The sequence below is a fragment of the Ovis aries genome, chromosome 13 (assembly GCF_016772045.2).
Source record: "Ovis aries strain OAR_USU_Benz2616 breed Rambouillet chromosome 13, ARS-UI_Ramb_v3.0, whole genome shotgun sequence".
Lineage (NCBI taxonomy): Eukaryota > Metazoa > Chordata > Mammalia > Artiodactyla > Bovidae > Ovis > Ovis aries.
The window spans coordinates 42,989,953-43,106,384 of record NC_056066.1 but is presented as its reverse complement, the minus strand read 5'-3'; the positions used below and the strand labels follow the sequence as shown (position 1 = coordinate 43,106,384).

Below are 116,432 nucleotides of genomic sequence, written 5' to 3'. Positions count from 1 at the left end.
ACACAGGAACACACACACACATCTGGATGGGGCAGGGAGGCCAGACGGGCCTGAGGAGCAGGGTCTGGGGCTCTGACGGTGTGCCAGGGATGCACCACAGGCACGGCTGCCCACACCAGGGGCTGCTCCAGCATGCCTCCCTCCAGCTCTGCCACCCTCTAGGGCAAAGGTGCCAGAGTAGGGGAGGGGGGTGCACACTTACAAGGGGTGGAACCAGTGTGGGCCCAACCCTCAGAGTTCTGCTCCAGCATATTGGGACCTGCCTGGCCCAGTAGGGTGGGGACAGCCACTGAGCACAGGAGAAGCCTTTGCTCACACTGGGGTCTGGCTTTAGTCTTCCCCTCCCCTTCCCACCAAGACGACAGTTGCCAGCACTCCCTGGGAAGGGGTGACCCTGCCCACCTCAGCTCCAGCTCTGCCCCAAAGCCTCTGGGCACACAGACTGCACAGGGACATGTCCACACAAGGACAGCCCCGCAAAACCAGGACAGGTAACTTTTTCACGTAATTTCATAGAGACAGAGGATGTTAAACAAAATGAGAAGACAGAGGTATCTGTTTCAAATGAAACAATTTAAAAAAAAAGAAAAACCTGAAAAAAATCTGCTAATAAGATAGATATTAATAATTTACCAGAATTCAGAACAGTAATAAGAATGTTATTCTAACTAGGGAATAGACCATACTAACATTCACATGATATGGGTTCCAGAAAGAGAAGAGAGAGGAAAAGGGGCAGAAAATGTATCTGATGAAAATATGGCAAAAAAAACACAAAATTTTTTCTGAACCTGGGACTTCCCTTGTGGTCCAGTGGTGAGGATTCTGTTTCCACTGCAGGGGGCACAAGTTCTGAAACTGGTCAGAGAACTACTTAGCAAAGGTGATTAAAACCATGAGATGGGGCCACGGCGTGCTGGCTCCTGTGCAGGCTTTGTCGGCCGGTCTGCGGGGCGTGCAGCTGGCAGTCCGCTTGTGGGGCACCAGCGTCCTCTCGCCCTTGGGCGCCGGGTCAGTGGAGCGTTCCGGGCCCCGAGCGGGTTGGCAGGGTCCTCTGGTCGGGTGGACGGGCGGGCTGAGCGCGGCCGGCCCTTCACGGGGGTCCCGGAGTCTCAGGCTCGGTGAGCCTGGCTCCCAGCAGCCGTCACGGCAGCTTCTCTCCCCAGGGAACGTCGTGTGGGTAAATTCCACTCTCTTGGTTCCTTTCCCTGGCTCCAGGGGCCACACACCCAGGCATAGAGCCCCAGCTTCAGCGTCTGTGTCGCGGTTCTCAAGCCCACTGCCTGCTCTGGGGTGGCCTGAGGGTAGGTGAGGGGCACGGTGCGGGTAGTGCTGCTCTTTTGTTGCAAGCCAGCCGGCCTCTCCCTGGAGCCCGAGGGAGCTCTCCAGATGATGCTGGGAGACTGACCGGCGCCTCGAGCCTGCCTGTGCTGGAGGAGGTGCAGAGCCGGCACCGGTGCCCTGGCCGGGTAGAGGTGAAGAAGAGAATCCCCTCCAGATGATGGGCTACGCTGTCCTTTTCTCGAGTCGTATCAGTCCTGGAGGCCGTCTCTGCTGGTGCCCTGGACGTCCTACCCCTTATGCAGTGGCTGCTTCGTAGTCATGGGAGCCTCAGGTCCTGAGTAGCATGCCTTTCTGTATTCCAGGGAGTGTTAGCTGGAGACCAGTTTGAACTCTGGCAGTTTGTCTGTAGAGCTCATGCTCTTAATCAGGCCACAGTGCCCTCTCTCTGGAGCACATCTTTCCCCTGAGCTCCAGTCCCAGTGAATGACAGGACTTGGTCCTGTCCATGGAGGTGGGACTTAGATGTGACCATAACAGTATCTTAATAATGGCAATAGCTACAGCATCACTCATGTGGAAGATACCAGAGAAATGGGGCAGGGCGGGGCGAGGTTGCTATGTCTTTTCACAAGCCTAACTTCCTAGCTCCAGTGTCTCCTGGAGAGATGGGGATAGATTTCTCCTGCAAAGGCCTTAGGGATGGTAAGGCTTGCACGGTGGAGCTGAGAAAGCCCTAACCGCATTCAGAAGCTGGTAATGAAAGAGGTGCTCAGAGAAGCAGCTGACCAAGAATACGCCAGGGCCTTGAAGCAGTTCAGGGAGCTGTCAGGCATGTCCAGTGCTGCCTCAGGTTGTGGAATATGACCGGTGAAAGGACACTGAACTGCTCAGGAAAGGAGAAGACCATTGACATCTGGGCAGAGCCCTGGGAGCAAAGCAGATGGCTGTGCGGTGGTTGGGGGAGGAGACCGCAGCTAGCAGCTGGCTCAGCTGTAAGTCAGTCACCTCCCTGAACCTCATGGATGATTGTGTGGCGAACACAAAAAATAAGAAAAGCATGTGCCGGGTACTTGGTCCCCGCTGTGGCTGTGGTGGCATGAGTGCAGGGTATTGGCATGAGTGCAAGTTGGTGACACTGGCGGCCGTGGGGACGCGCAGGGGTGCAGATTCTCCTTCAGCTCTAGTCCGTGTCTTCCTTGGGTGCCCTTTTACTATCCTTTTCCTCTGCTCCCAAGGGTGGAGCTCTGCACACCTACCTGCTTCCTTTCTTTAGACTGTAAGCGGCAGACAGTCACACTGGTAACTTGCAAGCCCAAGGCTTATAACACCCCTTTACTAGTGCGCATGCACAAACAGCTTCCTGCCCCTGCAGTGGGCACTGCCCTCTCCCGTCTCAGAGCCACTCCGGCGGTTCATAGCCTTCACCCCCAGCTCTGAGGCTCGCCCCATCTCAACATCAACAATGTGTTATATTTTGTCCAGCAAGTTCTAACAGAAGCGAGGGCCATGTTAGCCCCAGACATTATGGAACCAGCAGCCTGATATATTTTTACTTCATTTGCTTATTTCATTCAGGTTTCTTTAAATGAAAAAGTATCAACTTAACTTTATATGAATTCACAGGGAGAAAAGGCGTTAAGGAGAAACTGAAAGATTGCTGACATTCAGATAAATGTTTATTCAAAGCAAAGTATATTTAATTTTAAAAACTTCCTGAAAAGTTAAAGTTATGAAAATCACGAAAAGGCACACATTTTAAAGCTATATTCTTATAAATAGATGCAAGCCTGTTTTCAGGTGGTATAACAGTCCTTTTAAACAACAACAACAAAAAAAAAAATCAGGAAATATCACCTCCAAAACAAAAAACCTAATATACTCCCTTTTTTGGATTAAAACAATAACAAGATTTAAAATATAAGACTTTTAGAATACCAATCCCACCTGCTCTAAGCAAAATACCCTGTAACAGCAACATCACACTTGAGGAGGGAAAAACATCTTTGAGAATGGACTCTGGAGGCAGACAGGCCTGACTCTGAACCTAAGCTCTGCCACTGACTGGCTTAGCAGCCTTGGGTAATTGACTTTCTCAGCCTCTGTAAAATAGAGTAAACAATCGAGGTCATGGCTGCCTTGCAAGGTTTGGAGCTGTGCCTGAGACTGTGCAGGCCAGTTCAGCAGTGCCTGGTTGGGGTTGAGGGACACTCATCAATAGCACCCCTCCTGCCCTCCCAAATCTGCACCAGTGAGGCCCATGAAGAGTGAAAGTTCAGCTCGCCACTTGTCCAAGCCTTGGTTGGAGTGATGCTGGACCTCTAGACCAAGTGCGGGTTAGGCTATGTCCTGCCTGCCCACAGGGGGCGCTGGATTGCCACAGCCTCTCCACAGCACTGCACTCCTGGCCCAGAGCAGCAGGACCTGTGCCCCAGTGGACGAGGCTAGGTGCTACATGCCTAGTTATTCTCCCACCCTTTCATTCGGTTAACTCCTTCCCCCAGTCTGGGGAAGGGACGTGGGCTGAGTACTTCAAGGAATGTCGTTCCTCATGACACCAGGGGCACCTCCAGCATCTGAAGTGTAGTGGGACCTCCGAGCACCAGGGCTCCATGTGAATGAACTTGAAGGATGTGGGGATGTGTTAGAAGTTGGGGGAAGGTGTACAGATGGACAGGTATATGTGACCCCATGTTTATACCTACAGATGGCGTACATGGAAGTAAATGTGTTGTTTTTGCTTAAGCAGAAGTCTGGATGAATATGTATAAACTGAACAGCTTGCAGTGGTCTCTGGGATTGCTGAGGATTATCCTTGTTTTTGTTTACCACTTGAAGTGTTCTTACAGTGTGGGTCTTATGTCTGTAATTGCTCAGAATGGACAGTATAAAAGTGAAGTAAAATAGGATATGAGACTGAGGAGTGTGATCCTCATTTCATAATACATTGGTGCAGAAAAAAACACTAGAGGAAAACGTCACTGTGTAATCTGAGTACTGGGGTTAAGAATAATTTTATTTTTAGTCTTAAAGTTTTTATCAACTAGCATAGTTTACCCTTATGCCTTGAAAAAATAACTAATTTCTGTAAGCAGGAAAAAGATTTAAATCAAGTTAGTGGGCCTTTAACTCAGAAGAACAGTGTCAGTGAATGTCACCGGGCAATGGTCAGAAATGCTGTGTCACAGGGCACCCAAGAGGGCCACTGCTCCAGGAAGCTGTGTTGCAAAACTCACATGGAGAGAAACGCCTCACATAAATTTGCAGCTTCTCACTCTTACTGTCAACTGTTGGTTCAGTGTCTTCATCATCACAGGGAGCGTTGCATCTGAATAGTCAGGTTATCTAACAGCATTATTTAAGCAAGGGTTCCTCTTGCTGTAATGGAGATTCAAAACTAGTTTTCCCAATAGGAAACTTGGTTTCTGGTATCCCATCTCAGAGGCAGGGGGAGGGTCCTGCCCCCCAGGAGCCTGCAGTACGGCCTCGTGCACATCCCACGGGCTGGGCAAGAGGGTGGCATGCTGGAATCAGTCACAGGTCACCCCTGATGTCAGGGGACTTCAGGAAACATGGTGGTTTGCTGCTGGCTCTGTGTCCACTGAAATTTCTGGAGGGATTTCTGTCACTCAAAGCAGGGACATTGGGCAGCTTCATGTTTGCCGTAGCTGACCAGCTGACCCTCTGGCCCTCACACTAGGCTGTGCTCAGTTGCTGCCTCCAGCCGGAGCCAGGATCTCTGGCCTATGGCCTTCTCTCAGCACCAGTGCATATCCACACAGCCACAGTCTAAACTCGACAAGTTCCGGCCTCCCCAAATGCTGCTTCCTCCCCCCGCAAGAGCAGATGACCATGTGAATGCATCCACTCAGGAAGAGGAGGAGCCCCGAGCGCAGGCAGTCGCTGGTCCACAGCTTCAGCAGTTCCCGGGAGTCTCCAAGGGTGGCCTGAGCTGTAGCCACTGAAACGAAGGAATTCCAGGGCTCAGCAGGAATGAAGACCTCTGTCGGCCAGAAGACAAGCACAGGACCGTGCCCAGCCCTGAGCTGCCAGTCCCTTGGGGTGAAGAGCAGAATCGTGGAAAGGACACGGGATTGTGCTCACACAATGAAGGCTGCCCATGCTGAGGTCCACGCAACATAGGCAGCCTCCCTGATGTGGTGCTAAGCATCAGCAGACACCTGGGGTGGGGGGGTCCTGACAATGCTCAAATTAGTGTGAAAAGTCCTACAACCTTAGAAATATGCTAAGAAGCAGTGAACTGTATGCTTTAAAATGGTGGATTTTATGATGTGTGAATTCTAGCTCTATAAAAAGTGGGTGCCTATTGAATAAAAAGCAGGTACAAACAAATAAATAAAACCATGAGATGGGGATGTTCCTGGATTACCTGGTCACCTTGGTGTAATCACAAAGTCCTTATACGTGGGAACCTGTCAAAGGGTTGTAGCCAAAGAGAAGGTGGGAAGATAGGAGCATTAGATAAGAGACTCGAAGACACTATGTGCTGTCTCTGAGATGGCTGGAGAGTCTACAAGACCAAGAACAGAGTGTTCTCCTGCTGTTCAGTCCCTCAGTGTTATCCAACTCTACCACAGCATGGACTGCAGCGCACCAGACACTTCTGCCCTTCACTGTCTCCCAGAGTTTGCTCAAACTCATGTCCAGCGAGTTGGTGATGTCATCTAAGCATCTCATCCTCTGTCACCGACTTCTCCTCCTAATCTTAATCTTTCCCAGCATCGGGGTCTATTCCAATGAGTTGCCTCTTCTGGTCAGATGACCAAAGTATTGGAGCTTCAGCTTCAGCATTAGTCCTTCCAATGAATATTCAGTGTTGATTTCCTTTAGGATTGACTGGTTTGATTCCCTTGCTGTCCAAGGGACTCTCAAGAGCATTCTCTGGGACCACAGTTTGAAAACATCAATTCTTCGGCACTCAGCCTTCTTTATGGTCCAAATCTCACATCTGTACATGACTACTGGAAAAACCAGAGCTTTGACTATATAGAACTTTGTCAGAAAAATGATATCTCTCCTTTTTAATATGCTGCCTAGTTTTGTCATAGTTTTTCTTCCAAGGAGCATTTAATTTTATGGCTAAGGTCAGTGTCCACAGTTATTTTGGAGCCCAAGAAAATAAAATCTGTCACTGTTTCAATTGTTTCCCCCATCTGCCATGAAGTGATGTAACCAGATGCCATGATCTTAGGTTTTCTGAATGTTGAGTTTCAAGTTGGCTTTTTCACTCTCCGCTTTCACCTTCATCAAAAGGCTCTTTAGTTCCTCTTCCCTTTCTACCATAAGGATGGCATCATCTGCATGCATGAGGTTATTGATATTTCTCCCCAAATCTTGTTTCCAGCTTGTGATTCATCCAGCATGGCATTTTGCAGGATGTACTCTGCATGTAATATAGATAAGCATGGTGACAACATACAGCCTTGATGTGCCTCTTTCCCAATTTTGAACCACTTTGTCATTCCATATCCAATTCTAACTGTTGCTTCTTGGCCTGCATACAGGTTTCTCAGGAGGCAGGTAAGGTGGTCTGGTATTGCCAACTCTTTAAGATGTACCACAGTTTGTTGTGATCAGTACTGTCAAAGGCATAAGCCTAGTCAATAAAGCAGAAGTAGACATTTTTCAGGAATTCTTTTGTGTTTTCTGTGATCCAGTGGATGTTGGCAATTTGATCTCTGGTTCCTCTGCCTTTTCCAAATCCAGCTTGTATATCTGGCAGTTCTCAGTTCACATGCTATTAAAGCTTAACTTGAAGGATTTTGACCATTACTTTGCTAGCATATGAGATGGGCACAATTATGTGGTAGTTTGAACATTATTTGGCACTGCTCTTCTTTGGGATTGGAGAGAAAACTGACCTTTTCCACTGCTGAGTTTCCCAAATTAGCTGCCATGTTGAGTGCAACACTTTAACAACATCATCCTTTAGGATTTGAAATAGCTTAGCTAGAAATCCTTCATCTCCAATAGCTTTGTTCATAGTAATGCTTCCTAAGGCCCACTTGACCCCACACTCCAAGATGTCTGGCTCTAGGTGAATGAACATACCACCCTGGTTATCCAGGTCATTAAAACCTTGTTTGCACAGTTTTTCTGTGTATTCTTGCCACTTTTTCTTAATCTTTTATGCTTATGTTAGAGCCTTACAGTTTCTGTCCTTTCTGTGGTCATTTTCACATGAAATGTTCCCTTGGTGTCTCTAATTTTCTTGAAGAGATCTCTGGTCTTTCTCATTCTATAGTTTTAATCTTTCTCTTTGCATTGTTCACTTATGAAGGTGTTCTTAATCTCTCTTTGTTCTTCTTCAGAGCTCTGCATTCAGTTGCCTATATATTTCCCTTTCTCTTTTGCCTTTCACTTCTCTTCTTTCCTCAGGTATTTGTAAGGCCTCCTCAGACAACCATTTTGTCTTCTTGCATTTCTTTTTCTTGGGGATGGTTTCAGTCACTGCCTACTGAACAATGTTATGAACCTCCATCCACAGTTCTTAAGGCACTGTGGATCAGATCTAATCTCTTGACTCTATTTGTCACTTTCATTGTATAATCATAAGGGATTTGATTTAGGTCATGCCTTAATGGCCTAGTAATTTTCCATACTACAGGGAAGAACCACAGTCCCATCCATTAACAGAAAATTGGGTAAAAGATTTACTGAACATGGCCCTGCCCAACAGAGCAAGACTCAGTTTCCCCCACAGCCAGTCCCTCCCATCAGGTAGCTTCAACAAGCCTCTTATCCTCATCCATCACTAGACAGACAGAAGGAGCAAGAATTTCAATCCCATGGCCTCCAAAATGAAAACCACAATCACAGAAAAGTAACCAAAATGATCACATGGGTCACAACCTTGTGTAACTCATGAAACTATGAGTCATGCCATAGATGGCCCCCAAGATGGATGAGTCATGGTGGAGAGTTCCAACAAAACGTGGCTCACTAGAGAAGGGAATAGCAAACCACTTAGAATTCTTGCCTTGAGAACCCCATGAACTGTAGGAAAAAGCAAAAAAGATACAACCCTGAGAGATGACTCCGCCAAGACAGTAGGTGTCCAATATGTTATATGCTAGGGAAGAGTGGAGAAATACAACCTGAAAGAATGATGAGGCTGATCCAAAGCAGAAATGACACCCAGCTCTGGATGTGTCTGGTGGTAAAAGTAAAGTCTGATGCTTTAAAGAACAGTATTGCATAGGAACCTGGAACATTAGGCCAAGAATCTAGGGAAGTTGGATTTGGTCAAACAGAAGATAGCAAGAGTGAATATGGATTTTTTGGGAATCAGTGAACTAAAATAGATGGGAATGGGTGAATTTAATTCAGATGATGATTATATCAACTACTCTAGGGAAGCATCCCATAGAAGAAATGGAGTAACCCTCATAGTCAACAAGAGTCCAAAATGCAGTACTTAGGTGCAACCTCAAAATGACAGAAGGTACCCAGTCCATTTCCAAGGTAAACCATTCAATATCACAGTAATCTAAGTCTATGCCCCAACCACAAATGCAGGAGAAGCTGAAGTTGAACGTTCTATGAGGACCTACAAGACCTTCTAGATCTACCACCAAAAAAAAAAGATGTCCTTTTCATCACAGGGGACTGGAATGCACATGTAGGAAGTCAAGAGCTACCTGGAGTAACAGGCAAGTTTGGCCTTGGGGTACAAATGTAGCAGGGCAAAGGATAACAGAGTATTACCAATACAACACTGTGGTCTTAGCAAACACACTCTTCCAACAACCCAAGACCTGTTCTCTAGGAGTTGGATAAAGCAACAAAATGGATTTCCCCTACAAACTCCAGAAAAGACCACAAGCCTGCTGGCACTTTGCTTTCAGACCTCAGAACTGTATTTTGAATTTCTGACCTCCAGATATGTAAACGAATACCTTGGTGTTGTTTCAAAGCACAAAGTTTTTGGTCATTTGTTATAAGAGCAGCATTAACTAAGACAGATGGGATTCAATTTAGCCCCACCTCCATCTGCAGCATCACGAGTTTTACTCTTTACTGGAATGTTCCTCTGACCTCAGAGACTGGTGGTCATCTCCCCAAACACAGGAACCTTGTCTCTTGATTCCACTTTCTTCCTTAGTGACTGACTAATTCCGTGGTCCTCATTACAACAAAGTCTTTGAAAACTGTGTATACTCAGTTCCACATTGGTCTCTTCACATCATTTCTTGAGCCAACTTTACTTAGGGTTTGCCTTCACTACTCTATCAAAGCTGCACTTGATCCTGCCAAGGTTAACTGCTGAGTCCAGTGGTCCATTTTCAGTCTTCTCTTACTTGACCCATTGAAAGCACTGGACTCTTTTCTCCTGCAAACACTTACTTCACATACCTTCTAAAACAGTCCCTCCTACCTCACTCCCTGATCCTTTTCTACCTCTTTTGACGGTTCCTTCAGGTTTGTTTTTTTTTTTCCTTAAAGCAATTTCTTAATGCTTATTGCTCATGAAGCTTGACTTCCCTGTCCACACCACTCACTGCATAATGTAATATCTCTGACTGGTTAGTTTCATGGTTTTAAGAGACTATATGTTACAAATTTCAGATATGAATATTTTGTCTAAACCTTTCCTCTAATTGACTTGCATGTCTAGCTCTATGTACGCATCTTCACTTGGATACCTAAAGGCATTTGAAAGATGCGTATCTATAACTGAACTCATGATCTTCCCACAAAAATGAGATTCCCCGAATTGTCTCCATCTGAGAAAATGGCATCTGCATTTCCTGTTACTTAAACACAAACACCTGGAGTCAACTTTGATTCCCCTTTACCTTTCACCATATGTCCAACATGTTAGCAGCCTAGTTAATGCTGACCCTAAAATAAGTTCCTATTCCAATACCTCTGGCCATCTTTACTGCTCCTTCTGTGGTTTCAGCCAACATTACCTCTCACCTAAATTCCTGTAGAGTCCTAAAAAGGGGCTCTTTCTCCTTTTTCTTCTAAACATAACAACCAGAGTGATTTTTTTGAAAACATGTCAGCTCATGTAACTACTGTGCTCAAAACCAAAATATCATTCTCTACTTCCCTCAGAGTAAAGACCTCTCATAAACCTACATGACACAGACCCCATGGCCCCACTGGCTCTCTGGCTTGTCTTTAACTCCTGTTTTCTTCCCTCACTAAACTCCACCCACATCAGCAGACTTACTGGCCCTCAAATGTTACATGAACACTCTTCCTTCCTGGACTTAACATTTTCTGTTCCAGAGAAAAGCAAGGAGCCATTGTCTCTATGTTTCAAGGCTGTTTCTTGTACAAATGAAAAGTTATGTGGGATTAAGGGTAGTTGGTGTCTCTACCTAACAGATGGACAGAAATGTGAGAGATTGTGCAGGATTTTCTCAACGGACACCTACCCATTTCTAACAGCTAAATTCTCCTGATGACATTCGCTGTCCCATCCTCCACTAGACAATAAACTCAAGGATTTCTCATTTAGTTAATATTTATTGATAAAACAATGTCTTAAAAAAGAATGTTAAATAAAGTTTTGCTAAATGAATGAATGAATGACAACCAATGAAGGGATGGTAAAATATGTACATATTTATCAAAATGCTAAGCATGGGCAGACAATTAAGAATTTAAATAAATGAATAAGATGTGCTGCTTTACAGAAAGCAAAATATAATACTGGATTTTTTAAATCATATTTTAGCTTACCAAGATGATTATGCTAAGTTGAAAAGTATACAACCTGATTGAAGATTATTTGTCTTTGTAAATAATCATGCACGCAAATTTGTATAGGATTCTATAAGGAAAATATACCAAAGTATTATTTAATGGTGAATTACAGCTTATCTTTATTTTCTATCATTTCTCTTTTACTTTCCAAACTTCCTATAATTTTTTTTTAATTATCAGGGGAAAAAAAGAGCATTCTTACTTTGAAGTTTTAATTGTTTCATAAACTGTTTATTTTTCCACACGGAAAGGCATTTTCAAAAGTTGAGACACTTCATTCAAGCACCTTCACCACTTACAAAAATCCTCTTCACAGCCCCAGAAGCAAGAAATTCTTAAAGAACCACAATGAGACCCGAGAAGAAATGGATATTCAGGGTGACTGACACCACTGAAAGAGAAGTAGGAGGATTCATTTACTAATTCTTTCATGTTGTCATAGAGAGCATTACTCTGTGAGTGCAGTCAGGATGAGCTAAAATTCAAAATCTACAAACACATCCCTCCTTCTCCCCCAGCAAACACACATCAGCTGTCTGCTACATGTGCACATGGCACCTGCACATCCAGTCCCAACATTGATGTGTAACCGTCACTCCACAGTGACAGGTAGTTGTTCTCAGGTTACAATTTTAAGAGGGCCCAAGACCTGGGGCTAACTCTGGAGATCATTTCAGCCCCTTCATGGAACTTCTGTCCCTAGACTATGAGAAGGATCATAGCGAACAAAGTAGCTACTCTTTTTTCACACATCCATCGGTAAGCAAATACTGAGCACTCCCCAAAATACAGACTGTCTCCATTAAGGAAATTCTACTCTATTGAAGAGATACCACACTCACCTGAATAATCATACAGCACAAAGTGGCAATGATATTTTCTTAATTTATGATGTATTAAAACATTGGTCTATATTTCTGTCTTTGTGCCAGTACCATTCTGTCTTGATGACTGTGGCTTTGTAGTAGAGACTGAAGTCATGCAGGTTGATTCCTCCAGTTCCATTCTTCTTTCTCAAGATTGCTTTGGCTATTTGAGATTTTTTGATTTCCATACAAATTGTGAAATTATTTGTTCTAGCTCTGTCAAAAATACCGTTGGTAGCTCAATAGGGATTGCATTGAATCTATAGATTGCTTTGGGTAGTATACTCATGTTCACTATAGTGATTCTTCCGATTCGTGAAATTGGTATATTTCTCTATCTATTAATGTCCTCTTTGATTTCTTTCATCAGTGTTTTATAGTTTGCTATATATAGGTCTTTAGTTTCTTTAGGCAGATACATTCCTAAGTATTTTATTCATTTTGTTCCAATGGTGAATGGAATTGTTTCCTTAATTTTTCTTTCTGTTTTCTCATTATTAGTGTATAGGAATGCAAGGGATTTCTGTGTGTTGATGTTATATCCTGCAACTTTACTATATTCATTGATTAGTTCTAATAATTTTCTGGTGGAGTCTTAAGCGTTTTCTATGTAGAGGATCGTGTCATCTGCAAATAGTGAGAGTTTTATTTCTTCTTTTCCAATCTGGATTCATTTATTTCTTCTTCTACTCTGTTTGCTGTGGCCAACACTTCCAAAACTATGTTGAATAGTAGTGATGAGAGTGGGCAGCCTTGTCTTGTTCCTGACTTTAGGGGAAATGCTTTCAATTTTTCACCATTGAGGATAATGTTTGCTGTGGGTTTGTCATATGTAGCTTTTATTATGTTGAGGTATGTTCCTTCTATTCCTGCTCTCTGGAGAGTTTTTCTTTTTCTTTATCATAAATGGATGTTGAATTTTGTCCAAGGCTTTCTCTGCATCTACTGAGATAATCATACAGCTTTTATTTTTCAATTTGTTAATGTGGTGTATTGCTGCTGCTAAGTCAATTCAGTCGTGTCCAACTCTGTGTGACCCCAGAGATGGCAGCCCACCAGGCTCCACTGTCCCTGGGATTCTCCAGGCGAGAACACTGGAGTAGGTATTACATTGATTGATTTGCAGATATTAAAGTATCCTTGCATCCCTGGGATAAAGCCCACTTGGTCATGGTGAATGATCTTTTTAATGTGTTGTTGGATTCTGATTGCTAGAATTTTGTTAAGGATTTTTGCATCTAAGTTCACCAGTGATATTGGCCTGTAGTTTTCTTTTTTGTGGCATCTTTGTCAGGTTTTGATATTAGGGTGATGGTGGCCTCATAGAATGAGTTTGGAAGTTTACCTTCCTCTGCAATTTTCTGTAAGAGTTTGAGTAAGATAGATGTTAGCTCTTCTCTAAATTTTTGGTAGAATTCAATGGAACAAAATAGAAAGCCCAGAGATAAATCCACGCACCTATGGACACCTTATCTTTGACAAAGGCAGCAAGAATATACAATGGAGAAAAGACAATCTCTTTAACAACTGGTGCTGGGAAAACTAGTCAACCACTTGTAAAAGAATGAAACTAGTAACACTTTCTAACACCATACACGAAAATAAACTCAAAATGGATTAAAGATCTAAACGTAAGACCAGAAACTGTAAAACTCCTAGAGGAGAACATAGGCAAAATCCTCTCTTACATAAATCACAGCAGGATACTCTATGACCCACCTCCCAGAAATAAAAGCAAAAATAAATAAATGGGACCTAATTAAAGTTAAAAACTTCTGCATAACAAAGGAAACTATAAGCAAGGTGAAAAGACAGCCTTCAGAATCCGAGAAAATAATAGCAATGAAGCAACTGGCAAACGCCTAATCTCAAAAATATACAAGCAACCCCTGCAGCTCAATTCCAGAAAAATAAACGACCCAATCAAAAAATGTGCCAAAGAACTAAATAGACATTTCTCCAAAGAAGACATACAGATGGCTAACAAACACATGAAAAGATGCTCAACATCACTCATTATCAGAGAAATGCAAATCAAAACCACAATGAGGTACCATTTCACACCAGTCAGAATGGCTGTGATCCAAAAATCTGCAAGCAATAAATGCTGGAGAGGGTGTGGAGAAAAGGGAACCCTCTTACACTGTTGGTGGGAATGCAAACTAGTACAGCCACTGTGGAGAACAGTGTGGAGATTCCTTAAAAAACTGGAAATAGAACTGCCTTATGACCCAGCAATCCCACTGCTGGGCATACACACCAAGGAAACCAGAATTGAAAGAGACACGTGTACCCCAATGTTCATCACAGCACTGTTTATAATAGCCAGGACATGGAAACAACCTAGATGTCCATCAGCAGATGAATGGATAAGAAAGCTGTGGTATATACACACAATGGAGTATTACTCAGCCATTAAAAAGAATACCTTTAAATCAGTTCTAATGAGGTGGATGACCTGGAGCCTATTATACAGAGTGAAGTAAGGCAGAAAAAAAAAAAAACACCAATACAGTATACTAACGCATATATATGGAATTTAGAAAGATAGTAACGATGACCCTGTATGCGAGACAGCAAAAGAGACACAGATGTATACAACAGTTTTCTGGACTCTGTGTGAGAGGGAGAGGGTGGGATGATTTGGGAGAGTGGCATTGAAACATGTATAATATCATATATGAAACGAATCACCAGTCCAGGTTCGATGTATGATACTGAATGCTTGGGGTTGGTGCACTGAGACAACCCAGAGGGATGGTACGGGGAGGGAAGAGGGAGGGGGTTCAGGATGGGGAACACGTGTATACCTATGGCAGATTCATGTTGATATATGGCAAAACCAATACAATATTGTAAAGCAATTAACCTCCAATTTAAATAAATAAATTTATATTAAAAAAACATTGGTTACTCAGTAGTTAGTATAACTTTTTTTTTCTTTTTTCCATGTTTCTACTTTTCTTTCTAAACCTGTCCTTTTTAATTCAATTCATTAAAGAGTGCATTCTGAGCAATTCCAAGGGCCAGGAGCTGTGCTGTTGACCTGAGCCCACAAAGAGGAATAAGTCTAGCCATTCACAGCCTAATGAAGGAGAAGATAGAATTATACTTAAAAGTCTTTAAGGACAGAAAATTGAGTCTCCACCATTTTTTCATTTATCATGTATTTTATCAGAATTGTGATATAGTTTTACAAACAATAGGGAGAGTTTTGAGATCTTTCCCTTCAAACAAAATCTTCGCTGTACCAATAATTTGCGTTCCCTCCTCTCTAAACTCCCTTCCAAATTTCTCTTCTGTCTCTTCAATCATGACATTCTCCTGCAGTAATAAGGAGTCTGGAATCCTATGTTAGTGACTAAGTCAAAGGCAAGCAGGTGGGGGCTCCCCAGGGGATGGACTTCTGCTGGATAAAGGCTAAACTGCAGTGAGTCTTCACTCAAGAAACTAGAGAGACCCAGATGATCTTACCTGAGTGTGTCCTGTTAAGGACACAGCAGTCTCTCACTAGAGGGTCAGTTAAGCTCATGATCTACTGGTAATTCAGCTTGGTGAGATAACAAGGATGACGACATGGGAATTGTAATAGGGAAAAAAGATCAATGAAGGAAAAGATTAATTTGAAATAAATGGATTGTGTCTTGGAGAAGAAATGCCCATAAGGGAGAAAATCCACCAGACCCTTAGGAGATTGGGTGGAAGCAGGCCCATGTAACTTCTCAAAACTATTGCAGGTTGGCCTTTATGGGACCTTCCTCCATAAAAAAGTGTCAACAAGATGTTTTATCATTGTGTTAGGAATAACAAGAATGGGGGCTTCCCAGGTGGTCAGTGATAAAGGATCCACCTGCCAAGTAGGAGACATGTGTTCAGTGATTGGCAAGACAACTTGGAGGAGAAAATGTCAACCCACTCTGGTATTCTTGCCTGGGAAATCCCATGGACCCTGGAGCCTAGCAGGCTACAGTCCGTGGGTCCAAAGTGTTGGACACAACTAAGCAACTCGCGCATGGATGTGAGAGTTGGACTGTGAAGAAAGCTGAGCACTGAAGAATTGATGCTCTTGAACTGTGGTGTTGGAGAAGACTCTTGACAGTCCCTTGGACTGCAAGGAAATCCAACCAGTCCATTCTGAAGGAGAACAGCCCTGGGATTTCTTTGGAAAGAATGATGCTAAAACTGAAACTCCAGTACTTTGGCCACCTCATGTGAAGAATTGACTCTTTGGAAGAGACTCTGATGCTGGGAGGGATTGGGGGCAGGAGGAGAAGTGGACAACAGAGGATGAGATGGCTGGATGGCATCACTGACTCAATGGACATGAGTCTGAGTGAACTCCGGGAGTTGGTGATGGACAGGGAGGCCTGGTGTGCTGCGATTCACAGGGTCGCAAAGAGTCAGACACGACTGAGAGACTGAACTGACTGACTGAAGCACTAAACAACAACAAAACACGAATGTAATCCAGAAAGGATTCATTATTATACAGTTTTTATTAATATAACCATTTTATCCTGATGTAAAAACAATAGTGGGCTGCTGGCACTGTGCCCTCTGTGTTTACTGGGTCCCTCGGCCCTGAGAGGAGGTGCACCAGGCACAGGGATTAGGGGCACAAAGTAGTGAAGTCACCATGATGTCAACTCTGAGGATTTTACTGATGGGCTGTCCTAGGTCCCAATCATTTCTGTTGGTCAGACACAGAGCCCAAGAGGAAACCTCTGCCTTGAGGCCTGCAGGAAGACTCTGGTTGGTTCCTATGCTGGAATCAGGACTGTCTTCCTAGAATCAAGTTTTTAAAAGCTTAGTTGCCCTACTGATCTGCCTGCTACAGAAAAAAAAAAAAACGTGTGTGAAACATCTGTAAGTCAATTATGGTAGAAATTCGTAATATCTTATGTTTCTATTGATGCCATTGGTTGCTTTCATGTCTTCTGGAGTCAGTTCAAAGTCAAGCACCTGGAAGGAAAGAAGAATCACATTACCTCTCCCCCAAGAAAATGACCTCCTCCTGGGGACTGGAGGACTTTCCAGCTGGATGGGGACAAGAAAAGGAGACAGGGAAGCCGTGTCTGTCCTCAGCTTCCAAGTGAACAAGCCTGGGACTCTCTGCTGAGTTCTCACCTCTCCTTCCCACACCTCCTTCTCTGTCCACCTCACAAACATTACAGTGCCTCAGTCCCTTACCTTTCTAAGTGAATCACTTCAGACAGAAAAGAAATGTACTAGAATACCCTTTTGTCTTTGGACACTCCTGCCTCAACACCTGAGCAAACATTAGACTGCTTCATGCTCCCCAACATACCCTAAGTGTGACAGCATTGCACTGATGGGCTGAGGACTGATGTGGGGAGGAGTCTTCCTTGCAAAAGCCTATCCAAGAATCTGATAGCAAACTTACTCTTTATGAATAAATCTAAAAGAAACTTTGTGTAAATGCCTTTGTAGATAAAGTTATGAAAAGTTTAAATATTAAAGAACACCTAAAATATTAAAAGTTCACATCATAATCATGAAATGGATAGCTCAGTTTTGTAAAGAAATTTGTTTTCTCTGAAATCATCTAGTGTTTCAATGCAACATGAACCAAAGACTGACATACACATTCTCTTGTGGAAGTCAGTAAGGTGATACCAAATTTTAAATAAAAGAACTAATAAAAAGCAGCCAAGACATTCTTCAGTTCAGTTTAGTTCTGTCACTCAGTCGTGTCCGACTCTTTGAGACCCCATGAACTGCAGCACACCAGGCCTCCCCGTCCATCACCAACTTCCAGAGTCCACCCAAACCCATGTCCACTGAGTCAGTGATGCCATCCAACCATCTCATCCTCTGTCGTCCCCTTCCCTCGTGTCCTCAATCTGTCCCAGCATCAGGGTCTTTTCAAACGAGTCAGCTGTTCACCTCAAGTGGCCAAAGTATTGGAGTTTCAGCTTCAGCATCACTCCTTCCATTGAATATTCAGGACTGGTTGAAGAACTTACCATTCTGGAAATAAGACTTATTTTACAATTTAATAACACTGTACAGAAAAATAAATAGTTAAATAGAAGAAAGAGGCCAGAAATGTACTTAAAGTCTCTCTCTATATATGACAGAGTTGACAATGAAAATCTGTGGAAAATATGGACACGTTGTTTTTATTCAGTTGCTAAGTCATATCCAATTGTTTGTGACACACTGGACTGTGGCAAGGTAGGCTTCCATGTTCATTATCAACTCAGAATTGCTCAAACTCATGTCAATTGAGTTGGTGATACCATCCAACCACCTCATCCTCTGTCTCCCACTTCTCCTTCTGCCCTCAGTCTTTTCCAGCTTCAGGGTCTTTTCCAGTGAGTCAGCTCTTCGCATCAGGTGGCCAAAGTATGAGAGCTTCGGCTTCAACATCAGTCCTTCCAATGAATATTCAAGGTTGATTTCCTTTAGGCTACATTGATTTGGTATCCTTGCTGTCTTAGATTTCCACTTAAAAAACAAACATATATGCAACCATTTTCATATTATATTGGAAAACCAATTCTAGGTGTATTGCAGGGCCAAATTAGAATGGAAACACAGAAGCAATTTTTTAGGGGACCATACACTTGACCTTGACTTAAATGGACCCTGTAACATTGGGCAGTGAACTTTGCCAGAATTGATGACTCAGTTCTGAGTCTAGAAATGAAGAGTTGTTTTTTGTTGTTTTTTTTTTTTTTCCCATTCACTGACTATGGATCATAGTACTGTGCTGATGTGATAACCAGGTTAATTGACCACAGTCTAGCCAAATATACATGTAAAACTACATGGAGAAGTGTGCAGGCTCCTCTGACAAGAGTCATATCCACCTGCTAAAGCAAAACTGCTGAGCTGCTCTGCACTGACCTGCAAATGCATGAGCGGGAGCAGTTAAGAGGACAGCAGCTGAGCTGAGTTCAGGCTGATTGTCAAAACACAGAATCAAGAGACACAGAAATGATCTCTGCATTAAATCCTGAAAATGGGGAGAGTTTCCTGTATAGCTGTGACTAAGGGTACAATAACGGTCTCCTACAAATAAATCAAAACAGAAACAACCTAGCTAAAGTGGACAAAGTCTTGAAAAGGACTTCACAAAGAGAAACTCAAGAAGATCAAATGTATAAACATGAAAACCTATAATATTAAGGGAAAAGCAAAATAAAACCATGATGGTTTGGGGGTTAAAGATTGCTGCTATAATTTTTGTGCCCCTAAACTTCCAAATAGGAAAAGGAGTACATCAAGGCTGTATATTATCACCCTGCTTGTTTAACTTATATGCAGAGTACATCATGAGAAATGTCGGGCTGGAAGAAGCACAAGCTGGAATCAAGACTGCTGGGAGAAATATCAATAACCTCAGATATGCAGATGACATCACCCTTATGGCAGAAAGTTAAAAAGAATTAAAGAGCCTCTTTATGAAAGAGGAGAGTGAAAAAGTTGACTTACAGCTCAACATTCAGAAAACTAAGATTATGGCATCTGGTCCTATCATTTCATGGCAAATAGATGGGGAAACAGTGGAAACAGTGGCTGACTTTATTTCTTGGGCCCCAAAATCACTGCAGATGGTGACTGCAGCCATGAAATTAAAAGACACTTACTCATTGAAAGGAAAGTTATAACCAACCTAGACAGCATATTAAAAAGCAGAGACATTACTTTGTCAACAAAGGTCTGTCTAGTCAAGGCTATGGTTTTTCCAGTAGTTATGTATGGACGTGAGTTGCACTATAAAGAAAGCTGAGTGCCGATGAATTAATGCTTTTGAACTGTAGTGTTGGAGAAGACTCTTGAGACTCCCTTGGACTGCAAGGAGATTCAACCAGTCCATCCTAAAGGAGATCAGTCCTGGGTGTTCATTGGAAGGACTGATGTTGAAGCTGAAACTCCAATATTTTGGCCACCTGATGCAAAGAGCTGACTCATTTGAAAAGACCGTGATGCTGGGAAGGATTGAGGGCAGGAAGAGAAGGGGACGACAGAGGATGAGATGGCTGGATGGCATCACCTACTCAACGGACATCAATTTGGGTAAACTCTGGGAGTTGGTGATGGACAGGGAGGTATGGCATGCTGTGGTCCATGGGGTCACAAAGAGTCAGACACAACTAAGCGATTGAACTGAACTGAACTGAAATTTACGTTTTGATGTTGTTAGAAATGGAGTCATTGAAAGGTCATGATAGTGGAGCTCTCACGAATGAGATTTTAAAATAGCATATTCATATAAGAGACTTGGGAGAGCTCTGTTGCCCCCTCCATGATATTAAGATGCAAAGAGAAACCTGTGACCTGGATGAGGGCCTTCACCTGACCACACAGGAACCCTGACTCAGATCTCCAGCTTCAAAACTGTGAGAAATAAATTTCAATTTTTCTCAGCCACTCAATCTGTGATATTTTATTAGAGCAGTTCAAATAGTCTAAAAAAAATCACATATTGCAATTTCATCAACTGAGAACAAAGAAAATAAGATGTCATTTGGACAAGATGACAGAATAAATGCTGACATAACTCCGAAACCAAAATCTCTGTTTTCTGTCCAACCTGAACCCTCTCCAGCCATACTGCCTCTCCTGTTGCCATATCAGGAGGAGAAAATCACCAGGAACACACACAACACATTCATGCATGGGGAAGAACTGGTAACTTGTCTTGATTCAAGGAAAGTCTTGAGAGACAAAGAATGACCCTCGTGAAGGATGTTCCTTAGGACCCCTCTGGCTACAGCCCAACTCATCACCTGTATGTTCTCTTTGATCCGCTTCTTGTTGTAACTTTTGGCCAGAACCACAACCCCACGTTGTGTCTGGTAAAGAAGGGCAACCAGAGCTGGGGTCTGCTTGTGCTTTTTGGCAATGGGGCAAAGAACTGGGTCCTCCAAGAGAACGGGCAGGCCCAGGTTCACCCTGGAAGGAAATTCAGAAATGCTGAGGAGCTGAGACGAAGTACTCAGTTTGTGAGTAGTTTCACCAAATAAACCAAGTATGTCCACTCTATACCAGTGCTTCTCAAACTGTGATCCATGTAGTAAGAGCATCAGCATTACTGGGGATCTTGTTAGAAATACAAATTCCCAGCTTAAATGCAGACACACTGAATCAGAACCTCAATGGAGGCACCTCCTAATCTGTGTTTACAAAGTTCTCCAAGTCATTTGGATGCATGTTTGAGTGAGACCAGAGCTACCAAACTCGTGGATTTTTTTCCTTTTTTAATTCTCATGTGTTGTTTTTCTCCATTCATAGCTCTAAAGTTTGTACAATGGCATGAAAAGAAACAGTGATGGAAAAAGACTGGGAATTTTTTTTTTAATTATAACTTTTCACAGGTATTGACACAAGTTGAATAGTGCAAAATATAGAACTATTCATTTCATCATTATTTATATTATGCAATTTTCTATAGATGTTTACAAAAATGGTTCATATTGAAATTTGTTATCATGATAGACCTGGAAGTTGCATATTATCTTCCCAATTTTAGATAAAAGATATGTGAAGTTTAGACATGTATCATTAGAAATATGTTCATTGTTGAATAAATAAATAAATCATGATATGAGCTTGTGTCTCTGGTATCAACTGGGGGATTATATATAGACTTTAATGCAGACATTTGTTATTTATGGCTCAACAATCTAATACAATGTAGAAAAATTGGCTGGGTGATGGGAAGATAAAAGAGGATTCATTCCATCCCTCCTTGCTTATCCCCTGTGCCTAGGAGTTATCTGAGTAATATATGATTTACACTATTTTATCAAAAATTGAATTTTACATAAACTCCTTGTTGTCTTCATGAGGGTTCAATACCATTCTTTTAGTCGTTGGGATCCCAGAGCAGCATAGGCAACAAGAACGATATCATGTGACTTGCAGAAATCCAACAGTTTCCTCTGGCTGAGATAAGGGTGACATTCCACCTGTAGAGTGTCAACAGAGAAGACTGTCAGATCATATGGAAAGGTATTAATGTGACAGAAAAAGATGTAAGCTGGGAATATCAACACCAAGAGAGAAATAGACAAAAGTGTGTGTGTACAGTTAATTTATGATAGACATGGATGGGAAAACCAGTCTAAGACTGAATAATCAAAACGTGGGCTCTACATTCCAGTAAATGCTTCTGAGTAAATATTTCATGTAATGTTAGCATCACCATGAGCCTTTAAATTAACCCTGTAACCTGGATGATTTCCATCATCTCCAGCACAGTTTCCTGTTCTGTGCTCCCTGTTGAGACTCATAAATGCTGAGCCACCAAGATTTTGGATACAGCCAACAGAACCACACACGAACGCTTAACACCCAGCTCAGCTGATTTGTCTCTTTATTACTTCCCATTCCAGTTTTTTAAAATTATTTTTTACTGAAGAATGATTGCTTTACAGAATTTTGCTGCTGCTAATTTGCTTCAGTCTTGTCCGACTCTGTGAGACTCCATGGATAGCAGCCCACCAGGCTCCCCCATCCCTGGGATTCTCCAGGCAAGAGTACTGGAGTGGGGTGCCATTGCCTTATCCACAGAATTTTGCTGGTTTCTGTCAAACCTCAACATGAATCCATTCCAGGTTTTAATGGTCTTCCTTCTTGCTTGCAGTTCACTCCAAGCCACAAAAGCTGGTCATCCCTCCATCTCAGGGAAATGCCTCCTTCCTCTAGCTCTGGATTCTACCCACAATTTACCAGGAAGCCTTCCACACCTATCAACCCAGACTTAATCAGAGATATTGTTATGGATTTCATTCAGAAAGTCCAGACAGAGGCTCTGCTGTCTAGAACCCTCTGACCCACAAAGGTCAGATGAACAGAAGGAGAGGACAGACAGACATCAGGCTCCAGGGCAAGAAGGAGGTTGTGAAGAGCAGGAGGGAGAGGAGCCAAGCTGCTCACCTGGTTGCAGATGGGCTTGTACTTGAGCCCTGGCTTGTTCAGGATCTTCTCCAGCTGCTTGTGGTTGAAGTTGGACACCCCAATGGACTTGGTCAGCCCTGCATCTTCTCCAGGGTCTGGGGACAGATGGGTGCTGAAAAACCACTTGGAATGGGCAATAGGACAAGAATAAAAGCTGAAAAAAATACCTGTAAAAAGTGTCATCCAGAAAGAATTAGCATTGATTATCAAGAAGGAAAGAGGGGAAGAATGACATGACACAAAAAGGAGAATTGCCATCTCCTCCTTGGAAAACCCTGGAGAGCACATGTCACATGGAAGGAAATAGATATCTGTCTCACTGTCCCAGATTCTCCTCCTCTGTTCCTCTCTGTGACCATTTCAGCAATGGTTTCCTCCCCGCAACCCCAGCATCACATCCCTTAGAGTTCATGACCTGCTGAGTCTGATGGCCCACAGCCCATCTCACAGGCAGAAGAACTGATGGAGGTTTCCCCTCTCCCGGCTCCTCCTTTAACTCTATACTCTTGGAACTCACCTCCCATGTGTGACAGAGATCCACTGAGTCAGCTATCAGTTTTCCATTTTCATCTATTGGGTATAATTCCTCCCCTGGCTGGAATAGAAGCAGTCATTTTAGACACGTCACAAAACAATTTCTCCACATTTAGCAAAGCTTCCAGGCACCTGGGATTAAACCTACATGAGGTAGGTTTATAACTTTCTAGATACTATTTGCAAAGTGATTGCATATGGAGATGTAAGCAAGGTCTTTAGGAGGGAGGCTTATTCTACTGTTTTACACGCAAAACATGTTGTAATAAGTACAATTTTTCTAGGTTCTAAAAAGGACTTCAAGTGACTTCTGTGAATTTTGTCTGTTCTTGTACTGCCCTCTTTTGAAATATCTCTAATCTGAGAATGGCAGTAAGTTACATGGTTTTATTTCCAGAATAAAAATTGCAACCTTGACCTGGGCTAGATAATCAGATTTCCTTTTCCCTCTGAGCATCAGATGCCCTAGGGCAGGCGCATGAACCAGCAAGACTCTCCTTAAGTTGGTATGGATTGTGGAAGATCAGGGTCTCAAAGATCAATGGTCTTTGAGACCATTGTGGAAGATCAAGGGTCTCAAATATTCATGGCCATGAACCTTGAGCTGCCCCAAAGTCATATTTTCCATCAGTGGAAAATTTTCAGTAAAAAATAAGCAAACCATGAGTAACATCCTGATAAGGCATAGAAATTAGTAGAAATTAGGAGACATTTCTGAAGAGTACTGAGAACCCCCAGTCTATCTGTGGCTATGACTTGTCATCTACATAGTCCACTAAGCTATTGTGCATCAGATGGTTTGAGCTGCTTTTTGTGACTTGAAATCAAGAGTTCTCAGTAAACCATTCTTAACAGCTAAGTGCAGTCTACAAACCTCATCATAAAGTCAGGCAAGAGAGGAGGCAATCTCTCCTATGTCCTTATAAAGGAACAAAGTTTAGATGCACCCAGAGTTTAAGGACCAGTCCCTTGTGACAGTTACATGGTCTAAAGACAAGACAGACAGCCAACTTTCTGCCTTTCAGTCTAAAGACTTGTCCACTAGCCCCACTTATGCCCAGGCACTTCAGACTATACTTTAATAAAAACACACACTGAAACCCAAGAATACATTGCAAAACTTGGCTTGTAAGACTGTAGCATCCCCTCAGTGATATCCCCTCAATTATATCCTCCTGCCCACTCAAATGATACTATAGTTCTCATCAGAAGAAGTTTTCGAGCAGAAAGAGGAGTACAGGGAAAAACATAGCTGGAGTGTTTCTGCCCTGGCGCTGAGCAGGTATCCCACAGGAGAAAAGCAATTCTCTCCCATTATTTTTCAGTCACCTCATCTTCAGGACCTTCCACCTCAAATGCTTCTCTGGATCATGTCTTTTTGAAAGAAGGAAAGTGTTTTGTAATGAAATAAAGAGAAACCCTAACTTGCTGTCCCTTAAATGTTACATAACACTCGGCCTTCTTGAACTTAGTATTTTCTGTTCCGGAGTAATGAATGGAGCCACTGTCTCTATGTTGCAAGGCTGTTTCTTGTACAAATGAAAAGTTGTGTGGGATGAATGGTAGCTGGTGTCTCTGCCTAACAGATGTACAGAAATGAGAGAGATTCTGCAGAATTATCTCCTACAGGCACTTACTCATTTCTAACAGCTAAGTCCTCCTGATTTCATTCATAGTCTTATCCTCCAGTAGGCTATCGACTCAAGAATTTCTCATTTTAATTGATATTTACTGATAATAAATGTGTTACTAAAGAATATTCTATAAAGTTTTGCTGAATTAATGAGGGAATGACAACCAATGAATCAATGGCAAAATATATAAAAATTCATCAAAATGCTAAGCACGGGCAAAAATTAAGAAATTAAATAAAAGAATACAATATGCTGCTTTGTAGTAAGCAAAATATAATACTGAATTTTTAAGTCATATTTTTATTTTACCAAGATAATTATGCTAAGTTAAAAATAAGTAGAAAACCTGTAATTGAAGATCCTTTCCCTTTGTAAATGAAAACACACACGCATTTCTACAGGAAAATCATAAGGGTAAGGCACCAAATTTAAGTATTATTAAATGGGTTAATCACAGCTTATCTTTATTCTCTATCATTTCCTTTCAACTTTCCAAATTTTCTGTAATTTGCATTTTTTAACTATCATAAAAAAGTATTTTTTACTTTGAAGTCTTTATTGTTTCATAAACTGTTTATTTTTTAAAAGGAAAGACAGACTTTCAAACATTCAGACACTTCATTTAAGCACCTCCACCAAGTACAAAAATTCTCTTCATAGTCCTAGAAGCAAGTAATTCTCAAAGAACCACAGTGAGAGCTGAGAGTCAATATTCTTCAGAAAATGGATAGCTGGGCTGACCAACACCACTGAAAGAGAGGAGAAGGATTAACTTATTAAATCTGCCACGTTGTCAAAAACTGCTGCTCGATAGATGCAGTCAGGATATATTTGTCTAAATATGCAAACATGTCCCTCATTCTCCCTGGCAAGCACACCTGCAGGTGCCTGCTCCATGTGCACACGGCACCTGCATGTCCAGTCCCAACATTCACGTGTGATCTCCACTCCACAGTGACAGGTAGCTGGACTCAAGTTGCAGTTTATATGAGAGCACAAAACCTAGGGCTAACTGTGGAGCCATTTCACACACAGGGAGAACTTCTTCGGTCCCTAGTTGATGAAAAGGTGCACAAATTAGCTGCCCTTTTTCACATATCCATGGATAAGCAAATACTGAGCACTCCAAAAATACAGAGCACCTCCATTAAGGAACTTGTCATCTATAGAAGAGCTAGCATGCAGACATGAATATTCATACAGTTCAAAGCGGGATTATTACCTCTTTAACATAGTCAAACATTGGTTATGCAGTAATACTGCTTTTTTCATATTTCCCATGTTTTTACTTTTCTTTCAGAATTTGCCTTTTTCAATTTGATTCATTAAAGAATGCATTCGCAGCGATTCCAAGGACCAGGAGCCTGGCTAATGACCCGAGCCCACAAAGATAAATAAGTCTAGGCATTCACAGCCTAATGAAGGAAAACATACAATTATACTTAAAAACCTGTAAGTACAAAAAAGTAACTATCCACCTTTTTTTCAATTATCATGTCTTTTATCAGAAGCATTATAGCTATAAAAACAATAGGGAGAGTTTTGAAATCTTGTTGGAAACAAAATTTCATTTCTCCAATAATTGTTATTCCCTTCTCTCTAAACTCCCTTCCAAATTCTCCCTGTTTGATTAGCTCTCTGTCCCATCAATCCTGACATCGTCCTGCAGTAATTAGGCAGCTGGAATTCAATGTTAGTGACTAAATCAAAGCCAAGAAGGTAGGGGCTCCCCAGGGGATGGACCTCTGATGGACAAATACAACACTGGTGTGAGTCTTGACTCAAGGAACCAGAGAGACCCAGACAATCTTACCTGAGCGTGTCCTGCTAGGCAGTCACTCAACGGAGGGTCAGTTAAGCTCAAGATCTACTTGTAATTCAGTTTTGTGAGATAACAAGGATGAGGACATGGGAGTTGTAATAGGGAAGAAAGGGCAGTGAAGAGATTGATTTGTAGGAAGTAGATGGTGTCTTGGTGAAGAAATGTCCATAAGGGAGAATGTCCACCAGACCCTTATGGGACAGGGTGGAGGCAGGCCCATGTGACATCGTAGCACTGATGGATGTTGGCCTTTCTAGGACCCTCCTCCATAAAAAAACATTTACAATACATTTTATAGTTGTGTTGAGGTTAACATGATTGCAGGCTTCCTAGGTGGCTCAGTGGTAAAGGGTCCACCTGCAAAGGAGGAGACATGGTTTGACCCCTGAGTCAGCAAGATCCCCTGGAGAAGGAAATGGCAACTCACTTCAGTATTCTTACCTGGGAAATCCCAGGGGCAGAGGAGCCTGGCGGCTACAGTCCATGTGATACCAAGAGTTGGAAATGACTGAGTGACTAAATAACAACTAAACCTGAATGCAATTCATGATGGATTCATTATTATACAGTTATTATTAATATAATAATTTTTCACTGATGTAGAAAGAAATAGAGATTAAACATGTTCACAGGGCCCTGAAAGAATACAGGGCTGCAGGCACTGTGCCTTCTGTGTTACCTGGGTCCCTCAGTCTTGAGAGGAGGCACACCAGGCACAGGGATTAGGGGCACAAAGTAGTGAATTCACCAGGATGTCAACTCAGTGATTTTATTGATGGGCTGGCCTGGGCCCCATCACATTTCTCTTGGTCAGAGACAGAGCCCTGGAGGAAACCTCTGGTCTGAGGTCTGCAGGAAGCCCCTGGTTTACTCCTACTCTGGGAATCAGCACTGTTTTCCTAGATTTAAGCTTTTAAAAAGCTAAGTTCTCCTACTGACCTGCCTGCCCCAGAAAACAGTATTTCTGGGAAACATAGGCAAGTCACTTACAGGTGAAATTCGTAATATCTTATATTTCTGTTGAGGCCATCGATTGCTTTCACGTCTTCTGGAGTCAGTTCAAACTCAAACACCTGGAAGGAAAGAAGAATCACATTGACCTATCCTGCAAGGAGCCAGCCTTCCCCTGGGGACTGGAGGACTTTCCAACTGGATGGAGACAAGAAGAGGAGACAGGGAAGCCATGTCTGTCCTCAGCTTCCAGATGAACAAGCCTGGGACCTTCTGCTGAGTTCCCACCTCTCCCTTCCCACACCTTCTCCTTCTCTGTTCACCTCAAAAACATTACAGTGCATCAGTCACTTATCTTTCTAAGTGAATTACTTCAGACAAAAAAATATCTAAAACCATTTTTTTTTCCAAACACACTGCTTTTAGACACTCCTGACTTGATACCTGAACTTGAGCTGACATTAGACTGATTGCCTCTCCCCAACACACCCTAAGGGTTACAGCATTCAGCTGAAGCAATGTGGGAAGGAGGCTCCCCTGAGAAAGCCTGTTCAGGAATCTGATATCAAACTACTCATTATCTATGATTGGATCTAAAAAAAAACTTTATGTATATACCTTCCTGGGGAGAGTTATGAAAAGTGTTTAAACATTAAGGAACAACAAATTATTAAAAATTCACTTTATAACAATGAAATGGAAAGCTCAATTTTGTAAAGAAATTCATTTTCTCCAGAGTTCTCTTGTTTCAGTGCAACATGAACCAAAGACTTAAACGCATATTCTGTTGTGGAAGTTGGTATAGTGATACTGAATTTTAAATAAGAGAAGAGCTAGTCAAGACATCCTTAAAATAGAAGAATGTACCATACTGAAAAGCAAAACTTATTTTTTACTTCAGTAGCACAGTACAGAAATCATTAAATAGAAATGAGTGGGCAGAAATGTACTTATGGACACGTGATATGTGGCAGAGTTGACAAGGAAAATCTGAGGAAAATATGGACAGTTGTTTTAGTTATTCAGTCGCTTAGTATGTCCGACTCTTTGTGACCCAAAAGGAAGAGGTTTTTCTCCCCACTCACTGACTGAGAATCATATCACTGTGCTGAAAAGAAGACTAGGTTAGTTGCCTTATTCTAGCCAATAAAGACTATACAGAGGAGTCTTCAGGCTCCTCTGACAAGAGCCACATCCACCTGCTAAAGCAGAACTCCTGAGCTGCTCAGCACTGAACTGCAAATGCACAAAAGAGCCCAGCCTAGAGGACAATAGCAGAGCTGAGTGCAGGCTCATTTTCAAACCACAGATTCAGATACACAAATGAACTCCGCATTAAATCCTGAAACTGGGGAGAGTTTCCTGTACAGCTAAGGGCAGAATAATGGTCTCCTACAAATAAATCAAAAGAGAAACAACCTGGCTAAAGTGGACAAAGTCATTAAGAGGAACTTCACAAAGACAGAAACTCAAAAAGATTAAATGTATGAAGATGAAAGCCTATTAGTATTTAGGGAAATAGTAATAAAACCACCAGGCTTTGGAAGTTAAAGAAAATTTTTGTGCCCCCAAATTCACATGTTATGGTGTTAAAAATGGAGCCTTTGTGGGAGGAGTAGGTTATGATGTCAGGGGCCTCACAAATGAGATTTCAAGAATATCATATTCATATAAGAGACTTGGGAGAGCTCTGTTTCCCCTCCAACATGTAAAGATACAAGGAGAAGCCTGTGACCTGGAGGAGAGCCCTCACCCAACCACACAGGTACCCTGATCTCAGATCTACAGCTTCACAACTGTGAGAAACAAATTTAATTTTTTTCACAGCCACTCAGCCTGTGGTATTTTGATAGAGCAGTTCAAACAGTCTAGGAAAAATCACATAATGCAATTTTATCAATTGAGAACAGAGAAACTAAGGTATTTTCCTTAGGAGCCCTCTGCCCACAGCCCTGCTCGTCACCTGCATGTTCTCTTTGATCCACTTCTTGTTGTTACCCTTGGCCAGAACCACAACCCCACGTTGTATCTGGTAGCGAAGGGCAACCAGAGCTGCCGTTTTCTTGTGCTTTTGAGCAATGGCAGAGAGAACCGGGTCCTCCAGGAGAACGGGGTGGTTTGGGTTCACCCTGGAAGGAATTTCAGAAATGCTGAGGAGCTGAGACTACTCAGTTTCTAAGGAGGCTTTTCACAAAGAACAAGTAGGTCCACTCTAGGCCAGTGCTTCCCAAAGTTTGGTCCAGGGACTGGCAGCATCAGCATCACTTGGGATCTTATTAGAAATACAAATTCCATGGCTGAGCTGAAGACAAACTGAATCAGAACCTCAACTGAGTCACTTCCCATTCTGTGTTTACAGAGCTCTTCAGGTGATTTGGATGCATTATTGAGTTGAGACCAGAATGCTAAATTGTGGATTATTTTCTTTAATTCTCAGGGGTTGTTTTTCTTTGGCAATCAAGGGCATGAATAGAGAAACAGTAGGGAAAGCCCAAGAATTCTTTTTAAATTTCACTTTTTAAGGTACTGATAAATATTGAGTAGTCTCAAAAATAAGAGACATTTATTTAATCATTATTTTTCTATAGATGTTCATAGAAATGCTTCAAACTGAAATTTTTTCTATCATGATATACTGAGCATATTATTATCCTAAATTTAGATTTAAGGTAAGTGAGGCTTGCAACATCTGTTTTTACGAATGTGTTCATTAGTTTAAAAGTAAATCATGACATCAGCCTGTGTCTCTGGTCTCAACTGGGGGATTCTATATAGACTTCAATGCAGATATTTGTTATTGATGAGTCTATAAGCTAATACAATGTAGAAAAATTGTCTGGGTGATGGGAAGATAAAAGAGAAGGATTCATTTCATCCCACCCTTCTCTCCCCTCTGCCTATGAGAGTTATCTGAGTGCTGTGTTATTTAAATTATTTCATCAAAAAATTGAATTTCAGGGAAACTCCCAGTTGTCTTCATTAGGATTCAATACCATTCTTTTACTCATTGGGATCCCAGAGCAGCATAGGCAACAAGAACAATTTCATGTGACTTGCAGAAATCCAACAGTTTCCTCTGGTTGAGGTAAGGGTGACATTCCACCTGTAGAATGCCCAAAGAGAAGAGTGTCGGATTATATGCAAAGGCAATATTAATATGACAGAGAAAGACTAAAAGTTTTCAAAGGCTAAATGAAAGAGTAGAACATTAAATGAAAACTGGAAATGTCAACATCAACAGAAAAACAGAAAAAAAGTGTATTTATACAGCTAATTTTATAATAGACATGGCTGGGAGAACCAGTCCAAGACTGAGTAATCAAAAGCTATGCTATACATTTGATTAGATCAGTTCAGTTCAGTTCAGTCACTCAGTCGTGTCAAATTCTTTGTGACCCCATAAATCACAGCACGCCAGGCCTCCCTGCCCATCACCAACTCCCGGACTTCACTCAGACTCGCGTCCATCGCGTCAGTGATGCCATCCAGCCATCTCATCCTCGGTCGTCCCCTTCTCCTCCTGCCCCCAATCCCTCCCAGCATCAAAGTCTTTTCCAATGAGTCAACTCTTCGGATGAGGTAGCCAAAGTACTGGAGCTTCAGCTTTAGCATCATTCCTTTCAAAGAAATCCCAGAGTTGATCTCCTTCAGAATGGACTGGTTGGATCTCCTTGCAGTCCAAGGGACTCTCAAGAGTCTTCTCCAACACCACAGTTCAAAAGCATCAATTCCTCAGCACTCAGCCTTCTTCACAGTCCAACTCTCACATCCATACCTGACTACTGGAAAAACCATAGCCTTGACTAGATATGCAGATGACACCACCCTTATGGCAGAAAGTGAAGAGGAGCTAAAAGCCTCTTGATGAAAGTGAAAGAGGAGAGTGAAAAAGCTGGCTTAAAGCTCAACATTCAGAAAACGAAGATCATGGCATCTGGTCCCATCACTTCATGGGAAAGAGATGGGGAAACAGTAGAAACAGTGTCAGACTTTATTTGGGGGGGCTCCAAAATCACTGCAGATGGTGACTGCAGCCATGAAATTAAAAGACGCTTACTCCTTGGAAGAAAAGTTATGACCAACCTAGATAGCATATTCAAAAGTAGAGACATTACCTTGCCAACTAAGGTCCGTCGAGTCAAGGCTATGGTTTTCCTGTGGTCATGTGAGAGTTGGACTGTGAGAGTTGGACTGTGAAGAAGGCTGAGCGCCAAAGAATTGATGAGTTTGAACTGTGGTATTGGAGAAGACTCTTGAGAGTCCCTTGGACTGCAAGGAGATCCAACCAGTCCATTCTGAAGGAGATCAACCCTGGGATTTCTTTGGAAGGAATGATGTTGAAGCTGAAGCTCCAGTACTTTGGACACCTCATGCGAAGAGTTGACTCATTGGAAAAGACTCTGATGCTGGGAGGGATTGGGGGCAGGAGGAGAAGGGGACGACCCAGAATGAGCTGGCTGGATGGCATCACTGACTCGATGAACGTGAGTCTGAGTGAAGTCCGGGAGTTGGTGATGGACAAGGAGGCCTAGCGTGCTGCCATTCATAGGGTCATAAAGAGTTGGACTTGACTGAGCGACTGAAATGAACTGAACTGACTAGACAGACCTTAGTCGACAAAGTAATGTCTCTGCTTTTGCATATACTATCTAGGTTGGTCATAACTTTTCTTCCAAGGAGTAAGCGTCTTTTAATTTCATGGCTGCAATCACCATCTGCAGTGATTTTGGAGCCCCCAAAAATAAAGTCTGGCACTGTTTCCACTGTTTCTCCACCTATTTCCCATGGAGTGATGGGACCGGATGCCATGATCTTCGTTTTCTGAATGTTGAGCTTTAAGCCAACTTTTTCACTCTCCTCTTTCACTTTCATCAAGAGGCTTTTGAGTTCTTCTTCACTTTCTGCCATAAGGGTGGTGTCATCTGCATATCTGAGGTTATTGATATTTCTCCCATCAATCTTGATTCCAGCTTGTGCTTCCTCCAGCCCAGTGTTTCTCATGATGTACTCTGCATAGAAGTTAAATAAGCAGGGTGACAATATACAGCCTTGACGTACTCCTTTTCCTATTTGGAACCAGTCTGTTGTTTCATGTCCAGTTCTAACTGTTGCTTCCTGACCTGCATACAGATTTCTCAAGCAGCAGGTTGGGTGGTGTGGTATTCCCATCTCTTTCAGAATTTTCCACAGTTTATTGTGATCCACACAAAAGACTTTGGCATAGTCCATAAAGAAGAAATAGATGTTTTTCTGGAACTCTCTTGCTTTTTTAAATGTTTCATAAATTACTAGTATCACCTTGAGCCTTTAACTTCATCCTCTAACCTGGATGATTTTCATCACCCCCAACACACTTTTTTTGAACTGTACTCCCTGTTTAAGACTCATAAATGCTGAGACAACTAGACCAAGAATTCAGACATCAGAACCCCACACAAACCCTTAAAATCCATCTCAGCTGTTTTGACTCTTTATTAATTTACCTCTGATTCAATGTCTTCCTTCCTGTATGCAGTTCTCTTCAGGGCACTTTCCCCTCCATCTGCTTATTCTTTCATCTCAGGGAAACGCCTCCTTCTTCTAGTTCTGAGTTCTACCCACAGTTTAGAAGGAAGGCTTCCCACATTTTCCACCCAGACTGTCAAGCAGAGATACTGCTACAGATTCTATTCACACCATCTAGAGCGGCTCTGCTTTCTAGAATCCTCTGACCTACAAAGGTCAGATGAACAGGAAGGGAGGACAGACAGACATCTGGCTCCAGGGCAAGAAGGAGGTTCTAAAGAGCAGGAGGGAGAGGAGCCGAGCTGCTCACCTGGTTGCAGACGGGCTTGTACTTGAGCCCCAGCTTGTTCAGGATCTTCTCCAGCTGCTTGTGGTTGAAGTTGGACACCCCGATGGACTTGGTCAGCCCTGCATCCTTACACTTTTCCAGGGCCTGGGAGGAAGGGGTGGTGAACATTACACGGAATGTTAGAACAAGAATAAATGTGTCAAATCATCATTAATCACACTCATCCATCAAAAATTACTCTTGACTATCAAGAAGAAAAATCAGGAAGAAGATCATGATATAAAAGGAATTTATGGCCCCCTCCTTAGAAAAAAACTCCAAAAGACATATCACATGAAAGGAAAGAGATGTCTGTCTGCTGCTAAGTCACATCAGTTGTGTCCGACTCTGTGTGACCCCATAGATGGCAGCCCACCAGGCTCCCCCGTCCCTGGGATTCTCCAGGCAAGAACACTGGAGTGGATTGCCACTTCCTTCTCCAGTGCAGGAAAGTGAAAAGTGAAAGTGAAGTTGCTCAGTCGTGTCTGACTCTTCGTGACCCCATGGACTGTAGCCTACCAGGCTCCTCCATCCATGGGATTTCCCAGGCAAGAGTACTGGAGTGGGTTGCCATAACTGCCCCCATATTCTCCTCCTTTGTTCCTCTTTGTGAACATTTCAGCAATGATTTCCTCCCCACAACACCAGCATCACAACCCTTAGATTCATGAACTGCTGGGTCTGATGGTCCACAGCCCATTCTCACGGGTGGAAGAAATGAAGGAGGTTCCTCCTCTGCTGACTCCTCCCTTTGTTCTCTCCTCCCTGGACTCACCTCCCACGTGTGACAGAGATCCACTGAGTCAAATATCAGTTTTCCATTTTCATCTTTTGGAAGTAATTCCTTCCCTGGCTGGAATGGAAGCAATCATTTTAGAGTTGTCACAGAATAATTTTCCTGCATTTAGCCAGGCTGCCATACACCAGGGATTAAACCTCCATTAGGTAGGTTTACAACTTTCTAGACGCTAATATTTGCAATGTGATTTGCATATATAGAGTTGTCAGCAATGTCTTTAATAGGGAGACTTATTCTAATGTCTTATATTCAATTTATGTTGTAATAAATACAATCTTTCTAGGTCCTAAAAGGGACACACAGTGAGTTCTCTGAATTTTCTTTGTTCCTTGTACTTACCTATTTTGAAATATCTATCTGTGCTGGGAATGGCAGTAAGTTACATGACATAATTTCCAGAATAAAAATTTCGATCTTGATCTGGGCTAGATTTCAGATTTCCTTTTTCCTCTGAGCATCAGATGCCCTAGGGCAGGCATGTGAGCCAGCAAGGTTCTTTTTAGGTTGCTATGGAATGTGGACCATCCAGACATGCTCTCAAATGTTCATGGCCATGATGAGCCTTAGGCGGCCCCAAGGCCATATTTGTCACTAGTGAAAAATGTTCAATAAAAATAAAGCAAACCATGAGTAGAGCCATGATAAAGGATAGAAAAAAGAAGACGTTTCTGAAGAGTACTGTAACCCTCAATTCTACCTGTGGCTGGGATTTGTCATCCACATAGTCCATGAAACTATTTTGCATTGTATGGCTTGAGTTTATTTCTGTGACTTGAAATCAAGAGTTCGAAGTAGTAGTATTCTTAATGGCTAAGTGCAGTCCACAAGCATAAACCTGAAGACCAAGGAGAGTGTAGGCAAGGTCTCCCAAGTCCCTATAAAGGTATGAGGTTTAGGTGCACCCAGAGGGAGCGCCGCCAAATCTGTCCACCTAGAAAGAGTGAAAGACAAGATAAACTCATCATATTCAATGTAAGGCAGTGTCGTTCTCATCACAGCTGCACCAAACTCTTGGTTCATGAAATCTCCAGACACTTAGGAGTCATAACCAGGACTGCGTGCAGAACTGACTTATTTTATTTCCTTTAATTTTTCAAGCAGAGCCTCAGATTATTAACTCCTTTCTCTGGGAGACATGTAAGGGAGTCAAAGAAACTCAGTAAAAAAAGTGATCACAAATGATTACTTGGGAGATTCTACTCTAGTGTAATCATCACTACAACCTATTAAGACAAATCTTAATTCAACCATCTGTGCAAGTTGATGAACATTCTAACACAAGATATGACATTGGTGTGATCACACAAATTTCCAACCTTCAGAGCCAGTGGAAAATGAATAATATAGAGATCAACATAGTCCAGTTGAAGATTTTTCAGTGACCTTTCCAAGGCTGGTCGGACCAACTCTCATCAAAAGGATGTGCACCAAAGCTGTAGAGGTTAAAGCATAAAAATTGTATTAATAATACTTTAGGTAATTATTTTTGGCAGTACCATGTGGTTTGTGGGATATTACTTCCCCAACCAAGGTTCAATCCTGGCTTATGGAAGAAAGCACCAAGTTGTAACCACCGAACCACCAGGAAACTCTAATACTTTAGTAGTGTACAAATAAACATAATTCACTAAACAATTCTTTATCAAATAATCCTGTTTTATAATTGTCACCTGGGCACAATCACTTGCACACATGTGCACACGCTCACAACACACACAGTACCTTTGAAGTGCAGAATATGTCTTCTCTCTTCACAGTGCCAACTGCAATCTTCCTTTGAATGGCCTGTCCAACCTGCTCTTCATTTTGGTAAAAATGAGCACAGTCAATATGGCGGAACCCAACCTCTATAGCGAATGGGGTGAATTCCAGAGCTTCATTCTTAGCAACCTACATAAGCAACAAAGGTTTAAGTTGAATATCCGCATAAGAAATTTCTAGGCACAAGCTTTGATCTTCCCAAGAATCAACTTTTTTCTGTGTCTTTGGTTAGTTCTTTATGTTTAGTGATGAACACATGACAGCTTCCCAAAACATTCCTAATGAGTGATTAAATGGTCACCACCCAGAAACCGATCAACATCAGGTGATCAGTGGTTGATTGCTGTCATCAGAGGATGGCAAGACCACATCTAGGTTCAGTGATTTGCTGGAAGAACCCAAGGGACTCAACAAAATGTTGTAGCCATGAATATGATTTATAATGTGGGGTGTTTGAAGCAAAATGAGCAAAGTTACAATGTTCCTGGTGAAAGTATCAGAACCAAGGTGAAAGCTTCTGAGACTTCTGTCCACCAGTGAAGCCACACAGACAGAATACAATGAAAACTATTGTCTCTCTCCAAGGTGTACAATGTGATGTTCTCATAAATGTTGCTCCTGTTATTCACTCACTCAGTCTGTCAGATTCTTTGCAACTCCATGGACAACAGCATGCCAGACTCCCCTGTTCTTCACTAACTCCCAGAGTTTGCTCAAACTCGTGTCCACTGGGCCAATGATGTCATCAAACCATCTCATCCTCTGTCACCTCCTTCTCCTCCTGCCCTCAATCTTTCCCGGAATCAGGGTCTTTTCCAATGAGTCAGCATTAGCATCAGGTAGCCAAGTACTGGAGCTTCAGCTGTAGCATCAGTCGTTCCAAGGAATATTCAGGTTTGATTTCCTTTTGGATTGATTTGTTTGATCTGCTTGCTGTCCAAGGTACTCTCAAGAGTCTTCTCCAGCATCACATTTCGAATGCATCTTCTTCAGCAGTTATGGTCCAACTCTCACATCCATACATGACTACTGGAAAAACCATATCTTTGACCATATGGACCTTTGTTGGCAAAGTAATATCTCTGATTTTTAATGTCCAGGTTTGTCACAGCTTTTCTTCCAAGGAGCAACCTTCACAGTGATTTTGAAGCCCAAAAAAATAAAGTCTGTTCCAATTAAAATAAATAAATTTCTATTTTTTAAAAAAAGAAAAAAAATGATAAAATTTTTAAAAAATAAAAATAAATAAATAAAGTCTGTCAGTGTTACCATTTTCCCCATCTATTTGCCAAAAAGTTATGGAAATAGATGCCATGAGCTCAGGTTTTTTTATTGTGGCATTTTAAGCCAACTTTTTCACTCTCCATTTTTACCTTCATCAAGAGGCTGTTTAACTCCTCTTCACTTTATGCCATTATTGCGGTGTCATCTACATATCTAACATTATTGATATTTCTCCCAGCAATCTTGATTCCAGCTTGAGCTTCATCCATTTATTTATTTATTATTTTACATAACAAAATGCACAGAGAAATTTTGCAATTGCAGTCACCCTCAAAGGAAAGCAGCTGACAGTCAGTGTTCTTGACAGCCGAGTCTCACCACTTCTGCCAAGCTGGGAAAGAGATGGAAACTGGAGTAGAACCCAGAGTAATCTGCAGGTGAGCACAGCCTCAGACCCTGATGCAGAGTGAACTGAATGCTTTCTTCCCTTTCATAGGCATTGGTTCTAGCCTGGTTGGTGGAACAATGTGATGCTCCCAGAGTCACACTGGACTCAATGACTTGATAATCCATGTCCCCTTACTCTCATGTTGCATCTGTCTACTATTTATGTCTCAACTACTAACCCCTACTGTTACCTCTTCAGGTGCATAGGTTCCAAATCCCAGGACAGGAATGAAGTGGCCATCATTAAGTTTCACCTTCTGTCGTGTGGGATCCATTGTTGTTTCTTCTCTGAGTAAGTAGACTCTGATTTTTTTCTTCTTCACAGGTTAGGAAAAACAGGAAGGTAACACCCCAGCTGCACCATCCAATGTTAGCAGATATATTGTAGGAGGAGCATGATTAAACCAGTTTCCATTGTGTAACAACAGGATTGAAATCAGTTAACTTATTTGTTTTTTCTTATCAGTAAAACATTATTACCTAATGACGATATGTGCTGAAAAATTACTGACCGTATGTTAGACTAGAAATTTCCACAAGAGCAATATTTTTCACTTTTCTATTTCAAAGCCAATTTTGATCAAATATCAATTGAAACAACTTCTTACAATGAAAACATACACACATACACAAACCACACAATGACCCAGAGGGATGGTACGGGGAGGGAGGTGAGAGGGGGGTTCAGGATGGGGAACACATGTACACCCGTGGTGGATTCATGTGGATGTATGGCAAAACCAATACCAAATTGTAAAGTAATTAGCCTCCAATTAAAATAAATAAATTTAAATTTTAAAAAAAGTCCTGAATGTATAAAAAATAATAATAAAATAATTTAAAATTTTTTTTTCAAAATGTTACCCCTTAATAAAGAATCAAAACTTCAAATGAAAATAGATTTGCCCTTTTACATTTCCCACCAGCAAAATTATTTTGCTTGCAGATCTGACTGGTGAAATCCTGAACAGGATACATAACCAGACATTTTGGCAAAGTACTTATTGGAGGTTAATTATTAACAGCCTTAGGATACCATGTGCACTGTGAAAAGAGACTATGAATGTTTACACCTTGTACCTAGTTATATAACTTTTAGGTACTCTCATGATGGAAACAGTGTCAGACTTTATTTTGGGGGGCTCCAAAGTCAGTGCAGATGGTGATTGCAGCCATGAAATTAAAAGAGGCTTACTCCTTGGAAGGAAAGTTATGACCAACCTAGATAGTATATTCAAAAGCAGAGACATGACTTTGCCAACAAAGGTCCATCTAGTCAAGGCTATGGTTTTTCCAGTGGTCACATAGGGTTGTGAGAGTTGGGCTGTGAAGAAAGCCAAGTGCTGAAGAATTGATGCTTTTGAACTGTGGTGTTGGAAAAGACTCTTGAGAATCCCCTGGACTACAAAGAGATCCAACCAGTCCGTTCTAAAGGAGATCAGTCCTGGGTATTCATTGGAAGGACTGATGCTAAAGCTGAAACTCCAATAGTTTGGCCACCTGATGCAAAGAGTTGACTCATTGGAAAAGACTCTGATGCTGGGAGGGATTGCGGGCAGGAGAAGGATACGACAGAGGATGAGATGGCTGGATGGCATCACCGACTCGATGGATATGAGTTTGAGTGAACTCTGGGAGTTGGTGATGGACAGGCAGGCCTGGTGTGCTGCATTTCATGGGGTCACAAAGAGTTAGACACAACTGAGCGACTGAACTGAACATAATGTAACTGATACATATTTTACGTTATCTACTAAATGTTGCACATTATTCATAAAAGAAACATCTATTTTAAAAATTTTAAATACAACAAATTTGCAAAGAGTAATGGAAATTGTGATACACTGATGCACGGGGATGTTGTGAAGACAAATAAAATTTAATATATGCTGTGATGTCAGCAAAATGACATCATGTGAGCTAGGAGGACTGAATTCTTCCATGGAAAGACAAGAAAAGAAAGAGAAGGCAGCTGAAAAACCTCATAGGAGTTCTGGGAAACAGTCACATATCTATAGCAACAAAGTGAACATGCAACTAGGTAAAATCCAGAACAGACTGATAGGGAACTTCATTATGTATTTACTAACCTGTCTCTTCCTCCATAGTCAGTCTCTCCCATCAGAAAGCTTCCATAAGCCTCTTAGCCTTATCTGTCAGAGGGCAGACAGAATGAAAACCACAATAACAGAAACCTAATCAAACTGATCACATGGAACATAAACTTGCCTAATTAAAGAACTATGAGCCATGTCATCTAGGGCCACCCAAGATGGATGGGTCATGGTGGAGCATTCTGACAAAACGTGATCCACTGGAGAAGGGAATGGCAAACCACTTCAGTATTCTTACCTTGAGAACCCCATGAACAGTATGAAAAGGTAAGAAGATATGACATTGAAAGATGCACTCCCCAGGTCAGAAGGTGCCCAATATGCTGTTGAAGAAGAGTGGAGAAATAATTTCAGAAAGAATGAAGAGATGGAGCCAAAGCGAAAATTACGCCTAGTTGTGGATGTGACTGGTGATGGAAGTAAAGTCCAATGCTGTAAAGAGCAATATTGCATAGGAACCTGGAATGTTATGTCCATGAATCAAGGTAAATTAGAAGTGGTCACACAGGAAATGGCAATAGTGAACATAGACATTTTAGGAATCAGTGAACTAAAATGAACTGGAAAGGGTAAATCTAACTCAGATGACCATTATATCTACTACTGTGGCCAAGAATCCCTTCAAAGAAATGGAGTAACCATCATAGCCAACAAGAGTCTGAAATGTAGCACTTGGTCCCAATCTCATAAACGACAGAATGATCTCTGTTCATTTCCAAGGCAAACCATTCATTATCACAGTAACCCAATCTATGCCCCAACCAGTAATGCTAAAGAAGCTGAAGCAGAGTGGTTCTATGAAGACATACAAGACCTTCTAGAACTAACACCAAAAAAAAGAAAAAAAAAACAGATGTCTTTTTCATCATAGGGGACTGGAATGCAAAAGTATGAAGTCAAGAGATACCTGGAGTAACAGGCAAATTTGGCCTTGGAGTACAGAATGAAACAGGGCAAAGGCTAACAGAGTTTTCTCAAGAGAATGCACCAGTCATAGCAAACACTCTCTTCCAACAACACAAAAGAAGACTCTACACATGGACATCACCAATGGTCAATACCGAAATCAGATTGATTATAGTCTTTGCAGCCAAAGATGGAGAAGCTCTATACAGTCAACACAAAAAAGACTGGGAGCTGACTATGGCTCAGATCATGAACTCCTCATTGCCAAATTCAGACTTATATTGAAGAAAGTAGGGTAAACCACTAGACCATTCAGATTTGACCTTAATCAAATCCCTTACGATTATATAGTGGAAGGGACAAATAGATTTAAGGGATAATATCTGACAGACAGAGTGCCTGAAGAACTGTGGGCAGAGGTTTGTGATATCATACAGGAGGCAGTGATCAACCATCTCCAAGAAAAAGAAATGCAAAGAGGCAAAATGGTTGTCTGTTAGTTCAGTCACTCAGTTGTGTCCAACTCTTTGCAATGCCATGGACGGCAGCACGACAGCCATCCCTGTCCATCACCAACTCTTGGAGCTTTATCAAAGTCACATTCATTGAGTCGGTGATGTCATCCAACCATCACATCCTCTGTCATCCCCTTCTCCTCCTGCCTTCAATCTTTCCCAGAATCAGGGTCTTTTCAAATGAGTCAGTACTTCACATCAGGTGGCCAAAGCATAGGAGTTTCAGCTTCAGAATCAGTCTTTCCAATGAATATTCAGGATTGATCTTTAGGATGGACTGGTTGGATCTCCTTGCTGTCCAAGGGACTCTCAAGAGTCTTCTCCAACACCACAGTTCAAAAACATCAATTCTTCAGTGCTCAGCTTTCTTTATACTCCAACTCTCACATGCATACATGACTACTGGAAAAATCATAGCCTTGATGAGACGGAATTTTGTTGGCAAAGTAATGTCTTTTCTTTTTAATATGCTGTCTAGGTTGGTCATAATTTTCCTTCCAAGGAGTAAGCATCTTTTAATTTCATGGCTGCAGTCACCATCTGCAGTGATTTTGGAGCCCAAAAATATAAAGTTTGTCACTGTTTCCACTCTTTCCCCATCTATTTCCCATGAAGTGATGGGACCAGATGCCATGATCTTAGTTTTCTGAATGTTGAGTTTTAAGCCAACTTTTTCACTCTCCTCTTTCACTTTCATCAAGAGGCTCTTTAGTTTTTCTTCCCTTTCTGTCATAAGGGTGGTGTCATCCATCTGCATATCTGAGGTTATTGATATTTCTCCCAGCAGCCTTGATTGATGCTTGTGCTTCAACCAGACCAGCATTTCTCATGATGTACTCTGAATATAAGTTAAATAAGCAGGGTGACAATATACAGCCTTGATGTACTCCTTTCCCTATTTGGAACGAGTTTATTGGTTGTCTGAGGAGGCCTTAACAATAGCTGAGAAAATAAGAGAAGCTAAAGGCGAAAGAGAAGAGGAAAGACATACCCATTTGAATTGAGTTTCAAAGAATAGCAAGGAAAGATAAGAAAGCCTTCCTCCATGATCAATGCAAAGAAATAGATTAAAATAATAGAACAGGAAAGACTAGAGAACTCTTCAAAACATTAGAGAAATCAAGGGAACATTTCATGCAAAGATGGGCACAATAAAAGACAGAAATGGTATGAACCTAACAGAAGCAGAGGATACTAAGAAGAGGTGGCAAGAATACACAGAAGAACTATACAAAAAAGATCCTCACAAACCAGATAATCATGAAGGTGTGATCATTCACCTAGAGCCAGATATCCTGGAATGGGAAGTCAAGTGGCCCTTAAGAAGCATCACTACAAACAAAGCTAGTGGAGGTGATGGAGTTCAGGTTGAGCTATTTCAAACCTTAAAAGATGATGCTGTGAAAGTGCTGCACTCAATATGCCAGCAAATTTGGAAAACTCAGCAGTGGCCACAAGACTGGAAAGGTCAGTTTTCATTCCAATCCCAACGAAAGACAATGCCAAAGAATGTTCAACCTACCGCACAATTGCACTCATCTCACATGCTATCATAGTGGTACTCAAAATTCTCCAAGCCAGGCTTCAACAGTACATGAACCATGAACTTCCAGATGTTCAGACTGGATTTAGAAAAGGCACAGGAACCAGAGAACAAATTGCCAACATCCACTGGATCATAGAAAAAGCAGGAGAGTTCCAGAAAAACATCTGCTTCATTGACTATGCCAAAGCCTTTGACTGTGTAGATCACAACAAAGTGTGGAAAATCCTAAAGAGATGGGAATGCAAGATCACCTTACCTGCCGCCTGAGAAATCTGTATGCAGGTCAAGAAGCAACAGTTAGAACTGGACATGGAACAACAGACTACTTCCAAGTCGGGAAAACAATACATCAAGGCTGTATATTGTCGCCCTATTTATTTAACTTCTATGCAGAGTACATCATGCGAAATGTCAGGCTGGATGAAGCACAAGCAGGAACCAAGATTGCTGGGAGAAATATCAATAACCTCAGATACACAGATGAGACTACCCTTATGGCAGAAAGGGAAGAAAAACTAAAGAGCCTCTTGATGAGAGTGAAAGAGAAGACTGAAAATGTTGACTTAAAACTCAGCATTCAGAAAACTAAGATCATGGCATCTGGTCCCATCCCTTCATGGCAAATAGATGGGGAAACAATGGAAACAGTAAAAGACTTCATTCTGGGGGGCTCCAAAGTCACTGCAGATGGTGACTGCAGCCAGAAATTAAAAGACGCTTACTCCTTGGAAGAAAAGTTATGACCAACCTAGATAGCATATTCAAAAGCAGAGACATTACTTTGCCGACTAAGGTCCATCTAGTCAAGGCTATGGTTTTTCCTGTGGTCATGTATGGATGTGAGAGTTGGACTGTGAAGAAGGCTGAGCGCCGAAGAATTGATGTTTTTGAACTGTGGTATTGGAGAAGACTCTTGAGAGTCCCTTGGACCGCAAGGAGATACAACCTGTCCATTCTGAAGGAGATCAGCCCTGGGATTTCTTTGGAAGGAATGATGCTAAAGCTGAAGCTCCAGAACTTTGGCCACCTCATGCGAAGAGTTGACTCATTGGAAAAGACTGATGCTGGGAGGAATTGGGGGCAGGAGGAGAAGGGGACAACCGAGGATGAGATGGCTGGATGGCATCACTGACTCGATGGATGTGAGTCTGAGTGAACTCCGGGAGTTGGTGATGGACAAGGAGGCCTGGCATGCTGTGATTCATGGGGTTGCAAAGAGTTGGACTCGACTGAGCAACTGAACTGAACTGAACATTCACGGTGTAGGGATTCCAGAAGCAAAAGGGAGGGTGAAAGGGGCAGAAAATATATCTAATGAAATTATGGCTACAATTTTCTGAACCTGGGACTTCCCTGGTGGTCCAGTGCTTCCACTGCAGGGGGCACAGATTTCGAAACTGGCTGGGGAACTATTTACCAAAGGTGATTAAAGTCATGAGATGGGTGATGTTCCTGGATTACCTGAATCACTCTGGTGTAATCAGAGTCCTTATACATGGGAGTTGGGAGGGTTGTAGTCCCAGAGAAGGTGGGAAGATAGGAGCATTAGATAAGAGAATCCAAGACACTATTCACTGTCTCTGAAGACGGCAGAAGAGTCTCCAAGACAAAAAATGAAGTGTTTTCTTGTTGTACAGTGACATAGTCGCATATGACTCTGCACCCCATGGACTACAGCACACAAAGACCCCTGTCCTTCACTATCTCCCCGGGTTTGCTCAAACTCATGTCCATTGAATCAGTGATGCCATCAAACCAGCTCATCCTCTGTCATGGCCTTCTCCTCCTGCCCTCAATCTTCCCCAGCATCAGGATCTTTTCCCAATGAGTCAGCTCTTTGCATCAGGGGGCAAAATATTGGAGCTTCAGCATCAGTCCTTCCAATGAATAATCAGGGTTGTTTTCTTTTAGGATTGACTGGTTTGTTCTCCTTGCTGTTGAACGGACTAAGAGTCTTCTCCAGAACCACAGTTCAAAAGCATCAATTCTGCGGCACTCAGCCTTCTTTATGGTTCCACTCTCACATTCATACATGACTACTGTAAAAAACATAACTTTGACTATATGGACCTTGGTAGGAAAAGTGATGTCTCTGCTTTTGATACATTTTAATACAATTTTAATACATTGTCTAGGTTTGTCAGATTTTTTTTTTTTCAAGGAACAAGTGTCTTAATTTCCTAGCTGCAGTCATGGTTCACAGTGACTTTTGAGCCCAGGAAAATAAAGTCTGTCACTGTTTCCATTTTTCCCCTATCTATTTGCCATAAAGCAATGGGACTGGATAGGCTTCCTGGTGGCACTAGTGGTAAAGAACCTGCCTGCCAATGCAGGAGACATAAGTGGCATGGACTCTACACCTGGGTCAGGAAGATTCCCTGAAGGAAGGCATGGCAATCCACTCCAGTATCCTTGCTCAGAGAATCCCATGGACAATGGAGCCTGGCTGGCTACAGTCCATAGGGTTGCAAGAGTCAGACATGACTGAAGTGACTTAGCCATGCTTAAGCCAGGCTTTTCACTGTCCTCTGCCACCTTCATCAGGAGGCTCTTAAGTCCTCTTTGCTTTCTGCCAGAAAGGTGGAGTCATCTGCATAATTGAGATTATTGATATTTCTCCCAGCAGTCTTGATTCCAGCTTGTGATTCATCCAACCCTGTACTTAGCTTGATGTACTCCACATATAAGTCAAATATGCAGGGTGACGATAAACAGCCTTGACACACTCCTTTTACAATTGAACCAGTTCATTGTTCCATGTCTGGTTCTAACTGTTGCTTCCTGACCTGAATACAGGTTTCTCAGGAGGCAGGTAAGGTTTTCTGTTATTCTCATCTCTTTAAGAATTTTCCACAGTTTGTTGTGATCCACACAAAGACTTTAAAGTAGTCATGGAAGCAGAAGTAGATGTTTTTATGGAATTCCCTTGCTTTCTCTATGACCCAAGAGATATTGGCAATTTGATCATTGCTTCCTCCACATTTTCCAAATCCAGCTTGAAAAAGTTATTGGTTCACATACTGCTAAAGTCTAGCTTAAAGGATTTTGAGCATTACATTGCTAGCATTTGAAATGAGTGAAATTTTCAGTAATATGCACATACTTTGGCATTGCCCTTTTTGTGTGACTGGAATAAAAACTGACTTTTTCCAGTCTTGTGGCCACTGCTTTGCTTTCCAAATTTGCTGGCATATTAAGTGCAGCACTTTAACAGCATCATCTTTTAGGATTTGAAATAGCTCAGCTAGAATTCCATCATGTCCACTAACTTTGTTCATAGTGATGCTTCCTAAGGCTGACTAGACTTCACACTCCAGGATTCTGGCTAGAGGTAAGTGACCACACTATTGTGGTTATCCATGTCATAAAGACCTTTTTTGTACAGTTCTTTGGTGTATTCTTGCACCTCTTTTTAATCTCCTCTGCTTTTATTAGGTCCTTATCATTTTTTTCCTTTATTTTCCTCATCTTTACATGAAAAATTTCCTTGGTATCTCTAATTTTCTTGAAGAAACATTTAATCTTTCCCATTCTATTGCTATAGTCTATTTCTTTGCATTGTTCACTTAAGAAGTCTTTCTTATCACTCCTCGCTATTCCTCGGAACTCTTCACTCCGTTGAGTGTATCTTCCCTTACTCCTTTGCCTTTCCCTTCTCCTTTTTCTTCAGCTATTTTCAAGGTCTCCTCAGACAACCATTTTGCCTTCTTGCATTTCTTCTTCCTGGGGATGGTTTGGTCACCACCTCCTGTACAGTGTTACAAGCCTCATCTATAGTGTTCAGGCACTCTATCAATGTAATCCCTTGAATCTATGAAACACTTCCATTATATCATCATAAGGGATTTTATTTAGGTCATATGTGAATGGCCTAGCGACTTTCCTACTACAGGGAAGGAATACAGACCCACCTATCAGCAGAAAATTGGATAAAAGATTTACTGAGCATGACACTGCCTACCAGAGTAAGACTCAGTTTTCCCCACAATCAGTCCCTCCCATCAGGAAACTTGCAAAGCCTCTTATCTTCATCCATCACATGGCAGAGGGAGAGCAAGAATTTAAGTCCTATGGCCCTCAGAATGAAAACCACAATCACAGAAAACTAACCAAAATGATCACATGGGATCACAGTTTCCTGCAATTAATGAAACTATGAGTCATGCCATACAGGGCCACCCAAGATGGACGAGTCATTGTGGAGAGTTTCGACAAAATGTGGTTCACTAGAGAAGGCAATGGAAAACTACTTAACATTCTTGCTGTGAGAACACCATGAATAGAATGAAAAGGCCAAAAAGATATGACACTAAAGGATGAACTCCCCAGGTCAGTAGGTGCCTAATGTGCTACTAGGGAAGAGGGAGAAATAGCACCAGAAAAAATGAAGAGGCTGTGCCAAAGCAGAATTAATGCCCAGGTGTAGAAGTATCTGTTGGTGAAAGTAAAGTCTGATGCTCTAAAGAATAATATTGCATAGGAACCTGGAGCGTTAGGTCTCTAATCCAGATAAACTGGGTGTGGACAAACAGGAGATTGCAAGAAGAAACACAGACATTGTAGGAATCAGTGAACTAAAATGGACAGAAATGGGCAAATTTAATTCAGATGACCATTATATCTACTGCTGTGGGCAAGAATCCCTTAGAATAAAAGAAGAAGCCCTCATAGTCAATTAAAGATTCCAAAATGCAGTACTTGGGTACAGTCTCAAAAATGATAGAATGATCTTGGTTCACTTTCAAGGGAAATCATTCAACATCACAGTAATGGAATTCTATGCCCCAACCACAAATTCTGAAGAAGCTAAAGTTGAAAGGTTCTATGAAGACCTACAAGACCTTCTAGAACTAACCAAAAAAAGAGGTGTCCTTTTCACCATAGGGAGCTGGAATCCAAAAGTAGGAAGTCAAGAGATACCTGGAGTAACAGGCAAGGTTGGCCTTGGAGCACAAACAACGCAGGGCCAAGGCTAACCGAGTTCTGTCACGAGAACACTCTAGTCATAGCACACACCCTCTTCCAACAACACAAGACCTGTTCTCTAGGGGCTGCAAAAGGTGACAAAATAGGTTTCTCCCTACAAGTTCCAGAAAAGAATGCAGGCCTGCTGGCCTTTGATTTCAGCCCATTGATTTCAAATTTCTGACCTCCACAATGTAAAATTACAAATTGGTGTGTCAATCCACAAAATTTTTGGCCATTTGTTGGAGCAGCAGAATTAAGTAATACAGATGTGGTTCAAGTCAACCTACCCCCGTCTGCTGCATCATAGGTTTTCGCCTCTGCTGGATTGTCCCTCTGACCTCAGAGCCAGGTGGTCATCTCCCCCAACTGGGAGCCTTGTCCAGTTTCTTCAGCAATTGCCCAATACCATGGTACTCATTACAGCAAAGTCTTTGAAAACTGTGCATACTCTGTCTATCATTGATCTCTTTCCACCATTTCTTGGGCCCACTCTACTCGGAGTTTGCCTTCACCACTCTATCAAAGTTTCCATTGACTTTGCCAAGGTTAACTGTGAAATCCAATGGTCAGTTTTCACCCTTTTCTTACTTGCCCCCTTTGAAGCATTAGACTCTTTTCTCCTCCAATCATTTACTTCATGTGCTGTCTAAGAACTGTCCCTCCCATCTCACTAGCCTCTTCTTCTCAGCCTCTTTTACTGGTTCTTCCGTTTAGAAACAAAAAAGAAAAAAAAATCTTCTTAATGCTGGATCTTCATGAAGCTTGACTTCCCTGTCTACACTCATTGTATAATAAAATATCTCTGATTTTCTACTTTCATGGCTTTAGGTAGCAACTAAATTTGACAAATCATGAATATAAATATTTTATCTAAACCTTTTCTCTAGTAGACTTCTATGTCCAACTGTATTCATATACCTTCACTTTTGAGTACCTAAAGGCACCTCAAATATACATGCCTAAAATTGAACTAATCTCCCCACAAAAATGTACTCCCCACATTGTCTCCATCTGAGAAAACTGCATCTCCATCTCCTGTCCCTTAACTACAAACACCTGGAGTCAACTTTTATTCCCTTTGACTTTCACCGTATGTCCAATATGTTAGAAAGTCTAGCGGATGCTGCCCTTAAAATATATCCTTCTTATAACAACTCTGATCACTTTTACTGTTCATTCTGTGGTCCAAACCAACATCACATCTCATCTAAATTCCTGTAGAGTCCTAAAAGAGGGCTCTTTTCCCTCTTTTTCTTCTCAACATAACAACCAAAGTGACTTTAAAAAAAAAAAAAAAATGTCAGCTCATGTCTATTGTGCTCAAAACCCAAAATATCATTTTCCATTTCTCACAGAGTAAAGTCCTTTAAAAGCCTATGTGACAAGGACGCCCTGCCCCACCAGCTCTCTGACTTGTCTTCAGCTCCTGTCTCCCCACCTCACTAAACTCCACCCACATCAGCCAACTTGCTGGCCCTTAAATGTTTCATGAACTCTGTTCCTTCCTGGACTTATCATTTACTGTTCCAGAGAAATGCATGGAGCACTATTACCATGTTGCAAAACTGTTTCTTGCACAAATGAAAAGTTGTGTGGGATGAAGGGTAGTTGGTGTCTCTGCCTAAGAGATGTGCAAAAATAGGAGAGACTGTGTAGAATTATCTCCAACAGGAATTTACCCATTTTTAACAGCTTAATAATCCTAATTTTGTTCACAGCCTCAGCCTCCACTAGAGTATTGGCTCATTTTAATTTATATTTATTGATAAAACAATTTCTAGGCAAATGAATAAGAAATTAAATAAATGAATAAGATTTCCTGCTTTACAGTAAGCTAATATAATGCTGGATTTTTAAAATCATATTCTTAACATACCAAGGTAATTATGCTCAGTTAAAAAATAAGTATACAACCTGTAGTTTGAAGATTCCTTCTCTTTGTAAATAAACATGCACACACATTTGTATAGGAAAGTGCACCAAAGTATTATTAAAATGATTAATCACAGCGTATTTTTATTTTCAATCCTTTGCCTCTATTTCCTAACTTTCTGTAAATTGTATGTTTATTTTAATTATCAGAAAAAGAAGTATTCTTACTTTGAAGTCTTTATTGTTTCAAAACATGTTAAATGTTTTAAAATGAAAAGCAAGCTTTCAAAATTTCAGAAACTTCATTTAAGCACCTACACCAAGTATAAAGTGGGCTGAACTCTAAATTTACAAACACGTTCCTCCTTCTCCCCTGACAAGCACACAACAGGAGTCTGCTCCATGTGCACATGGCACCTGTACATCCAATGCCAACATTTATATGTAATATTCATTCCACAGTGACAGGTAGTTTGGCTCAGGTTACAATTAATAAGAGGGCACATTCATAGGACTAAGTATGGAGGTCATTTCAGACACAGATGGAAATTCTGTCCCTAGATGATGAGAAGGGTCACAGTGAACAAATTAGCTGCTCTTTTTCACACATCCATGGATAAGCAGATACTGAGAACCCAAAAATACAGGGTGTCTCCATTAAAGAGTTTCTCATCTGTTGAAGAGATACCATGCACACCTCAATAATCATACAGCTCAAAGTGGGATCATTATTTTCTTACTTTATAATGTATTAAAACACTGGTTATTCAGCAATTAATTTTAGTGCTGTTTTCCTTTTTTCCATGTTTGTACTTTTCATTCTAATGTGTCCTTTTCAATTCAATTCATTATAAAGTGCACTTTTTGTGATTCCATGTTCCAGGAGCTATGCTATTGAGTTGCACCCACAAAGATATGTAAGTCTAGGCATTAATAGCCTAATGAAGGAGAACATAGAATTAAAAAGCCTTTGAAAACTTAAAAGCCATTGAGTACAGAAGAGGAACTTTCCGCGTTTTTTTCATGTATCATATCTTTTCTTAGAATCAAGATACAGCTTTGCGACAACTGGGAGAGTTATGAGATTTTCCGCTGAAACTATATCTTCAGTATTACAAAAACTAAAAAAACTAATCTAAAAAACTAAATCTTTATTTTACAAATAATTTGTATTCTTTTCTCTCTAAACTCCCTTCTAAATTTCTATTTTGTCTCTTCAGTCCTGATCTTCGTCAGTAATTAGGCAGCTGGAGTCACATGTTAGTGACTAAGTCAAAGTCCAGGTGATAGGGGCTTCCAAAGGGATGTATTCCTGATTGACAGAAGCTACAGTGGGGTGAGTGTTGACTGAAGAAAGGGGACACCCAGCCGATCTTACCTGGGCATGTCCTGCTAACAACACAGAAGTCACTCACTGGAGAGTCAGTTAAGTTAATGACCTACTTGTAATTCAGTTTTTTAAAATTATAAGGATGAGAAAATGGGAGTTGGAATAGGGGGAAAAAGACCATAGAAAAGATCAATCGGAAATAAACGGGTAATGTCTTGGAGAAGAAATGCCCATTAGGGAGAAAACACACCAGACACTTCAGGAAAGGGGTGGAGGTAGGTCCCCTGTGACTTCTGAGCACTGATGCACATTGGCCTGCCTGGATCCCCTCCAGAAAAACATTAACATGACATTTTACAACTGTACGTGGGCAAACATCAACGTGGGCTTCCCAGGTTGTTCAGTGGTAAAGGATCACACTGCCCATGCAGGAGACATGGGTTCAACCCTTGGGGTGGGAAGATCCCTTAGAGAGGGAAATGCCTGGGAAATCCCATGGATAGAAGAGCCTGGTAGGCTACCTCTTTTGGGGTTGAAAAAGAGTCAGACTTCACAACTGAACAACAACAAAACATGAATGTAATGCATGATGGATTCATTATTATATAGTTATTATTAACATAATCATTTTCCCTGATGCAAAAAGAATTAAAGATAAAACATCTTCACAGGTACCTGAAGGAATAGTGAGCTACAGGCACCGTGCCCTTTGTATTTTCTGGGTCCCTCCACCCAAAGAGCAGGTACAGCAAGCCCAAGGATTAAGGGCACAAAGTAGTGAATTCACCACAATGTCCGCTCTGGCCATCCTGGACAATGGCCACTCTTTCCTGGGCTTTCCTGGGACCCAGTCACATTTCTGTTGGTCAGAGATCGAGCCCTGGAGGAAGAGATCGAGACCAGAGATCAAGCCCCTGGTCTGAGGTCTACAGGAAGCCCCTGGTTTATTCCTACACTGGAAATCAGGACTGTCTTTCCAGAATTAAGCTTGTGAAAAGCATAACTCCCCTGTTGACCTGCCTGCTACAGAAAACAGTGTACATGTGAAATATCTGCAAGTCACTTACAATAGTATCTCATTATATCTTATATTTCTATTGAGGCCATTGATTGTTTTCATGTCTTCTGGAGTCAGCTCTAAATGAAACACCTGGAATGAAGGAAGAATTACATTAACCTCTCCCCCAAGAAGCTGGCCTCCCCCTGGGGACTGGAGGATTTTCCAGCTGGATGGAGATAAGAGGAGGGGACAAGGAAGCTGTATCTGTCCTCAGCTTCCAGGTGAACAAGCCTGGGACCCTCTGCTGAGTTCTCACCTCTCCTTCCCACACCTTCTCCTTCTCTGTCCACCTCACAAACTTTACAGTGCATCAGTCCCTTATCTTTCTAAGTGAATCACATGTGACAAAAAACAAACTAAAATCTTCTTTTTCCAAACACATTGCCTTTGGACACTCCTGACTCCATATTGAACCTGAGCTAACATTAGACTGATTGCTTCTCCCCAACACACTCTAAGGGTGACAGCATTCAGCTGAAGCAGTGTGGGAAGGAAGCTCCTCCATGAAAACCTGTTCAGGAATCTGATATCAAACTACTCATTATCTATGATTGAACCTAACTAAAAATTTATGTAAATGCTTTTGTGCAGAAAGTAATTGAATTGTTAAAACATTAAAGAACAATTTAATAATTAAAAATTCACATCATAATCATGAAATTGCAAGCTCAATTTTGTAAAGAAATTCATTTTCTCCAAAGTGTTCTAGTGTTTCATTGCAACATGAACCAAAGACTTGAGCATGTATTATTTCCTGGAAGTTGGTAAAGTGATACTAAATTTTAAATAAAAGAGAGCTAATCAAAAGCAGTCAGGACATTCTTAAAAAATAAAAAATTACCATTCTGAAAAGCAAGACTGATTTTTGACTTTAAGAACACAGTGCAGAAAACTGAATATTTAAATAGAAGAGAGGCACCAAAATGTATTTATGAAAACTTGATATGTGACTGAGCTGACAATGAAAATCTGTGAGGAAATATGGAACCTTAGATTTATGTTTAAATATACATAAATATATATGTATCCATTTTCATATTATCTTAGATAATCAGTTCCAGCTAGATTACAGAACCAAATTTAAATGGAAACATGGAAACAAGTGATCAGGGGAAAATTTCCCTTCCCCTTGACTTGGCCTGACCTGTAACCTGCATTGAATAGTGATATTTCCCAGAAGTGGTAAGCCAGATCTGAGCCCAGACAGGAAGAGGACTTTTTCCCTAATCACTGACTTGGGGTCATAGCCCTGTGCTGAAATGAAGACTAGGTTAGTTGGTACAGTCAAGCCAAATATTCATGAAAAACTATACAGAGAAACATGAAGGCCCATCTGACAAGAGCCATATCCACCTGCTAAAGCAGAACTACCAAGCTGCTCTGAGCCGAACTTCAAATTCATAAAAGAACCCAGCCAAGAGGACAACAGCTTAGCTGAGTGAAGGCTGACTGTCAAACCACAGAAGCAAGAGACACATAAATGATCTCTGAATTAAATCCTGAAACTGAGGAGTTTCCTGTACAGCTATGGCTAAAGGTACAATAATCGTCTTCTACATGAAAACAAAATACAACCTAGCAAAAATGGACAAACTATTGAAGAACTTTCACAAAGACAGAAACTCAAGAAGATTAAATATATGAAAATGAAACCTTATTAGAATTCAGTGAAATGCAAACTAAAAACACAATGGTTTGGAGGTTAAAGATCACTGCCATAATTTTTCTGCCCTCATATTCACATGTTGATGGTGTTAGAAATGAAATTTTTGAGAGGCGATTAGGTAATGATGATGGAGCCCTCATGAATGAGATTTAAACAATATATTCATAGAAGATATTTGGGAGAGCTCTATTGCCCCCTCCACCATGTTAAGATACAAAAAGAAGCCTGCGACTGGTAGCAGCACCCTCACCTGACCACATGGGCACCCTGAACTCAAATCTCCAGCTTCAGAATTGTGAGAAACAAATTTAAACTTTTTCTCAGGCACTCAATATGTGGTGTTTTGTTAGAGCAGTTCAAACGTTCTTAAAAAAAATCAAATAATTCAATTGCATCAATTGAGAACAAAGAAAACAAAACATCATTTGCATGAAGTGGCAGAATACATTGCAAATGTAATGCTCAAACTAAAACCTCCATTATCTGTCCAACTGTGACCCTCTCCAGACATGATGCCTCTCCTGTTGCCACAGCAGGAGGAGAAAACTACCAGGAATACACACAAGGCATTCATGCTCAGGGAAAGAACAGGTAACTCATCTTGGTCCAAAGACAGTCTGAGAGTCAGAAAAAGAATAACCTCATGAAGGATATTCCTTGGGAACCCTCTCCCCACAGTCTCACTCATCACCTGTATATTCTCCTTGATCCACTTCTTGTTACCTTTGGCCAGTACAACAATCCCATGCTGTATCTGGTAGTGAAGGGCAACCAGAGCTGGGGTTTTCTTATGCTTTGGGGCAATGGCAGAGAGAACTGGGTTCTCCAAGAGAATAGGGTGGTTCAGGTTCACCCTGGAAGGAAATTCAGAAATGCTGAGAAGCTGAGACTAGGTACTCAGTTTGTGAGTAGATTTCCCAAACAGACCAAGAGGTTCACTCTAGACCACTGCTTCTCAAAGTGTGGTTCATGGACCAGCATCATCAGTATCACCTGGGATCTGGTTAGAAATACAAATTCCATGGCTGAGCTGAAGACAAACTGAATTAGAACTTCAACTGTGTCACTTCCCAATCTGTGTTTACAGAGCTCTACAGGTAATTCAGAGGCACTATTGAGTTGAGACCAAGACGGCCAAACTCATGGATTTTCCCCTTAATTTTCAGGGGGTGTTTTTTCTTCTACAATCAAAGACATGAAAAGAGAAACTGAAGGAAAAGACCAAAAATAGTTTGTAAATTTCACTTTTTCTAAGGTATTGGTAAAAATTGAGATGCCTCAAAATAAGAGACATTTATTTCATCATTATTCTACTATAGATGCTTACAAAAATGGTTCAAGTTGAATTTCTTTTCTATCATGATAGACCTAGGAGTTATATATTATTATCTCAACTTTAGACATAAGGTAAGTGAGTCTAGAAACACATATTTCCTTTTAAGATGCTTTGTGAATTTTTTAAATTAATTTATTTTATTCTATTTTTTAATATAAATTTATTTATTTTAATTGGTGGCTAATTACTTTACAATATTGTATTGGTTTTGCCATACATCAACATGAATCCACCACGGGTGTACACGTGTTCCCCATCCTGAAACCCCCTCCCACCTTCCTCCTCATACCATCCCTCTAGGTCATCCCAGTGCACCAGCCCTGAGCATCCTGTATCATGCATTGAGCCTGGAATGGCAATTCGTTTCACATATGTTATTATACATGTTAAATGCTATTCTCCCAAACCATCCCACCCTCTCCCTCTCCCACAGAGTCCAAAAGCCTGTTCTATACATCTGTGTCTCTTTTGCTGTCTTTCATACAGGGTTATCATTACCATCTTTCTAAATTCCATATATATGCATTAGTATACTGTATTGGTGTTTTTCTCTCTGGCTTACTTCACTCTGTATAATAGGCTCCAGTTTCATCCATCTCATTAGAACTGATTCAAATGTATTCTTTTTAATAGCTAATACTCCATTGTGTATATGTACCACAGCTTTCTTATCCACTCATCTGCTGATGGACATCTAGGTTGCTTCCGTGTCCTGGCTATTATAGATAGTGCTGAGATGAAAATTGGGGTACATGTGTCTCTTTCGATTCTGATTTCCTCAGTGTGTATGCCCAGCAGTGGGATTGCTGGGTCGTATGGCAGTTCTATTTCCAGTTTTTTAAGGAATCACCACACTGTTCTCTATAGTGGCTGTACTAGTTTGCATTCCCACCAACAGTATAAGAGAGTTCCCTTTTCTCCACACCCTCTCCAGCATTTATTGCTTGTAGAGGATTTTGGATTGCAGCCATTCTGACTGGTGTGAAATGCCACCTCATTGTGGTTTTTTGATTTGCATTTCTCTCATAATGAGTGATGTTGAGCATCTTTTCATGTGTTTGTTAGCTATCTGTATGTCTTCTTTGGAGAAATGTATATTTAGTTCTTTGGCTCATTTTTTGATTGGGTTGTTTATTTTTCTGGAATTGAACTGCAGGAGTTGCTTGTATATTTTTGAGATTAATTCTTTGTCAGTTGTTTCAGTTGCTATTATTTTCTCCCATTCTGAAGGCTGTCTTTTCACCTTGCTTATAGTTTCCTTTGTTGTGCAGAAGCTTTTAAGTTTAATTAGGTCCCATTTGTTTATGTTTGCTTTTATTGCCAATATTCTGGGAGGTGGGTCATAGAGGATCCTGCTGTGAATTATGTCAGAGAGTGTTTTGCCTATATTCTCCTCTAGGAGTTTTATAGTTTCTGGTCTTACATTTGAATCTTTAATCCATTTTGAGTTTATTTTTGTGTATGGTGTTAGAAAGTGTTCTAGTTTCATTCTTTTACAAGTGGTTGACCAGTTTTCCCAGCACCACTTGTTAAAGTGATTGTCTTTTCTCCATTGTATATTCTTGCCTCCTTTAAAAAAAAAAAAAAAGATGTCCATAGGTGCGTGGATTTATCTCTGGGCTTTCTATTTAGTTCCATTGATCTATATTTCTGTCTGTGCCAGTACCATACTGTCTTGATGACTGTGGCTTTGTAGTAGAGCCTGAAGTCAGGCAGGTTGATTCTTCCAGTTCCACTCTTCTTTCTCAAGATTGCTTTGGCTATTTGAGGTTTTTGTATTTCCACACAAATTGTGAAATTATTTGTTCTAGTTCTGTGAAAAATACCGTTGGTAGCTTGATAGGGATTATGGTGAATCTATAAATTGCTTTGGGTAGTATACTCATTCTCACTATATTGATTCTTCTGATCCATGAACGCGGTATATTTCTCCATCTATTAGTGTCCTCTTCGATTTCTTTCACCAGTGTTTTATAGTTTTCTATATATAGGTCTTTTGTTTCTTTAGGTAAATATATTCCCAAGTATTTTATTCTTTTCATTGCAATGGTGAATGGATTTGTTTCCTTAATTTCTCTTTCTATTTTCTCATTATTCAGTTCAGTTCAGTTCAGTCACTCAGTCGTGTCTGATCCTTTGCGACCCCATGAATTGCGGCACGCCAGGCCTCCCTGTCCATCACCAACTCCCAGAGTTCACTCAGAGTCACATCCATCGAGTCCGTGATGCCATCCAGCCATCTCATCCTGGGTCATCCCCTTCTCCTCCTGCCCCCAATCCCTCCCAGCATCACAGTCTTTTCCAATGAGTCAACTCTTTGCATGAGGTGGCCAAAGTACTGGAGTTTCAGCTTCAGCATCATTCCCTTCAAAGAAATCCCAGGGCTGATCTCCTTCAGAATGGACTGGTTGGATCTCCTTGCAGTCCAAGGGACTCTCAAGAGTCTTCTCCAACACCACAGTTCAAAGCATCAATTCTTTGGCGCTCAGCTTTCTTCACAGTCCAACTCTCACATCCATACATTACCACTGGAAAAACCATAGCCTTGACTAGTCGGACCTTTGTTGGCAAAGTAATGTCTCTGCTTTTGAATATGCTATCTAGTTTGGTCACAACTTTTCTTCCAAGGAGTGAGCGTCTTTTAATTTCATGGCTGCAATCACCATCTGCAGTGATTTTGGAGCCCAAAAATATATATTCTCATTATTAGTGTATAGGAAAAGTACAACTTTCCAAAACTGAACCAGGAAGAAATAGAAAATCTTAACAGACTCATCACAAGCATGGAAATTGAAACTGTAATCAGAAATATTCCAGCAAACAAAATCCCAGCACCAGACGGCTTCACAGCTGAATTCTACCAAAAATTTAGAGAAAAGCTAATACCTATCTTACTCAAACTCTTACAGAAAATTCCAGAGGAAGGTAAACTTCCAAACTCATTCTATGAGGCCACCATCACCCTAATACCAGAACCTGACAAAGATGCCACAAAAAAAAGAAAACTACAGGCCAATATCACTGATGAACATAGATGCAAAAGTCCTTAACAAAATTCTAGCAATCAGAATCCAACAACACATTAAAAAGATCATACATCATGACCAAGTGGGCTTTATCCCAGGGATGCAAGGATTCTTCAATATCTGCAAATCAATCAATGTAATTCACCTCATCAACAAATTGAAAAATAAAAGCCATATGATTATCTGAATAGATGCAGAGAAAGCCTTTGACAAAATTCAACATCCATTTATGATAATAAAAAAAAAAACCTCTCCAGAAAGCAGGAATAGAAGGAACATACCTCAACATAATAAAAGCTATATATGACAAACCCACAGCAAACATTATCCTCAATGGTGAAAAATTGAAAGCATTTCCCCTAAAGTCAGGATCAAGACAAGGGTGCCCACTTTCACCACTACTATTCAACATAGTTTTGGAAGTTTTGGTCACAGCAATCAGAGCATAAAAAGAAATAAAAGGAATCCAGATTTGAAAAGAAGAAGTAAAACTCTCACTGTTTGCAGATGACATGACCCTCTACATAGAAAACACTAAAGACTCCACCAGAAAATTACTAGAACTAATCAATGAATATAGCAAAGTTGCAGGATATAAAATCAACACAAAGAAATGAAACACATATTTTTCAAAATGTGTTCATTAGTTAATAGGTAAATCATGACCTATTAGGTAAAGCTTGTGTCCCTGTCTCAACTGGGGGATCATATATAGATTTTAATGCAGACATTTGTTATTCATGAGTCGACAAGCTAATACAATCTAGAAAAATTGGCTCAGTGATGGGAAGATAAAAGAGAAGAATTCATTCCATTACTCTGCTCTCTTCCCTTTGCCTATGAGAGTTATCTGAGTATTGTATGATTTAAACTATCTCATCAAAAATTGAATTTTACATAAATTCCCTGTTTTTTTCATTATAGTTCAGTACCATCCTTTTACTCTTTGGGATCCCAGAGCACTATAGGCAGCAAAAACAATATCATGTGACTTGCAGAAATCCAACAGTTTCCTCTGATTGAGATAAGGGTGACATTCCACCTGTAGAAAACCAATAGAGAAGAGTGTCAGATATTATGGAAACATAATACTAATATGACAGAGGGAGACAAAAAGTTTAAAAAAATGATAAAGGAAAAACTATAACATTAAATGTAAACTGGAAATATTAACATCAACAGAGAAAGTGTTAACTTATGATGGACATAGATGGGAGAACCAGTCCAAGACTGACTAATCAAAAGATGGAAAGTACATTTGAGTAGACATTCATGAATAAATATTTCATAGACTGTTAGCATCACCATGAGCTTTTAACTTCACCCTCTAACCTGGATGATTTTCATAATGTCCAGTACAATTTTCTGAACTGTGTTCCCTGCTAATGACTTATAAACGCTGTGACACCAAGATTTAGGATTCAGCATCAGAACCCCACACAAACCCTTAATACCCATCGCAACTGATTTAACTCTTTATTAATTTACCTCTGATTCCATGTTTTCATGGTTTTCCTTCCTGTACAAAGCTTGCTCCAGGACACTTTCAACCTCCGAACTGGTCATGCTATCATCTCAGGGAAATGCTTCCTCCCTCTACTTCTGGATTCTATTCACGATTTACCAGGAAGCCCTCTGCACTTTTTCCATCCAAATTTATCAGACAGAGATACCATTATGGTTTCTATTCACACCATCCAGACAGGGGCTCTACTCTCTAGAAACTTCTGTCCACAAATGTAGGATGAACAGGAGAGGAGGACAGACAGACATCTGGCTCCTGGGCAAGAAGGAGGTTCTGAAGAGCAGGAGGGAGATGAGCCGAGCTGCTCATCCTTACACTTCTCCAGTGCCTGGGAGGGAGGGGTGGTGAACAGTCACTTAGAATGGGCAATAGAACAAGAATAAAAGCTGAAAAAAAAAATCTGTAAAAAGTGTCATCCATCAAGAATTAACATTGATTATCAAGAAGAAAACAGGGGAAGACATTATACAAAAAGAATTATCATCTCTTTGAACCCTGGAGAAGACATATCACATGGAAGGAAAGAGATGCCTGTCTGCACTTTCCCATACATCTCCTCCTCCTTTCCTCTCTGGAACATTTCAGCAATGGTTTCCTCCCGACAACCCAGCATCACAGCCCTTAGACTTTATGGACTGCTTGGTCTGATGGTCCACAGCCCATATTCACAGGTGGGAGAAATGAAAGAGGTTCCCACAGTCCTGGCTCCTCCTCTGGTCTCTCTCCTCCCCATACCCACCTCCCATGTGTGACAGAAATCCTCTGAGTCAAATACTAGTTTTCCATTTTCATCTGTTGGCAAAATGTCCTCCCCTGGCTGGAATGGAAGCAGTCATTTTATAGATGTCACAAAATAATTTCTCCATAGTTAGCCAGGCTCCCAGGAATTAAACCTCCATGAGGTATCTTTACAACTTTCTAGATACTAATATTTGCAAACTGATTTTATCTATGTAAGCAATGTCTTCAGGAGGGAGGGTTACTCTACTCTTTTATACTAAATATATGTTGTAATAAGTACAAATTTTCTACTTCCTAAAACAGACTTCCAGTGACGTCTGTGAATCTTGTCTCTTCTTGTACTTGCCTCTTTAGAAGTGCTTCTGTGAGCTGGGAATGACAGTAAGTTACATGGTTTTATTTCTAGAATAAAAATTGAAATCTTGACCTGGGCTAGATAATCAGACTTCCTTTTATCTCTGAGCATCAGGGGCCCTAGGAAAGGCATATGAACCAGCAAGTCTCTCCTTAGGTTGATATGGAATGTGGAAGATCCAGCCATGCTCTCAAATATTCATGACCATGAGCCTTGAGCTGCCCCAAGGCAGCTAATGGAAAATGTTCAGTAAAAATAAAGCAAACCATGAGTAGTACCCTGATAAGGGATAGAAAAAAGGAGACATTTCTGAAGAGTACTGCAACCCTCTGTCTGTGACTGGAACTTGCCAGCTACATAGTCCATGAAGCTGTTTTGTGTCAGATGGCTTGAGTTCTGTGACATGAAATCAGTTGTCCTAAGTAAACCTTTCTTAAAGGCTAAGTGCAGACTACAGACCTCATCTGAAGACAGGAAAGAGTGTAGGCAAGGTCTCCCAAGTCCCTATAAAGGTATGAGGCTTAGACCCACACAGAGGGAGCACCACCAAATCTGCTCACCTAGAAAGGGTGAAAGGCAAGATAAACTCATCATGTTCAATGTAAGGCAGTGTCATGCTCACCACGGCTGCACCAAACTCTTGGTTTATGAAATTCCCAGAGACCCAGGAATCATAACCAGGACTGGGTGAAGAACTGGCTTATTTCTATTTCCAAAAGTTTTCAAGCAGAGACTCTCAGATTATTTAACTCCTTTTTCTGGGAGGCATGTAAGGAATTCAAAGAATCTCAGTAAAAAGATGATCATAAATGATTACTTGGGGGATTCTACTCTAGTGTAATCATTCCTTCAACCTACTAGACAAATCTTACTTCAACCATCCAGGAAGGTTGATGAACATTTTAACACAAGATATAGCATTGATGTGATCACACAAATTTTCAACATTCAGAGCCAATGGATAATGCATAATATAGAGATCAACATAGTCCAGTTGAAGATTTTTCAGTGACTTTTCCAAGGCTGGTCAGACCAACTCCGGTCGAAAGGACGTGCACCAAAGCTGCAGATGTTAAGAAATAAAATTTGTATTAATAAAACTGTAGTTAATTTTTTTTTGGGGGGGGGGGGCGGGGGGTGGTGTGCACCATGTGGCTTGTGGGATATTACTTCCCCTACCAAGGATGGAATCCCAGCTCATGGCAGTAGTGCACCACGTCTTAAGCGCTGAACCACCAGGAAAAGCTAATACTTTAGGAATATACCAATAAGCATAGTTCACCAAACAACTCTTCACTGAAAAAATGATCCTATTATATAATTTTCACCTGGGCACAATCACTTGCACACATGTGCACACACACAACACACACAGTACCTTCGAAGTGCAGAATATGTCTTCTCTCTTCACAGTGCCATCTGCAACCTTACTTTAAATGGCCTGGCCTATCTGCTCTTCACTTTGGTACACATGAGCACAGTCAGTATGGTGGAACCCAACCTCTACAGCAAATGCTGTGAATTCCAGAGCTTCCCTCTTGGCAACCTACATAAGCAATAAAGATAGAAGCTGAATATCACATAAGAAATTGCTAGACACAAGCTTTCACATTCCCAATATAAACATTTCTTTGTGCCTTTGGTTAGTTCTGTATGTTGTAGTGATGAATGCTTGATGATTTCCCTGAACATTCCTGGTCAGTGGTTAAGTGGACACCCAGGAACCCTTCAACCTGAGGCAATCAGTGGTTGATTGATGGCATCAGAGACCTCAAGACCACCTGCAGCTTCATTGATTTGCTGGAAGAACCCGAAGAATTCAGCATAAAGTTGTAGTCATGGATATTATTTATATAGTGATATGTTTGAAGATAAATCAACAAAGGTGTAAGGTGCCTAGTAAAAGCATCAAGAAACAAAGTAAAAGCTTCTAAGATCTCTGTCTACCAGTGAGGCCACAAAGAATACACCACATAAAAACTGTATGCAATCAAGGTGTACAAAGTAATGTTGTTTCTGTTCAGTCGCTCAGTCCTGTTCAATTCTGTCTGACCCCAAGGACTGCAGCACTCCAGGTTTCCCTGTCTTTCATTATCTCCTGCAGTTTGCTCAAACTCATGTCCATTGTGTCAATAATGCCATCCAACCATCTCATCCTCTATCGTCTCCTTCTCCTCCCGCCCTCAATCTTTCCCAGGATCAGGGTCTTTTCCAATGGGTTGGCTCTTTGCATCATGTGACCAAATTTGGAGCTTCAACTTCAGCATCAGTCCTTCCAAGGAATATTCAGGGTTGATTTCCTTTAGGATTGACAGGTTTTGTCTGTCTCCTTGCTGTCCAAGGTAACTCGCAACACCACAGTTCAAAAGCATCAATTCTTTGCACTCAGACTTCTTTATGGTCCAACTCTCACATCTGTTCATAACTACTGGAAAACCATAGCTTTGACTATATGGCCCTTTGTCAGCAAAGTAATGTCTCTGCTTTTTAATACACTGTCTAGGCTTCCCATAGCTTTTCTTCCAAGGAGCAAGCGTTTTTTTTGTTGTTGTTGTTTTTTGTTTTTTAATTCCTGGCTATAGTCACCATCCACAATGATTTTGGAGTCCAAGAAAATAAAGTGTGCCACTGTTTTCATTTTTCCCTCATGTATTTGCCATGATATGATGGGGCTGAATGCCATCATCTTAGTATTTTTAATGCTGAGTTTTAAGCCAGCTTCTTCACTCCCTGTTTTACCTTCATCAAGAGGCTTTCTAGTTCCTCTTCCCTTTCTGTCATTAGGGTGTTGTCATCTCCATTCTTGCCTGGAGAATCCCATGGACAGAGCAGCCTGGCAGGCTACAGTCCATGGGATCGCAAAAGTCAGGAAAGACTGAGTGACTAAACCACCACCATCACCAAGGAATGAGCCAGTGAGCTTCAGTAACATCCTGGCCCCTTCATTCCCCTCACCCCACTTTGCTCTACAAAGTATACAAGTCCTGTCTTCTATCTGCAAAATGTCTCTGAATATGCTTTTCCTTTTTATGAATTAGAATAGTGAGACTCAAATTTTAAGGACCAATCCCTCTACCCTAAAGACAAGATAGACAGCAAACTTTCTCACTTCCAGACTAGAGACTTACCAGCCCATCTTCTGCCCGAGCACTGCAAACCGTACTTTAATTTAAAAAAAAAAAAAAAAAAAAAAAACACTGAAAGTGAAATTCACTCAATCATGTCCAACTCTTTGTGACTCCATGGACTTTAGCCCATCAGGCTCCTCTGTCCATGGGATTCTCCAAGCAAGAACATTGGGATGGGTTGCCATTTTCATCTCCAGGGGATCTTCCTGACCCAAGGATCAAACCCATATCTCCAGCATTGCAGGCAGATTCTTTACCATTTGAACTATCCAGCGAAGCCCAAGAAAACATTACAAAACCTAGCCTGTAAGATAGTACCTTTCCCCTTCAAATGAGATTATATTTTCCCCAAGAATAAGTTTCCAAGCAGAAACAGCAATATGAGGCAAAACACAGTTGGAGTGTTTCTTGCCTGCCATCTAGCAGGCACTCCACAGTAGAAAAACAATTCATTCCCATTATTTTTCATTCATCTCAGCTATAGGACCTCCCACCTCAAATACTTCTCTGTGTCACGGCTTTTTGGAAGGAGGAAAGAGTTCTGGAAATAATTAGATATACATACAAACCTCACCACTGCAATCACCTTCAAAGCAAAGCAGCTGACAATTTTCTTGACAGCTGAGTCTCCTCTTCTGCCAAGCTGGGAAAGAGATGGAAACTGGAGGGGAACCCAGAGTAATCTGCAGGTGAGCACAACCTCAGACCCTGATGCAGAGTGGAGACTGGATGCTATCTCCCATCTCACAGAGCATGGTTCTAGCCTGATTGGTGGAACCACATGACCCTCCCAGAGTCATCCAGGAACTCAGGGCTTGACAACCCAAGTCCCTTCTATTCATGTTACATTCACTTACTATTTATATCTCAACCCACAACCACTACTGTTACCTCTGGAGGTGCATAGGTTCCAAATCCCAGGACAGGAATGAAGTGGCCATCATTAAGCTTCACCTTCTGGCCTTTGGGATCCATTGCCTGTTTCTCCTCTGAGTAAGCAGACTGATATTTTCTTCTTCCTTCACAGGTTATAAATAACAGGAAGTTCACACCCAGCTGCACTGTCCAACACTAGCATATATATTGTAGGAGAAGTATGATTAAACTAGTGTTCATGGAATAAGGAGAGGCTTGAAGACAGTCAACTTGTTTGATTTTTTTTATCAGCATAACCTCAAGTATTATATACTGATGAAATTGGGTGGGCAATCATTGACCATTAGTTAGACTAGAAAGTTCCAACAACAATCTTTTTTGTTTTCCTCTTATGACCATAATGTCAATCAAACATTGATTGAAAAAGCTATCTTACAGTACAAACACACACACATACATAAATCACACAGTCTGGAAGTGTTTAATAGCATTTTTTAAAATGTTACCCTTTAATAAAGAATCAAAACTTCAAATGAAAATAAATTTGTCTCTTTATATTTCCCACCAGGAGAATTAGTATGCTTTACAGACCTGACTGGTGAAATCCTGAACAGTATACAGAAACCAGACATTTTGGCAAAATACTTATTGGAGATTAATTATTAATAGCCTTAGGATACCATATGCACTGTGCAAAGAGACTCTGAGTGTTTATACATTGTACTTAGTTATATAACTTTAACAGTACACATAGATTAGCACTGAAACATGCATAGTACCATACGTGTAATAGATGACCAGTCCAAGTTCGATATATGAAATGGGGCACTCAAAGCTGGTCCACTGGGACAACCCAGAGGGATGGGGTGGGGAAGGAGGTGGAATGGCAATTCAGGACAAGGGGACACATACAACCATGGTTGATTCATGTCAATGTATGACAAAAGCCACCACAATACTGTAAAGTGATTAACCTCCAATTAAAATAAGTAAATTAATTTTTTTAAAAGAGTATTCTCATAATGTAACTGATACATATTTTACATAATTTACTGTTCCACATTATTCATAAAAGAAAAAACTATAAACAAAATATTACAAATTTGGAAAGAAAACAGAGTTGAGATGCACTGATACACGAAAATGTAGTGAAGATAAATAAAATTTGACATGTACAGTGATGTCAGCAAACTGGTGAGCTGGGAGGACTGAATTCTCCCAAGGAAAAACAAGAGAAGAAAGAGAAATTAGTTTTAAAACCTGATAGGAGTTCTGGAAAACAGTCAAACAAAGATTGGCAGCAACAAATGAATAGGCAGTTAGGAAAAATCCAGAACAGAGTAGAAGGAAATTTCATCATGTGTTACTCACCTGTACCCTCCTCCTGCCTGGAGCAGTGCAATCTTGATCAGCTCCCAGTTGCCTCCCTCAAACCAGAGTGATCAGAGGAAACCTTATTGCGAGGTTCCAACCAACTTGGGAGCTTCCTGGAGACTGGTATCTGTTCCACTTAACTCTAAGCTTGAACTGAAGAGTTCCTGGAATGTCTATTGCAGTTGCAGGGGAACAAATGTGCCAGTGTGGAGGAGAGGGGTGCACACTTACAAGGAGTGGAACCAATTTGGACCCAACTCTCAGAGTTCTGCTCCAGCATCTTGGGACTCACCTGGCCCAGTAGGGTGGGGACAGCCACTGAGCACAGGAGAAGCCTTTGCTCACACTAGGCTCTGGCTCTAGCCTGCCCCTCCCCCTCCCAACAACATGACAGTTGCCAGCACACCCTGGGAAGGGGTGGCCCTGCCCTCCTCAGCGCCAGCTCTGCCCCAAAGCCTCTGGGCACACAGACTGCACATGGATAGGTCCACACGAGGATACCTCTGCAAACCAGGACAGGTAAGTTTTATTACCAAATTTCATAGAGAAGGAGGAAGCTAAGCAAAATGAGAGAGGAATTTGTATCAGATGAAACAATAAGGGAAAAAAAAAAAAAACCCTGAAAAGATCAGATATTGAGACAAAGATTAATAATTTATCAAAATCATTTACCAGAATACAGAATCATAAGAAGAATGCTACATTAACTAGGAAATAGAACATACTAGCATTCACAGTGTAGGGGTTCCAGAAGCAGAAGAGATGTGCAAGGGGTCTGAAAATGTAGGTGTGATGAAATTATGACTAAAAATTTCCTTTAACCTGGGACTTTCCTGGTGACCCAGTGGTGAGGACTCGGTGCCTCCCACTGCAGGGGTTACAATTCTAAACCTGGTCTGGGAACAATCGTGTAAAGGTGATTAAAATCTTGAGATGCAAGATATTCTTGGTTTCTCTGGTAACCCTAATATAATGACAAAGTCCTTACATGTGTGACATGGAAGGGTTGTTATCGAAGAGAATGTGGAAGACAGGAGCATTAGATAAAAGATTCTAAGATGCTATAGTCTATCTCTGAAGATCTCGGTAGAGTCTATAAGATGAAGATGGAAGAGTTCTCTTGTTCAGTTTCTCAGTTGTGTCCAACTCTTTGCCACCCCATGGACTGCAACACAGCAGGTTTCTCTGTCCTTCACTATCTCCCAGAGTTTGCTCAGATTCATGTCCATTGAGTCAGTGATGCCATCCAACCATCTCATCCTCTGTACTCCCCTTCTCCTCTTGCCCTAGTCTTCCCCAGCATCAGGGTCTTTTCCAGTGGATTGGCACTTAGCATCAGGTGGCTAAATATTGAGCTTCAGCTTCAGCATCAATCCTTCCAATGAATATTCAGGATTGATTTCCTTCAGGATTGACCAGTTCAATCTCCTGGCTGTCCAGAGTCTTCTCTAGAACCAAGTTTGAAAGCAACAGTTCTTTAGGGCCCAGCCTTCTTTACAGTCCAGCTCTCACATTCATACATGACTACTGGAAATGCCATAGCTTTGACTCTATGGAACTTTGTCAACAAAGTAATGGCTCTGTTCTTAAACAGGTTATCTAGATTTGTCATAGTTTTTCTTCCAAGGAGCAAGCATCTTAATTTAATGGCTACAGTCACCATCTGCAGTGATTTTGGAGGCCAAGAAAATAAACTTTGTCACTGTTTCCAAGTTTTCCCCATCTATTTGCTGTGAAGGGATGGAACCAGATGTCATGATTGTAATTTTTCAAATATTAAGATATAAGCCAGTTATTTCTCTCTCCTCTTTCACCTCCATCAAGAGACTCCTTAGTTCCTCTTTGCTTTCTGCCATTAAGGTGATGTCATCTGCATATCTGATGTTACTGATATTTCTTCTAGCAATCTTCAGCCCACCTTGTGATTCATCCAGCCCGATGTTCCATATGATGTACTCTGCATATAAATTAAGTAAGCAGGGTGACAATATACGGCTTTGATGGACTCCATTCCCAATTTGAAACTAGTCAATTGTTTCGTGTCCAGTTCTAACTGTTGCTTCTTGGCCTGCATACAGGTTTCTCAGGAGCCAGGTAAAGTGGTCTGGGATTTCCATCTCTTTAAGAATTTTCCACAGTTTGTTGTGATCCACAGAGTCAAAGGCTTTAGCGTAGTCAATGAAACAGAAGTAGATTTTTTTTGGAATTCTCTTGCTTTTTCTATGATTCAATGGATGTTGGCAATTTGACCTCTGGTTACTCTGCCTTTTCTAAATCCAGCTTGTACATCTGGAAGTTCTTGGTTCACATACCACTGAAGCCTAGCATCAAGGATTTTCAGCATTACCTTGCTACTATGTGAAATGAGTGCAATTGAGCAGCAGTTTGAACATTCTTTGGCATTGCCCTTCTTTGGGATTGGAATGAAAACTGACCTCTTCCAGTCCTGGGGCCACTGCTGAGTTTTCCATATTTGCTGGGCTATTGAGTGCAGCACTTTCACAGCATCATCTTTTAGGATTTGGAATGGCTCAGCTGGAATTCCATCACCTGCACTAGTTTTGTTCGTGCAAAGCCCTCTTGACTTCACATTCCATGACTTCTGGCCCTATGTGAGTGATCACACCATAATGGTTATCCCGGTCATTAAGGCCTTTTTTTGTATAGTTCTTCTTTGTACTCTTGCCACTTTTTCCTAATCTTTTCTGCTTATCTTAGGTCATACTTTTTCTTGCCCTTTATTGTCCTCATCTTTGCATGAAATATTTCTTTGGTCTCTCTAATTTTCTTGAAGTGATCTCTAGTGTTTCTCATTATATTGTTTTCCTCTGTTTCTTTGTATGATCACTTAAGAAGACTTCCTTACCTCTCTCAGCTATTCCTTGAAACTCTGCATTCAGATGGGTAAATCTTTCCCTTTCTCCTTTGCCTTTTCCTTTTCTTCTTTTCTCAGCTATTTGTAAGGTCTCCTCAGATGACCATTTTGCCTTGTTGCATTTCTTTTCTTGGGATGGTCTTGATTACCCCCTCCTATATAATGTTACAAACCTCCACCCATAGTTCTTCTCTATGGCACTCTATGGCACTCTATCTATCAGATCTAATCCCTTGAATCTTTTCATCACTTTCACTGTATAATCATAAAGGATTTCATGTAGGTCATTCCAAAATGACCTAGTGGTTTTCCCTTCTACTGAAGGGACCACAGTCCCACTGTTACCAAAACAGTGTGTGGGGGTATGGCTTCTCGTTGCTTCAAATCCAATAATCAGGCCAGGTTGGTGGAAAGGAAAGTTTGTTTGATTTCAGATTCCAGCAACTGAGCTGTTTGTGTGGCAAACATCTGTCCAAAAGCCAAACCCCCTCCACTTCAACCAGTGGGGCAAGAGCCCTTACAGAAAGAAATGATAGTGCTGCTATATGCAGAAACAGCACAATCAGCTCTGGCAGTCATCTTCAAATTGGTCATCAGTGATCTGACCCATGTCATCTTGATTGTTCTATGTACATTAGTCTTCAGTTCCAGGACCCATTTGTTTGCATTTCTTGAGGCCATTACTCAGAAGTGTGGCAGCTTATGTCATGGATATATTCTCGTCATCATGTAGTTAACTTCTCACCTGGTGTTTTAGTATCTATAAGGCAGCTCACAGGATATGGCTCAGAATATTATTTACAGCCCTTGAGAAAGAGTGGAAGGTCCTTGATTATGCTTAATGACCACATTGTTATTATTTAGTCTCTTTTGACCCTTTTCCTTTGTGTCTATATACAGCTCTCGATTCTCTGATTAAACTTATTCTTTGAAGTTTTCCACAAAGAGCAGGAAAGGACATGGTACAGGGGCAAGGAACAAAGGATTCTGCTTCATTTCACCACCCATCAGCAGAAAATTGGGTTAAAGATTTACTAAGCATTGCCCTGCCCACCAGAGAAATACTTTCCCCATAGTCAGTCCCTCCCATCAGGAAACTTGCACAAGCCTCTTACCCATATCCATCAGAGGGCACACAGAAGAAACAAGAATTTCAATCCTATGGCCTCCAGAATGAAAACTACAATCACAGAAAACTAAACAATGTGATCACATGGATCACAACCTTGTATAACTCATGAAACTATCAGTCATGCCATGCAGGGCCACCCAAGATGGACAAGTCATGATGGAGAGATCTGATGACGGAGGAGGAATGGTGAGCCACTTCAACATTCCTGCCTTGAGAACCCCATGAACAGTATGAAAAGGCAAAAGTATATCATACTGAAGGATGAGACCTCCGGGTTGGTAGGTGTCCAATGTGCTACTAGAAAAGAGTAGAGAAATAGCTCTAAAAGGAACGAAGAGTCAGAGCCAAAGCAGAAACAACACCCAATTGTGGATGTGTCTAGTGGTAGAAGTGAAATCTGATGCTGTGAAGAGTAATATTGCATAAGAACCTGGAATGTTAGATCTCTGAATCCAGGTAAATCAGATGTGGTCAAACAGGAGATGGCAGGAGTAAACATGGACATTTTAGAAATGAGTGAAATAAAATGGATGGGAAATAGGTGAAATTAATTCAACTGACCATTATATCTCCTACTGTGGGCAAGAATCCTTTAGAAAGAAGGGAGTAGCCCTCATAGTCAACAAAAGAGTCAAAAATGCAGTATACTTGGGTGCAGTCTCAAAGATGACAGAATGATCTTGGTTCATTTTCAAGGCAAACTATTCAACACGACAGAAATCCAAGTCTATGCCCCAACCACAAAAGCCAGAGAAGCTGAAGTTGATGTGTTCTTAGAAGACCTAAGAGACCTTCTAAATTTAACACCGAAAAACGACCCAATCAAAAAATGGGCCAAAGAACTCAATAGACATTTCTCCAAAGAAGACATACTGATGGCTAACAAACACATGAAAAGATGCTCAACATCACTCATTATCAGAGAAGTGCAAATCAAAACCACAATGAGGTACCACTTCACACCAGTCAGAATGGCTGCGATCCAAAAATCTGCAAGCAATAAATGCTGGAGAGGGTGTGGAGAAAAGGGAACCCTCCTACACTGTTGGTGGGAATGCAAACTAGTACAGCCACTTTGGAGAACAGTGTGGAGATTCCTTAAAAGATTGCAAATAGAACTACCTTATGACCCAGCAGTCCCACTGCTGGGCATACACACCGAGGAAACCAGAATGGAAAGAGACACATGTACCCCAATGTTCATCGCAGCACTGTTTATAATAGCCAGGACATGGAAACAACCTAGATGTCCATCAGCAGATGAATGGATAAGAAAGCTGTGGTACATATACACAATGGAGTATTACTCAGCCGTTAAAAAGAACTCATTTGAATCAGTTCTGATGAGATGGACGAAACTGGAGCTGATTATACAGAGTGAAGTAAGCCAGAAAGAAAAACACCGATACAGTATACTAACACATACATATTGAATTTAGAAAGATGGCAATGACGACCCTGTATGCAAGACAGGGAAAGAGACACAGATGTGTATAACGGACTTTTGGACTCAGAGGGAGAGGGAGAGGGTGGGATGATGTGGGAGAATGACAGTCTAACATGTATACTATCATGTAAGAATTGAATCGCCAGTCTATGTTTGACGCAGGATGCAGCATACTTGGGGCTGGTGCATGGGGATGACCCAGAGAGATGCTATGGGGAGGGAGGTGGGAGGGGGCTGCATGTTTGGGAACGCATGTAAGAATTAAAGATTTTAAAATTTAAAAAATTAAAAACTAAAACTTACAAAAAAAAAAAAAAAAAGAAAGATGGCAATGACGACCCTGTATGCAAGACAGGGAAAGAGACACAGATGTGTATAACGGACTTTTGGACTCAGAGGGAGAGGGAGAGGGTGGGATGATGTGGGAGAATGACAGTCTAACATGTATACTATCATGTAAGAATTGAATCGCCAGTCTATGTCTGACGCAGGATACAGCATGCTTGGGGCTGGTGCATGGGGATGACCCACAGAGATGTTATGGGGGGTGGGGGGGTTCATGTTTGGGAACACATGTAAGAATTAAAGATTTAATTTTTTTTTAAAAAAGATAGGCAGTCCCAAGATCTTGGGAATAAAATGCGCTCAGAGATTAAAAAAAAATAAAATAAAATGAATCTAAAAAAAAAAATAAAAAGATGTCCTTTCATTTTAGGGGACTGGAATCCAAAAGTAGAAAGTCAAGAGATACCTGGACTAACAGGCAAGTTTGGCCTTGGAATACAAATGAAGCAGTGCCAAAGCTAACAGAATTTTGTCAAGAGAATGCTCTGGTCTTAGCAAACACCCTCTTCCAACAACATAGGACCTGTTCTCTAGGAGCTGTATAAGGCAAGGAAATGGATTTTCCCCTACAACCTCCAGATAAGAATGTTGGCCTGCTGGCACTTTGACTTTAGCCCATTGAATTGTATTTTGAATTTCTGACTTCAGGATATGTAAACTAATACATTGCTGTTGTTTCAAAGCACAAATTTTTGATCATTTGTTATACCAGCAGTATTAACTAAAACAAATGTGGCTCAAATCAGTCCCACCTCCATCTGCTGTATCATAGGTTTTCCTCTCTCTGCTGGACTGTTCCTCTGACCTCAGAGGCAGGTGGTCATCTCCCCTAACAGGAAACCTTGTCTTAAATTCCACTTTCTCCTCAGCACCTGCCCAATTCCATGGTCCTCATTACAGCAACATCTTTAAAAACCATGTGTACTCTGTTTCTCACTGGTCTCTTCACACCATTTCTTGAACTAACTCTACTCAGGGTTTGCCTTCACCACTATCAAAGCACCGCTTGACCTTGCCAAGGTTAACTGCCCAATCCAATGGTCCGTTTCAGTCTTCTCTTATTTGTCCACTTGGAAGCACTGGACTCTTTTCGCCTCCAATCATACCCTTCACTTGCTTTCTAAGAACAGTCCCTCCCACCTCACTAGCCTCTCCTTCTCTGCCTCTTTTGCTGATTCCTCCACTTTTTCTTTTTTTAAGGAAAAACCAACTCCTCAATGCTGAGTTGTCATGAAGCTTAACATCCATGTCTATACTCACTCACTGTATGACATATTATCTCCAGTTTACCAGTTTCTTGGCTTTAAGTGGCAACTAAATTTGAGAAACCACAAATATAAATATTTTAGCTAACCTTTTTCTCTGATAGATTTCTATGTCCAACTGTATGCATGCATCTTCACTTGGATACCTAAAGGCATCTCAAAGATACATGTCTATAATTGAACTCTTAATCCTCCCACAAAAATGTGCTCTCCCCACATTGTCTCCAACTGAGAAAATGGCATCTCCTTTTCCTATCCCCTAAGAACAAATGTTGGGGGTCAGCTTTGATTCCCCTTTTCCTTTCACTTTATGCCCAATACGTTAGACAGTCTAGTTGATGCAGCCCTTAAAATATATCCCTACTCTAACAACTTTGACCACACTTACTATTCCTTTTGTGGTCCATGCAAGCATCATCTCTCACCTAGATTCCTGTAGAGTCCTAATAGAGGGCTCTTTTTTTCTCTTTCTTCTCAATATAGCAACCAGGGTAATTTTTTTAAAAACCATCTCTGTTCATGTAACTTCTCTGTTCAGATCCCAAAATATCATTCCCCATTTCTCTCAGAGTAAAATCCTTTCAAAAACCTACATGATACAGACCCAAGGTCCCAGTGGCTCTCTGGGGCTTCTCTTCAGCTCCTGTCTCCCCACCTCACTAAGTAAGCTCCACCCATATCAGCCTACTTGCTGGACCTTAAATGTTACATAAACACTCATTCTTCCTGAACTTAGCGTTTCCTGTTCCAGAGTAATGAAGCAAGCCACTGTGTCTATGATGCAAGGCTGTTTCTTGTACAAATGAAAAGTTGTGCGGGATGAAGAGTAGTTGGTGTCTCTGCCTAACAGATGTACAGAAGTGGGAGAGATTGTGCAGAATTATCTCCAACAGGCACTTACCCATTTCTAACAGCTTAATTCTCCTGATGTCATTCACAGTCTTGGTCCACTAGACTATAAACTCAAGAATTTCTCATTTTAAATAATATTTATTGATAAAACCATGTGTTTCTAAAAGAATATTCAGTAAAATTTTGCTGAATTAATGAATGAATTGCAACCAATGAATCAATGGCAAAATATATAAAAACTCATCAAAACACTAAGCATGGACAAACAATTAAAAAGTTAAGTAAATGAATAAGATGTGCTGCTTTACAGTAAGCAAAATATAATACTGGATTTTTTAAGTCATACTTTTATTTTATCAAGATATTTACGCTAAGTTAAAAACAAGTAAACAAGTTGTAGATTAAAGATCTTTTCTCTTTGTAAATGAAAATACACACATATTTCTATAGGAAAATGATAAGGTTAAGGCACCAAATTTAAGTATTATTAAATGGGTTAATCACAGCTTATCTTTATACTCTATCACTTCCATTCTGTTTTCCAAATTTTCTGCAATTTGTATTTTTTAATTTTGAAAAAAATAGTATTCTTACTTTGAAGTCTTTGTTTCATAACCTTTTTATTTTTTTAAGGAAAGACAAGCTCTGAAACATTCAAATACTTCATTTAAGCACCTTCACCAAGTACAAAAATCCTCTTCATAGTCCTAGAAGCAAGTAATTCTCAAAGAATCACAGTGAGAGGTGAGAGTCAATATACTTCAGAAAATGGATACTAAGGATGGCCAACACCACTGAAAGAGAGGAAGAGCGTTAATTTATTAAATCTGTCATGTTTCAAAAGTTGCTACTCTATAGATGCAGTCAGGATATATTTGTCTAAATCTATAAACGCACCCCTCCTTCTCACATGCAGATGCCTGCTCCATATACACACGGCACCTGCACGTCCAGTTCCAACATTCATGTGTGATATTCACTCCATTGTGACAGGTAGTTTACAATTTATGAGAGCGCAAGACCTAGGGCTAACTGTGGAAGTCATTCCAGACACAGGTGGAACGTCTGACTCTTTTTCACACATCTATCAATAAGCAATACTGAGCAGATCCCAAAATGCAGAGTGCCTCCATTAAGGAACTACTTGTCACCAATCCGAGCACTACCATATGCACCTGAATAATCAATCATACAGCTTGAAGTGGGATTACTAATTTTTTAATTTACAATGGAATAAGCCACTGGTTATTCACTAATTACTATTACTAATTTTTTCTTTTTCCATGTTTCTACTTTTCTTTCAGAATTTGTCTTTTTCAATTCAATTCATTAAAGAGTGCATTCTAAGTGCTTCCAGGGGCCAGGAGCCAGGCTGTGGACCCGAGCCCACAAAGATAAATAAGTCTAGGCATTCACAGCCTAATGAAGGAAAGCATACAACTATACTTAAAACTCTTAAAGTACAGAAAAGTAACTTACCACCTTTTTTTCCAATTATCATGTCTTTTATCAGAAGCATGATACAGTTATACAAACAATAGGGAGAGTTTTGACATCTTTCATTGGATAGGAAATCTTCATTTCTCCAATAATTGGTATTCCCTTCTCTCTAAACACCATTCCAAATTCTTCCTGTTTGATTAGTATTCTGTGTCTTCAATCCTGACATCCTCATGCAGTAAATAGGCAGCTGGAATCCCATGTTAGTGACTAAATCAAAGTCAAGAAGGTAGGGGCTCCCCAGGGGGTAGACCCCTAATGGACAAATACAACTCTGGCCTGAGTCTTGACCCAAGAAACCAGAGAGACCCAGATGATCTTATCTGAGTGTGTCCTGCTAGGCATTCACTCACTGGAGGGTCAGTTAAGCTCATGATCTACTTGTAATTCAGTTTTATGAGATAACAAGGATAAGGACATGGGAGTTGTAATAGGGAAGAGATAGATTTGTAGGAAGCAGATGGTGTCTTGGTGAAGAAATTCCTATTAGGGAGAATGTCCACCAGACACATAGGGGACAAGGTGGAGGCAGGCCCATGTGACATTGTAGCACTGATGGATGTTGGCCTTTCTAGGACCTTCCTCCATAAAAACATCCACAATACATTTTATAGTTTTGTGGGGTTATCATGATTGCAGGCTTCCTAGGTGGCTCAGTGGTAAAGGATCCACCTGTGAAGCGGGAGACATGGGTTTGATCCCTGGGTCGGCAAGATCCCCTGGAGAGGGAAATGGCAACTCACTTCAGTATTCTTGCCTGGGAAATCCCAGGGACAGAAGAGCCTGGCAGGCTATAGTCCATGAAGTACCAAGAGTTGGAAACAAGTGAGTGACTAAAAACAACAACAAAACTTGAATGCAATTCATGATGGATTCATTATTATACAGTTATTATTAATACAATAATTTTCCCCTGGTATAAAAAAAAATAAAGATTAAACGTGTTCAAAGAACACTGAAAGAATACTGAGCGGCAGGCACTGTGCCCTCAGTGTCTACTGGGTTCCTCAAACCTGAGAGGAAGTACACCAAGCACAGGGATTAGGGGTACAAAGTAGTGAATTCACCATGATGTCAACTCAGGGGATTTTACTGATGGGCTGTCTTGAGCCCCAGTCACATTTCTGTTGGTGAGAAATGGAGCCCTGGAGGAAACCTCTGGTCTGAGGTCTGTAGAAAGCCCCTAGTAGATTCCTAAGCTGGAAATCAGAACTGTCTTCCTAGAATTAAGCTTTTAAAAAGCGTAATTCCCCTGCTGACCTGCCTGCTACAGAAAACAGTGTATGTGTGAAACACCTGCAAGCCACCTACGGTAGAAATTCATAATATCTCATATTTCTGTTGATGCCATCAGTTTCCTTCATGTCTTCTGGAGTCAGTTCAAAGTCAAACACCTGGAAGGAAGGAACAATCACGTTAACCTCTCGTTCAAGGAGCTGGCCTCCCCCTGGGGACTGGAGGACTTTCCAGCTGAATGGAGACAAGAAGAGGGGACAGGGAAGCGGTGTCTGTCCTCAGCTTCCAGGTGAGCAACCTAGGACCCTCTGCTGAGTTCTCACCTCTCCTTCCCACACCTTCTCCTTCTCTGTCCACCTCAAAAAGATTACACTGCATCAGTCATTTATCTTTCTAAGTGAATTACTTGAGACAAAAAAAAAAAATCTAAAATTTTTTTTTCCAAACACACTGCTTTAGACACTCCTGACTCGATAATGAACCTGAGCTGACATTAGACTGATTGCCTCTCCCCAACACGCCCTAAGGGTGACAGCATTCAGCTGAAGCAGTTTGGGGAGGAGGCTCCGCTTGAAAGCCTGTTCATGAATCTGATATCAAACTACTCACAATCTATAAAGAAATCTAACAAAAACTTTATATAAATGCCTTTGTGGACAAAGTTATGAAAAGTGCTTAAACATTAAGGAACAACAAATTATTAAAAATTCACATCATAACAATGAAATGGAAAGCTCAATTTTATAAAGAAATTCATTTTCTCCAAAGTGATCTCATGTTTCAACGCAACATGAACCAAAGACTTAAACACATATTCTCTTGTGGAAGTCAGTATAGTGATACAAATATTAAATGAGAGAAGAGCTAGTCAAAAGCAGTTAAGACATCCTTAAAACAGAAGAACATACCATACTGAAAGGCAAGACATTTTTCGCTTTAGTAACACAGTACAAAAAACTGAAAAGCTAAATAGAAAAGAGTGGGCAGAAATGTACTTATGGATACTTGATATATGACAGAATTGACAATGAAAATCTGTGTAAAATATGGACACTTGGTGTTATTCAGTCGCTCAGTGTGTCCAACTCTTTGTGACCCCAAAGGAAGAGATTTTTCCCCACTCACTGACTGGCAATCATACGACAGTGCTAAGACAAAGACTTATTCTAGCCAATTATATATGAAAAACTATACAGAGAGGTGTTCAGCATCCTTTGACAAGAGCCACATCCACCTGCTAAAGCAGAACTGCCAAGCTGCTCTGCGCTGAACGTGCATGAGAGAGCCCAGCCAAGAGGACAACAGCTGAGCTGAGTGCAGGCTGTTTGCCAAACCACAGAATCAAAAAATGCAGAAGTCATCTCTGCATTAAATCCTGAAACTGGGGAGAGTTTCCTCTACAGCTATGGCTAAAGTACAATAATAATCTCCTACACAGAAGTCAAAAGAGAAACAACATAGCTAAAGTGGACAAAGCCTTGAAGAGAAATTTCTCAAAGACAGCAACTCAAAAAGATTAAATGTGTGAAGATGAAAATGTATTAGTATTCAGAGAAATACAAAATATAACCATAATGATTAGGAGGTTAAAGATCACTGCCATAATTTTTGTGTCCCAAAATTTACTTATTGATGGTGTTATAAATAGAGCCTTTGGGGTGATTAGATCATGATGGCAGAGCCCTCATGGATGAGATTTCAACAATATCATACTCATAAAGGAGATTTTGGAGAGAGCTGTTGTCCACTCCACCATGTTAAGATACAAGGGAAGGCTGTGACCTAGAGGAGAGCCCTCACCCGATGACAAGGGCATCCTGACCTCAGACCTCCAGCTTCAGACTGTGCAAAACAAATTTAGGGTTTTTTTCCCAGCCACTCAATCTGTAGTATTTTGTTAGAGCAGTTCAAACAGTCTTAAAAAAACACATAATGAAATTTTATCAATTGAGAACAGAGAAAATAAGATATCATTTACATGAGGTAACAGAATAAATTGTTGATATAACTCTAAAACTAAGATCTCTATTTTCTGTCCAATCTTAACCCTGTCTAGCCATACTGTCTCTCCTGTTGCCAAATCTGGAGGAGAAAACCATCAAGAATATACACAAGGCATTCATGCACAGGGAAGAAGAAGTAACTTGTCTTGACTCAAGTATAGTCTTGAGAGCTGAACAAAGAATGACCCTTAGGAAAAATATTCCTTAGCAGCCCTCTGCCCAGAGCCCTGCTCATCACCTGTATGTTCTCACTGATCCACTTCTTATTGTTACCCTTGGCCAGAACCACAACCCCACGTTGTATCTAGTAGCAAAGGACAACCAGAGTGGGGTTTTCTTGTGCTTTTTGGTAACGGCACAAAGAACTGGTTCCTCCGAGAGAATGGGCAGATCCAAGTTCACCCTGGAAGGAAATTCAGAAATGCCAAAGAGCTGAGACTGAATACTTAGTTTGTAAGTAGGTTTCCCATACAGACTAAATAGGTAGACTCTAAACCAGAGCTTCTGAAAGTATGGTCCAAGGACCGGCATCATCACTATCAACTAGGATGTAGTAATAAATATAAATTCCATGGCTGAGCTGAAGACAAACTGAACAGAACTTCATCTGTGTCACCTCCCAGTCTGCATTTACAAAGCTCTGCAGGTGATTCAGATAGATTATTAGGTTGAGACCAGATTGGCAAATTTTGTATATTTTCTCTAATTCTCAGAGATTGTTTTTCTTCTAAAATCAAGGGCATGAATAGAAAAACAGAAGGAAAAGGCCAGAAATTGTTTTCAAATTTAACTTTTCAAGGTATTAATAAAAATTGAGTAGTCTCAAAATAAGAGACATTTATTTTATCATTATGTTTCTACAGATGTCAAAAAAATGCTTCAAATTGAAATTTTTTCTTACATGATAGACAGACATATTATCATCTCAATTTTAGATATGAGATAAGTGAAGATTGCAATATCTATTTTTAGAAATATGTTCATTAGTCAATAAGTAAATCATGACATAAGCTTGTGTCTCTGGTCTCAACTGGGGGATTCTATATAGATTTCAATGCAGACATTTGTTATTGATAAATTGACAATCTAATACAACATAGAAAAAATGGCTGTGTAATGGGAAGATAAAAAAGAAGGATTCATTCCATCCCTCCCCTCTCTCGCCTCTGCCTATGAGAGTTATCTGAGTACTGTATAATTTAAAATATTTCATCAAAAATTGAATTTTATGGAAACTCCCAGGTATCTTCTATAGGATTCAATACCATTCTTTTACTCATTGGGATCCAAGAGCACCATAGGCAACAAGAACAATTCCATGTGAACTGCAGAAATCCAACAGTTTGCTCTGGGTGAGATAAGGGTGACATTCCACCTGTAGAACACCCACAGAGAAGACTGTCAGATTATATGCAAAGGCAATATTAATATAACAGAGAAAGACTAAAAGATTTCAAAGGCTAAAGGAAAGACTACATCATTAAATGTAAACTGGAAATGTCAACATCAACAGAGAAATAGAGAAAAGTGTATTTATACAGTTAATTTTATGATAGACATGTATGGCAGAAGCAGTCCAAGACTGAATAATCAAAAGCTGGGCTCTACATTTGAGTAGATGGTCTTGAGTAAATATTCATAGATTGCTAGTATCACCTTGAGCTTTTAACTTCACCCTCTAAACTGGATGGTTTTCATTACCTGCAACACATTTTTCTGAACTGTGCTCCCTGTTTAGGACTCATAAATGCTGAGACACCAAGACCAAGAATTCAGACATCAGAACCCCACACAAACCCTTAACACCCATCTCAGCTGATTTGTTACTTTATTAATTTACTTCTGATTCCATGTTTTCCTCATCTTCCTTCTGGTATGCAGATCACTTCAGGGCACTTTCGCCTCCATCTGGTCATCCTTTCATCTCAAGGGAATGCCTCCTTCCTCTAGTTCAGGGTTCAACAGACAACACAGAAATACAAAGGATCATAAGAGATTACTATCAGCAATTATATGCCAATAAAATGGACAACGTGGAAGAAATGGACAAATTCTTAGAAAAGTACAACTTTCCAAAACTGAACCAGGAAGAAATAGAAAATCTTAACAGACCCATCACAAGCACGGAAATTGAAACTGTAATTAGAAATCTTCCAGCAAACAAAACCCAGGTCCAGACGGCTTCACAGCTGAATTCTACCAAAAATTTAGAGAAGAGCTAACACCTATTCTACTCAAACTCTTACAGAAAATTGCAGAGGAAGGTAAACTTCCAAATTCATTCTATGAGGCCACCATCACCCTAATACCAAAATCTGACAAAGATGCCACAAAAAAAGAAAACTACAGGCCAATATCACTGGTGAACATAGATGCAAAAATCCTTAACAAAATTCTAGGAATCAGAATCCAACAACACATTAAAAAGATCATACACCATGACCAAGTGGGCTTTATCCCAGGGATGCAAGGATTCTTCAATATCCGCAAATCAATCAACGTAATTCACCTCATTAACAAATTGAAAAATAAAAACCATATGACTATCTGAATAGATGCAGAGAAGGCCTTTGACAAAGTTCAACATCCATTTATGATAAAAACTCTCCAGAAAGCAGGAATAGAAGGAACATACCTCAACATAATAAAAGCTATATATGACAAACCCACAGCAAATATTATCCTCAATGGTGAAAAATTGAAAGCATTTCCCCTAAAGTCAGGATCAAGACAAGGGTGCCCACTTTCACCACTACTATTCAACATAGTTCTGGAAGTTTTGGCCGCAGCAATCAGAACAGAAAAAGAAATAAGAGGAATCCAAACTGGAAAAGAAGAAGTAAAACTCTCACTGTTTGCAGATGACATGATCCTCTACATAGAAAACCCTAAAGACTCCACCAGAAAATTACTAGAGCTAATCAATGAATATAATAAAGTTGCAGGATATAAAATCAACACTCAGAAATCCCTTGCATTCCTATACACTAATAATGAAAAAGTAGAAAACAAAATTAAGGAAACAATCCATTCACCATTGCAACGAAAAGAATAAAATACTTAGGAATATATCTACCTAAAGAAACTAAAGACCTATATATAGAAAACTATAAAACACTGATGAAAGAAATCAAAGAGGACACTAATAGATGGAGAAATATACCATGTTCATGGATCAGAAGAATCAATATAGTGAAAATGAGTATACTACCCAAAGCAATTTACAAATTCAATGCAATCCCCATCAAGCTACCAGCGGTATTTTTCACAGAACTAGAACAAATAATTTCAAGATTTGTATGGAAATACAAAAAACCTCGAATAGCCAAAGCAATCTTGAGAAAGAAGAATGGAACTGGAGAAATCAACTTGCCTGACTTCAGGCTCTACTACAAAGCCACAGTCATCAAGACAGTATGGTACTGGCACAAAGACAGAAATATAGATCAATGGAACAAAATAGAAAGCCCAGAGATAAATCCACACACCTATGGTCACCTTATCTTTGACAAAGGAGGCAAGAATATACAATGGAGTAAAGACAATCTCTTTAACAAGTGGTGCTGGGAAAACTGGTCAACCACTTGTAAAAGAATGAAACTAGATCACTTTCTAACACCGCACACAAAAATAAACTCAAAATGCAACACAGATGTGTATAACGGACTTTTAGACTCAGAGGGAGAGGGAGAGGGTGGGATGATTTGGGAGAATGACATTCTAACATGTACACTATCATGTGAATTGAATCGCCAGTCTATGTCTGACGCAGGATACAGCATGCTTGGGGCTGGTGCATGGGGATGACCCAGAAAGATGTTATGGGGAGGGAGGTGGGAGGGGGTTCATGTTTGGGAATGCATGCAAGAATTAAAGATTTTAAAATTTAAAAAATAAAAAACTAAAAAAAAAAAATTAAAAAAAAAAAATAAATATACCACACACAAAAAAAAAACCTCAAAATGGATTAAAGATCTAAATGAAAGACCAGAAACTATAAAACTCCTAGAGGAGAATATAGGCAAAACACTCTCAGACATAAATCACAGCAGGATCTTCTATGATCCACCTCCCAGAATTCTGGAAATAAAAGCAAAAATAAACAAGTGGGATCTAATTAAAATTAAAAGCTTCTGCACAACAAAGGAAAATATAAGCAAGGTGAAAAGACAGCCTTCTGAATGGGAGAAAACAGTAGCAAATGAAGCAACTGACAAACAACTAATCTCAAAAATATACAAGCAACTTCTGCAGCTCAATTCCAGAAAAATAAACGACCCAATCAAAAAATGGGCCAAAGAACTAAATAGACATTTCTCCAAAGAAGACATACGGATGGCTAACAAACACATGAAAAGGTGCTCAACATCACTCACTATCAGAGAAATGCAAATCAAAACCACAATGAGGTACCACTTCACACCAGTCAGAATGGCTGCGATCCAAAAATCTGCAAGCAATAAATGCTGGAGAGGGTGTGGAGAAAAGGGAACCCTCCTACACTGTTGGTGGGAATGCAAACTAGTACAGCCACTTTGGAGAACAGTGTGGAGATTCCTTAAGAAATTGCAAATAGAACTACCTTATGACCCAGCAATCTCACTGCTTGGCATACACATCGAGGAAACCAGAATTGAAAGAGACACATGTACCCCAATGTTCATCGCAGCACTGTTTATAATAGCCAGGACATGGAAACAACCTAGATGTCCATCAGCAGATGAATGGATAAGAAAGCTGTGGTACATATACACAATGGAGTATTACTCAGCCGTTAAAAAGAATACATTTGAATCAGTTCTGATGAGATGGATGAAACTGGAGCCAATTATACAGAGTGAAGTAAGCCAGAAAGAAAAACACCAATACAGTATACTAACACATATATATGGAATTTAGGAAGATGGCAATGACGACCCTGTATGCAAGACAGGAAAAAAGACACAGCTGTGTATAACGGACTTTTGGACTCAGAGGGAGAGGGAGAGGGTGGGATGATTTGGGAGAATGGCACTGAAACATGTATACTATCATCTAAGAATCGAATCGCCAGTCTATGTCAGACGCAGGACACAGCATGCTTGGGGCTGGTGCACGGTGATGACCCAGAGAGATGTTATGGGGAGGGAGGTGGGAGGGTGGTTCATGTTTGGGAACGCATGTACACCCGTGGTGGATTCATGTCAATGTATGGCAAAACCAATACAGTATTGTAAAGTAAAATAAAGTAAAAATAAAAATTTTTTTTAAGAAAAGGAAAGCATCCCACTTTTCCACATAGAATTTTGTAAACAGAGATACTGTTATAGATTCTATTCACACCACCAGACAGACCCTACTCCCTAGAATCCTCTGCCCATAAAGGTCAGATGAACAGGAGGGGAGGACAGATAGACATCAGGCTCCAGGGCAAGAAGGAGGTTCTGAAGAGCAGGAGGGAGAGGAGCCAAGCTGCTCACCTGGTTGCAGACAGGCTTGTACCTGAGCCCCAGCTTGTTCAGGATCTTCTCCAGCTGTTTGTGGTTGCAGTTGGACACCCTGATGGTCTTGGTCAGCCCTGCATCCTTACACTTCCCCAAGACCTGGGAGGGAGGAGTGGTGAACAGTCACTTGGAATGGGCAATAGAACAAGAATTAATGCTGAAAAACATCAGTAATCACACTCATCCATCAAGAGTTATCCTTGACTATCAAGAAGAAAAATAGGGAAGAAGGTCATGATATATAAAGAAAAATTACTGCCCACCTATGAAAAACTCCTGAGAAGTCATATCACATAGAAGGAAAAAGATGCCTGTCTACACTGCCCCCAAATTCTCTTCCTCCATTCCTCTCTGTGAACATTTCAGCAATGGTTTCTTCTCCACAACCCCAGCATCCCAGCCCTTAGATTCATGAACTGCTGAGTCTGATGGTCCACAGCCCATTCTCACAGGTGGAAGAAATGAAGGAGGTTCCCCCTCTGCTGACTTCTCCCCTCATTCTCACCTCCCTGGACTCACCTCCCATGTATGAGAGAGATCCACTGGGTAAAATATCAGTTTTCCATTTTCATCTTTGGGGGATAATTCCTCCACTGGCTGGAACAGAAGCAGTCATTGATGTCACAAAATAATTTCTCTGCATTTAGCCAGGTTGCCAGGCACCAGGGATCAAACCTCCATCAGGTAGCTTCACAAATTTCTAAATACCGATATTTGCAAAGTGATATGCATATATGGAGTTATCAGCAATACCTTTAGGCAGGGGGCTTATTCCAATCTCTTACACTCAATATACATTGTAATAAATACAGTATTTCTAGGTCTTAAAAGGGACTCACTTAAAAGGGACCTCTCTGTATTTTGTCCACTACTTGTACTTGTCTATTTTGAAATGCCTTTTTGGGCTGAAAATGGCAGTAAGTTACACGACATAATTTCCAGAATAAAAATTGTAGTCTTCATATGGTTAGGTATCAGACTTTCTTTTCCCTCTGAGCATCAGGTGCCCTGGGGCAGACATGGGAGCTGCAAGGCTATCTTTAGGTGGATATGAAATGTGGGTGATCCACACATGCTCTCAAATATTTGTGACCGTGAACCTCAAACTGCCCCAAGGTCATATTTGCTTCCAATGGAAAACGTTCAGTAAAAAATAAAGTAAATCATGAGTAGTATGCTGATAAGGGATAGAAGAAAGGAGACATTTCTGAACACTGCTGCAAATCCTCAAAGCACTCTGTGTCTGGGACTTGCCATCTACATAGTCCACTAAGCGATTTTGCATTACATAGCTTGAGTTTATTTCTGTAACTTGAAACCAAGAGTTCTAAGTAAACCACCATTCTTAATGGCTAAGTGCAGTCTGCAAACCTCATCGTGAAGACAGGCAGGAGTGTAGGCCATGTCTCCCAACTTCCTATACAATTAAGAGATTCGACTCACCCAGAGGAAGCACCACCAAATCTCCTCAACTTGAAAGAGTAGAAGACAAGATTAACTCATCATGTTCAACATAAGGGAGTGTCATGCTCACCACGGCTGCACCAAACTCTTGGTTCATGAAATCCCCAGACACTCAGGAGTCATAACAAGGACTGTGTGCAGAACTGGCTGATTTCTCTTTCCTTTAGTTTTTCAGGCAGAGCCTCAGATTATTAACTCCTTTCAAAAAACTCAGTAAAAAGATGATTACAAATAATTATTTGGGGGATTCTACTCTAGTATAATTGCCCCTACAACCTACTAAGACAAATCTTTATTCAACCATCCATGCAAGCTGATACACATTTTAACACAAGATGTAACATTTATGTGATCACACAAATTTCTAACCTTCAGAGCCACTGGAAAATGAATAATATAGAGATCGATGTAGTCCAGTTGAAGATTTTTTGGTGACTTTTCCAAGGCTGGTTGAACCAACTGTGGTCGAAGGGAAGTTAACCAAAGCTGTAGAGATTAAAGAAAGAAAGTTGCATTAATAATACATGAGGTAATTTTTTTTTGTCTTACTGCATAGTTTGTGGGATATTACTTCCCGAAAAAAGGATGGAATCCTGGCTCATGGCAGTAAAGCACCAAGTCTTAAGCACTGAACCACCAGGGAACTAATAGTTTAGGAATATACCAATTAGCATAGTTCAGCAAACAACTTCTAACCAAAGGACCCTATTATGTAATTGTCTGTAATTGTTAAAAGTGATTGTCACAATCACTTGCACACGGGCACACACACAATACACGCAGTACAATTGAAGTGCAGAATATGTCTTCACTCTTCACAATGCCATCTGCAATCTTGCTTCAAATGGCCTGGTCAATCTCTTCATTTTGGTAGGCATGAGCACAGTCAATATGGTGGAACCCAACCTCTATAGTGAATGAGGTGAATCCCAGAGCTTCCCTCTTGGCAACCTACATAAGCAACAAAGGTAAAAGTTGAATACCCACATAAGATATTGCTAGGCGCAAGCTTTGATCTTCCCAAGAATCAACTTTTTTCTGTGTCTTTGGTTAGTTCTGTATGTATAGTGATGAAGCCATGACAGTTTCCCTTAACATTCCTAATAAGTAATTAAATGAACACTAGCCAGGAACCCTTCAACTTCAGGTGATCAGTGGCTGATTGCTGGTATCAGAGGACGGCAAAACCACCTATAGGTTCAGTGATTTGATGAAAGAACCCAAAGGACTCAACAAAATGTTGTAGTCATGAATATGATTTATAATGGGAGGTGCCTGAAGCAAATGAGCAAAGTTACAAGGTGCCTGGTAAAAGTACCAAGAACCAAGGTGAAAGCTTCTGAGACTTCTACCTATCAGTAAAGCCACACAGAATACACCCCCTCAAAAAATGGTATCTTTTCAAGGTGTACGATGTGATATTCTCATATAAGTTATTGTTGTTATTCACTTGCTCAGTCGTGTCTGACTCTTTGCAACCCCATGGACTGCAGCACTCCAGGTTTCCCTGTTCTTCACCATCTCCCAGAGTTTGCTCAGACTCATGTCCTTTGAGCCAATGATGCCATCAAACCATCTCATCCTCTGTCCCCTCCTTCTCCTCTTGCTCTAAATCTTTCCCAGATTCAGGGTGTTTTCCCATGAGTTGTCACTAGCATCAAGTAGCCAAAGTGTTGGAGCTTCAGCTTTAGCATCAGTCATTCCAAGGAATATTCAGGGTTGATTTCCTTTAGGATTGACTAGTTTGATCTGCTGGCTGTCCAAAGGACTCTCAACAGTCTTCTCCAAAACCACAGTTCAAATGCATCAATTCTTTGGTGCACAGCCTTCTTTATGGTCCAGCACTTACATCCATACATGAACATGACTACTGGAAAAACCATAGCTTTGACAATATGTACCTCTGTGGGCAAAGTAATATCTCTGCTTTTTAATACACTGTCCAAGTTGGTTATAGCTTTTCTTCCAAGGAGCAAGTGTCTTTTAATTTCCTGGCTACACACCATTCACAGTAATTTTGGAAACAAACAAACAAAAAATAGTCTATCATTGTTTCCATTGTTTCCCCATCCATTTGCCATAAAGTTATGGGACAGAATGCCATGATCATAGTTTTTCAAATGTGGAGTTGTAAGCCAGGTTTTTCACTCTCCACTTTCACCTTCATCAAGAGGCTGTTTAATTTCTTTTCACTTTCTGCCATTATGGTGGTGTCATCTGCATATCTGAGGTTATTGATATTTTTCACAGCAATCTTGATTCTAGCTTTAGCTTTATCCTGGATTGTACTTACTCATGTAAGTATCCATTCTTAATAATTACCACAAGCAAGCTAGTCAACAGACCCACTACCTCACATAGCTACCTTTTGGCAGTGCTTATAAGAAGATTTATATCTAGTCTCTAAAAAATCTCAAGATATAGCCCATTATTTTTAACTATAGTAAACTTGCTGTACATCAGGTCTCCAGAATTATGCATCTTATAACTGAAGGTCTGTACCCTTGACCAACATCTTTCCATTTTTCCCAGTCTTGTCATCAGCTTCTGCTCACCATACCTCTACTCACCATACCTCTACTCTCTCTTCTACAAGTACTATTATTTAGGATTCCACCTACAAGGATATCATGCAGTATTTGTCCTTCTATTTCTGGCTTACTTAGCTTAATATTCTCCCAGTTCTTCTGTGTGATTGCAAATGGGTTAACTTTGTTTTCAATGCTCAATAATATTCCATTTTGCCGGGAGCCAGCACGAGAGATCCTACCCATGGCAAAGGTCATGAGGAAGAGACCTGATAGGCAAAGGCAAATCAGGACTCAAGGGACCCCCTGGACCTGCTCAAGCATCTACCCCAAAAGCAGAATCTGTCTGTTCTACTATTTCATGCCTCTCACCAACACCTCTGACATTAACCGGAGGCTATCCCCAACCACCTTTCTCTAAAGAAAATCAACTTACAGCTTTAGTTAATAAGTCTCCTGGGCATAATAGAGTGTTCCAATCCAAACCCCTCTGATGACTTTCTAGCTTGCCTGACAGGCTTGTTCAGACTCCTGCAGTTACACATGGGATTGTTTATGGCCTCCCAACCGTGAGAGGCACGGGAAGCCTACAATATTCTAAAAATATAGAGCCTTTCAGGTAGTTAAGAAATTATTAGAATAGCACTGGTTGAGGGTCTCATTGTTGAGCCAATACTTTCTGCTAAGTTTCCATATCCCTTACCCATTATGTCTTTGAGAATATACATTAATTAATATAGCTGGTATGTGAAAAAAATAAGTTGTAGCCTTTGATTTAACCACATCAGACCTTGAGTTAATAAATTCTTTCTATGTTATAGCCCACTAAACCCTTACCCTATAGGAATGTAACCTTATCTAGAGCTTTCGGAGAGTGGCACCTGACTTTAGAAAAATCACCTTTGGAGAACATAAGTTTTCTGGTTGACTAATCATTATCAGAAAGGGTCATAAAAATGTTAGCAGGCGTCCTGGCCAGAAGATGATGTAAATCACCTGAAACTTTTGTATATCGGAAGGAATGCAGAAAGAAAGCCTGGTCTCGATAAGGGTCAGGACTGCTGACCCCGCATGACTCTGCATCTTCCATTATTTTCTATGTACAGCTCAAGGTACATAAGCTCCCTTGGAAAATAAAGTTGCAGGCCTTGCTCACTGAAGCTTGGTCTCCCCATGTTGTTCTTTCTCTTCAGGCTGACTCCCTGGAGCGCAGGGGCCCTCTGAGTTCACTTCTCTGCCTGGGCTTCTAAGACTCACTTGAGAAGGTGCCCAAGGTGGGGCACCTTCCGAGATTCAAGAGGGCGCCTGTGGCTTATGTGAACAGTGTGAGTCCCGTGCTGGGGATTTATTGGCTTTCTGCATAAACCAAGGAATATCAGCCTCTTTCTCTCCTCTATTTTCTTAACTATAACATTCTTTTCCTATCTCTCTATCAGTCTCTCAGTCGCCGATGCTGTCACCCTGAGGATACCCTGGATCCAACTGGGGCTGGACCCTGGTACCATCGCTTTTTATGTGATTCAAAATCTTTCCCATTTCAAAGAGGTAGATAGTGAGTATAACACAGTTCTGCTGGGTCTAGTTCGAATTTTTCTTAAATGCATGGACATTTGGGGATGGGCTTCCCTGCTCAGATGGTACAGAATCTGCCTGCAATTCAGGGAACCTGGGTTCAGTCCCTGGGTTGGGAAGATCCCCTGGAGAAGGGAAAGGCTACTCACTTCAGTATTCTGGCCTGGAGAATTCCTTGGACTGTACAGTCCATGGGGTTGCAAAGAGTCAGACATGACTGAGTGACATTCACTTTCGGGGATGTACCTGGTAATGAGCCCATGAGCTTAACTAACAGTCCTGTTGCTTTCCTCCCCTCAACCCAGTGTGCTCTACGAAGTAAATAAATTCTGTCTTCTATCAGCAAAATGTCTCTTAATAATTTTTCCATTTTATAAATTAGAATAGTGAGTCTCAAAGTATAAGTCCAGTACCTTGTCACATCTATTCTAAAGGCAAGATAGACAGCAAACTTTCTAGCTTCCAATCTAGAGACTTGTCCACTAGCCCCTCTTATGACCAAGCACTGCAGACCATACTTTCAGTTCAGTTCAGTTCAGTCGCTCAGTCGCGTCCAACTCTTTGTGACCCCATGAATTGCAGCACGCCAGGCCTCCCTGTCCATCACCAACTCCCAGAGTTCACTCAGACTCACATCCATTGAGTCAGTGATGTCATCCAGCCATCTCATCTTCTGTCGTCCCCTTCTCCTCCTGCCCTCAATCTTTCCCAGCATCAAGGTCTTTTCAAATGAGTCAGCTCTTTGCATCAGGTGGCCAAAGTATTGGCCAGCATCAGCTCCAGCATCAGTCCTTCCAATGAACACCCAGGAATGATCTCCTTTACGATGGACTGGTTGGATCTCCTTGCAGTCCAAGGGACTCTCAAGAGTCTTCTCCAACACCACAGTTCAAAAGCATCAATTCTTCGGTGCTCAGCTTTCTTCATAGTCCAGCTCTCGCATCCATACATGACCACTGGAAAAACCATAGCCCTCAATTTTGTTTATCTTCTCAAAGAATCAGCTTTTAGTTTTATTAATCTTTACTATTGATTCTTTTACTTTTTTTATTTATTTCTGCTCTGATCTTTATAACTTCTTTCCTTCTGCTAATTTGGGGGTGGGGGGGGGAGGGAGGGTGTTGTTCTTCTTTTTCCAGTTGTTTCTAGTGTAAAGTTATGTTGTCAATTGAATGTTTTTCTTGTTTCATGAGGTAGGATTGTTTTGCAATAAACTTCCCTCTTAAAAGTGCTTTTGCTGCATCCCATAGGTTTTGAGTTCTCATGTTTCATTGTCATTTCTTTCTAGAAATCTTTTGATTTCCCTTTTGATTTCTTCAGTAACCTGTTGATTATTTAGAAAAGTATTATTTAATCTCCATGTGTTTGTGCTCCTTACAGTTTTTTTACTTGTAATTGATATCTAGTCTCATAACATTGTGGTCCAAAAAGATTCTTGATACAATTTCAATTTTCTTAAACTTACTGAGACGTGATTTGTGACCCAAGATGTGGTCTATCCTGGAAAATGTTTCATGTGCACTTGAGAAGAAGATGTATTCTTCTGCATTTATATGGAATATCCTGAAGATATCAATGAGATCCATTTCATTTAATGTATCATTTAAGACTCGTGCTTCCTTATTTTCTGTTTTGATGATCTGTCCATTGGTGTGAGTGGGGTGTTAAAGTTTCCTACTATTATTGCGTTACTGTCAGTTTCTTCTTTTATGTCTGTTACTGTTTGTCTTATGTATTGAGGTGCTCCTATGCTGGGTGCATAGATATTTACAGTTGCTATGTCTGCCTCTTGGATTGATCCCTTGATCATTATGTAGTGTCTTTCCTTATCTCTTGAAATATTCTTTATTTTAAGGTCCATTTTGTCTGATATGAGCATTGCTACTACAGCTTTCTTTTGCTTTCCATTTGCATGGAATATATTTCTCCATCCTCTCACTTTCAGTCTATATGTGTCTTGAGGTCTGAAGTAGGTTTCTTGTAGACAACAGATATATGGGTCTTGTTTTTGTATCCCATCAGCCAATCTGTGTCTTTTGGTTGGAGCATTTAATCCATTTACGTTTAAAGTAATTGTTGATATATATGTTCCTTTGCCATTTTCTTAATTGTTAGGGTTTGATTTTGTAGATCTTTTTCTTCTCTTGTATTTCTTGACTATATAAGTCCCTTTAACATTTGTTGTAAAGCTGGTTTGGTGGTACTGAATTCTCTTAACTTTTGCTTGTCTAAAAAGCTTTTGATTTCTCCATCAATTTTGAATGAGATCCTTTCCATGTAGAGTAATCTTGGTTGTAGCTTTTTCCCTTTCAGTACTTTAAAAATATTCTGCCATTCCCTTCTGGCCTGCAGAGTTTCTGCTGTTAAATGTATCGGGTTTCCCTTGTATGTTACTTGTTGCTTTTCTCTTGCTGCTTTTAATATTTTTTCTTTGTGTTTAATCTTTGTTAGTTTGATTAGTGTCTGTGTTGATGTGTTTCTCCTTGGGTTTATCCTGTATGGGACTCTTTGTGATTCTTGGATTTGATTGACTATTTCCTTTCCCATGCTGGGGAAATTTCCAACTATAATCTCTTTGAAAAGTTTCTCATACACTTTCCTTTTCTCTTCTTCTTTGGAGACCCCTATAATTTGAATATTAGTGCATTTGATATTGTCCCAGAGGTCTCTGAGACTATCCTCAGTTCTTTTCATTCTTTTTACTTTATTCTGCTCTTTAGGAGTTATTTCCACCATTTTATCTTCCAGCTCTCTGATTCGTTCTCTGCTTCATATATGCTGCTACTGATTTCTTCTAGAATAATTTTAATTTCAATAATTGGGTTGTTTGTCTCTGCATGATTATTCTTTAATTCTTCCAGGTCTTTGTTAATTGATTCCTGCATTATCTCCATTCTGTTTTCAAGGTTTTTGGTCATTTTTATTACCATCATTCTGAATTCCTTTTCAGGTAGTTTGCCTATTTTGTCTTTATTTATTTGGACTTCTGTGTTTCTAGTTTGTTCCTTCATTTGTGCAGTGTTTCTCTGCCTTTTCATTCTTTATTTTTTTAACTTATTGTGCTTGAGGTTTCTTTTTCCTAGGCTTCAAGGTTGAATTCTTTCTTCTTTTTGGTTTCTTCCCCCCTGCCCCAAGGTTGGTGAAATGGTTTGTGTAAGCTTCATATAGGGTGAGATTTATGCTATTTTTGTTGTTTGTTTATTTTTCCTCTGGCGGGCAAGGCTGAGTGAGGTGGTAATCCTGTCTGATGATGACTAGATTTGGATTCTTATTTTGTTTGTTGTTTGGATGAGGTGTCCTGCACAGGGTGCTACTGGTGGTTGGGTGATGCCGGTCTTGTATTCAAGTGATTTCCTTTGTGGGAGTTCTGTCTATTTTATACTTCCTAGGATTAGTCCTCTGGTTCTCTACAGTCTTGGATCAGTACTTCCGTGCCAAAGGCTCAGGGTTTGATCTCTGGTCAGGAACAAAGACTCCACAAGTGGTTTGTTATGGCATTCAGTTCAGTTCACTTCAGTCACTCAGTCGTATCTGACTCTTTACGGCCCCATGAATCACAGCACACCAGGCCTCCCTGTCCATCACCAACTTCCATAGTTCACTCAGACTCACGTCCATAGAGTCAGTGATGCCATCCAGCCATCTCATCCTCTGTCGTCCCCTTCTCCTCCTGCCTCCAATTCCTCCCAGCATCAGAGTCTTTTCCAGTGAGTCAACTCTTCACATGAGGTGGCCAAAGTACTGGAGTTTCAGCTTTAGCATCATTCCCTCCAAAGAAATCCCAGGGCTGATCTCCTTCAGAACGGACTGGTTGGATCTCCTTGCAGTCAAGGGACTCTCAAGAGTCTTCTCCAACACCACAGTTCAAAAGAATAAATTCTTCGGCGCTCAGCCTTCTTCACAGTCCAACTCTCACATCCATACATGACCACAGGAAAAACCATAGCCTTGACTAGACAGACTTTAGTCGGCAAAGTAATGTCTCTGCTTTTGAATATGCTATCTAGGTTGATCATAACTTTCCTTCCAAAGAATAAGTGTCTTTTAATTTCATGGCTGCAATCACCATCTGCAGTGATTTTGGAGTCCAGAAAAATAAAGTCTGACACTGTTTCCACTGTTTCCCCATCTATTTCCCATGAAGTGATGGGACCGGATGCCATGATCTTCATTTTCTCAATGTTGAGCTTTAAGCCAACTTTTTCACTCTCCTCTTTCACTTTCATCAAGAGGCTTTTTAGTTCTTCTTCACTTTCGGCCATAAGGGTGGTGTCATCTGCATATCTGAGGTTATTGATATTTTTTCCCGGCAATCTTGATTTCAGCTTGTGCTTCTTCCAGCCCAGCGTTTTTCATGATGTACTCTGCATAGAAGTTAAATAAGCAGGGTGACAATATACAGCCTTGACGTACTCCTTTTCCTATTTGGAACCAGGCCATTGCTCCATGTCCAGTTCTAACTCTTGCTTCCTGACCGGCATATAGGTTTCTCAAGAGGCAGGTCAGGTGGTCTGGTATTCCCATCTCTTTCAGAATTTTCCACAGTTTATTGTGATTCACACAGTCAGAGGCTTTGGCATAGTCAAGAAAGCAGAAATATATGTTTTTCTGGAACACTTTTGTTTCTTCGATGATCCAGTGTATGTTGGCAATTTGACCTCTGGTTCCTCTGCCTTTGCTAAAACCAGCTTGAACATCTGGAAGAGAAGACTCTACACATGGACATCACCAGATCGTCAACACTGAAATCAGATTGATTATATTCTTTGCAGCCAAAGATGGAGAAGCTCTATACAGTAAACAAAAATAAGACCAGGAGCTGACTGTGGCTCAGATCATGAACTCCTTATTGCCAAATTCAGACTGAAATTGAAGAAAGTAGGGAAAACCAATAGACCATTCAGGTATGACCTAAATCAAATCCCTTATGATTATACAGTGGGAGTGAGAAATAGATTTAACGGACTAGATCTGATAGATAGAGTGCCTGATGAACTATGGACAGAGGTTCATGACATTGTACAGGAGACAGGGATCAAGACCATCCCCATGGAAAAGAAATGCAAAAAAGAAAAATGGCTGTCTGAGGAGGCCTTACGAATAGTTGTGAAAAGAAGAAAAGCAAAAGCAAAGGAGAAAAGGAAAGATATAATAATCTGAATGCAGAGTTCCAAAGAATAGCAAGAAGAGAAAAGAAAGCCTTCCTCGGCGATCAATACAAAGAAATAGAGGACAACAACAGAATGGGAAAGACTAGAGATCTCTTCAAGAAAATTAGAGATACCAAGGAAACATTTCATGCAAAGATGGGCTCGATAAAGGACAGAAATGGTCTGGACCTAACAGAAGCAGAAGATATTAAGAAGAGGTGGCAAGAATACACAGGAGAACTGCACAAAAATTATCTTCACGACCCAGATAATCACGAAGGTGTGATCACTCACACTCAACTAGAGCTGGACATCCTGGAATGTGAAGTCAAGTGGGCCTTAGAAAACATCACTACAAACAAAGCTAATGGAGATGATGGAATTCCAGTGGAGCTATTTCAAATCCTGAAAGATGATGCTGTGAAAGTGCTGCAGTCAATATGCCAGCAAATTTAGAAAACTCAGCAGTGGCCACAGGACTGAAAAAGGTCAGTTTTCATTCCAATCCCAAAGAAAGGCAATGCCAAAGAATGCTCAAACTACCGCACAATTGCACTCATCTCACACGCTAGTAAAGTGATGCTCAAAATTCTCCAAGCCAGGCTTCGGCAATACATGAACCGTGAACTTCCAGATGTTATGGCAGAGATTAAAGCACATACTCAAAAATAGGAAACCAAAGATGAACTCCAGACAAATGGGAGTTACAAAATCGGCAAATAATAATTAAAATGATGGAATATACACACGTACATATACATCCATAAGCAGAATCAATAGAGTCCAACAAAAATAAAGTACAATCAACTGACCTGGAGAACAAAGGATACCAAAAATGATATCTACCAGTTAAGAACAAAACTAACGAAAGCACAAACTGGAAAACAAAACTAAAGCAAGGCGCCAAGTGGGGAATAAAGCAATGGAAAAAAAAAAAAAAAACTAACAAATATGTTGACAGGAAAGGAAAGAAAGAAAGAATAGATATGCGAAGCTAAAAAGAAGTAGATAAAAAAGATTTATATATATTAAAGATTAACTGCTGGGGGGAAGAACAGTAGGAAAAACAAACACAGGAAGATTTTTTAAAAATTAAAGTTAAAAAAATTTTAAAGAGAAAAACAAAAAAAAGGAAGAGGAAAGAAAAAACAAAACAACGTAAAAGAAAACTCCACAGAGCTGCAAAGGCCCAACATAAAGGCAGAGGTTTATAGCAACAATAAAAAGTGTGATTGAAAAAAAAAAAACTTGAAAGATTAATTAGATTTCACAGTGCCAATAAAATCAACAACTACAATGGGGATGGGGGGGAGAAAAAAAAAAGAAAAAAGATCCATAAGAAACTATACAGCAGGTCAAAACAAGAATAATAATTGTTTTTCTTGAGTCACTGCTGTCAGGATCTTTTCCTTCTCTTTGAGTTACAGTCCACCTCACCTCCCTAGGATGCACCCCCCCCCAACATTGTGCTGGTCTCTGGACCTGCTGTGGGGGCAATTCATTTTCTAATCTGTTCTGACTCCTGTGTGTTCTTGCCTCCAATGTCAACAGCTATCAGAACTAGTGCGTTTTCTCCTGTGGGAGTTCTCAATGTCCTTTTATATATTCCATAGACACAGAGTCTGCATAGCTGATTGTGTGGATTTAATCTGCAACTTATACAGCTGGTGGGAAGGTTTTGGGTCCTCTTCCCTAGACACACTGCCCCTGGGTTTCAATTGTGGTTTTATTTCCACCTCTGCATGTGTGTTGTCCACTGGGGTTTGCTCCTGAGGCTGTCCTGGAGAACCTGGGTTTGTCTCAGAGAGGGCCAGGTGTGAAGGTGGTGTAGCTCCTTGGGTCACAGGGGTTCTGGCAGCACCCAGTACTCAGGGGAGTTGGCAGCTAGGGCATCAGGAAATATAGTGCTCCAGAAGGGTATGGCAATCAGTATTTTCCAATACACTCCAGTATTCTTGCCTGGAAAACCTCCTGATGGACAAGCCTGGCAGGCCACAGTCCACAGGGTCACAGAGTTGGACACTACCAAAGGGACCCCATGTGTGTAGACACAAGACTTTTTTTTTTTTTTTTTTGCCTGTGACAGTTCTGCCCCAGTGAGAGTTGAACATGAAGGTAGCAGAGGTGCTTGGGTCATGGGGACCATGGTGCCACCAAATGTGCAGGGAAACAGACTGCCTGAGCCGCTGAAGTATTGGCCCTATCAGAGTCTTTTTTCAAGCCTCTGGTACCTGGCGATCAGAAGGCCTCTTTGGCTAGTCTTTGTCCATAGCTCCGCCTGTTCAGGCACTTAGAGGGCTCCTTTGCCTGGGGTTCTTTCCTGTTGTTCCGTGCATCAGGCACATAGAGGGCCCCCCTTCCCTGTGCCACACCCCGCCCCACGGTGGGGTCCTACTCTGTAAATCAGCACATGAGGCACTTAAAGGGGCACTCCGGGTGGGGTCCTCCTCTGTAGGTCCCTGCCTTAGGAGCTCAATGGGTCAGCCTTTCTATTGTTCAGCTACCCATGCTGGTGTGTGGGGAGAGAGAGGCTATGGTGATGGCTCCATCCCCTATGCGTGACTTGGCATTTCCCACCACAGTCTCCTCCCTCACATTCCTTCATCTGTCTCTCCACAGCAGCCCTTGCCCTGGGATTGCTCCACAATCCCTAAGCTCCAGCTCCCAGCCACTGTGCCTTCTAGGGGACTTGCATCCCTGTCCAGGGTGTGTATGGCTGTGGCAAGAACTGTCTGTTTCTCATTCTATTCAGGCTGCCACAGATCAACTGTTTCACACTCAGCCTTAAATGTTTCTCCTCTGACTCAGACAACTGCCCCGCTGTGGGGACTGGACCCCTGCTTCAGTTTCCCCACACGGTGAGGGCAGGTCCAGTCCTACTAACACTCCAGTTTTTCCCTCTAGTTCCTTTGCCCTACAGAGTTTTGTGTGGTTCCATATATTCTTTTCCGCTGATCCGGTCCTCCTGTCCGCTCTCAGCTGGTGTTCTGTGTGCACTTCCGTGTCTGAAGGTGTATTCCTGATGTATCCGAGGAGAGAGATGTACTCCACGTCCACCTACTCATCTGCCATCTTGTTCCTCTACAGAGTGACTTTTTTTAAAAACATCAGCTCATGTAACTACTATGCTCAAAACCCAAAATGTAATTCTCCATTTCTCTCAGAGTAAAGTCCTGTCAAAAATCTACATGGCACAGACCCCCTGGCCCCACCAGCTCTCTGGCCTTCTCTTCAACTCCTCTGTCCCCACCTCACAAAACTCCACCCACATCAGCTGACTTGCTAAATGTTACATGAATACTCCTACTTCCTTGACTAGCATTTTCGGTTCCAGAGAAATGCAGGGAGCACAATCTCTATGTTTCAAGGCTCTTTCTTGTACAAATGAGAAGTTGTGTGGGATGAAGTGTAGTTGGCTCCTCTGGCCAACAGCTGTACAGAAGTGGGAGAGATGGTGTAGAAATATCTCCTACAGGCACTTGCCCATTTCTAACAGCTAAATACTCCTGATTTTGTTCACAGTCTCAGCCTCCACTAGACTATTAACTCAAGAATTTCTCATTTTAATTAATATCTATTGATAAAACAATTTCTAGGCAGATGATTAAGAAGTTAAATGAATAAAATTTGCTCCCTTACAGTAAGCAAAATATAATGCTGAATTTGTAAATGGTATTTTTAGCTTACCGGGATAATTATGCTGCTAAAAAATAAGTATACAACCTGTAGATTGAAGATTTCTTCTCTGTGTAAGTAAAAAATCACACACATTTGCACAGAAAAATGCACAGAAGTATTATTAAAACGGTTAATCACAGCTTATTTTGATTTTCAATCCTTTGCCTTCTTTTTCCTAATTTTGTGTAATTTGTATGTATTACCTTAATTATCAGAAAAATAGAATTATTCTTACTTTGAAGTCTTTATTGTTTCATAAAGTGTTAAATGTTTTAAAAGCAAAAGCAAGCTTTCAAAGTTTCAGACATTTCATTTAAGCACCTTCACAAACTACAAATATCTTCACTGCCCTAGAAGCAAAACATTCTCAAAGAACCACGGTGAGAGGTGAGAGTCAATATTCTTCAGAGAATGGAAACTCAGGATGACCGACACCACTGAAAGAGAAGAAAGATTCATTTATTAAATCAGCCATGTTGTCATAGAGAACATTATTCTGTGAATGTGGTCAGGATGGGCTAAAACTCTAAATCTACAAACACGTTCCTCATTCTCCCCTGACAAGCACACCTGCAGGTGCCTGCTCCATGTGCACACGGCACCTGCACGTCCAGTCCCAACATTCATGTGTGATCTCCACTCCACGGTGACAGGTAGTTGGACTCAGGTTACAGTTTATATGAGAGCACAAGACCTAGAGCTCACTGTGGAGGCCATTTCACACACAGGGAGAACTTCTTCGGTCCCTAGTTGATGAAAAGGTGCACAAATTAGCTGCCCTTTTCCACACATCCATGGATAAGCAAATACTGAGCACTCCAAAAATACAGAGCACCTCCATTAAGGAACTTGTCATCTATAGAAGAGCTAGCATGTGCACCTGAATAATCACACAGTTCAAAGCGGGATTATTACCTCTTTAATTTAGTCAAACATTGGTTATGCAGTAATTACTATTACTGCTTTTTTCATTTTTCCTGTGTTTCTACTTTTTTTTCAGAATTTGTCTTTTTAAATTTGATTGATTAAAGAGTGCATTCTGAGCAATTCCAAGTACCAGGAGCCTGGCTCAGGTCATTACCTGAGCCCACAACAGAGTACAGAAAAGTAAGTATCCACCTTTTTTTCAATTATCATGTCTTTTATCAGAAGCATGATAGCTGCTATAAAAACAATAGGGATAGTTTTGAAATCTTTCACTGGAAACGAAATCTTCGTTTCACCAATAATTGGTATTCCCTTCTCTCTAAATTCCCTTCCAACATTTCCCTGTATGATTAGTCCTCTGTCCCTTCAACCCTGACATCTTCCTGCAGCAACTGGGCAGCTGGAATTCAATGTTAGTGACTAAATCAAAGTCAAGATGGTAGGGGTTCCCCAGGGGATGGACCCCTAATGGACAAATATAACAATGGTGTGAGTTTTGACTCAAGAAACCACAGAAACCCAGATGATCTTACCTGAGTGTGTCCTGCTAAACAGTCACTCACTGGAGGGTCAGTTAAGCTCAAGATCTACTTGTAAATCAGTTTTGTGAGACAACAAGGATGAAGACATGGGAGTTGTAATAGGGAAGAAAGGGCAGTGAAGAGATCGATTTGTAGGAAGTAGATGGTGTCTTGGTGAAGAAATGCCCATAAGGGAGAATGTCCACCAGACACTTAGGGGACAGGGTTGGACAGGCCCACGTGACATCATAGCACTGATGGATGTTGGCCTTTCTAGGACCCTCCTCCATTAAAAAACATCTACAATACATTTTATAGTTGTGTTGGGGTTAACATGATTGCAGGCTTCCTAGATGGCTCAGTGGTAAAGGATCCACCTGCAAAGCAGGAGACATGGGTTTGATCCCTGATTCAGCAAATCCCCTGAAGAAGGAAATGGCAACTCACTTCAGTATTCTTACCTGGGAAATCCCAGGGACAGAGGAGCCTGGCAGGCTACAGTCCACCAAGAGCCCATTTCCAAGAGTTGGAAATGACTGACTAAATAACAACAAAACTTGAATGCAATTCATGATGGATTCATTATTATACAGTTATTATTAATATAATAATTTTCCAATGATGTAGAAAGAAATAGAGATTAAACATGTTCACAGGACCCTGAAAGAATACAGGGCTGCAGGCACCTTGCCCTCTGTGTTACCTGGGTCCCTCAGCCTTGAGAGGAGGTACACCAGGCATAGGGATTAAGGGTACAAAGTAGTGAATTCACCAGGATGTCAACTCAGTGATTTTATTGATGGGCTGGCCTGGGCCCCATCACATTCCCCTTGGTCAGAGACAGAGCCCTGGAAGAAACCTCTGGTCTGAAGTCTGCAGGAAGCCCCTGGTTTACTCCTACTCTAGAAATCAGCACTGTTTTCCTAGATTTAAGCTTTTAAAAAGCTAAGCTCTCCTGCTGACCTGCCTACTACAGAAAACAATATTTGTGGGAAACATCAGCAAGTCACTTACAGGTGAAATTCGTAATATTTTATATTTCTGTTGAGGCCATCGATTGCTTTCATGTCTTCTGGAGTCAGTTCAAAGTCAAACACCTGGAAGGAAGAAGAATCACATTGACCTCTCCCCCAAGCAGCCGGCCTCCCGCAGGGACTGGAGGACTTTCCAGCTGTATGGAGACACAAAGAGGAGACAGGGAAGCCATGTCTGTCCTCAGTTTCCAGATGAACAAGCCTGGGACCTTCTGCTGAGTTCTCACCTCTCCCTTCCCACACCTTCTCCTTCTCTGTCCACCTCACAAACATTACAGTGCATCAGTTGCTTGTCTTTCTAAGTGAATTACTTCAGACAAAAAAAGAAGAAATCTGAAGTCATTTTTTTTTTCCAAAACACACTGCTTTTAGACACTCCTAACTTGATACCTATACCTGAGTTGACATTAGACTGATTGCCTCTCCCCAACACACCCTAAGGGTGACAGCATTTGGCTGAAGCAATGTGGGAAGGAGGCTCCCCTGAGAAAGCCTGTTCAGCAATCTGATATCAAACTACTCATTATCTATGATTGGATCTAAAAGAAAACTTTATGTATATACTTTCCTGGAGAAAGTTATGAGAAGTGTTTAAACATCAAGGAACAACAAATTATTAAAAATTCACATCATAACAAAGAAATGGAAAGCTCAATTTTGTAAAGAAATTCATTTTCTCCAAAGTGATCTCTTGTTTCAATGCAACATGAACCAAAGACTTAAACACATATTCTGTTGTGGAAGTTGGTATAGTGATACTAAATTTTAAATAAGAGAAGAGCTAGTCAAAAGCAGTCAAGACATCCTTAAAATAAAAGAATGTACCGTACTAAAAAGCAAAACTTATTTTTTACTTCAGTAACACAGTACAGAAATAGTTAAATAGACAAGAGTGGGCAGAATTGTACTTATGGACACTTGATATGTGGCAGAGTTGACAAGGAAAACGTGGAAATGGACAGTTGTTTTTGTTATTCAGTCACTTAGTTTGTCCGACTCTTTGTGACCCCAAAGGAAGAGGTTTTTTCTCCCCACTCACTGACTGAGAATCATATCACTGTGCTGAAAAGAAGATTAGGTTAGTTGCCTTATTCTAGGCAATAAAAACTATACAGAGAAGTCTTCAGGCTCGTCTAACAAGAGCCACATCCACCTGTTAGAGCAGAACTTCTGAGCTGCTCAGCACTGAACTGCAAATACACAAAAGAGCCCAGCCTAGAGGACAACAGCTGAGCTGAGTGCAGGCTCATTTTCAAACCACAGATTCAGATACATAAATGAACTCCACATTAAATCCTGAAACTGGGGAGAGTTTCCTGCACAGTTAAGGGCACAATAATGGTCTCCTGCTGCTGCTGCTGCTAAGTTGCTTCAGTTGTGCCTGACTCTGTGCGACTCCATAGACGGCAGCCCACCAGGCTCCCCCGTCCCTGGGATTCTCCAGGCAAGAACACTGGAGTGGGTTGCCATTTCCTTCTCCAATGCATGAAAGTGAAAAGTAAAGTGAAGTCACTCAGTCATGTCCAACTCTACAAATACATAAAAAGAGGAATAACCTAGCTAAAGTGGACAAAGTCATTAAGAGGAACTTCACAAAGACAGAAACTCAAAAAAATTAAATGTATGAAGATGAAAGCCTATTAGTATTCAGGGAAATAGTAATAAAACCACAAGGCTTTGGAAGTTAAAGAAAATTTTTGTGCGCCCAAATTCACATTATGGTGTTAAAAATGGAGCCTTTGAAGAAGGATTAGGTCATGATGGCAGAGCCCTCACAAATGAGATTTCAAGAATATCATATTCATATAAGAGACTTGGGAGAGCTCTGTTTCCCCTCCAACATGTAAAGATACAAGGAGAAGCCTGTGACCTGGAGGAGAACCCTCACCCAAACACATAGGTACCCTGATCTCAGACCTACAGTTTCACAACTGTGAGAAACAAATTTAATTTTTTTCATAGCCACTCAGCCTGTAGTGTTTTGATAGAGCAGTTCAAACAGTCTAAGAAAAATCACATGATGCAATTTTATCAATTGAAAGAGAAACTAAGATATTTTCCTTAGGAACCCTCTGCCCACAGCCCTGCTCATCACCTGCATGTTCTCTTTGATCCACTTCTTGTTGTTACCCTTGGCCAGAACCACAACCCCACGTTGTATCTGGTAGCGAAGGGCAACCAGAGCTGCCGTTTTCTTGTGCTTTTGAGCAATAGCAGAGAGAACCGGGTCCTCCAGGAGAACGGGGTGGTTTGGGTTCACCCTGGAAGGAATTTCAGAAATGCTGAGGAGCTGAGTCTCTAAGGAGGCTTTTCAAACAGACCAAGTAGGTCCACTCCAGACCAGTGCTTCCCAAAGTCAGGTCCAGGGACCGTCAGCATCAGCATCACTTGGGATATTATTAGAGATACAAATTCCACAGCTGAGCTGAAGACAAACTGAATCAGAATCTCAACTGTGTCACTTCCCATGTTGTGTTTACAGAGCTCTGCAGGTGATTCAGATGCATTATTCAGTTGAGAACAAATGCCAAATTGTGGATTATTTTCTTTAATTCTCAGGGGTTGTTTTTCTTCTGCAATCAAGGGCATGAATAGAGAAACAGTAGGGAAAGCCCAAGAATTCTTTTTAAATTTCACTTTTTAAGGTATTGATAAAAATTGAGTAGTCTCAAAAATAAGAGACGTTCATTTCATCATTATTTTTCCAGGATGTTCACAGAAATGCTTCAAATTGAAATGTTTTCTATCATGATATACCAAGCAGTTACATATTATCCAAATTTTAGATATGAGTTAAGTGAGGCTTGCAACATCTGTTTTTACAAATGTGTTCATTAGTTAATAAGTAAATCATGACATCAGCTTGTGTCTCTTGTCTCAACTGGGTGATTACATGTAGATTTCAATGCAGGCATTTCTTATTGATAAGTCTACAAGCTAATACAATGTAGAAAAATTGTCTGGGTGATGGGAAGATAAAAGAGAAGGATTAATTTCAACCCACCCCTCTCTCCCCTCTGCCTATGAGAGTTATCTGAGTGCTGTATTATTTAAATTGTTTCATCAAAAATTGAATTTCAAGGAAACTCCTGATGTCTTCATTAGGATTCAATACCATTCTTTTACTCGTTGGGATCCCAGAGCAGCATAGGCAACAAGAACGATTTCATGTGACTTGCAGAAATCCAACAGTTTGCTCTGGTTGAGATAAGGGTGACATTCCACCTGTAGAATGCCCAAAAAGAAGAGTATCAGATTATATGCAAAGGCAATATTAATATGACAGAGAAAGATTAAAAGTTTTCAAAGACTAAAGGAAAGACTAGAACATTAAATGAAAATGGGAAATGTCAACATTTACAGAGAAAAGTGTATTTATACAGTTAATTTTATGATAGACATGGATGGGAGAACCAGTCAAATACTGAGTAATCAAAAGCTGTGCTCTACATTTCAGTAGATGTTCCTGAGTAAATATTTCATATATTACTAGTATCATCTTGAGCCTTTAACTTCATCCTCTAACCTGGATGAATTTCATCACCTCCAACACATTTTTCTGAACTATGCTCCCTGTTTAAGACTCATAAATGCTGAGACATCTAGACCAAGAATTCAGACATCAGAACCCCACACAAACCCTTAAAATCCATCTCAGCTGTTGTGAATCTTTATTAATTTACTTCTGGTTCCATGTTTTTATCATCTTCCTTCCTGTATGCAGTTCTCTTCAGGGCACTTTTCCCTCCATCTGCTTATCCTTTCATCTCAGGGAAATGCCTCCTTCCTCTAGTTCTGAATTCTACCCAAAATTTAGAAGGAAGGCATCCCACCTTTTCCACCCAGACTGTCAAGCAGATATACTGCTACAGATTCTACTCACACCATACAGACAGGCTCTTCACTCTAGAATCCTCTGACCCGCAAAGGTCAGATGAACAGCAGGGGAGGACAGACAGACATCTGGCTCCTGGGCAAGAAGGAGGTTCTGAAGAGCAGGAGGGAGATGAGCCAAGCTGCTCACCTGGTTGCAGACAGGCTTGTACTTGAGCCCTGGCTTGTTCAGGATCTTCTCCATCTGCTTGTGGTTGAAGTTGGACACCCCGATGGACTTGGTCAGCCCTGCATCCTTACACTTCTCCAGGGCCTGGGAGGGAGGGGTGGTGAACAGTCATGAACAGTCATTTGGAATGGGCAATAGAATAAGAATAAATGCTGAAAACCACCAGTAACCACACTCATCCATCAAGAATTACTCTTGACTATCAAGAAGAAAAATCAGGAAGAAGGTCATGTTATAAAAAGAAAAACTACTGCCCCCACCTTAAAAAAAAAAAAAAAAAAACAGAAAAGATATATCACATGGAAGGAAAAAGACACCTGTCTACACTGCCCCAAATTCTCCTCCTCCATTCCTCTCTGTGAACATTTCAGCAATGGTTTCCTCTCCACAACCCCAGCATCCATGCCCTTAGATTCATGAACTGCTGAGTCTGATGGTCCACAGCCCATTCTCACAGGTGGAAGAAATGAAGGAGGTTCCCCCTCTTCTGGCTCCTCCTTTGGTTCTCTCCTCCCTGGACTCACCTCCCACGTGCGACAGAAATCCACTGAGTCAAATATCAGTTTTCCATTTTCATCTTTTGGAAATAATTCCTCCCCTGGCTGGAATAGAAGAAGTCATTTTAGACATGTCACAAAATGATTTCTCTGCATTTACAGGCTGCCAGGCACCAGGGAGTAAACCTCCATCAGGTAGCTTCACAACTTTCTAAAAATTAATATTTGCAAAGTGATTTGCACATATGGAGTTGTCAGCAATACCTTCAGGAAGGAAGCTTATTCCAATCTCTTATACTCAATATATGTTGTAATAAATACAATTTTTCTAGGTCCTAAAAGGGACTCACACTGACTTCTCTGAATTTTGTCTGCTCCTTGTACTTGCCAATTTTGAAATGCCTTTTCGGGCTGGAAATGGCAGTAAGTTACATGACATAATTTCCAGAATAAAAATTGTAGTCTTCATATGGCTAGATATCAGACTTTCTTTTCCCTCTGAGCATCAGGTGCCCTAGGGCAAGCATGTGAATCAGCAAGGCTGTCTTTAGATGAATATGGAATGTGGATGATCCACACATGCTCTCAAATATTTGTGACCATGAGCCTCAACTGCCCCAAGGTTATATTTGCCTCCAATGGAAAATGTTCAGTAAAAAATAAAGTAAATCATGAGTAGTGTCTTGATAAGGGATAGAAGAAAGGAGACATTTCTGAACACTGCTGAAAATCCTCAAAACTCTCTGTGTCTGGGACTTGCCATCTACATAGTCCACTAAGCGATTTTGCATTACATAGCTTGAGTTTATTTCTGTAACTTGAAACCAAGAGTTCTAAGTAAACCACCATTCTTAATGGCTAAGTGCAGTCTACAAACCTCATCGTGAAGACAGGCAGGAGTGTAGGCCATGTCTCCCAACTTCCTATACAGTTAAGAGATTTAACTAACCCAGAGGAAGCACCACCAAATCTCCTCAACTTGAAAGAGTAGAAGACAAGATTAACTCATCATGTTCAAACGTAAGGCAGTGTCATGCTCACCACAGCTGCACCAAACTCTTGGTTCATGAAATCCCCCGACACTCAGGAGTCATAACAAGGACTGCGTGCAGAACTGGCTGATTTCTCTTTCCTTTAGTTTTTCAGGCAGAGCCTCAGATTATTAATTCCTTTCAAAAAACTCAGTAAAAAGATGATTACAAATAATTATTTGGGGGATTCTACTCTAGTGTAATCATCCTTTCAACCTACTAAGACAAATCTTTCTTCAACCATCCATGCAAGTTGATACGCATTCTAACACAAGGTATAACATTGATGTGATCACACAAATTTCTAACCTTCAGAGCCAGCGGATAATGCATAATATAGAGATCGACATAGTCCAGTTGAAGATTTTTCAGTGACTTTTCCAAGGCTGGTCGGACCAACTCTGGTCGAAGGGAAGTTAACCAAAGCTGCAGAAGTTAAAGAATGAAAGTTGCATTAATAATAAACAAGGTAATTTTTTTTTCTGAGGCTTGTGTGATATTACTTCCCCTACCAACGATGGAATCCAAGCTCATGGCAGTAAAGCACCAAGTTTTAAACACTGAACCATCAGGGAACTCTAATACTTTAGGAATATACCAATAAGCATAGTTCAGCCAACAACTCTTCACCAAAGGATCCTATTATATAATTGTCACCTGGGCACAATCACTTGCACACGTGCACACACAGACAACTTCACACAGTACCTTTGAAGTGCAGAATATGTCTTCTCTCTTCACAGTGCCATCTGCAATCTTGCTTCGAATGGCCTGGCCAACCTCCTCTTCATTTTGGTAGGCATGAGCACAGTCAATATGGCGGAATCCAATCTCTATAGCAAATGGGGTGAATTCCAGAGCTTCCCTCTTAGCAACCTACATAAGCAACAAAGGTACAAGTTGAATACCCACATAAGATATTGCTAGGCACAAGCTTTGATCTTCCCAAGAGTCAACTTTTTTCTATGTCTTTGGTTAGTTCTGTATGTATAGTGATGAACCCATGACAGTTTCCCTTAACATTCCTAATAAGTAATTAAATGAACACTACCCAGGAACCCTTCAACTTCAGGTGATCAGTGGCTGATTGCTGGTATCAGAGGACGGCAAAACCACCTTTAGGTTCAGGGATTTGATGAAAGAACCCAAAGGACTCAACAAAATGTTGTAGTCATGAATATGATTTATAATGGGAGGTGTCTGAAGCAAAAGGAGCAAAGTTACAAGGTGCCTGGTAAAAGTACCAAGAACCAAGGCGAAAGCTTCTGAGACTTCTACCTATCAGTAAAGCAACACAGAATACACCCAAAAACATACCAAAAAAAAAAAAAAAAAGCTGTATCTTTTCAAGGTGTACGATGTGATATTCTCATATAAGTTATTCTTGTTATTCACTTGCTCAGTCGTGTCTGACTCTTTGCAACCCCATGGACTGCAGCACTCCAGGTTTCCCTGTTCTTCACCATCTCCCAGAGTTTGCTCAGACTCGTGTCCTTTGAGCCAATGATGCCATCAAACCATCTCATCCTCTGTCCCCTCCTTCTCCTCTTGCTCTGAATCTTTCCCAGAATCAGGGTGTTTTCCCATGAGTTGTCACTAACATCAAGTAGCCAAAGTATTGGAGCTTCAGCTTTAGCATCAGTCATTCCAAGGAATATTCAGGGTTGGTTTCCTTTAGGATTGACTAGTTTGATCTGCTGGCTGTCCAGGGGACTTCAAGAGTCTTCTCCAACAACACTGTTCAAATACATCAATTCTTTTGTTGTTGTTGTTGTTTTGATGGTGACGGTGTTGGTCTGTATTTTTATTTTATTTTTTTAATTTTACTTTATTTTACTTTACAATACTGTATTGGTTTTGCCATACATCAACGTGAATCCACTACGGGTGTACATGAGTTCCAAATCCTGAACGCCCGTCCCACCTCCCTCCCTATACCATCCCTCTGGGTCATCCCAGTGCACCAGCCTCAAGCATTATATATCCTGCACTGAACCTAGACTGGGACTGGTGATTCATTTCTTACATGATATTATACATGTTTCAATGCCATTTTCCCAAATCATCCCACCCTCTCCTTCTCCCAGAGTCCAAAAGTCTGTTCTATACATCTGTGTCTCTTTGGCTGTCTCGCATACAGGGTTATCATTGCCATCTTTCTAAATTCCATATATATGCATTAGTATACTATATTGGTGTTTTTCTTTCTGGCTTAGTTCACTCTGTATAATCGGCTCCAGTTTCATCCACCTCATTAGAACTGATTCAAATGTGTTCTTTTTAATGGCTGAGTAATACTCCATTTGTATATGTACCACAGCTTTCTTATCGTTTCATCTGCTGATGGACATCTAGGTTGCTTCCATGTCCTGGCTATTATAAACAGTGCTGCAATGAACATTGGGGTACATGTGTCTCTTTCCATTCTGGTTTCCTTGGTGTGTATGCCCAGCAGTGGGATTGCTGGGTCATAAGACAGTTCTATTTCCAGTTTTTTAAGGAATCTCCACACTGTTCTCCATAGTGGCTGTACTAGTTTGCATTCCCACCAACAGTGTAAGAGGGTTCCCTTTTCTCCACACCCTCTCCAGCATTTATTGCTTGTAGACTTTTGGATCACAGCCATTCTGACTGGTGTGAAGTGGTACCTCATTGTGGTTTTGATTTGCATTTCTCTGATGATGAATGATGTGAGCATCTTTTCATGTGTTTGTTAGCCATCTGTATGTCTTCTTTGGAAAACTGTCTATTTAGATCTTTGGCCCATTTTTTGGTTGGGTCATTTATTTTTCTGGAATTGAGCTGCAGGAGTTGCTTGTATATTTTTGAGATTAGTTGTTTGTCAGTTGCTTCATTTGCTATTATTATCTCCCATTTCGAAGGCTGTCTTTTCACCTTGCTTATAGTTTCCTTTGTTGTGCAGAAGCTTTTAATTTTAATTATACCCCATTTTTTTATGTTTGCTTTTATTTCCAGTATTCTGGAAGGTGGGTCATAGAGGATCCTGCTGTGATTTATGTTGGAGAGTGTTTGGCCTATGTTCTCCTCTAGGAGTTTTACAGTTTCTGGCCTTAAGAATTGAATCGCCAGTCTGTGTCTGAGGCAGGATACAGCGTGCTTGGGGCTGGTGCATGGGATGACCCAGAGAGATGTTATGGGGAGGGAGGTGGGAGGGGGGTTCATGTTTGGGAACGCATGTAAGAATTAAAGATTTTAAAATTTTTTTAATAAATAAATAAATAAAACAAAAAACAAACAAACAAAAAAGATCTTTAATCCATTTTGAGTTTATTTTTGTGTATGGTGTTAGAAAGTGTTCTAGTTTCATTCTTTTACAAGTGGTTGATTGGTTTTCCCAGCACCACTTGTTAAAGAGATTGTCTTTTCTCCATTGTATATTCTTGCCTTTTTTAAAGATAAGGTGTCCATAGGTGCGTGGATTTATCTCTGGGCTTTCTATTTTGTTCCATTGATCTATATTTCTGTCTTTGTGCCAGTACCATACTGTCTTGATGACTGTGGCTTTGTAGTAGATCCTGAAGTCAAGTTCATAGCAATAAAGGCATACCTCAAGAAACAAGAAAAAAGTCAAATAAATAACCTAACTCTACACCTAAAGCAACTAGAAAATGAAGAAATGGAGAACCCCAGAGTTAGTAGAAGGAAAGAAATCTTAAAAATTAGGGCAGAAATAAATGCAAAAGAAACAAAAGAGACCATAGCAAAAATCAACAAAGCCAAAGCTGATTCTTTGAAAGGATAAATAAAATTGACAAACCATTAGCCAGACTCATCAAGAAACAAAGGCAGAAAAATCAAATCAATAAAATTAGAAATGAAAATGGAGAGATCACAATGGACAATGCAGAAATACAAAGGATCGTAAGAGACTACTCTCAGCAATCATATGCCAATAAAATGGACAACGTGGAAAAAAATGGACAAATTCTTAGAAAAGTACAACTTTCCAAAACTGAACCAAGAAGAAATAGAAAATCTTAACAGACCCATCACAAGCACAGAAATTGAAGAAATCAGAAATCTTCCAGCAAACAAAAGCCCAGGTCCAGATAGCTTCACAGTTGAATTCTACCAAAAATTTAGAGAAGAGCTAACACCTATCCTACTCAAACTCTTACAGAAAATTGCAGAGGAAGGTAAACTTCCAAACTCATTCTATGAGGCCACCATCACCGTAATACCAAAACCTGACAAAGATGCCACAAAAAAAGAAAACTACAGGCCAATATCACTGTTGAACATAGACGCAAAAATCCTTAACAAAATTCTAGCAATCAGAATCCAACAACACAATAAAAAGATCATTCACCATGACCAAGTGGGCTTTATCCCAGGGATGCAAGGATTCTTCAATATCTGCAAATCAATCAATGTAATTCACCTCATTAAGAAGTTGAAAAATAAAAGCCATATGATTATCTCAATAGATGCAGAGAAAGCCTTTGACAAAATTCAACATCCATTTATGATTAAAAAAAAAAAAAAACCTCTCCAGAAAGCAGGAATAGAAGGGACATACCTCAACACAATAAATATATGACAAACCCACAGCAACCATTATCCTCAATGGTGAAAAATTGATAGCATTTCCCCTAAAGTCAGGATCAAGACAAGGGTGCCCACTTTCACCACTACTATTCAACATAGTTCTGGAAGTTTTGGTCATAGCAATCAGAGCAGAAAAAGAAATAAAAAGAATCCAAATTGGAAAAGAAGAAGTAAAACTCTCACTGTTTGCAGATGACATGATTCTCTACATAGAAAACCCTAAAGACTCCACCAGAAAATTACAAGAGCTAATCAATGAATATAGTAAAGTTGCAGGATATAAAATCAACACACAGAAATCCCTTGCATTCCTATACACTAATAATGAGAAAGTAGAAAACGAAATTAAGGAAAGAATTCTATAAAACACTGGTGAAAGAAATCAAAGAGGACACTAATAAATGGAGAAATATACCATGTTCATGGATCGGAAGAATTAATATAATGAAAATGAGTATACTACCCAAAGCAATCTACAGATTCAATGCAACCCCTATCAAGCTACCAGTGGTATTTTTCACAGAGCTAGAACAAATAATTTCACAACTTGTATGGAAATACAAAAAAAAACCTCAAATAGACAAAGCAATCTTGAGAAAGACGAATGGAACTGGACAAATGCATCAATTCTTTGGTGCACAGCCTTCTTTATGGTCCAGCACTTACATCCATACACGAACATGACTACTGGAAAAACCATAGCTTTGACAATATGTACCTCTGTGGGCAAAGTAATGTCTCTTCTTTTTAATACACTGTCCAAGATTGTTATAACTTTTCTTCCAAAGAGCAAGTGTCTTTTAATTTTCTGGCTACACATCATTCACAGTAATTTTGGAGACAAAAAAAAAAAAAAAAGTCTGTCACTGTTTCCATTGTTTCCCCATCAATTTGCCATGAAGTTATGGGACAGGGTGCCATAGTTTTTCAAATGTGGAATTGTAAACCAAGTTTTTCACTCTCCACTTTCACCTTCATCAAGAGGCTGTTTAATTCCTCTTCATTTTCTGCCATTATAGTGGTGTCATTTGCATATCTCAGGTTACTGATATTTCTCACAGCAATCTTGATTCCAGCTTGAGCTTCATCCAGCCTGGCATTTCTCAGGATTGTACTTACTCATATAAGTATCCATTCTTAATAATTACCACAAGCAAGCTAGTTAACACCATCATCTCACATGGCTACCTTTTAGAAGTGCTTGTAAGAAGATATAGATCTAGTCTCTACAAAATCTCAAGAGATAGCCCGTTATTTTTAACTATAGTCAACTTGCTGTACATCACGTCTCCAGAATTATGCCTCTTACAACAGAAGGTTGTACCCTTGACCAACATCTTTCCATTTTTCCCAGGCTTGTCACCAGCTTCTGGTCACCATAATGCTACTCTCCCTTCTATGAGTACCACTATTTTAGATTCCACCTACAAAGAGATCATACAGTATTTGTCTTTCTATTTCTGGCTTACTTCACTTGTGATTGCAAATGGACTAACTTTGTCTTCAGTGCTCAATAATATTCCATTTCTTTTTATGTGATTCAGAATCTTTCTCATTTCAAGGAGGTAGAAAATTGGGGTAACAGACTTCTGCTGTGTCTAGTTCTGGTTTTTCTTAAATGCCCAGATATGTGGGGATGGGCTTCCCTGGTGGCTCAAACGGTATAGAATCTGCCTGCAATGCAGGAGACCTGGGTTCGATCCCCAGGATAGGAGATCCCCTGGAGAAGAGAAAGGCTACCCACTCCAGTATTCTTGCCTGGAGAATTCCACAGACTATACAGTGCATGGGATCACAAAGAGTCAGACACGACTGAGTGATGTTCACTTTCAGGGATGTACCTGGGAATGAGCCCATGAGCTTCAGTAACAGCACTGTCCCCTTCCTCTCCTCAATCCAATGTGCTTTATGAAGTAAACAAGTTCTGTCTTCTATCTGCAAAGTGTCTCTTAATAATTTTTCCATTTTATAAATTAGAATAGTGAGCCTCAAAGTATAAGTCCAGTCCCTTGTCACATCTACCCTAAAGACAAGATAGACAGCAAACTTTCTGGCTTCCAGTCTAGAGACTTGTCCACTAACCCCTCTTATGACCAAGCACTGCAGACCATACTTTAATAAAAACACATTACAAAACCCCAGGATACATTACAAAACCTGGCCTGTAAGATTGTATCTTATCCCCTCAAGTGATACTAAGGTTCCCATCCGAAGAAGTTTCCAAGCAGAAACAGGAGCACAAGGCAAAATGCAGTTGGAGTGCTTCTTGCCTGGCACCAAGCAGATATCCCACAGTAGAAAAGCAATTCTCTTTCATTAGTTTTCAGTCACCTCATCTTCAGGACCTTCCACCTCAAATACTTCTCTGGGTCATGTATTATTGGAAGCAGGAAAGAGCTCTTGAACTAATAAAACATACATAAAAACCTTGCAACTGTAGTCACCCACAAAGGAAAGCAGCTGACAGTCAGTGATCTTGACAGCCGAGTCTCACCTCTTCTGCCAAGCTGGGAAAGAGATGGAAAGTGGAGGGGAACCCAGACCCAGAGTAATCTACAGATGAGCACAGTTTCATAACCCTGAAACAGAGTGAAGACTGAATGCTCTCTCCTCTTTCATAGGGCATGGTTCTGGCCTGGTTAGTGGGACGATGTGATCCTCCCAGAGTCACACAGGAGCTCAGTGCTTGACAACCCAAGTCCCTTTCACTCATGTTACATCCACTACTATTTATATCTCGACCTACAACTGCTACTGTTACCTCTGGAGGTGCATAGGTTCCAAATCCCAGGACAGGAATGAAGTGGCCGTCATTAAGTTTCACTCTCTGGCTTTTGGGATCCATTGCCTATTTCTCCTTGGAGTAAGCAGACTGATGTTTTTCTTCTTTTTTCCCAGGTTAAGAATAACAGGAAGGTAACACCCCAGATGCACCATCCAATGTTAGCAGATATATTGCAGGAGGAGCATGATTAAACCATTGAGTAAGAACAGGATTGAAATCAATTAGCTTGTTTGCTTTTTCTTTTTTTAGCAGTAAAACACTATTATATAATGATGATATGTGCTGAATAATTATTGACTATATTTTAGACTAGAAACTTCCACAAGAGAAATATTTTTTATTTTTCTATTACAAAGCCAGTCTTGATCAAACGTCAGTTGAAACAACAGTCTTACAGTACAAACATACACGAATACACAAATCACACAATCCAAAAGTGTTTAATAAGCATTTTTTAAAATGTTAACCTTTAATGAAGAATCAAAACTTCAAATGAAAATAAATTTGCCTTTTTACATTTTCCACCAGCAAAATTATTATGCTTTACAGACCTGACTGGTGAAATCCTGAACATGATATGGAAACCAGACATTTGGCCAAAGTGCTTATTAGAGGTTAATTATTAATAGTTTTAGGATATCATGTACAGTGTGCAAACTCTGAGTGTTCATACCTGTACTTAGTTATATAACTCTAATAGTACTCTCATAATGTAACTGACACATATTTTACATAATTTAAAAACTGTTCCACATTATTCATAAAAGAAAAACCTATAAACAAATTAAAATACAACAAATTTGGAAAGAGTAATGGAAATTGTGATGCACTTATACACAGGGATATTGTGAAGACAAATAAAATTTAACATGTGCTGTGATGTCAGCAAAATGGTGAGATGGGAGGATGGAAATCTCCCATGGAAAGACAAGAAAAGAAAGAGAAGGCAGCTGAAAAACCTCATAGGAGCTCTGGAAAACAGTCACACAAAGATCTATAGCCAAAAAAAAAGTGAACAGGCAACTAGGAAAAATCCAGAACAGAATTACAGAAAATTTCATCATATATTACTCACCTGTACCCTCCTCCTGCCTGGGGCAGTGCAGTCTTGATCAGTTCCAGTTGCCTCCCTCAAACCAGAATGATCAGAGAAAACCTTATGTGCAATGTTCCAACCTACCTGGGGATGTATGTATGCATGTATAGTATATATGTATGTATATATATATGTGTATATGTATGTATGTATGTATGTATATACATATACATACATACAGGGACTCAAGGACAAAGGAATAAAGGTGGAGACACAGACTAGACCATGTATTAATAAAACCCTGAAGAGAACTGGGGTGTGGCTTTGGAGGACACAGGACATTCAAAAAACAGTCATAAATTTACCGGAATCAGAAAGCAATTCTCAGGCCAGGCACGATGATGACTCAGAAATGACTGAGACCCCCTTAGCTTTCTTGCTGGGCTGATCCCAGGACTAGGAGCATGATAAGCAAACTAATGAAGAAGTCATGACAAGAAACAAATCTACCAAGAGCAAATTTTTGCCTGCTGTTTCAAGTACCCAATGATGAACACAAACAACACAGGAACACAGACAGGAATACACACACACACACACAGAGCAACACACACAGGAACATACACACACACATCTGGACGGGGCAGTGCACACTTATAAGGGATGGAATGAGTTTGGACCCAGCCATCAGAGTTCTGCTCCAGCACCTTGGGACTCACACGGTCCAGTAGGGTGGGTACACCCAGTGAGCACAGAAGCCTCTGCTCACACTTGGCTCTGGTGTAACCTCTCTCTCCCCTCCCACCAAGCTGCCAGCATGCCCTGGGGAAGGGGTGACCTGTCAACATCAGCTCCAGCTCTGCCCCCAGATCCTCTGACTGCACAGGGACTGCACAGGGACCTGTCCACACATGGACACCCCTGCAAGACCAAAACAAGTTTTTCACCTAATTTCATAGGGATGCTTCCTTGGTGGCTCAGCTGGTAAAGAATCTGCCTGCAGTGTGGGAGACCTGGATCGATCTCTGGCTTGGGAAGATCCCCTGGAGAAGGGAACAGCTACCCACTCCAGTATTCTGGCCTGGAGAATTCCATGGACTGTACAGTCCATGCAGTCACAAAGAGTCAGACCCGATTGAGCAACTTTCACTTCACAGGGAGAGAGGAAGTTAAAGAGAAGAGAGAAGAATTTGTGTCCAATGAAACAATAAGAATAAACACCAGAGAAAAAATCAGCTATGAGATAGACGTTGATAGTTTACCAATATAATTGACC

General features: G+C 40.8%; 1 protein-coding gene and 3 pseudogenes across 2 annotated transcripts; all 4 read right to left on the bottom strand.

Moving 5' to 3' along the window:
- Positions 1-17,958: 17,958 nt before the first annotated feature.
- Positions 17,959-114,209, bottom strand: LOC121815985 (dihydrodiol dehydrogenase 3-like). Of its 2 annotated transcripts, XM_027976786.2 has the most exons (9): positions 114,097-114,209; positions 107,475-107,642; positions 107,076-107,192; positions 105,763-105,840; positions 105,200-105,322; positions 104,291-104,400; positions 103,271-103,436; positions 101,156-101,238; positions 98,922-99,130 (listed from the first exon to the last, which is right to left on the bottom strand). In XM_027976786.2, the coding sequence occupies exons 1-9, from the start codon at positions 114,178-114,180 to the stop codon at positions 99,088-99,090; spliced, it is 972 nt and encodes a 323-aa protein (XP_027832587.1). In that variant the 5' UTR covers positions 114,181-114,209; the 3' UTR covers positions 98,922-99,087. The 2 variants fall into 2 exon arrangements, with proteins under 2 accessions (XP_060253538.1, XP_027832587.1); XM_060397555.1 differs by lacking the exons at positions 98,922-99,130; positions 101,156-101,238; positions 103,271-103,436; ... (4 more) ...; positions 107,475-107,642; positions 114,097-114,209 and adding exons at positions 17,959-18,359; positions 20,648-20,813; positions 21,720-21,829; positions 22,800-22,987; positions 23,338-23,415.
- On the bottom strand, positions 25,543-38,130 carry LOC101108071 (prostaglandin F synthase 1-like; annotated as a pseudogene).
- On the bottom strand, positions 52,140-89,798 carry LOC101107543 (dihydrodiol dehydrogenase 3-like; annotated as a pseudogene).
- On the bottom strand, positions 61,654-64,920 carry LOC101107811 (dihydrodiol dehydrogenase 3-like; annotated as a pseudogene).
- Positions 114,210-116,432: the final 2,223 nt, after the last annotated feature.

Excerpts from the sequence above, each read along its gene's own strand:
- LOC121815985 (XM_027976786.2), bottom strand. The coding sequence starts at position 114,180 with ATGGATCCCAAAAGCCAGAGAGTGAAACTTAATGACGGCCACTTCATT. Across the intron at positions 105,323-105,762 it reads ATTTCTGTCGCACGTGGGAG|GCCCTGGAGAAGTGTAAGGA; the intron begins GTGAGTCCAGGG and ends CCTCCCTCCCAG. Across the intron at positions 103,437-104,290 it reads TCCCAACGAGTAAAAGAATG|GGTGAACCCAAACCACCCCG; the intron begins GTATTGAATCCT and ends AATTCCTTCCAG.